General features: G+C 40.0%; 5 protein-coding genes and 1 long non-coding RNA gene across 19 annotated transcripts; 4 read left to right on the forward strand and 2 right to left on the reverse strand.

Moving 5' to 3' along the window:
• Window positions 1-19343: 19343 nt before the first annotated feature.
• On the forward strand, window positions 19344-27451 carry SLC24A5 (solute carrier family 24 member 5). The gene is made up of 9 exons (XM_015872956.2): window positions 19344-19578; window positions 19653-19829; window positions 20871-20954; window positions 21037-21140; window positions 21469-21569; window positions 22323-22606; window positions 23324-23530; window positions 26255-26335; window positions 26869-27451. Exons 1-9 carry the CDS (start codon window positions 19479-19481, stop codon window positions 27189-27191), a joined length of 1461 nt encoding a protein of 486 aa, XP_015728442.2. The 5' UTR covers window positions 19344-19478; the 3' UTR covers window positions 27192-27451.
• On the reverse strand, window positions 27025-45015 carry MYEF2 (myelin expression factor 2). Of its 10 annotated transcripts, none has more exons than XM_015872945.2 (17): window positions 44708-45015; window positions 40414-40640; window positions 39163-39215; window positions 37894-37901; window positions 37689-37782; window positions 36668-36859; window positions 35845-35998; window positions 35378-35427; window positions 35228-35291; window positions 34454-34555; window positions 34212-34262; window positions 34068-34136; window positions 33707-33805; window positions 31408-31479; window positions 30309-30511; window positions 30148-30199; window positions 27025-28083 (listed from the first exon to the last, which is right to left on the reverse strand). In XM_015872945.2, the coding sequence occupies exons 1-17, from the start codon at window positions 44902-44904 to the stop codon at window positions 27920-27922; spliced, it is 1851 nt and encodes a 616-aa protein (XP_015728431.1). In that variant the 5' UTR covers window positions 44905-45015; the 3' UTR covers window positions 27025-27919. The 10 variants fall into 10 exon arrangements, with proteins under 10 accessions (XP_015728431.1, XP_015728435.1, XP_015728434.1 ...); XM_015872949.2 differs by having other exon boundaries at window positions 27548-28083; window positions 34068-34109; window positions 34520-34555; XM_015872948.2 differs by having other exon boundaries at window positions 27548-28083; window positions 34520-34555.
• A 4995-nt stretch (window positions 45016-50010) lies between these two features.
• On the forward strand, window positions 50011-55220 carry CTXN2 (cortexin 2). Its single transcript, XM_015872955.2, has 2 exons — window positions 50011-50240; window positions 54766-55220. The coding sequence occupies exon 2, from the start codon at window positions 54820-54822 to the stop codon at window positions 55066-55068; it is 249 nt and encodes an 82-aa protein (XP_015728441.1). The 5' UTR covers window positions 50011-50240; window positions 54766-54819; the 3' UTR covers window positions 55069-55220.
• A 552-nt stretch (window positions 55221-55772) lies between these two features.
• SLC12A1 (solute carrier family 12 member 1) lies at window positions 55773-104991 on the forward strand. 4 transcript variants are annotated; one of them, XM_015872942.2, is made up of 28 exons: window positions 55773-57947; window positions 60078-60658; window positions 66136-66270; window positions 66481-66556; window positions 70965-71060; window positions 71716-71811; window positions 73039-73178; window positions 73598-73708; window positions 74666-74777; window positions 75267-75394; window positions 77935-78019; window positions 78869-79020; window positions 80603-80710; window positions 81435-81558; window positions 82317-82418; window positions 84242-84397; window positions 85931-86030; window positions 86114-86225; window positions 88964-89104; window positions 91218-91324; window positions 92220-92302; window positions 94899-95042; window positions 97363-97494; window positions 97716-97827; window positions 99282-99368; window positions 101209-101344; window positions 103237-103304; window positions 104303-104991. In XM_015872942.2, exons 2-28 carry the CDS (start codon window positions 60248-60250, stop codon window positions 104436-104438), a joined length of 3390 nt encoding a protein of 1129 aa, XP_015728428.1. In that variant the 5' UTR covers window positions 55773-57947; window positions 60078-60247; the 3' UTR covers window positions 104439-104991. The 4 variants fall into 4 exon arrangements, with proteins under 4 accessions (XP_015728428.1, XP_015728430.1, XP_015728429.1 ...); XM_015872944.2 differs by lacking the exon at window positions 71716-71811; XM_015872943.2 differs by lacking the exon at window positions 70965-71060 and having other exon boundaries at window positions 55774-57947.
• Window positions 69856-97363, reverse strand: LOC107318751. Its single transcript, XR_004308595.1, has 6 exons — window positions 95760-97363; window positions 75203-75431; window positions 74199-74271; window positions 73589-73685; window positions 71339-71534; window positions 69856-70882 (listed from the first exon to the last, which is right to left on the reverse strand). It is a non-coding gene; the product is annotated as an uncharacterized LOC107318751 (long non-coding RNA).
• A 4370-nt stretch (window positions 104992-109361) lies between the features above and the next one.
• DUT (deoxyuridine triphosphatase) lies at window positions 109362-118596 on the forward strand. 2 transcript variants are annotated; one of them, XM_015873016.2, is made up of 7 exons: window positions 109362-109493; window positions 109911-110073; window positions 110953-111044; window positions 111929-111973; window positions 115740-115814; window positions 116297-116367; window positions 117268-118596. In XM_015873016.2, exons 1-7 carry the CDS (start codon window positions 109487-109489, stop codon window positions 117322-117324), a joined length of 510 nt encoding a protein of 169 aa, XP_015728502.1. In that variant the 5' UTR covers window positions 109362-109486; the 3' UTR covers window positions 117325-118596. The 2 variants fall into 2 exon arrangements, with proteins under 2 accessions (XP_015728502.1, XP_015728501.1); XM_015873015.2 differs by lacking the exon at window positions 109362-109493 and adding an exon at window positions 109549-109670.
• The last annotated feature ends 21441 nt before the right edge of the window (window positions 118597-140037 follow it).

The raw sequence follows: 140037 nt of genomic DNA on the forward strand, positions 1-140037 counted from the left end.
CCAGATGGGTCCAAAGACATGCAATTTATCCAATATCATGAGGTGAATATGAGGTTACCAAAACCATTTTCTCACAACTCTCAAGTCTGTTTTACTTTTGCTTTCCTAGGCTAAGGCTTGCGATTTCAGGTTTTTCCCCATATTACAAGAACTAGAACACTGCACAAGTACACAGTACAGGAAGAAAGAATGACACCTGCAAGAGAATATTAACCTGAATTAGCTTTTGAAACAGAATCGTTAAAGAAAGCCCCTCTGCAAGCAGTCTCAGAACTGATTTATTTGTGAAAGGAACTCAAACACATCACAACCACTTAAATTCTGAACAAGTGATTAACTAGATTGAGTTTAAGACTAGCAGCAGACAAGCAAGTGAAATGACATCCAGGGGAAGTGAGCAAAGCTTGCCTGCATGCAGGGAGGGAGACTGTTCAGGACATGGTGTGGATCCACAATGCTCTGCAGAGCCTGCCCAGGGGAACCTGCCAGCTCCAGGGCACAGTCCCAAGTACCCAGAAAACAGATGAGATGCTGCCTCCTAAATGTCCAAGACTCTGGTAGCCAGCAACCTCAGCTGAGACTGGGAGGATGCATAACTTCAGCCAGGTGTGGGAATAAAAGACAGTAATAAAATCAGACAGTGTAAGAGAGCCAGCATTAGAGATTTGTGACCCAGACTTCAGGTCACATGAGCTGGAAATTAGAGACCACTAATTAAATGCAGGCCCACATGTTCTAGCCTTCCCCACCACTCCAGTCACAAATGAATATACAGTTCACACACACTAACATCAGAAAGGGGAAGGACAGCAGAAAGGAGATAGCCAGGAACAAGCGATCCCAGCTAAAGAACCACTTCTGCCTACAAATCTGTTCCAAGTTCTCCTGGGAAGCTGGCCAGATTAATTACCCTGGTAGACCACACACGGCCCATGGGTAAGCAGCCCTTGCTTTGAGTAACTGACTTGAATTATGAAACATTCTGGAAAGCATTGTCAAAGGTGCCAATCTTGAACAAATAACACTGCACAACCCCACCTTCATCCAGCTGCTGCGGTTTGAGTCGTGCTATTTTAGGATTCAGCCTATTGCGCCATGTTAGGAGACTTCTATTGAAATGGGAGGACTGACGGTAGCAGGAAAGTCACTAAACTAAGTAGATCCTGGCCTGTTTGCTGGGGAACTTCCAGAACACAGACTCTTTTAATCACAGACACACATACACATTTCCCACCATCCTTCAAACCTCCCTGCCAGATCCCCCTTTTAATGAATGAGCAAGGTATTGAAACCAGCAGGAATCCTGCTTTCTCAAGGCCTATGAACACAATTCTTACAAATCTCAAACCCTGCTGGGTAAGAGAAGCCAAGGGACCACACAATACACACAGGATGGGGACTGAGATTATTGCTAACTCAGACTGTTGCAGAGCCAGGATTTCATCAGTTCCACATTTCAGTAAGCATCTTTTAAATACCATGAAAAAAAGGAGTAGAATGTGACTGCAATAAAGTCATGCTTTCTTTGGGTATCCAGAGCACTAGATGACCCTGCAAGTGCCAGAAACAGTGCCAGAAGGTATTGCTAGAGTCTCTCAGGTACCTTTGTGTGGTAGAGATGCTGTTTCTCTACAGCTGTACAGCCTCCAGGCATCATCTGCCTGATTTGGTGTGGGTGCTTTGAAGTATACCTAACTTCCAGCCCTCTGTCTTGACAATACAGCCCACAGAACACCACACACACCATGTCTATATCATGGTGATGTGAGTTAGCTTGATCAAAAAGCAGATTTGCTCTAAGGTGCAGGACAGTGAAGCAGAGAGGTTGTGTTCCCAGAATGAGCTCTACTGTGGAAAGGCAGCCTCTAACAGCAGGACAGTAGGAAACCACTGAAGGGTAATGAAATTATGGACTGTTGCAGCTGTTTGTTCAGCAGAAGTCAGAGCTACAAGCCTTGTGCAAGTGCAACAATAGGACTGAAGACTCAGAAGTGGGCAATGCAGGCCACAGCAGAAGAATAAACCCAGGTTCTCTGAGGAGCAGTGTTAAACAAATCTGCTGTTAGAAGGATTAGACATCTTCCATGGCTGCCTTCTTAGACATGGAGGAGGTTTGCTGCGGGGGACGTCTGGACCACTTCCCATCTTTATTTTCCACACCCTTCTGGAAAGTTTTTCCCCTGTCTATCTGAATTCATCTCCACAGAGCAGCTGACAGCCTGGCATAACCCTGATATACTTAGCTTCACTATCACCAATTACATAACACCTCAGCAACTGATAGCACACCAGTCAGATCCACCAAGACGTTATCTCAGCAAGCAACTGTTCACAGCACAACAATTAGTAAAACTGAAATCAGTGCTTCTAATACTTTTCATGTTGCTGGTAAAATTGCAGGCAACATTACTGTGTAGTCTACTGTGTTATAAACTGAGCAAAGCCCACTGCCAGGAAGGCAGCCTGCAGCAAATCCATCCATCAAATAAAAGCTATTTTCTTTATATATGTACACTATATATTCTTACATAAAAGTAAATCTCTCTCTCTGATGCAGAACAGTTTAAAACTATTAAGGTCAGAAGCAGAAACATGCAGGAAATCTTAATAGAAATTTTACCTTAGGGTGGTTAAGAAACACCCAAAACACAGACCTGGTAGTGCAACATACAGCTCCAGAGTTCTTCACAGAGCTCCACATGAACACAGCCATCAGCGTCAGTCTTTCCATCCAGTCCTGAATTACTTTCTTCCACCAAACATTATTCTAGTAGAACATTAGAGATTATTTGCAAAAAAAAAATAAAAATAAAAAAATTGATGTTTATGAAACATTGCAGATCCAGATGGCATTTCCAAACAGCAGAATACTGTCAGTGTTTCTAAGTAAATTACCACGTATTTATAGCACTCAGTATTGTAGCATTTCAGAGGCACAATTTCAAGCATGTAAGTGAAAACGGACCAGCATTTATACTGCTAGTTACTATGCTCCACATCAAACATGCACAGGTTCTCAACTTAAAAATAATAATAACAACAATGTTGTAACAGAATGAGACCTTCCCAGATATACACAAGTACCCTTCAAAAATGTGGACAACTGCTACTTTGCCCTTTAGTTCATCTTCACTAATGAACTTGTCCAGATGTTAAATACAAATATTTAGGTAAGACGCACACTATGCAGACAACAGAAACCGAGAAACATAACCCCACAATACATAACTCACCAAGGCTGCACTGATTTTCAAAGCAAGATTCTGAACACACTGTGTTTTCGATAGATTTAAAGATACCAACAGCCACTCAACAACTACAGCTCATATTACTAGGGAAAAGACATGCAAATAGAAGTACCACTCTACTGACTGCTTCTGCCTTCAAAATGAATGACCTTTAGGACCCTGAAAGGGCATCAGACACATGCTGGCATGTATCCACTGCTTTGACCAACCAGGAATTTACAACATAACCATCCACATCAAAAACTGAATGCCTTTTTTCCAAAAGTAAAGCTCCACCATTTAAACAAACTACAGTCACATGTTAAGTAACTATACTGCTTTTGCTGTTTCTGCCATGTGTGTTCAATCAGTCCTTATCCACTTACATTTATAAGGAATCCATATAGCAATAGTGAGCAGCAGACACATAATTAATGAAGCACTGTTGTTAGTTCATCTAACTTACAAATACAGACTGTACAGAATACCAAGTGAGAATGTGAGAGAGAAAGAGAAGAAGAAGATAATGAATTATAAATGCATTTAATTTGGCTATAATGCAAGCTGCACATGTGGACTGAGAAGAGCCTGTGTCTCACTGTGTGTAAGCTGTCACCAAGCTGTGTTTTGCAAATAATTCATTTCTGTGGCCAACAAATCAAGACAGACAAAATGTCATCATCCCAGGTAGATATCTGTGTTTAGATATTGTTTAACCACAGTTTGTTTTTGATTAATACAGTTTCTTTTAAAATACTGACAGCTGCCTGAATACTCTAATAGTTTTTAGGCAAATTATTACCAGGTACATAGCCATATTACTCAAATAACCAGAGCTTTCAAGGACAGCAGAGGAAAATGTTCCAGAGAACCGTGCAAAACAAACATACACAGGAAGCCTTAAGCACATACAAGTTCTAATTTATTTCATACTGATGCTCAACAACGTTGGTCAAACAAATGCTGTTTTGTTGTCATTGCTACCACTCATTTTGGTGCCCCAAGGTGTTGTTGGCAACCAAAGAATATTATTGGCGAATATTAGTTGAGTGTCACTTGCTCTCAGGAACTCTTAAATTCCCCAGTATTCTCATACCTTGGGTATGCGCTGGTAAAGATGACCCTCAAGCAACCAAACCCCAGAAGAATGACACCTGTTCCTCACATACCATTTTACTGTCTATTCATACAAGCTGATAACAAGAGAGATACAATACTTAAGAGTATCTGACTACAATTGCTTTGAAAAAGCACTATGGCCAGTAAGCATTATAGGAAGATGGCTAGATGGACAGTGACCCAGAAACTCAAGCATTTTATTAACAAAGTAGATTATAACCTCCCAGAACCTGATGGGAGTACACAATTCTTTCTGCTGCAAACACACAGGACCCATCACTTTGATTAAAGGTAGATGCTCTCATAATGTCAGCCCGATGTATATAAGTGGTAAAAGATGCAATACAACAGATGATAGAAGTACTCCCACAGCAGTCAGCTCATGGACCATATTATTATCTAAACACCCCCAAAACCCTCCCCTTCACCTTCTTTCTCTCCTTCCCCTCCCCCCAGAAAATATCCAACCCCTATCTGTATTAATCCAGCGTGGTTAAATACTTGTTTTTGTACTATTAAAAACCAAAAAAGAGTATCTACAAGCATTCATAAGCACAACTGCTAATTAATAACCACTCTACACCTGAGATTTGTCTGCAGCTGGATACAGCATCTGGATCTAAAATTGCAGCTCTGAGATTAACAATGAAACATTGACAGGTCAAATTTTCTCTCAATGAATGTATTAATTATATAGTGTATCAAGCTCACTATAGAAGTAAACCAAAAGTAAGGTACTTAAGTATATGAATCTAATCCTCTGATGATCTTGATATGCATTCTATCTATATAAAATCTTACATGTGCGTGCCCATTATCAATACTTGTATAGAAATAAGAACTATTATCCCTTAAAACTATTGGTTACGAAATATATTGGTTACCCTCTACAGTTGTATATGCTCCACTGGGGAGCACAGAATGAGGGAGCATGCTTTAGTGAGTCAGGTTTAATCCACTAATAAATCCACCTGGACTTCAAAGATGCCATCTCCTGTCAAAGCCATCAGAAAATGCTTGATCATTCATTCCTGCTTTGGTTGCCTTGTACAGCAATAAGCAAGAACATCACTTAAGTAACACCTGTCTTTCTACCTTATCATCTTTATATATATATATAGCCTCTTTAGAGAAAGGTGACAGTACCTCCCTTTTGAAGGTCACAGATACAGGAAGGAATCGCTAAGTACTTCCATCGTGGCATGAGCAGAGCCAGCTAACTACTCTCCTGAGTCCCATCCAGCCATGGTGTATTTGTCACATTGCTGTCTGCACTTTGTGCAGCTCTGTCTCCAGGTATCTGTGAAGAATCCATCTGCACACACATACAGGCTTACATAGAATGTCTGTGTAACTGCTTCAAGTCTCTACTCCCAGCACTGGATTTTAAAGACAATCGTAGCATCTAGCTGAATATCTGAACATGCACAGCCTGCATGAACACCAGCTAAACAAATCGCAGCTACAATATTCAGTCACACGTTGGTCATTGCACTGAGACCTTGCTAGGCTGAGAAAGATAACAACAGAATAACCTTGGGCTTTTAAGAAAACCAATCACCAGTTGTTAGAGGGCAGGATCAGTCAGCATCCAAGTGCTTTGATTTTTTGATATATTATCTCAAGAGTCATCACTAACCCTATCATCATGTTTGTTTTCAGTTGCTCATACTGCAATGACAATGCTCATCAGCACCTTACCATGAGCTCACAAGTCCCTGCTCTTGGTATGGGACATCACAAGGAGATATTACAAACCACAGCTGGACACTATCCACCATGTACCTGTCAGACAAAGTTATTTCAACTTCCTTCCCACCCCAGAATGAAGCAAGAACAAATTAAATGGGAAAAAAAAAACCAAACTAGTACATAATTAGTTCCATAATCATCTTCAGTTATCTCATTCTTCCTTATGACTGCATACACAACTGTTCATAAGCATCAATGGGAAGTACATGGCAATGACCTGGGGAGGTGGGATGGAGAAAGCAGCTTTTAAAGCATACCTTTTTCCACTTTGTTTTGGGCGATCTATGCAAGCATAAGTTATTTAAAAGTAGTTGTAACCTTTAAACACTGAGAAAGTAAGCTGTTCTGTGTTCTCTTCTAACAAAGGATACTACCTCATTAAGCTGGCTTTCAGACCAACATACTTTAATGCCAGCAAGCATTGCTAAGAGGGTGGATGATGTTGTCGTCAGTGACATTAATGGGCTTTAGGGAATTGTACAACATAAGGAAAGCACAAGTGCTCTACAATCAGTTTGTACTTAACCACTAGCACCTGGATGAGAGTCTTTCAGTCCTGAGGAAAAAAAACAAACAAACAAAAAACACTGCTGTTCACACACGCACTGGACTCTGCTTGACTTATCACAAGACGCAGGCAAAGGTGGCATTACAAATGTGTAAAAACAAAAGAAAGAAGGCAGTTGACCTGTGCCACACAAATGCATAAGGTACCATGCTCTCATTAGGACAGAAAAAACAAGAACAGGATATTCCGAAAACTTGCAGCACAGTAAATACATAAGAACATCCACATAACAGGGAAATTTGTACTATTAAGTACTGTTGCAGATTGACACAGTCAGCTGTAAAAGATCTAATTGAGATGTTTGTTTCTCAACTCCAATACAAATAGAGTACGATGTTCTGCAAGATGCAACAAAGTGAGAAACACCCGTATCACTTTACCAATACTTTGCATAGTTCTGTTTGATTGCCAAGACAGACAGCTTGCTATAGGTAAGATCAAAGAGGCCTGTAGGAGGAATCTGACAGGAAAGAAAAGCTGTGACCTACATAAGGAGCATCCCAGCAAACATTCAAAATACAGCAGTCAGTTTACTAGCTGTGAAGAAACAACCTGCCTGCAGCCAGAGAAGTTACACTGCTGCTATTCCAAAGCTAAAGGAAGAAACATGAGATGAATAAACATAACAAAACACTGATCTATCACAGGAAAGGATGAGCAGGGCCAACACGCTCACACTTTCAGAGCATGCTGCAGTCAGCAGCCAGTCCAACTCCAAGAGCTGGAGTGAACTGGCACGCAACCACCACCCAGAACAGTGAAAGACAGTGACTTCCAACCTTTGGTGACTTTGTGTCCAACTTACTTTTGGGTCAAGAAATAAATGAATGCTTTCAGTTTTCCCACTTGGCTTCCCAATCTAGGACCAACTGCTGGAGCAATGCACCTCAGCAGATGGGGAGGGTTGTCTTCAACAAAATGCATGAGCAAATCAACAGTACACACAGCTTCATAACAACCATGCTTGAGACACAGCAACAGTCCAACAAAGCAGAGAGGAGTGAGCCAGAGCCAGTTAACATGGTTTAAAAATACTGCCTTTGCACCAAAGCTGAGCTGCACAAGCCAGTGCAGCCCACAGGATTCCCCATGAGCTAGTCAGGAACCAAACTGTGGTTCTAACCTCCCAGTTGATGCCTTGTATCTCTCCACACCAGCTGGCATAGTAACAGCTGAGCAGCATCCACACAGTTTCTTACTCATTTCCAAAGAGGTACAAGGATATTAACTATTCTCTTTCCATATGCTTGACTTCTGCAATAAAAAACACTTTATGCGAGGACCACTTCACACCTCCTCTGGCACAGGAGCAAGTTATTGCTGGATCAACAGGATCAGTCAAACACATCCTAAAGACCTTTAGAGTGCTTCTTAATGTAGTGCAAATTGATGCTGCCCAGAACAGTCAAATGCTTGGCCAGTTTTTCTTTGCATGCAAGTTTGCATAATACTTTTTTTTTAAATAATAAAATCTTCATAAATATATAGGGAAGAAAAAAAAAAAGTGCTCCCTTGTGCACCTCCCCATCATGCTCTTTTGCTTAGGGCACAAGGCCAGAACAATTCAGCTCTCCAGATTACAGTCTCATTTTCCTTTGGATGTGTATTGGAGTGAGTAGATCGACAAAGGACAGCAGTGAAACCCTCTTCAGGAAGGAGGAAGGTCAAAGCATCACGTGGGAACAAGTTTCCTGGTCTGCCAGCAGCAGCAACAGTGACATGTTCTGCATAGATAATGACTGCAGTTTACATTCACATACTCACATTTCCAAACACTGTCCCAGTCCTATGATGAACAACACATGCAGTTTCTCTCAACGAACTAAGTTTTGGAAGTTGTCGTCTCTGAACAGCTGGAGGGATGCTGGTTTCCCAGACCTCAGGCAGGTCATAAAAATAAAAGACTACAGACAGCAAAGGGAAAAAAAAATAACCCCACACAAAACCACACACACCACAACTCTGTTGTGGTTCTGCATTGAACCAGCTTCTTACAAACAACTCCTATCCCCATGTTACAGGGAGATTTTTATTCCGTCAACTTAATAATGCAATAAAAGGCAGAGGAGAGCCTTGGTTATAAGTATCAAAATACAACATTCTACCCCAGATAGTGCTGGGAAGATAAAGCCTTTTCTCACAGACCAGAAGTGACAGCTCCGCATTAGAAAGCAGCAGCAGATATTCAAAACCTCCAGGAAAACCTGTAGCAAAGGCACCGAAAATCAAAGTGCAGCTGCTCTTTTTACTGTTTAAATCATTATATATTAGCAACAAATCTTGTTGTTGGCCAACAGTCAGAAATGGCATATGGCCAATAAAAGGTTCAGTGGAGCTTTCCATCTGTCACTGAAATCGGCTATGGCTCCAGCTCATACATAGTAAGTTTAGTGTCATAATTATTTGTGTACTAGACATCAACCATTCATTCTAACATAATCATTTGACTACCCAATTTGCTGAATATACTGCCCAAGCATAGCAGTACATAACTGCAGGATTGAAATACACACAGTATATACTGCTAGCACACGGTTAGAGGTGGTGTCTTTCACAGGAGGTTAAGCAGACAGAAACATACCGAAGGATCCTGTCAATATGCAGCAAAGACATTGAGAGGCAGCCATGCTCTTATTGGAAATCAAAGCACACATGATAGCAAGCCAGTGAGTGGTCACCCCATCTCTTCTACCCCTGCTTACTTATTACAAGTACTAAGCAGATGGATTTACTTTGCTGTCTTTACTGCCCTGCCAGCATAAGAGTGCTGAAAGACAAAACTTCAAACTGTTTTGTCTCACCAGCTTCAGGATATGTTAAAAGTATCATTTGAGTTTTTGTAACATCGTTACTACAGCATTTCTACCTTTACCACCATCAATACACAACAATATTTCTCCTCCCTTCCCTGCAGCACCCAAGCAGTATGACTCCTGCACCAATAGGTCTGTAGGGCTTTATCTAGATCTTGATTTACCAGATACCAAGATTTAAACTTCAACCAGCCAGGAATCACAGACTCCTTGGCCTCAGACTTGACTGCAGGCACAAATGTACTTCTATTTCCAAAAAAAACGTAATATTCATGAATACAGAACTTCAGCATGGTAGGGGAAGGAGAAAGATGGTGTTCTAAATCATGTTGTAAGCCAAAAGCAAAAACTTCCTTGTTTGTACAAGTCTGTTACAATTATTTCTCTTCCTTTAGCATGACTGCTCCACATCTTCTACAAAACAACAATGAAAGAAGCTTAGAGCCCCTGGACCCACAGCTGGCTCTTAATGGTTAGAACTAGGAAATCTTGGAGCACAGCAAAGAGGGATGCAGGAATTCACTACAACTTCTTCTATCATTTAGTAATCTTTTATTGTTTGGTCAGAGCAGGCACAGCTGCAATAAGCTGATTTGCACAGAAATGGGTTTACAGCTCCAACAGAAGACCGCAGTTCACAGGGACACTTTTTTTTCTTGCAAACAAGATCCTATGCATAGTAATGTTTTGTTGCTCAGAACAGGGAGGACTTCAGACAGTGGAAGCAGATTATGTTTATTTTTCAAAAAGATAAAGAAATACAGCAAGAACTCGAGTACTCAACTCAAATGATCAGATGCTCGTTACTTAGATTGGTGCTGGGTCCATAGGCTACCCAAGACATTTGTATGAAATAAGCAGACGCAGTCAGACCAGTTCCAGGGCAGACAGAAATCAGACAGGGAAGCCTCAGGTACCCAATGGTCAAAAACCGCCAGTTATGGAAAAGTGAACTGGAACCCAACCCATTCAAACTCCTGCAAAGAAGATACCCATGGAGCAGATCCAGTACTCAGCAAAAACAATAAACTGAACATACTCAAAAGTTTGCTTAAGTTCACACAATTTTTTTTTCTTCTATAAATGGAAAGAAATATTCAAATCAGAAAACACCCCCTCCCCCCCCCCAAAAAAAAAAACCCAGAAGCATTTCTATGCAGGGCTCTGAAAAGTCTGGAGTCTTACATAAATCCCCAAGTGTTTGTCTTGAAGGTTAGAAATCTGCACAAGTTTGCTTACCAACAGCAGCAACTCACTGAGCAGACAGATAAAAAGAGTTCAAGAAGTCCTTCAGGACAAGACAGCTGTAAACAGACCACAGGAAGAGCTGAAGACCACACAGCATGCGCTGGAAAACAGCCTCTCTCACCTTGAATTAGAGGAGCCTTCAAAACTAGGAACTGTAGGACTGAGGAGAATCAGCAGGCATGCTCAAAGGGCCCATCAAGAGAGGAGAAAGACTGTACCCTTTGTTTACACATGTGTGTGAACGCACCACATGCCCCTTGAATCCAAACCAGCAGAGAAGGTAAAAATAGAGTTTTTCACTACCTGAAAAATGGTAAATTCTGGAACAGCTGAATTCAAAAATATTCTATGCTTGATCCATAAGTAAAGGTCAAGTCAGCTAAAATCCAAAGGAGAACAAACACACACGTTCAACTCTTCTCTAGGAGGTCCTGGTTCCTCTCCTTCACATTGACCACAATACTAAGGCTGCATACAGACACAGTACAACATATTTATGCTATTCCATAATTCAATGGAATACCTACACCTCAAATGTTACTTTGAACTACAAACTTCCTTTCACAAAGGGCATGACAGACTTAGAAAAGGTACCGAGGCCAGTAATGATACCTAAAGGAATAGAGTGACTTCTACTCAATGCACAATTACACATACTCTGGAAAACTGATGGCTGAGGGGAAATATTACAGAAGCTACATGTTGTGGAGAACAACTGTAATGCAGGGAAAACAAGGACAGTGGCTTAGATAGTGAAAGGGCAGGATGAAAGCTAAAAGAGAAAGATGTTGCTTCATACTGCTTACAGGCAACCATGGGACTTGTTGCCTCAAGGGTTCTCCAAAGAGTAAGCCTATCAAAATAGCTACTAAATACAAATATACAAACCCTGTGCTGCAGCTCAGTATCGAGAGCAGACTGTTGAAGTATCCAAACATGTCTGCCACCCACTTGCACACTGTTAGAAATTCACTACTATTGCTGCCAGAAACAGGGCCAGACCAATCTGGGCTGTGACATGATCCACGAAGTATGCTCTCATCTTAATAAGCGTCTGCAGAAATATCTAAGGGGACACAGGATTCTGCTGCACAAGGCTGACTGCCATACAGCTCTTCAGATCCACCATGTACTTTGGCCACAGAAGAAAGTGATCTCACAGCTTGTTCCAGATGAGCTTTGTTGGCTTTGCCTGATAGGCACAAATAGCATCAGCAAAGGAAGTGAAGGGGCAGGGAGGGAAAGTTATCACCATGTTTTCCTCCCCACCAGACATCTTTGTCTCCTCCAGCACATACAAACCAATAACTTGCTCTAGTTGAAAAGTCTGTGGCAAATGATGGGAGCTTTCAAAAATGGTCCAGAAAAAGGTAAGCCAGAAATCATTTGTACAAATGCTTATCAGTAAAGCAGTTAGCAGTGAAATAGCCCTCTTTTAAGACAGAAGCAGGACAGCAGCTGGAGACCTGGCTGCCATTTCAGAGCCCTGCTTACAAGGACAGTTCACAGAACAAGTCTTGCAAACTTGCACATACTATGCACATCATCTTCCTGATTGCCAATTATGTGGTCAATTATCACTTATGAAGAAAGAAACGATGCTTCTAGTGGTCAGGAAAAGCATAAGCTGGAAACTTTTAAAATGGATGGAGAAAGCCCTAAGTTATATGGAATTCATGATATCTGATAACACAAGGAAGAGGTTTTAGCAACAAGGACATAACAGTTGCTCTCAGCTGAGGGAGAAAATTTCAGCCCTGTCGCATCAAGTCCCATCGTAGCCACAACACTCTTCTTGCTAAAAATACAGCATTACCTATATGTTCTATGTTAGCAATTAAGCTATCAACATGTTTATTACTTAAGGCCTAATAAAACCTCAACATTTGCCTTAGAAAATTAAAAGCGTTATGTGTACATATATAGCGGTGACAGAATTCCTATAAAATGTGTAAGCCTTTAAATAACCTTCACTTCACAGTGGAGCATTTTAATGTTAGCATTGTGAAGGAATAATTAGTAGTGACTCACCATCAGTTTATGAGAGCCTGAGAGAAGCTAAGTCCTCATATAAAAAACACAAACAGCATTTATGGTGATGAGATCTCTCATGAGGAAGCAGCGGGGGACTGCACCAAAGCTTTCTAAAGAGACACATTCTCAGAGTCTGCAAGAATTTTATGCTTCAGTTGCCTGCACTGCTCAGTTTGAACAGTAATAGTTCTGTCATCTCCTCAATAGAGGCAGAGAATTGATTTTCTTCCTTCATCTTCACATAGAGCTCACGGTGTTTCCAGTGGATAGACAGGCACCTGTATACGTAACTTGTATATTAGGCCAGATATAATTTACATGAACTCTACCCAAAACATGAACCAGCAGAAACAATTCATCAAGGAGCTTCCAATGAATTTAAGCTTGATTCTTTTAAACTCCACGTTCACAGAGCTATCTATCCACACCATCTTTTTTGGCACACAGCCACTCTGTTGTATTTCACCAGAAGTTTCTCTTCAATTTGCTGCCCTCTCTCTTCTTTGCAGAAGAGGCAGCAGGTTGCCACAGAGGGCCCTGCTCCAGCTCCTGTGGGGCAGGAGAATGTAAAAAGAAAAAGCATCCTCTGATCTCTTATTCTCCACTCCTAGAGAAAAGGGCACCCATAGAGCAGCCAAACTGCCTCCTCCTCACTGCCCTCACCCCTGGGGCTGCACAGGGTTGCTGGAAGGGAATGGAAATTTCAAGGAACATATTACAACAGTAAAAGTAACAAGAGGTAAGTATCACAGGCACTGCCCCAAAATCTGCAGGTACTTTAAATTGCAAGGGCTCTCTTCTAAGCTGATGCATAACATAACCATCACAGCCATGCAGTATGTTTTGCGACACATTCTCTTTTACCAATCAATTTCTGAAAAGGAGAAACAGCCTCAATTACATTGTAAATAATGCTAGAACACACTGATGCTATCTGGTGGAACAACTTGGTAGCCTGTAAAACGGAATTAAGTGTGTCACTTCTCTAGTATGTCAATAACAATTATTTCTCTAACGCTTGTTCAGTTATAGGAATACATGAAAAGAAGCAATCACATTACAGAAGACATGATTTGATGTTGTTTGTATACATACACTCATGTACTGAGAGTTTGTTTCATCTCCTGAGATTATGGTTATGGCCTGCAAGTTCTGTATAAGAACAGTATAATCCTAAGAATAATAACTTCTACTTTATTTACATAGAATGTAAATTTCTAAGTACTTACAACTCAAGGTCAGCTGAAAGTTGCCAGAGAAGCAACACCGTTTCATTAGCAATGCAAGGGAAATAAAAGACAAAAAACAACAACAAAGCTGTAACAAGCCCTGGAGACTCTCTAAAACCACAGAGGCTGCAGTGCAGCCATCACACAGCTCCATCCCCAAAATGGGACCAGAGCAGCTCACCAAAACAATGGTATGCTGTGGGTGAAGCCCAGCCTCAAGGCAGCCAAAAGTGGAAAAGTCATAGGAAATAGACTTGAGAAGGGGAGAGGGATAAAGCATATAACCCCAGTGTAAGAGCAGGCATGAGGTTTTGTTTCAGTGCCTGCATCAAGAGGAAGAATAACAAGCAGCACCCAAATACATATATAAAAATACATTACATAGTAATACAAAAAACTCAGAAGCTGAAGTGAAAGTCACCCTGAGAGGTACCAGAACTCCTTGGGGCAGGAGAAGGAAAGTTATTATAATCCATGGGATTATTAATTCATTTCATCTCTCTGTTTTAGTCACCCTGCACACTGGCTGTATTTGCAGAGTGCCCACAGTCTCCCAACCCTTTTAGACTATGTGTAACCTTCTGACTTTCACAGCCTTAAGACATTTCAAAGAACATATCAAGAAATATACCAAAGAACTACACAAAATCATCTGATAAAACCTATTACTAGCCGTGCTCTCTTGGTAGCCATTTTGTTTCTGAAAAGGACAGCAGTACCCAGACTTACCAGATAAGGTTTTCTGCTGTGGTCTGTCTAGGTACATCCTAATTGTTTTAATAAGGACTTGTAATTAAAAAAAAAACAAAACCAGCATTTCAAATACTACCAGAGAAATCCTAACTTAAGTCAGAATAAAATAAGTCTGGAAAGTTACATTTTCAGTTTGAAGATTCCTTTGACACCCTGATCAAACCACTCAGTGACCAAGCTAAGACCATCAGAACTAAAGTTCTACTAGAGAGAAGAAACAAATAGTCTTGGGGCTCAAGGATGAGAGGCACAAATTTATGTAGTTAAACCTGTGGGAAAACAGAAACCCTCAGGCACCAAAACAAACAGATTCAAACCTCTCCAGGTAACAGGACCGTGTGCTTATTTCATTAGGTACTCATTTTGAGAACAAGCAAGCAAAATGTTGATCAATGAATTCCTACCACACTGTTTTGTGTGTTTGACACTGTGGGTAGCCTACATCAATCTATGCCTTTATCAGGCTAGAACACAAGCAAGGCTCCAAAGCAAAGAAGACTCACAACCCACCAGGAATGATTTCATTGCACAGCTTACATTAAAGATATTCCAGAGCTATGATCTCAAAAGACAGCAGCTTCAACTGTCTCACCACACACACCTGCCTCCCTCTGACTACATAACTTGAATGCCTTTATGGTCTGGCTGCCACTAACATCACCACTCACTCTTACGGACTGAAATACAACTAGAGACAGCCAGAGAGCACAGCCGATAGCTTGGAAGCTCCCCACATTTAGTTCAGACATTAGCACTGAAGTCTAGTTATGACCCATCTAAACACATACACTGTTCACAACTTCACAGCCTAGAGCCAATAAAGGAACATTCATCACATCTGCAAGGCAGAAGACCAGCATGAATAACTGGTTTGCATTGGCCACCACAAACCATTCCTTCAAAGCTCAGCAGATTTTCTGGTTATCAGCAGTGACTGCAGTTGTTGAGTGATCTCCTGAAGCATTCACAGCAGAAAGTCTCACTCTTCACACACTTCAGTGAGCTGAGGGTCAGAAATCAAACCCTTCCCTTTTTCTCTGTGTAATGCTATAATGGGATGATAATAGCAGAGTGGCAAAGTCTTTGGCTACAGTGAATGAGAACAAGCCCAAATGCAGCAACCACAAATACAGGAATGAAGGAAAAGAGCTGCTTACCTTTGGAAGACCTCAGGTAGGCAAGGATTTCTGGCAAGAGATGCCCACGCTTGCACTGCCAAACCTTAAGTGAGGTCTGGGTCACTCAGGTGTATTGCATTGAACTATGGAATGGCCTGGGTTGAAACCCCCCTGCTAAGTGCATAAACACCTGGGATTGCCCTGACCTAAGTGCAGCACCTGTGCTCAGCCTTATTGAACCTCATTAGTTTTTCATGGGTCCATTGAATGCACCTGAGCTTCCTTGATTTGACTGTGCCTTCCTTCCAGATGCTCAATCACTGGTTCAGGCCATGAATTAACATTTCTGCTACACTCTGGTCTAAAACTATGAAATAGCCCACCTGCTCATTCCTCAAGTCATGAGAAAATATAATTTCCAAGATAACCTCATGTATTTAATTGCCTCAGGACTGGAGACTGAAATTCACATTTTTAAGTTTTCTCTGCACCTCCTTATTTGAGAGAAAGAGAAAGCAAGACAGGGCTCCAGTGCAGCAAACACACCTGGAAAAGCTGATACTTAAAGAAAAACAGCAACCATCATGAGAGCTGGTAACTCTCAAATCACCAGTTGTAAAGGAAAGAATATTAAGCAGCTATCATCAATCTATCTGGATCCAGGAAGCGAGCCGTGAAATGCTGACAAAGGGGAATATCTGGTCTGACAATGAAGGTATATTTATCTTTTAAATGAAGAATAATGGAGTTACACAGAAGAGACATATTTTAACTCTGCAAGTATCAGTCCCATCACCTTATGGTGATATTTGAACATCCCCAGGGTAGGAAAATTTATTTTATCAGCTCTTTTAGAGACCACCATTTTACACAGAGTTACTGTAGTCTCCAAAGGAACCACATGAGCAGCACAATCAGAACAGCAGCGTGGAAACCAACCTTCTGAAAAGCTCTAGCATGTCCCATCACAGCAGCAGCCCAGGTAGTCAGCTTCCTTTTCATCCTCTGCTTCTTTTCTGCCAATAGAGATAATGTCAGATTATCAAAAGAATGTTCGGGGCTTTGTTGAGAATGAAGATTTTTTCACTTGATTTGCTTCCCAACACATTAGGCCTCACAACCAGGGGTATAACCAGCACATACTTACACAGGGCTTCACTCAAGCAGTGCCCTGGGATGCAGGCTGGGACAGAAGTCATAACAGTAGGGTACAGATAACAGCAAGATACACTCCTAGCAGCTCTGGGGCTGTCCAAGTGCACTTAACCCCAGACTGGGCTAATTTTATACAGACTACTCTCCAAGAAACAAAAGAAAGAAAGAAGAGATAAACAACTAAAATCCTTATCTGAACACCTTCCTGCCTGCTGAGTGAGCTGAGATAGCCTCACCTCATTATATCTCTTTCATCTGAAGACCAAATTCCACCACCAAGGACTTGGGATTACCCTCCAGTCCTGACGCACTTACCTGCTTCTTTCTCCCAGTATCCACGTCCTGCCTGCTGATGTTATGAAGAAAACGAGGAGAAAAGAAAAAAACCTCAAAAAAACCACAAAGCAAATTCACTGCTTATAGAAAAACTCCTTAGCACCACACATAAGTACTGACGTCCTACCTCACTCTGAGCCAAATGAGCACCTGCTGCCTGGAGACAGAGCAGCTGCTCCCAACACACAATTCCTCCCACCTGCCCCATCAGCCTGTCCTTCAAACCCTGCACCCTAATTGCATACAGGTGGAGTCAGACCTCGAGGCAGCCCAGCCTCCTTTTGCTTAAAGTGGTAGTAAAATAAAACAGTCCTGAGTTGAAAAGGGGCATTCAGACATATATAATAGTTTGGTTACATCAGAACATGGACAGTGGGAAAGAACTACAGCTGCTGCAGTTGCCCTGTAAGAGGTTTGTGCTTGAGCGGCCCAAGAGTTGCAGGTTGTTAATGCTGGCAACCTAAAAACCTCTGCCCTTCTCTCCGCTTTGCAAGCTCCAAACAAATATTTAAGTATTATTTTTTACTACTAAGGGCTTTATCTTAACAGCTACAGCGCGTGTAAATCTGAACTACTAATTGACTCACCTCCACTTTGCAGAATGCTCCTACAGACCAAAAATGCCCAGGCCATGCAGCCAGCCATCCAAGGCCAAAGCACAGTCTGCCTGGCAGCACTTTCATGCTGGGTCAAACACACAAATATGTAGCACGTGGTTCCTCCTGCTGTGAGACTTTGGGGCTTTTGCTCTCATTGGGGGAACACTTTGCAGAGAGAGCACAAACACAGCAACCCCCCCCCACCCAGCTCCATGGCAAAATGAGCAGGCTTCTGGCTCCACTAAAATGAAAGGTCTGATTTGCTTCAGCTGTGCAGGAAAGGGGGCTGCCTGTAGAAAGGAATTAGAGCTTGAATGCGTAGCAAAAATAGACCACAGCGAAACCTCTAAATCCTGGAAGCACATGACTGAGCTTTCCTAATTCCACAGCCAGCAGTGCGCGGTGCTGCAGAGCCTGCTCCCATCAGAACAGCACTCAAATGAGTAATTAAAGCCATGAAAAAAAAGGAGCATGCTCTCAAAAAATTCCTAAATTGAAATAGCAGATATCAGAAAACTGCGGTTGGGTTCTAAGAGCAGGGAAGCAATCGGCTCAGGGAAAGACAGACACATAATGGCAAGGAAGGCACTTACCTCCGTAACAAAACTCGTCCTGTTGACGTTCCCATGTTGGGAAACAGGTATCAGTAATTTTGGCTGTTTCATTATGATGGGAAAGTGGGGTTTAGAAGAAAATCCTATCCATAAGTCTTTCAGAGCCACCATGGTTTATTTCCTCCTGCAGAGCGGGAGCAGCAGCTGCCATGGCTCCCCTTCCCTCTGCCTCCAAAAGGTACCCATACCCATCTCCTCCGTGACTTCGGGTGATTGAAGCCGTTTCTATTGTGTTAAAAAGCATTTCAGGCCACGGAGGGGTCAAAAAAAGGCCAAAGAAATTGCTGCAAAATGTGTTGTTCCAGAACGTTCTCTCCAGGAACATGTGTTCGTATTGTAACGGTGGGTGGCTTTAGGATGCTTTTTTTTCGTTCTACCACAGAAGAAGAGCCATGTTATCACCCCATCTCATCTCCTTTGTGCTACAGGGATGGGTCACATGTTGAGCAAGCAACACAGGTGCAGGGAAGGAGCAGTGGGAAGCGTTGGACACCTCATAAACAATGAGCAGAACGTGGGACTGCCATTGTGCATAACGGGATCGAGGTGTTCGTGGACACGTCTGAGAGGGACCCGATGGAAAAGGAACTCCTCCTGTGAGAGTGGGGAACGGCCACGCGAAGACATTCTGCAAGAGGCCGCGTTTTACCGTTTAATCCTCAATTACACACATGACTTCGCTGCGGAAAGGTCACCAGACAAAGAATGTTAGTCAACTGTGCAGCAGGGAGGGGCGGTGCGGCAGCGCTCAGCTTTGCTCAGGCCGAACGGCTCCATCTCAGCAGCACGGACGGCCCAGCAGAGGACGATCGAGCAGGGGGCTTGTGCTGCTCGGGGTCACGCTGCTCTCCCGGCCTTAACCCCGGCCCTAAGCCTGGTCGCCTCCTCCCATCTCGCCCTCAGAGCCGTAGAGATGCAGTGGAGGCGGCGGGCGGCGCTGCTGCTGCTGCTGCTGGCGCTGCGGGGCTGGGAGCCGCGGGGAGCGAGAGCGCAGCGCCCGGCAGCGGACACAGGTGCGGGGGGGAACGAGCCGGGCACCTGCCGGCAGCCCCCGACTCGATGTAACGGCTCTGCGCTCGTTTTTCAGACAACAGCACGGACTGCGTCCCCCCTTCGTCTGAGTTCCCCGAGGGATTTTTTACACCGCAGGAGAGAAAGGATGGAGGGATCGTTATCTATTTCCTAATTATACTTTACATGTTTTTGGCCGCGTCCATCGTGTGCGACGATTACTTCCTGCCGTCTCTAGAGATCATCACGGAATGTAAGTGCCTCGTTCTCCCTTTCCCTGTAGCGCTGGGCTCAGAGTTGGGGCGCTGCAGGGCAAAGCTGCAGCCAACCCACACACAGACACTACCAGCGCACCAGGCTTCCTTATGCTTAATACAGACAGTAGGGGTTTGGAATGAGCACTGTTAAGTCCAGAGGAAAAGCCAACCCCAAGCTCTCCATCTGAAACCACGGGGATTCATTTCCTTGCTGAAGTTTTGCTGTTTCTCAATGTAGTGCAGGAGTATCAGCGTGAGCTGCTGCCACTCAGTAGTTGTGTCAGAGGAAGGGACAGTTAGAACAGCCCTGTGAAATCCCATCGTCCTGCAGTAACACTGAGCAAAAAGGTGGTCCTGGCTGAGTTCAGCTCTGCATTAGAACAGATTCTCCAGGGAAACTCATTCCTGGACACTGGAAAACGTCCTCCAGACCTGAACGCTTACAGGAAATGTAAGTTCAAACATTGCCATAGAGCTAATACTTAAATTGATGTTAGATCGTTGTTCCATAGTAAGCGATACTCCCCTGCTCTTAGTGCAGACCCCTGTCCAAACAGCAGTGTATCATAAACAGCTTACTAGAAGTCTTACAGCATTCATGGAAGAGACTCATCCCAGCACTGGTTTAAATCTACTGGTTTTAGTGTGATAAGGCACAGGAGCGTGGATCTCCCTCGCAATAGACTTGACATGAATCATCACCAAGTGTTACCACACTAAGTTTTTATCCTCATGGAGCAGCATCAAGGCCTACACAAACATGGCTATTTTACATCTTAAGATCATACTGTAATCCCTTCTGTTACAGGCGCTCCTTCTCTAGTATTTAAATGAGGTTGGGAACAAGTGAGCTCCATTAACAAGGCTATATTTTCAGTGTTTTAGACGTTTTGAATAATTGCATTAACTGTACGAAAGCGAGCAGAGTTCATTCCAGTAATTGTCGTAGCTTCTAACATTACATGTTAATGTAAGACTACTGAAGCATTTGGGGTTTTTAATGCTTTTTTAAAGCAATTCTCTCACTGTATCCTCAGGCCTTGGCCTCTCTCAGGATGTTGCTGGAGCAACTTTTATGGCTGCTGGAAGCTCTGCTCCAGAACTTGTCACTGCTTTTCTAGGTAAGAGAGACGCGCTCTGACTCCTCGTAACCTACAGCTCCTTACCTCAAAGAGGAACATACCAGAGTCATTTTCCCTGCAGGAGTCTTTGTGACAAAAGGAGACATCGGCGTCAGCACCATCCTTGGATCAGCCATCTATAATCTTCTTGGGATCTGTGCAGCATGCGGGCTGCTCTCTAGCGTGGTAAGAATCAACCTGGATGGTTCTGCACCTGAAAGCCAGATGGTTCTTCTTCTGCTTTGCCAACAAAAGTCAAGAGAGACTTGCTATGACAACCGTCAAGTTTATTATTTCGTAGCAAAACCAGCATGTAATCAGATTTCAGATAAGTTGCTATGAAAGTTTTTAAAAACACTTAAAGTTGTTAAATATCATACTTGAGTCATTCCTAAGAATCTCGGATCTTTACATAATATAGAAACAACATACCGATGCAGCATTTACAGCACTTGGTGAAAGTATTACAGACACGTTAAAAAAAAAACCAAGTCAATGGATCTGTGATCTGCAGGTTTCGAGGCTGTCCTGTTGGCCGCTGTTCAGAGACTGCCTGGCATATACAATCAGTGCAGCGGCCGTCCTTGCGATGATATCTGACAGCAGAATTTACTGGTAAGAGCACAAGTAGTGTTTAGTTACCGTTGAGTGGAGATTAGTGAAACAGTGTTAAAAAAACAAACAAACTTCAGCTGCCATTCACTAACAGAAATATACATCCTGTTGGCTTTAAAAACGTAGAAAGTCACAATGCTTGTAAAGATTGTTACCTAACCATTCAAACCCTGCATGTTTATAGTCTGGTCTGCATAGGTTGCTTTGTACAAACTTCACAACTTCTATCTGACCTGTTTTGGCATAGCAGTTAGCCTTCAGAGTTAACCTCTTTTAGAGCCTTTCCTTAATAGCGCTTCCATTAAGAAACACATTGCTCTGTTAGAAGCAGATCGTGATTCTCTGTTGTCAGCTCTGTTCCATCACAACTGAAACTCCTGTTGTCCCAAAACAGTCAGGTCCGGTGCCACCTCTCTGAAGTTTCTGACTCGAAATAACACACTCTGTCCCCCTCTTTAACCACCACATGAGACTCAGTTTTGCAGACATCAGTTGTTCAGTAAGTTCCCCTGGAAAACATGCAGCTGTACAACACACAGACAAGATTCTGCAGGGGGCGGGGAATTAAACTGCTGAAAGACATGAAGAAACTTACAAACTTCCATGACATTGCCCATACAAGTGCAAAAAGATGCTTTTGTTTTTTCCTTTCACTACCATGCAATTTTTTTTGTCTTCTCATGTCAGTCACTTTAGTTATTATATATTAATCTATATTACACATTATGTAATTATTATTATTTTTAATTCTAGGTATGAAAGTGCTTCCTTATTATTAATCTACGGGTGTTATATTCTGGTACTATGTTTTGACATTAAAATCAACCGGTGCCTCATGAGAAAGCTCAGTCCCTGCTGTTGGTGCTTTACAAAAGCTGCGGAACAGAGCGGTGAGCAGCAGCCATTAGCTGGATGGAGGGAAGAGAGCGGGCCTCTCATTCGACAACAGTCAAGAACAGATAGTGGAATCTTTCAAGATGAGCTGGATTATTCTCAGCTTTCAACAAGCTTGCATGGGCTTGATGAAATCTCTGAAGGTATAAGTGTCCTTACAGTTGTCTCTAGCAATCTCTATGCCTGTTTACATAAGTTCTAACAAAGAGCAAGTTTTCAGATATTATGAAGTCTTTGCTCAGAAGATATAGTGGTATTTAAGCACACTGTTATTCTGTGCTGGAATATAACATTAAATGAAACTGTAGTTGTGATGTTTGTATGAAGTTATTTGCTAGAGGAATGCTCGGACAGTTGCTTATTTGTGCCAGTAACAGAACTTCCATCATTTGCTGCTGTGCACATTTGAAACCTCCCAGCAACTCAGTCTGTAAAATGCAGTATCATCTGAAAGACACACTGCTACCATACTAAGATATCCTGTTTTGTCATGACAGTGGCCAGTTTGTAACCCAAAATATGCATTATAGCAGAAGGAATATGGAGCCACGGACCATGCTTCCTCTTCACTTAGACCAATCATCAGTTGGTGCTAAATCTTGTAAACATTTTGCATAAACCTTATAGACAAGTTCATTTGTCATCCACCTTGGTTGTCTCCTAGTGACACAGTAATAAAGAACATCTGATTTCAGAGATCAGTCCAGTGTGATGGAGGCACTAGTAAGACAACAGTTACAACATCACAGTTATTTTTTGTACCTTTTTCCAGTATTCTCACAAGCAAAAGCAAATAGCATGACTTAGTGCTAAGGGTTCAAACTTAATGCTACAGTTTAAAACAGTTACTTCTCCAGCAGATCATCCAAGTGTCTTCACCATGCCTGAAGAAGATATGAAGAGAATTCTGTGGGTGTTGTCCCTTCCTATTACTACGCTGCTCTATTTGACTATACCAGATTGCAGAAGGCGGTTTTGGAGGAACTGGTTCATGGTAACATTTTTCATGTCAGCAGCATGGATTTCTGCAATCACTTACGTCCTTGTGTGGATGATAACAATAGCAGGTAGGTACCTCAAGTGCTGCAACAAAGCAACCCATCAACAGTGACTGACAAAGTTTTCTCCGTGTGAAGATTTTCCTTTTTCACATTCAGCAGTCAATATAGCAAGATGTATTTCACTTAAACAATCCCTTATTTGTGATCGCTTCCTTTGGCTCCTTCCATCTAATGAAAACCTCTGCAGAATTTAGCTATTTTTGACTGCTTACCATCATGTGAAAGAGAATTTGTTTACAAAGCTACAAGAAACAGCTTATATTTAAAAAGATTGTTTCACTTCATCAAGCAATTTAATGGAACTAATTAGGTATGCAAGAATAAACTCATCAAGCCAAAGTCTGGCAAACATGGAATCCACCAGGACTGAAATCAAAGGTTCAGATTTTTGGAAGAGATCCGTTATTTCTACACCTAAACTGCCAAAAATTATGTCCAAACTTTAGTTTTATTTTATTCCAACTGTAGTGTCATATGATTCTTAGACTTCCTTACATGTGTGTGTAGCTCTTAAAAATCTGCATCGTAAAGATGAAAAAACACTGGATTTAAGAGAGAGAGAGGATGTGAACGAATGCAAAAACAGTTTTAAATATCTTAAAGTACAAAGATATTTCACTGTTTCTCCAGTCAGCTCAAGGAAAACAAAGCAAGTTTTAATTTTAAGAACAAGTAGAAGACAGATCTGTAAATGAGGAATATCACAAACCTTGCCATTTCTACATCCTAGCTCACTAATACCACTTCAGTATTCTGCTAGTTCAGCATCCTAAACTTGTTTTCAAATTAAAGTCGGTGAATAACTCTTCATTAGGTGCAGACACAGACCTACACAAAGGTAGACTTGTGAGAAGTGTCCAACATTGCTGGATACAACACCCATCAGGTTCACTCCTTGGTCAAACTATTTTCTACTTTTATCTAAAAATCAAAGGTTTACCATCTGAATGCTAGAAGCCTCTGTGACAGGATCCAGATGAAAATTATTGCCCATCTACTAGAAGAAACACTAATTCATATGAAAGTAGGTACAGTGGAGTTTTAAATAGCACATTAGTGTTAGTCCACTCTGAAGAGTCATTACAAGCAGCACTGGGGTCTTTGTCCCACTACTTCAAGGTCAAATATGTTCTATTTACACATTAAAACTCTAAAAATTACATATATTTGTATATATATATATTCAAGTCTAGGTTCTTTGATGAATGTTGACCCAAAAATATTCTATTGTTGCATAAAAATGGCCTATCAAACGTGCCGAAAGTTTCATCGCAGGGGGCTACGTTTTGATGGTCAAGAGCAAACCTAATTTAGTTCACATTTTTTTTGTCACTAGCAAGGAAATTTTCATTACTCTAGCAAGATATTGCTACCAATACACAAAATGAACTGAAGGCTAGAAAAATAAGACCATTCTCTCTTTATGGTCAATTGCCAGAAAAAAAACCTACAGTTCAACTAGAAGACGAATCTATCTAATAATTAAAAAAGAAAAGAAAAATCAGCTTCACCTGAGTTTAGATTCTATCTTATAAACTTCAGAGGGCTAGAAACTACTATTGGGTGCATAACACTGGTTCAATTCATATTTCACCTTTGTTTAGCTTATAAAAGCTGATCATATTGGTCCCTCCATCCTACCAATCTCTTACGTTAGAAGCAATGAAAAATAAATACCGCTACAGATTTTACAAGAGGATGACATAACTGCCTTTGAACAGGAAAAATTTGAAACAACTTGAAGGGGTTGATCTAGAAAGCTGTTACGTCCTAGGCAATTACTACTAACCTAAGTTATATAAACGATGCTTAGTAGTGTCAACATACTCTAAGCAAGAATTCAGGCTTTAACATAAGACAAGTTTTAAATACTTAACAGCCTGAATAGAATAATGAAGAACTTCAAGGTATTGATGCTCATGAATGGTACATAAAACTAAAGGCTGCTACAACAGTTTTGAAGATGATATGAATCCCTGTATTCTTAGAAACCTGTATTCTTTCAGAACATAAGGGCTAAAAACAGGTAGGCAGGAAGCTTCTGTTCTGATAAACATTATTATTATTATTTTAATTTAAGTCAGTGTTGATCTAAAGAAACTCATCGTTCTAAAGCAATACTTGTGCTAAGAAGTCATTTTGCATCTTCCAAATCCAACAGACTGAAAAACTTCTATTTCCTTCTAACTGGAATGAAGCGTTAGAGCCACTTAGTTGATACAATACTGTAGTAATACCCTTAATGTCCTTATTTCCTAACAATGTCATGCGTTGGTGGGGTTTTTTTCCCCCTCCCCTTTGAAGAGTATGTGTCTCCAGAACACTTAGGAGTGATAATGACGAGATGTTTCAAACCAAAGGAAACTTAACATTTTCCAGGAGTCAAGAAAAGGGAATAAATAAGTATTTAAACTTGAACTGTATCTGAAATGACAATCCATAGTTAAATATCATCTTGAACACAGAAAACCTTCCATCCACTCAGGCTTTGAAAAGCTGCAAATAAGATGGTTACTATCCTATAGTTCCTTGATTGAGAAACAAAAGCAATATAACATTTCATTGTTGTTTTTGTCCCTGTTAAATTGGTGAACAGATTCTACAGATTTTAGAATTACTATTATTAATAATCCTTTTTTTTCTCCAGCAAAGGAAGCCTGAAGAAATTTCTTTGGATGAAACAACATAAAAATCTTACTCATGTTTTCTACCATTATTTATAAACTACAGGTGAAACGCTGGGAATTCCAGAGTCAGTAATGGGCCTCACATTACTAGCAGCAGTTGCAAGTGTGCTGGTGGCTCGAAAAGGTAAAGATTTTGGTGTTCAGACTCATTCCAATTGATGCATTTAAAAAGTATTATGACAAAGTCAGCATTTCGAGAAATTCAAGGAGTAACTTCAAAACTTGCTCCAGTTTCTAAGGTTACCACTAATAAATCAGATAGCTTACCTTAAAAAATAATAATAATAAAAAAGCTGTGGTTCAGACATTTTAAAACCTCCCAGTATCTCAGATAAGTGTTCTAGATTGGTATGATTTGATGTCGATCACCTCACAGCTTTACTGCAAAGCACAACTTGTCTTTGTATTTTAAACATGACTGTGGACTTCATAATGTCCTGTTCAGTTTATCTTAAGACCAGCTTTGCAGGTACTGATGTAGAGAGACACTTTTTAGTCTTGTGGTACCAAAACCATCATCTATAGAATCATATTTACCATTTGTGCAAAGAAAAAGGCTAAAAAGGGTGTTTCACATGAAGTTGAGGGCTGGCAGCCTGTTCCTCCAAAACAGTATAACACAACATATCAGGCTTATTTGTACTTCTTCTTTTACAGGAAATGGAGATATGGCTATGTCTAACATTGTGGGATCCAACGTATTTGATATGCTGTGTCTGGGAATACCCTGGTTTATAAAAACTGCCTTCATAAATACATCCGGACCCATAGAAGTGAACAGCGGTGGTTTGACATACACAGCCACTTCTCTCATCTGTTCAGTTGTTTTTATTTTTCTGGCAATTCACCTGAATGGCTGGAAAATAGATAAAAAATTGGGAGCAATTTGTCTTATACTCTACTTAGTATTTACTGTATTATCAATTTTATATGAACTTGGCATCATAGGGAACAATCCTACAAGGGTCTGTGGCAACTAGTTTTAATCAGTGATTATACTGATGAAAAATAAAAGCCAGAGAAAAAGATCAGTTTCTTCATTTAGTCAAATAAAAAAAAAAAAATCCAAGACTTCCATTGGACTCTTAATCTTATTTACAGAACTAAGTCATGGCATTAAAGTAATATTAAGTAGAACAAAAACATCACAGCCTAATTGGAGCCCTTTCCTTTAGAGTCAAGAATTACATTATGACAACAACAAGCACATAAAACTAGAATTCTGGAAGGAAAAAAAAAACCAAACACCTAGTTTTTACATTACAATGTTGATACAAGAGCTTGGGAAAAAATAAAATAAAATCAGGAAACACTAAACAAATCCCACTATGCAATCTTAACAGAGAAAATGGCTTATTTTATTAAAAACAGTATAACCATTCATTTAAACTGAATGACTAGAGAGAGACACTTGGCCTAATTTTCCAAAGGCGCCAAGCATCCAAAGTTCCCATAGTCTAACGGAACCTACAGGTGCTCAGTGCCTCTTAAAAAAACAACAAAAATCAGGCTAATTGTCTTTAAAAACCAAACATCGTAAGATTCAGTTAACAAGTATCACAGTATATTAAACACTATACTGTTAAAGGCTGGTGGGATTTAAAAGTTCCTTTTTACAGCTTTCGTAAGCATACAATGTTACTAAAAATGACTTACTAGGATAGAGAAGCTAAACAGACATAGGAATGTTCCTGAACACAGTTTTAAATTATGCATTGCGATCCAAGCGTACATCAATTTCTCTGCCACTGATTTTTATGCCGTTCATTATCCTACAGGCCTTTTCAGCAGATTCTGGCGAGTCAAATCTGACTGTTCCACAGCCTTTTGATTTTCCATTCTCCATTTTTATTTCTGCAAACATTACATGACCTGAATAAACAAGTTAAACAGCAGTTATTTTAAGCCTTCAGCATACTGTAAACTTAAAGAACTAATTAGAAGTGATAAAAGAGCAGATTAAATATAATTTGGGGAACATGCAATAATAGCATTTTTAGACTCAAAGCATATTCACTGATTGAGGGAATGAGACACAAATCAGAACAGAAGCGAAGAATCCAAATTATGACCCACTCTTTGCTTCAAACTTAACTAAGTCCAAGTATGCCATAATTTGACATCAAGTTGGAAACAAAGCACCCTATAAAAAGCTAAGGAAAATGTCCACATTTCATTCATGGAGTCATATTGCCAGAAGAGTGACTAATGGATGTACTCTGAATGAATGACAGTTCAATCCAGTCCACCTTGTTCCCTCTAGCTTGCCAATCACAGTAATATTATCTAACCAGCCACAACCACCTTGTAATCTTGCAAAGAAGTTGCAGAGCAAAAAAACAGCATGAGCTTTCCAATTCTTTTATGTTTACTTGAGTTTGGATACTTGACCCCAGAGGCAACATGCCTACGTAGATGCCAGAGTTACACTCCACTCCTGATCCCTCATTTGCCAGTTGGAACAAGAAATTCTTCCCTAAAATACGTGGCTTTTTATATTTAAATGTCATAGAAGTCTGTCCTTTCATTGAAAGAAACTGCTTTCATTCCAGTGTCATAAGGAAATATGGAGATATGGACTTCGTATGTTTAATTTGTTATCAGTCTTAAAAAACATTCAATGTAATCACTGCACCTAACAGTAGCCAGAAAGAACAAACAAATTCCAGTAACTCTGAAAGTTGCCTGAGTCTTTAGGACAAAAAAGGTGAACCGGTTTACCTGTATCCATTCCTCAGAAAACAATCTAATTCCTTAGCATAACTGCAAATATGTTACCGGGTTGATGACAGCAGAGTACAAATAACCATAAAGAAACACAGATGTTCCTATCATATATCACTTCATGCTACAATTGTATCTGCACAAGAAGTTGCACTTAAAGAATTCTTCCTAACTACTGGTATGTATTTTAGTAGAGAACAGCTAAATCCATTTGCACAAGAACTTATTTCACATATCCACCCAAACGAAGGCAGGTGGATGGCAAGAAAAGGGAACACAAAATAATCCCTGAAAAATTTCTGAAGCAAAATCAAAAGTGAACAACAGCTTGTTGGTTTCAAATTGAATTATTAATCAAGTTTACATAACTGGATAAGTTCAATATTGAACATGAATTAAACAACTCTGCTGCATGCTCTGTTTTTAAAAGAGGTGAAGGTTTATGTGTTCCTTTATCAGAGTAGTTTCCCAGTATAATACTAGGATAATGACTTTCAGCTCCCAGAATTTTAACAGCAGCACGCAGTCCTGATAATAGGGGGAAAACGGAGCTTCTCTCTAACAAGCTGGTGCACTAGATCTGGCTATAATTCAAGAAGAACTTTTAGACCTGGAACAAAAGCACACTAAGTTCCTGTAGCTACTACATACATCTGAACACTGAGCTTTTTTCAAGGTACTACTGCAAGGTCTAAAATATTTCTCTGCACTATACGAGTAGCTGTATGAAGGCTTCCTTAGATAGCAGCAGAACATTTTAAATTCTTTCTTTCCTGTCTCCCAAAGCAAGTAAAGCCATCCACAATTCAGTTATTTAATACCAAAGTGTTATGTTCATGTTCAGTTACATCAAGTTACACCATGCTTATCAGGATCCCCTACGTGCACTAAAACAATCTGCTGCTTTAGCAAAGTTCTTAACTCTGCTTCGATGCAGCACCATTATTGGAAATTATGCATGGCCTGGACACACTGACACCCCTGAGCATTTGTCTCAAAATAAGCATAACCAAACTAAAAGGGTAATTTCATTTATAGAATGGGTTAAAGTTGATAGCAGACCAGCACTCTCAGTCAGCGCAGCCCATGTTATAATTTAGACTCACGTGTTGTCAAACCTAAAAATTATTTATAAAACTGTCCTTATCTAAAGAACATCATACAAAATGTGACGTCAGTGGAGCTGAGTAGAGGTAAGAGTTGCATACGTACCACACTGACTGAATTTCTCCTTTAGCTTCTGCCAGGTCAAGTCAAAAGGGAGCTAGAATTCAAAAAAATGTATTACTAGCAAAAGATTACAATAAGAGAGAGCATGTAGTCAGACATGCACAAAAAATAAGCTTATAGTTTTCCTGTATGCAAACACTTACATTTCTCACAAATATCTGGTTGCCTTTAGAACCCAATCTCTCTTTCATGGCACCTCCCATTGGGCCGGGCACAAACCCTCGGTCTATATCAATGTTCCTGTCCAGGCCTCCACCCATAGCTGGTCCCATTCGATCAAAGCCAGCACTCATCCGATCCATTCCCATTCCTCCGGGCATACTGTTCATACCGCCCATTCCACCACCTACAGAAAGAGAATAATAATATTAATGTATTTTATTACTAATAAATGCATAAGCATATATATATCATAAAAGTTATTTTTCTTCTGTCACAAAAGAACTCGTACAGGCACAGTTATTCACACACACTTCTGTCAGTTGAAGAAAAATAAACATTCAGCTTTACTTGATGCAGTCACACCACATTCAGCGACAGTCTTGGAGAAAAAGCACATTATGCAAAGAACAGACATGACTGCAAGTCTTGTGAAGAGTTTGGATTTTCCCATGATACGTGCGGTGGAATATATTCAAGTACATTACATAAGGAACCAAGATCAATGGCATTCAAATATCTTGTACGCTCGTTTTTCTGGATTCATAATTAAAAATTAATGTAAAACAAGCTTATCAAGATCACAAGGGGCCTCCTAACTCTTATGTCTCTTGAGATTGCCACTAGCAAGATTTTAGTTTCTCATGTGCCCCAGCTTGAGGAACTAAGATTTTTGCCTTGTACAAACTTAGTATTTGAGCTTTGCACAAAGCTGAACTGGGTGACAGCCTGCAAGTCAATAGATTACTGGAGTAACTAAACTCAGCTTCATCAGGTTCACACAATTCATTTTGTCCATTCATCCTTTCTCTAGAACTCAAGTTTACTTCAATCACTTCTCCCTCCACAACAGAAGCTCAAACTATTTCAAACCTCCATGTTTAGGGAAAAGACTAGAGAGGAAAACCTGCTAAGTGAATTTTCACCTTAACAGTTTTAATTATTAGACTTGCAGTCACACGCAACAGAGTTCTGACACTGAGCAAACACCGCAGTACAAATCCACTGGAACAACTGCATGTGCAACAACCACATCATTACGTTGCCTGAGCATTTACATGCTACAGAAACAAGTAAACCTACTCATTCCAGATCCCACTGGGCCCATTCTAGGTGCTCCCATTCCTCCGGCAAAAACACCAATCATTGCACCACCTAAACAGATAAAAAAATAAAGTGACATACACTGAAACTGCCAGATAGCGACAACAGCAAGGCACACAATGATACAGCACACTGATCTCAGTGTTTCCCATCAGTTCTTTTACACAGAACACTTTAGCTGGTACCTTTGTTACACAATCTAAATAGGAAATACCCAGCAAGTAACTTTACCTTTTCCTTCCCTATTACAGGAAGTAAGCTACCCTGATTTTCTCTACTCCAATAGCAGTGCAAACACTTTAAACTAAATGAGCCATTTCCCAGATTGGGACTAATAGCCCCATTTGTCAAGGTTGAAGAATTCATCCTATTGAACCTTACTGTGTAGATATGTCCTAGCTTCTCCCACCCTAAAGAAACTCATGTAAAAGCTAGAATTGTCTCTCAAGGCCTGTCTTAACTGTATATGAATGCAGAGTTCATGGAATTGGGTGGGGAAAAAAGAGAAAAGGGCAATACTTTAATTAAAAAGTGCCAGGTAAAACCATGAAAACATCAGAACAGTGAGAGAAACTGATTCTAGAAAGTGGGTTTAAATGGGTAAAAAATGAAAACTTGCTGATGTTATTGAAGTGCTATGATTCAGTAAAGTAAGTAACCCTGAGGGAATTGTAAGAACTCAAAGAAATACATTCATGTCAATGCCTAACAGAGTAGGGGGCTGTGCAGACTGCATAACAAACACTCCCATTTGTTCTGTGGAACAAACCTGACAAAATTTGTTCCAACAAACCTTGTTTCTAGAGAAAGAGCATTCAGGTGACCACAGGTCTAACAGCAGCACCAGACTGATAAAAGAGCTTCCTATAACAATAGGCAATGTTTCTGGATATAGGTAGCATAATCATTTCAGAAAGTAAACTGCTGATATTTTCTACAAAGGCTTTTCATCTTCCATCAGATTCATTTTCTGTATATAGTTCAGAACAGCAGCAGTGGTTCTCTGCTGGTCTCTTGGGAGAAAGCTTCCTCCTCACAGAAAACATGCTGTCAGAGAGACTTCAAAAACATATGGACCAACCTGTTCAAGATACTATGGTTGTTCAACAGCAGCAGGATTACTCCCAATAGTCTGCGTATGAGGAAGCCCTCAGTACTTATTCATTAGGCCTAAGAGGATGTAGTACAAGTAACAGACTTTTGAGTCCTCTTGTACAAACACTTCTAACTGTACTGGCTCTGGATTTTCACTGAAGAAACAGATGTTCATCCTAAGCTGCAAGTACATATAGTGAAAGATTATACTCAATTTTTAAAGACCTTAATTCCAAGCCACCAAGTCTAATATAACTGATAACCTCACTACATACCTACTGCTTGCTACACAATTACCAGTAGTTGTAGAGAAGCAAATAACAGTTACCCTTCATTGAGACTTGCCCAAATTAACAACCCTCTTTCTCCCCCAAAAGCCTACAAGTTGCATGTTTCCTAGAGCCCATGAATCTTATGGTTTTAACACACCTGCACTTTCACATTAGTGAGCTGAGGTGTGGAGCATAATGAGGGGCAGGGAAGAAAAGAAAGGCTGGCTCCTATGTGTTCACCCAGGTAAGAATATAGTAACAAAGTGAAGAAGGTTCCACTACTAACCACTTCCAGGCCACTCAACCTCTATACAGATAGAAGAGCATCACTCATTTGAGGGAAGCAAAAAGTAGCAAAAATGAACCCGGCCAGAAAGGCATTATTTATACTTTAAAAAAAAAAACAAAGAAACAACAACAAAGCTGGCCCAGTTTCAGAAGAGGCCAGGATACCCTGTCCTGAGCTGCATGAGAAAAGACTGGAAGAAAACAGAGGGAACCAAAATCCACCACTGCTCTCCAATGCTGCATGATTTGCAGCAAGAACCATTTTCCAGCATGTCTTTGCAAAAGAAGTCTCCTGGAAGTTGCAAAGGTAGTGAATGAACAGCTTGTTCAGGACTGCCAATATACGTTTCAATATCCAAATGACATAATGTCTGGCACAGTTAACAGCCTGAAGCTCAATACTTTCCTCAAATCATTACTTCTATGCCACAGATTAAAAAAAACATTTTAACTTCTATCTCCAGAGACGGACATAAACACATAAATATCCTTAAATAAATAAACATCCTTATAATAACAGCCAGTGAGACAGAGGAAGATGGCCAAATGAAACCACACCTCTTATTTTTACCCCCCTACTTAAAACTCTTCCAAATACACAGAGACTTGAACAGTTACCATACCCATCCTTCCAAAAGAATCTCCAAAACCACGGTTCAGTGCCATTTCACTACGAGCAAAGTCTCTGTCCATGTTTCCTCCCATTCCACCACGGAACATTTCTGCAGAGAATAATGCACAAACCAGAAAAATTCTGTCATATTCATCTAAGTTGATGTTGATACAGCACTTGTTTCATCGCTGCTTGTTTAGATAGAAGTGGGTTTAATCCATCAGTCAAAGGCACCTTTCATATCAGCTCCTATGTTTCCATTCATGCCACCACCCACATTTCCTTTGAATTCATCTACATTACTCATCTCTATCTGAAGAAAGAGCTTTTAAAACAGCTCACGGATTAGCAAACTAATAGCATTCACCCACCTCCCATCCGGCTGACTCCAAATCCTCCCATATTAGGCATTCCTTCCATTCCGCGAAATCCAGGTAGCCCTGCAAAATAAGGAAGAATGTTCTTCTATCCAGTAGTTTAAAAAGACATAATACAAAGATGTTCACTGCACGTACCGCCTCCCATTCTATTCATTCCGCCAAAACCAGGACCATCTATTCCCATACCTTTAAATCAAAGAAACAAATGCCATTTAGAACACAGGTAAGATCCTACTGTATTTCTAAAAGCAAAATGTGTCTCAAAAATACACTATGCAAGGATGGCCTTGACAAGAACGTGCCATTCTTCCAAACACGGAAATGACAATTATAAACTTAAAAGCTCTGAAACTTAAAAATGAAGAACATGGCTTTACCTCCTGGACCCATGTTCCCCATTCCACCACCCATGCTCAACTGTGTTGCACTAATGGGCTGCCCACCTGGTCCAAGTCCCATACCAATGCCACCAAGACCACCTTCAAAAATAAAAAGAAAAATAAAGCTATCAACATAAGAAAGACTTTCAGTGTAAGAAGACTGCTGTAAGCAAAACTATTACTGAACAGTTCCAAGGCCATATCAACATGTGAGCTGCTCTCAAGGTAATGCCTTCTATTTTATTACACTGGCCCATGATGTCAGAGGCGGATGTTGGTGGTATGGCAGTCAGGGTCAAACCTTCCCACCAATATTCTCTTACACTTTGTTGCCGTGTGACAGGTGGCAGCAGAGGGGTAGTCTGACAAAAGGGTGCCTGACATGGAAGTGTACATGAAGGAAAAGTTTGTCACTGAACTTGCCCATGCAGAAAAAATAGCACCCATTGACATTCACTGACACTAGCTGAATGTTTACAGAGACCAAACAGCAGATGTTAGCATAGCAAGGAGGTGGTGGTGTGTTTCAGCAGTGGCAATAGCTATCTGAAAGATAAGCTACATTTTGGATGGCCACAGAAATTTTGACAAGCACAAAATGCACACCTAATGGTGGCAACTATGCAAAAAAAAATAGTGCTTTGGAGTTGAGAATTTGAATAGCATTACTGTGCTCCCTTATATTTTTTGCAGTTTTCATAGAAATAAATAGGAGGCAGTACTTACAGAGAAACATACGTAAGTGCAAAGAGTAAAGAAGAATTTACTCACGAGGTAACTGAGGAGCTTTGCTGTCCACACCGCGGAAATCTTCGTGAGGGACTGATTTGTCATCCTGATTAAAAACAAGGATGCTATACTATGATTCGTTCAACACTGTGGCAGAGAGATGTAAGGTAAAAAGAAATGAGAGCAACTTACCATTTTTACGTGCATAGGTCTATCGAACAGGAATTGTCCGTTGAACATAGCTTAAGAAACACAAGTCAAGGAATCTAACCACACAGGACAATTTAACTATTTCAAAAGAACCACAGTAAAAAATTATGTCTGTATCACTTTTGGAGGTCTCCTGTTCCTTATCTTGTCTTCAGAATGCCAATTCAGAGGCCAGTACTAAGGCTGTTAGGAATACAAAGCTGATATCACATGTGTCATGTTTCCAGGTATTTTACATTTGTTCAATATCATCACAGACACCTTTTTACAATCTAGAAGTAAATACAGTCAGTATGATAAAAATCAATTTGCATAGTATAAAATCTAGACCCTTATAGTAGCTACAAAGCAAGTAAGCACAATTTGCAAAACTGGGCTATAAGGAGCCTTAAATAAAGACTAAGCCATATTTGATCCTTCTTTATTTTTTCCCAAAAAACCAAGGATACATATTGCTTGAACAGCTTCAATTGCTTGTTCAAAGGTAACTGTTCCCATTCCTCGACTCTTGCCATCTTTATCTTCTTTGATGTCTGCACGCTTTACAGTTCCAGCAATGCTGAATACCTCTTTTAGCTTCTTCCAACCAACTTTAAAGTCAAGCTTACACATAGAAATACGTAAGTGATTTCACTGCACACTCCTGTTCTACGATTAAATTTGGAATATTTCCTACGCTGTAGGAAATCTTCAGATTCTCAAAATGCTTGATATAAACAGCAAGGATTTTTGAACATACACACATTACAACAAAGTCTGACAAAAATGATACCTAGAAGCACCAAGTTATACTATGTATACCTGTTTTACTGTTCTGATTATCATTCTAACACCGGGAAATGGATGGGTTATTGAGAAGGGCAAACACACACCCATACGTCCCCCTGCAGACATACAGCTTCTCTCTTACATTCATGCAAATAAAGAGCTGATGAAGTAATCATCCCTGACAGTTTAAGTTCGTCTAAAGTAAATAGCAAGAAATAAACAAATTGTATACTGAATTTAAAAAAAATAATGAATACGTATTAAATACACTCTTAAATTAAGATATATGACCGTGCAATAATTAAAAATACATGCCAATTTTAAGACTGGAAAGCATCTTTTGTGTCCAAAATCTGGATAACATTTCTAATTTTTAGTTGAATATACTGACTGCAAACTAAGACTTCTCATTTCCTCTTATTATTAAAACTGGATTACATATGAATAAAAGATATGTTTAAAAAGATCAAGTACTATAGTTTTAGAAAACATTTTTAAACTTACATTTGCAACAAAAATAGTGGACCCAAGCCTGCCTGCCTGCAAGTTACTGATAACCTCAGGAGGAATGTTTGGATTATTGACAATAGAAGGTGGTAAATTCATCAATCCAGGTGCAATATCAGGTCCATGTCCTCCTGCAAATTGTCCTCCTCCGCGCTGCAATGCCCTGCGAGCGTGTTCACCTTCAGGATCCTGCAACACGTGCAGCAATTAAGCCAACTTAATAATCAGTAACAAGACAGGTAACAAGCAAAAACGCACTATTTGAAATTCTACATAGACCCATCAAAATTATCAACTAATATCTTTGTCCATATCAGAGGGATCAAGAACTGAATTAGCATGGAGACCTAATTCCCTCACCTCTAGAGGTGGGTCCTTTCAGATGAGGGTTGAGTCATATTGGCAAAGCACTTGTTGAGGAAGCGTGCACTGCCACTTCACATGCTGTACCTAGCCTACGGACAAGTAGAAAAGATTTCAATCTAAAGGACTGTCAGTCTAGCACCTTTTTCCAAGAACTGAATAAATTTAAATAGCTTTTTTGATTTGTTGATACCATTATTAAAGCTGCAGCGGGACAAAGAACTGCGCCAGATACTGTCATATGCTACAACACTACAATAAAAACACTGTCATTAATTTCAGTTTCCAAATCAGCATAAATTCCCTACTTTCAATCCCATTTGAACAAGTACCTAGCAGTTTGACAACCAGCTCATTCTTCTCCAACTCCTACTGTGAAGCAGGTAAGGAATACAAACATAGCAGTAGACGACAACACAGGTAAGAATATGAAGTTAAAGTTGTTTAAAAGGAGAATAGCATTAGATAGTTTTGGCTTTAGGACACACTTTTTGTGTCACTCAGCATCGTATCAAGACCTTCCGCAAGCCAGTGGGTCCATTCAAAAGTGTCATAAAGAAATTAAATTGAAAGTTACACAGCTGAGACTCTCGTGTCACTAGAACAGAAGACTATCTTCAGAATTTGATATTAAAAGCAACAGCAATAATCATACCTCTTTAATATTCAGTGGTCTTCCACTAAGATCATATTTGTTCATAGTTTCTAACGCTTTCTTAACAAATTCTTCATCTTTGAATTCAACCACACTTAGAGGGAACAAAAACATTTGGAGTATTAAAATAAAGTTCAAAAATATTAAAATTGACAGAATGTTTGGTTAATAGTGCATTTAAATGCACATAGAAAGAGAAACTTACCCACAACCCTACAGCCACGATGATTTGTAATTATATGTAAAGAGGAAAAAAAAAAAAGAAAGAAGTCAGTCAGCACATATGTTAGTGTATTATAGATTAAAGTTCCTGTTAAATAACTATTCGTCAAGTTATTTTCAGCTTCAAAAATCATAATAAATGTTCTTTACTGGTAGCCAAGCTGAATTTCTCCTCCTTTCTCAACATACATATTATTCAAATGCATTATACTACATTTGGTCCTCTTTGAGCCAAACCAGAATTGGACTTTAGAAAAATGCCACACAGATCTGTGTAAGGAAAACTGGGGGGGAGGGAGGGAAGGGGTGGAAGGAAAAAAAACCCAGAACGTAACAAAAAACCAATCAAAACACTAATTGGGCCATTAAACACTGCCCACTGACTGCAACATTCAACTCCACATACGTCAAATATAAAAGTACAATGAACAAGGTGTCTGCGTACCTCTTCAGTATTACTAGCATACTTGAGAGATTGCTTTGTAAGAAAATAACGTTTTTGGCTGCACCAGAATCCCTCTAATAAACCACAGAGTTTAGGATTGCTTTAAGGGAAGCAAAGCTGAAAGCATGATTTTGTTTTAGCAAGCATTGAAGAAAGTCATTTGCAACTACTGTTACAACTTCAGTTAAGACTCAAACCTGCGTTTCTCATGTTCTCACTGCAGGTTCAGATCTACTATTGGCCAAACTTTAGACTAGTTTTAAGACAGAGGAGCTTTAACAATCTTCACTCTTAGTACCTCATTGCTGCTGGTACTCTGTTGGCTACCAACCATCGCCATCCATTTGGTTTTTAAAAAAGCAAATGCATTAATCCAGAGTTTAGAGTACCAACCGTACAAAGCTGTCAAATCAGGCACTTCAAACAGTATATTCTTAGCTAACATATTATACTTCTTGTTCCCAGGAAGAGAATGCTACCCGAGTAAAATTTAAGTAGAATCAGTGATTTACTGAGCATCCTTTAACTAAAAGGCATTTGTACCAAAACAAAGATGTTGGGTAAAAAGAAAAGTTAAGTAAATGCCATTTGTTAACATTTACTGAAGTATTTTGTCCTTTACAGCCAGCTAGTTTGTATTGCGTGAATGCGTCAGACTATTTCTAATACAGGAAACCTCAAAGCTATCTTAATGACATCAGTGTGAAAATGAAACTTACTTTCCAATAACTGGTACAGGTATTATACAAAAATAAAACTGCTGAGGAACTTTTAAACCTCTAGCAGATTGTTGCCCACGGCACTTACCCTTGATTTTCCTTCAGCATCCTTAAACAGCTCCACGTATGTAACCTCACCAACTACATAAGACATACAAAGGGAAAATACCAAGAGACAATGCATTTAAACACCAGTATCTTTCTTTTCTGTGCCCCTGTGCACAACTCTACAGAGAAACACCTATTATTCACCAACAATCAAAACCAGACCAACATACCTCCTCTCAAAGGCTATAGAATTTAGCTAATTTTCAGAAATATGCAGCAGCCACATTCTCAAAATCTAAAAACAAACAACTATATTTAACCTAATTCATACTACAGATCATATTTTGGCCAGTATGATATAGTTGGTGAACAAATTCAGATATACACAGTCCCTTAACCTAACAAATGAAACGTCAACGTTCACTGGAAAGTGTAACATTTGTCATCCTACTCACAACACCTGTTTTAAGGTGACTTTCTACCTGAATATCTTCAATCATAAGTTTGCCTTCAATAATAACCAAATTTACGCATCAAATATTTCACAGCAAGACACTCACTTTCTAACGTAGGAAGTTTCAGTAAGTAAACCAATCAAATAGTCACGTCACCTTACAACAGATACACCAGCAGTTACAGAAGAGGGTTTTTGGCATTTTTCACAGCCTAAAAGCCAGGTGTGCTTTGCATTACTTTTAAAGAATCTATTTTTTCAAGAAAGAACACAGAACTAGCTTTTTACAGAAGTCAAATATTAGCATTAGATCCCCCAAAACTGTCAATAAAAAGCTTGGGGTATCAAGATTACTCTATCAGAACTGCAACAGTAATAACAAGCTTTTAATATAAATCTCCAGACAAACAGTCGTGGCAGTAGTGACAATGCAGACAAAGTTAATGCCACAGCCAGATTCCACCAAAGAAATACAAAACAACTTTTGAAAGACATCCTTTATTATATGTTAACACACTAAACGTGTTGCTTAGATGCAGTAGCCCTTTAAAAAAAATCTACGAGACTACAACTAAATGAAACAATCTCTTTAAGAAGACATGAGGTCATGCATATACTCTCTACTGTCACACTAGAATGGCAGAAGATTGTGAATACCTTGTTTACCAGTCCTACTCTGCAATGCAATTGTCTCAGATGAAAGAGGGGGAAGGAAGATAGATGTGCCAAGTAGAGGCCAAAAAAAAAAAAAGTCAAATCAAATCTGTGTGGCTCAAAGGACATATACATTATATTTCGTCTCCTTCTACATGGAGTGCATTATAAAGAATAAGTTACCTTTCTCTCTCATAAGATCTTTAATAGCTTGCCATTTCATGTCATATGGGATGTTGCTAATGAAAACTCTATTACGATTAATAGTCTTCTTCTCTGCACTGCCTGCGTTCTTCTCCTTTGAATAAGGGTGGAATCTATTCTTGTTTCCCAGAGAAGGGATTGCCTTCGGTTTTGCATGCTTCTCTTTCACTGGTGCTTTCTCTTCTTTTGCCGTCTCATCATTATCCCTACATTCCAAATACATAAATAAATACATAAATATTAGTCTCACCTTGGATTACAAAACTACTGAAGCATCAATACACCCAGCTCTATAACTCTATACTATTAGAACTCCCAGGATGTTGCCCTCCTTTTAAATGTATAACAATACATTAATTCTATCAGTGTAGTTTTAAAATAGGTTGCTTTACCTAGAATGAAAATGAATGTTACTAGAGACCCAGGCACTATTATAAGTTCAGAAATCACATCTTACTACTTCTGTTACATCCTTTTTCCATTCAGTCTGTCAATACTGAGGAATATGGTGCTATGAAACTACTACAAAGAGCAAAATTCAAGAAATCAGATGAAAAATATCCTACAGTACCCATACTTTGGAACTTCAACTTTCAATTCAGACTTGACAAAGCTGCACAATATATGCCACAGCCAAGAGTTGAAATATCAAGTTTATGGAACAGCCTGGTATACTTCATTCAGTGTATTAACAGGTACATACATACAATCAACTCTGGGAGGCAAATTACCTTCTATTTTGCACACAAAATTTTTATTCACAATTTTGGTCTGACTACTTTTAGAGAAATTACAATTTAATTTAGAACAAATGCTCTTTTTATTTCCACTGCTTAACACTAGTATAACTTGAAAACATTCTAAAGGCATAGGAAATAGGCTTATTAAGACACGCTTTGACTCTAAGACTAATTAAGTCACCAGGAATTATCCATTAAAAACAACAAAGATTTTTTTCTTGCCCTCAGTCTTTCAAAAACCAAGCAATAACAGCTGCCTTCCATTTAAAAATGTTTCATATTTGTAGATGAAAAACCACAGGACAGTATGTTTCCTCTCTTCTGATGCAGCACATCTCACAACCTCAGTAGTACACAGTAGTTCTATGTACAGAATTACACAAAACACCCAAACCAAAAGCCAAACCTCTTCAGCACTTGACAAAGTGTTACTATGGTGAGGTGGTTCAGCATGCTAACAGAGCATCGAGGTGCCCAAACCACTGCACTGAAAGCCTCCAGTAACGAAGCCAGACAAATACAATCCACTAAACAGATGCTATATATGACTCGTTCAAATCTCACTGCAGTTAACAATAAACTTGGAAGCATTTGCAAGAGGACTTTTTATATTAAAGACCTGTCACCAGCCACTCAAATTAGAACATGGCAGTGTCTCACAGAAGACTGTCCAAGCGATGGACCGGGAGCCCTCCTTCTCAATTACCAGCACTATCTTAACAGTTCCTCCTGCTTTTCAGAAGGCTCCGCTTCCATTTCATTTTGACCACAGATCGTTCCTAGTGTAAAATAAGCCAAACAAGCGTTTCAATTTTACAACTACAGTACATGGCAAGATTACCAACCTTTACGTACTGAAATTATTATTTTCAGCTCTTTTTGCATAATTATTAACAAACAATGAGTGCCAGTTTTGCACCCTGAGCATGTGCAAATGGCCTTTCAGTAAGTTAAAAGTATTATCTACTCAAACTTGGACACATCTCAGGGAGGAATAACTTCAAACGGGCACATTTTCCTCCCACAGGTTTTTCTCAACTGTTGAAGTACTGATATGATATTAACCTCATAGTCCTTCTGTTTACAAGTGGATTAAAAGAGGATTAGCAACTGAGAAATGCAAGGACACGGCTTGGGTGAAGTATTTGTAAAATTTAAAACATTCAAGTCAACAACACATTATCAAGCCCAAGCATTCTCCAGCTTCCACTACACCACTCCTCCACACCATCCTGTGTGCTACGGCAATAGAACTCCTGTGTGGATGTGTAATGAAGTGAAATGGGTGGAACAATGCAGGGAACTGGTAGGAGCAAAGGGGACCTAAGAGGGAAAGAGTCAAGTTTCAGCTTTCTAGTCAGGCCTGTTCCTTCCAAGGCAGTTCCACTCGTGAAGATAAAACTGATGTACTGTGATACCCCCAGTAAAATCAGAGCTCTTCCTCGGGTTTCAGGATTAGACCAACAGATTCTCTTTAGCCTTTTAAGCTCTTTCCTGCTTAAAGGATTATGAAGCAGCCCCGGCATGTTCAATGTGGTACACAGGAAGTGCCAGCTCTCCAAAGACAGAATCCACTACTCTATGACATCTGCCTGTATGAACCAGTAGGATGCAAGCCTGGCATAAACTCTTACATTTGGGAAAGAGAAGATGCTTCATTTAGTCTAGGAACTGCAACCAATCTCCTGAAAATAAGAGATTAAGAAAAACAAAAATCAATCCTTACAAAATTCATCTGCCAAAATCAATGGGCAAGTGAACAACCTGGAGGTAGAGCCCATTTTGTGGTTGCAGCTCTCACATGAAAAGTACTTTCAATAAAAGAATACATTTAAAACAATGTATACATTCATTGTATGAATGTTCATTACCTACCTACCTTCATTACCTACAGGCTGCAGAAAAGAGGCTTGGAAACTATGAGCTGCCATTTTCACAAAGAAAAAACAATAGTAATTGTTACTCTTCATGCTTTGCATTAACTAAACATTTTATATGTTTACTTTATTCCTCTGCTTATAAGCACCTGTATGCTCATACAGATAACTAGCTCAGCAGAGATGGAAATGCAGAGTCCACAAATGAACATGTGATTCCAATACACACACATCAAGTCTGTTGTGTTCAACAGTTCCCTTGCTCGATATAGTAAACGTAGGGAGGTGGGAAAGCTGAAAGCAAGATTCCTCTTCAACTCAACCTGATCACCATGCAAATCTGGCACTGAAACACACTTTCAGGCAGCACATTTCAACTCCATGGATGGATGGATGGATGGATGATGGCTTCATCCCTTGTCCACCTGTTTCAGGAAAGACTGGAAACTGTACACAAAACACTAAGGTTTGAAACTCTGTTACCAAGAACGTCCCTTATTTTCAGACTAGACCCTGCTGACTCCTACCTTGCAGACTGACGGAGATTGTTCATCTGCATGCAACTAGTTTTGAAGAGAAAATAATAGAACTTTTGAATGGAGAAGGGACACGGTAAAATTAATTTTAACAGTCCCAATGACAACAGGCAATAAAATACTGCATGCCTTAAAGAATGCAAAAAGGTCACAATCTTCTGGTCAAGGTAGAATAATTAAGGTACTCTGAATGCTGATGGTCAGATTCAGGGGATGAAAAAAGCAAAAGAAATGCTGTTTTACTGAAACGCGGAGCTCACAAACACTGAATTTCCCAGAAAGCCAAGTAAAGGCATGGAGTGTGTATGGGCTGCTTAGAGCACGTTAAAAGATCACAGATCTCAACAGTCTTGATGTATTCTAACACAAGGCCTCCTAAAACACGTATTTTGCCTGAAGATGCAAACAAAGTTGTAAGAGAGGCTGAAACTTCAATAATAAGAGGCCAAAACCTACGTCACCTATAGAATTACAACCCTTGAAGCCTGATATCAAAAGCAAGCAAACCCATACAGGGCCACTCATTGTTTTTTAATGGAGACCTGGCATTTCTGGCTCTCCCGCACTATGTTTCTTCTGGACTTACTATATAAGAGACACTTTACGTACCCTGTATATGGTTATTTTGTTATTTACAGGAAAAATTCGCGTTTTTTCGGTATGTTTTGTAAAAGAAGTCACTACAGGGCTTTCTTCAAAAAAAATTTAAAAAAATGAAAAAAAGGAACCCAAAGGCTTTACAAATTACACTATGAGAAGTCTGGAAAGGCAAACACAAATATAAACGGCCCAGCACGCTTCTGGACACGGTTCCTGCCACACCGTACCGACCCAGAGCCCAACACAGCACCCTCAAGGCCCGGCCCACCGCTCATCCTCCGGCCGCACACCCCAGAGCTCCCCGGGCGGGCACCCAGATCCCGGAGAGATCCCCGAGCACCCGGCCGCCTCACCCGGCCCCAAGTCCCAGCTCCTCCGGTCCCCGAGCGGCCCACGGCGGGGGAGGAGCCCGGCGAGTCGCGGTCATTACAGGCCCCGCCGCCCCCCGGCCCCGTTCCCGCCGCCGCGGCCTAGTGCCGTGCCCGCCGCTCCCCGCCCCCCGGCCCGGCCCGGTACACACATTTTGACGCCATTTGCGCTGCCCCCACCGCTCTCGGTCGCCGCCGCGGCCTCCTCACGTTGCGGCGGCTGTTGTTGCGGCTGTTGTTGCGGTGGCGGTTGCTGCTGTTGCGGTGGCGGCTGACCGGCCATGGCGGCCTCCTCGGCCCCTCGCTGCAGCGCAGCAGCCGCAGCCTCCGGTTTGTCGTTCTCCGCCATTTCGTGGCCGGGCCGCAGCCCCGCGATGCTCGGTTTGAAAACGGCCCGGAGCGCTTCGGCCTCGCCGCGCCGGGCCGGCCGAGTCTCGCGAGAACGAGGTTTGAGGCGGGGGAGGGGGACGCACCGGCGGCATATGGCGTCGCTATGGCGATAACAGCCGGGACCGCCCCGCCCCGCGACGAACCCGACGGGAGCTCGGCACGAGCCTCAGCGCTGCTCCCGTGGGGCTACGGGCACAATACCCGTCCGTGGAGGTGTTCAAGGCCAGGTTGGACGGGGCCCTGGGCAACCTGATCTAGTAAAGGTGTATGTTTGGTGGCCCTGCCAGGCAGGGGGTTGGAACTACATGATCCTTGAGGTCCCTTCCAACCCGGGTCATTCTGTGATACACTGTGCCAACAATAACTCCTAGTGCACAGCTTCAGCTCTTCACCTCTCTATTTCTAATATATAAGCTTCCAGGACTCTTTTTTTATCCCTCATACCAGGTGTTGGTAACACCTGGGGTTGTTTTACAGAGCTCTAAAATGCCGTGAAACCCCCCTCCATCGTAACCCGATGAAGGTTAAAAAGGCACGTTAATAAGTTCAGATGGGAGGAGCGATGGTTTGTGTTCACACATTAATTAGAAGGAAAAAATAACGAGGTATTTGTGACAATAATAATAACTGAAATAGTTAATATTTACTTTAAATTGCTGTCATTACTTTTTACAGCTGTCGGTTCTACAGGAAGAGAGGAAGTAATTCACATGCCCGAGTTACTGTGTTGTGTTAGTGAGAGCTCTGCTCAGCTGGGCTTTGCACACAGCATCTCAAGTGTTGGAAGCCCATTGCTCCCAGTTTGCTGGTGATAAAACACATCTTCTTGTTCTTTCTAACAACAAATGTGCTTCCTGAACACATTATCGTTTGCAGTCCATTTAAAGATTCCTTTCCGCAAAGCCACAAGTATTTCCAAACCAGTTTGTCTCGCCTGAGGCTGCACCCAACATACACTGCTTTACTTGGTAAATAACGACTCTGCAAATGAAACCCTCTCTTACAGAGCTGTAATGGGCCTGAAATAAAACAAATATCTTCCCTGAATGCTCTCTTTTGCAATTAAATGCTATCTTCCTACTCTGGGAAACGTGATGGTGGCTTTTTAACTCAGGAAAAGAAAATATTTTACGCTTCAAAAGGGCAAACTATCAAATGCAACAGCCTGTGTGCCAGCAGGCATCTTGCAAAGCAGAGCTCAGCCACTGCACAGCTAGAGCCCACCTACTGCACAGCCCTTCACACCTGCAGCTGCCATGTTGACTGCTCCCCCTCACAGAGAAGTTTGCCTTCTCTGGCTTTCTTCCTCCTCTGACCAGAATAAATAAACAGCACTTACTGACTGAGCACCCCCTCCCCAGGTAAAAGGGTGTACAGATGCCTGATACAGGAATGAAACTGCATGCTGAGCCTTTAGTTCAGTGTGTTGTACACTCATAACCAGAAAAACAGCACAGCATCCTATGCCCAGAACATGGGATCAGCAACACAGGAGACCTGCCCTACTTGACCTGAAGGGATACAACCACTTCTTCCCCTAACGGGGGTTTAAATCTCCCTAGTCATCATCATTCATATACATATTTTTAATATATTATATTATATTATATATATATATATATATATATATATAATTTTATTTATATATTTTATTATATATATTTTATTTTATTATATATATATATATATATATATATATATATATATATATATATATATATTTCCCAGGGTTATGCAACCCTTAACCACAGCTTAGGAACCTAAATTTCATCACTTATTGATTTTTAGAAGCCTGTATAACAACGTCAGACCCTTGATAGCAATTTTACTAGTCCTATACTGAAACAATTCACATCATCTGCACTCCCCCCAGATCATCACTTTAACTGAAATCACGAAATCACTGAAATCACTGAAATTACTAAAGAAAACAAAACTGAGCAATCTGCATGTTGGCCCTTCCTTCCACAACACGCAGTCTGCAATGAGGGACTGAGTGCCCCTTAACATACCCAGCACCTTTTCATGGTGAGGCAGAAAATACCTCCTGCACGTCTAAAGGGAACCCATCTCACCTAAGGCTTTAGAAACCTCTGCCCTCTCCTTGTTGACCAGAGGCCTTCCCTGAGCTCAGTATAGGAGGGACCCAGATAGAAACACCTGCCCTCTACTGGTGCACTCACAGCAGGTGGAGCTGTGAGCCCATTCAGATCCTTCATATAAGGAAGATTGCCGTGTAGAACTTGTTTTCCTGCCTCATTCTTGGCAGTACCCCACATATCCCCAGGACTGCAGACTGAACATTTAAGCAGCAGATGTAGTCAGGATCTGGTAAAAGCCCAGCCGTTGGATGAAACAAACATACAAACAAGCAAAAAAGCCACCATGATAGAACAAAGGTGTTTATCCTTTTTAAAACATTAAGAACCCTGGAATAAATTACATAAAACATTTTCCATCTGCAATTCTGTTCAATGCGTGCATTTATATATAGCCATTTTTCAATGCCCACCCCCAGCTCTATTACTGCTTTTATCTCCCTCGTATATTAAAGTCTTCTGCTGATAAATGTTCTCGTGAGTTTGTTTACACTTGCTTAAATTTGCTTAGGAGGGAAGTTCTGAATTGATGTGTTTCTAAGGGTACTCTTCTGCACAATGCTCTTCAATGACTCTTCCCCCCCCCCACACCCCCTCCCTTCCCCTGAGAGCTCATTTTGAATTTCAAGCCACTAAGGGGAGGATTTGTTTGTGCAGGAACAATCGGAAAGCTATTTGAAGCTACGGAAAAGGTGCTACAACGGAGTTAGTTGTCCTTCAAAACAGTTACATTTCATTGACACTCCACTCAAATGATCCTTAAACACGAAAAAGTCAAAGTCATAACAGATAATAGCTCTAAGAGCTCCCTGTTGCCTCTTCCTCCCTGGCACCCACTTGGCTTTAAGTGCCCAGCCTAAAGCTAGGCCAGTTCATTCTACAGGGGAACTTACCAAATCACTGGTGATAACATCTCTCTTTCCCTTTGAGGGTTCTCCACTGAAGACACACTTGATACCCCCTAACATAAGGACCAAACCAATCTGAAATATGACTGAAGTCGCAGATAACAGTTGTTATTCTACTGAACTCACAGATGGGTGTGATAAAGAAACAGAAAGCGGAAAGCAGTGAACGCTCCATTTGTCTTGGAATGCTCCACAGACACATACGCTGCTAGCTCATTTGCCTTGTGTCTGGTTCCTTATGAGAAAAAATTAGTGATCCTTAAGTGAAAGAAACGATGAAATACAGGAATAAGTAAAGTTATTCCATTGTTTTTCCATTTTAAAATGCATCAGCCTGGACAGAAAAACAAATGAACAACAACAAAGTGTTATCTGTCTGATGACCAATAGTGGCTGAAGAGCAACATTCTCTGTCTGTGGCTCCTGTTCCCACTTTCATATCCATGAAAAGTGGATCTCCAGCACAAACACAACTGAAAGCTCTTTTAAATTGAACAGTGATTCCTAAAAATGGCCACACGGTTCCAACAACCTCTGCTCTGTAATAGAACAAGAAAAACTCTGCCTTCACAGCTTAAAAAAAAAACCAATACAAAAACCCAAACTCAAAATCTCTTAAATTCACAGATGACAGAAAAATACATTTATAGGCAGGAAGATACTACAACTAAATTGTTTCCAGGATAAAAGACCTTCTTACAGGAAGGCTCTCCAAATATAGCAGTGCTCAATGATTATCAGGAACAAATGGGTATGTGCCACTCCAAACCAGTTCTGGTAGGTTGGGATGGGGTGGACTGTGACCTTGTGCCCCACATCCCAAAGCACAGCCATTCCTCTAGCAAGAAACCTTCATGGGCCCCAAGCTAATCAGGGACAAAGCTAAAAAAGAAATCTAGAGCTCATTAGGAACAGAAGAGGCTCCTTATATACATATTCTGAAAGCACAGTCGTACTATTTGAAACAATCTATTTATAAGCTTTTCGTGGGTCTTTAAAGACGAGAGGCACTTCAAAAATTAGCTTGGCTTGTAATTTCAGCAGCAGACATTGTTTACCAAATCACTGACACTGCAACATTAGATGATCAAACCAGCGATCATTGGTGAGCACGACGTTAACCAGCCGTTTAACCACTGGTTCTACCAGAGGGACACAGTGTGGTGTGTGATTCCCCATTGCTAAACTGCAGACACAACAGAGCGATCAGGTATTAAAACGCCTTATAAGGCAAAACTTTTCCCCCACCTTGTATTAGGATAATAGAGATTTAACCTCTCCTAGTGCCGTTGTATGTATAAAGAAACACGTGGGGTTTTCAAATTATTTTCTGCAGAACAAATTCTTCCAACAGCTCTGGAGCCGCCTTCAACAAATCTCTTCGTGCCTGGTACTAAATACAGCACCGTCTCACCGGCCCACGTGCACCCTTCCAGGGCTGCATTCACCAGGGCGGCATCCAAATACCGCATCGCTATCATTTAAAAACAGATTTGCTGTTTATTAGTGCAATACACAGATCCAGCTTTGGGAAAAGAAATCCTCTTTCCTTATCCACCTTAAACACCTGCTGCTGCTGTGGCAAACGGAAGCCTCTTTAATATACAATCGGCATCAGCTAAACACAGCTAATGAAAGGCTATAAAGCGAGGGCCAGGCTGCGGCCCCAGCCGTACGTCGCCACATGTTCCGCACTTTAATCGTTATTACCGCTGAAGCCGCAGGGAGGGACCGAGCCCTCGCCGCAGGATGCTGCTGCTGCTGCTGCTGCTGCTGCTGCTGCGGATGCAGGAGGCGTTCGGCCCCCGCGCACCGCGACTCGGCAGCGCTGCTCGCCGCCCGCCCGGGCTCTACAGGTCGCGGGGCTCCTGGATGCTGCGGCACCGCAGCCTGAGCGCGGGGAGGGCCGCCCCCGCAGGGCCCCGCTTAGCGATGCGCCGCACGTAGTGTTTTGCAGGAAGTTTCCACGCTCCCCAGTTTAATCCGCGCGAGGGGGGTTGGAGGGGAGCGCGGCTGAACGGCGATGGAAGGGGGCGGGCGGGCGGCGAGAAGGAGGCGGCGGCAGCGGCCGTGTTTAATTTTTTAACGAGGGCGGCTCGAGCAGCTCCCGGCGGGGTCGCGGCGCCGGGCGGCGAGGGGAAGCGCGGCAGAGCCGCCCCCGCCGCCCGGGACCCCGCGCAGCCCCAGGGGCCGGAGCCGTGCCAGCCCGTCGGGGCTCCCACCTGGGCTTCGGCCGGCCGGGCCCGGAGCTCCGCCGTCCGCCACCATGGGCAACGCGGAGGAGACGGGTCGGTAGCGCGGGCGGTTCGGCGGGGCCGGGCGGGGCGGTGGGGCGGTGGAGGCGGCCGAGAGCCCCGGGCTGCGGGCAGCGCCTCGGGGGGGAGCGCGGAGCCGTGAGAAAGTAGGGGCTGCGCATGCAGCGGCGTGGAAACGATCGCTCGGAGGGTGCTCGGTGTCCTGCATGCCCCAGGGAAACAGGTAGAGGTTTATCCACATTCACAAGTTAAGGGTGGCACCGGCGAACGTTTTATTTTCTTGCCTCAGTTATCCGGACCTTGATCGCATATACATGAATTCACAGCACAATGCATAGCGCAGGGGCTCTTGTTCCTCGGAGACTCCAGGCTTGTCTATCTACTAAGGATAAAATCTCATTTCTGCAATTCATTGCTTGCCTGGAGGCTGCAAATGTCACTGCCCAGCTGCTGCTTCTCTGCAGGGGAATGCAGTTTATGCGAAAAAGTGTCGTTTCTACTCTGAATTACGTGCTGCAAAAAACCCTGCATGTCGGGGGGTGCTTTGCTACACTCACACAACAGTTAAATGTGCTCCATTTGCTGGGCATCCATGCCCTGGCCTTTCCACCTTACACCTACCTGTCTGCTGCCTTAGAAACCTTACACACAGGGAACACGGGCATGCAGCTCATGAACATGGCAGGTTGGCTGTGCGCTCAGAGCTGCTTCTGCAGCATTTCTGGCCATTTGTTGTTAACTCAGTTAAGATCCCTTACAAAATCCCAAATTCATGCTGATCTCTATTTCATTTATCCTACCACCTCCCATGCCCAATTCCTGTAACAGCACTCCCAAAATTTAGTCTCTTTGAACAAATAGTTGAGTGCAAATATGATGCTTCTGAAACTCGCAGAAGATGCCAGTTTCTGTCCCTAAGCACACAGACACCTTTCCAGGTTAGGTTTGCTGTCACTCAGAAACATAAACCTTGGACTGAAACTATCTGAAGTACCTTTAGAATGGCCAGAGCCAGCAGCTGGACCTGCAGCACATCCAAAGGGAGAACAGATGGCCACTGATTTAGTGAATTCTGTAACACATTCCAGTTTACGAACTGAGTTTTCAGGACCTGAGGCTTAATCCTGCCAAGGGGATGAATGCTTCCAGTTTGAGCAGCTATTAAAGGTATTCCTTTCCACTACCTAGCCACTATAAAACACAACAAAAATACACCAACCAAACCAGAACCCCAAGGGGGTTCTGTGGAAGAAAGGCTGAAACTCAAAAAAGTAAGGGAAATTCCTGCCTTTCTCAGGATAGTCCACAATTATTTAATCTTCTCGGTATCTCTCAAAACATGAGTATCTGAAAAAGGTGACCAAAGAGCTGGGACTGGGAATCTCAATCCACACCAAACACTGATGGAGTTAGTCTCGAGATCCACTGGACTAGTGAGAGTTTCAACAGTTTTCTTCCAGCTGACTCTCTGTGTGTAATGCCATGGTACTCCTGTTCATCCTGCACAGGTACAGCCAGCATCCCCACCTCCTTACCTTCATGGTCTCTGTGCCAAGCTATTTTCCTCATTGCAATTTTCTCTTGGACTTGTTTTTCCAGTCTCACAAGCGCCTCCAATGGCCTCTCTACTCACAGCAAGATGTTAAGGAGCTTTTCTTTACACCAGTGTTTTTATACGGGCAGTGAATCAAAAGATGAGTAGTCTTCACCTATAAAAAAAGTCAAGAGCCATCAGTCTGAAGCCAGCCCCTACAAAATGACTCTGCAGAATCTAACTGATTTAATGCCTGTCTCCATCACACTGCCCTAGAGGTTATCTTCAAGAACTTTTGGATGCAGGCCATGTTAGTTAGCATTCAAAGTCTTCTGACTCATGATTTGACACATACTCAGCAGCAACTGAGAGAATATCTGACTAAGTGGGAGAGGACATCTAACCTGTATGCAGCGCTAAAGTGTGAAAACAATGGAAGTGCACTCAAGGTCAATTTGGTACCACAGTGTTGGGGATATGTAATTAGAGCAGAATGTTCTGTGAACTTCAAAGCTTCAATTACAAGTTATGAAATTCAGGACAGGGGAAAGAAGCACACAAAGTCAAGTATTAGAGTTTCCCAGATCTCATTTCCCCAGGAAGAAAATACCCAGTTTTCTTATGCAGCCATTTCAGACAAACTCTTACAAGATAAGGCTAAGAGAACCATTTCTTAGCACTCCAGGTTTCAGTGTCAGTCAAACCTTGCAGAGATTTGTCCCATAATGTCTGATAAACAAACAAATCCAACTAATTTCAGTGCATAACCTGCAAAATTAGTGTGACGACTCAGCTCCAATGCAGGGCTCCCCATGGCCATCTCTGAGACTTTTTCTATGTATCTTTCAAGACAGCCATGCTCCGATGGGTTTTGTGCATTTGTTTATTTTTGGTTGTGGTGTTTTGTTTGTTTTGGGTTATTTGTTTCAGGGGGACGTGTGACCTCTGTCTTTCCCAGGTAGCATCTACATTTCTTTTTCCCATACAAGCCTTTCATTTAGTTTTTAAAACCCAGTGTCCTAGGATTTCTGGAAGGATAACTTTTCTTGACTGGCTCTTGTTCAAATCAACTGACTCCTGACACCAATTTGTGATATTTTTTCTGCACAAGGTCAGACTTACAGAAAAACTGTAAGGATGAACAATGAAAACCTGTGCAGCATGTGATATTATATTTCCAGAAAGTAAATATTGATTACTGTTGACGTTACTTTTCTTGCAGGTTATATCCAGACTTTTTCTCCAACTTAACAGGAATTAAAACAGTGTTGACCCAAAGGGCAGAATGTCATTCAAAAGAAGGATTGCATATAACTCTATAGAATAGACTGTTGGTTGGTATGCTCTAGAAAATATATACAGAAAGTAATAGAAAGTCATGCTATTTAATACCTACTGTGTTGAGGGTTAAGGCATAAAGAGAAGAAGGAAGAGCTGTGTCCCATCCTTTTAATTTTCACTTTAAAATTTTCATTCTCTATGATGACATAAAAATCCCACCAGCTTCTGAAGTAAGAAATGATACGTAGGCAACATAAAAGTTGTGCCTGTTTCTATAATCTCAGGAATACTAAATCTTATTTTCACTTCTGTTGCTATTAATTCTAGACTTAGTCGAGATATGGCTATAGTGCAGCACCAAATAGAGGTACTGGAACTCTCTTTGAACTGGCTAGGGCAGGTAGGACAGTGTAGTCATGGCAGTGCAGAGCTCTGAGTGGCCTAATTACTCTGCCAAGAAATAAATGGATACCTGGAAATCCCTGGGGAAAGAGGTGGTTGAATTGTTAACAAAAAGACTTTTCCCCTGAGGCATGTTAGTTAAATAGGTGTTAACAAGAGCCAAAAAACCCCAAGCTCCAACCTTAGAATAAAAACGCCTTTGTCCTTTGGTAGATCAGATGTCCCAGGACTTCCAATCTTCCTGCTGTCTACCGAGACATAAGAGAGAGGGGATTTCAGTATCTGACAGAAAACCTAAAATAAAGCAAAACAACTGCGCCCCCTCCCCACCTCCCCCCAACTTAAATCTATATATCAGATCACCTTAAAACTATAAAAACAAAAGTCTTTCATGTCTGGAAATACACAAAACTCTCTTGGTGGTGATGACAGGGTGGGTCAGACCCCTGAGCTCAGCACGTTCTGAGCTGATGCTCGAAATGCCTGTGAAAATGTTGAGACTAAGGAGAAAAAACAAATGACAGTAAGACTTGGGGGAAGGGAATTTGCATCATTTCTTCTCCCACTAATCTTTCCTCACACACAAGAGAATATTGTGATTTCTGGTTGTTTTATTTCCTGTTACATGAAGTCCATGCCCATATACAAGACATATACACTGTGGGCACACAACTGCAACATCACTACAGTGGCTCAAGTGGTAAATTCAAACATATGTTTCAACAGTGTATGATCCTAGGCATGCTTGGATCACATACTGAGTGGCACCCACTGCATGGACACATGTAGAGGAAGGTAAAGGAGCAGTTTTACCAGTACATTCACTTCCAGTTCTTGCACAGCTCAAAATGGAGCCCAAGACTAGAATTGCACACACTATTCTATTTTGCAGGTCATATGTATTTATTTAGATTTCTAAGCTAAATTACATGACCAAAATTCATATTACTTGTCTGAAATTCCCTTTGAGATCAATATTGAGTTTAACTAGTTTAAGGACTAAAGTAAAGCCATTCCAGAAAATCTATCTGTTTATCCAGGTGGATACCTTGTGAGTATTGTCTAATTAAAATCTGCAGGCTTATGCCCAGTCTGACAAAATGCTGTTTGCAACAGCCATGTGTGAAATTACTGTGTTGAGGAGATAGAACACCAGAAAACTGTGAGTTTGCTCTCAGGGGCTAAAAGTTTCAATTTCATCACATTAGCTCAAATGTGAAAAAAAACAAAACAACGGGACACTACAAAAATCCAAGCTGTTTTTGATTGCAAACTGTTCATATGCTACAGAGCTCAGGCATACACACCCCATTTAGTAACTGATTTCACTTTTCTATGCAGGCAAAGAAGCAATAGAGGTGAAAATCCCACAGAGTCACCAAGATGTGATGTCCAATGATGAGCAGTAATTACTGTGGCAACACTTCAGCCAGCATGAGCGTCAATGAAATGTCTGCCTTCCCTCTGACTCTGGAACAAAAGACTGGTTTCGCCTTTGTGGGGATTTTGTGTGTTTTCTTAGGACTCCTAATTATCAGATGCTTCAAAATCTTGCTAGACCCCTACAGCAGTATGCCTTCTTCTACATGGGAAGATGAAGTTGAGGGGTTGGATAAAGGGACATTTGAATATGCTCTTGCATGAAAAGTCATGTGATATCCTGCCTTAAATTTGATGTTGATTTCATTTTGGAAACCAACTGTTGGTACATTTATTACACATGCATACATACATTTTGGAGATGTGTTGGTATCTGTGGCGTTCATTTTGTTAAATAAATGTTTGTTGCAAATTCAGAAGGCACTTCATATTGCTTTTCTTTGAGAAACAGTGGAATGGAGGATATTAAGTGGCTAACAGCAAAGAAGTACTACATTGAACAATTCACTAGAAAGTCAACACAGTAAAAAAGTATTTTAAGAATCAAATGTTACCTGGCTTTTCAGAGGAGGGTCTCATTTCTACTGTGCCTTATGATAAGCTGGGTAGAAAGGCAATGGATGAAAGGCAGGTTCATGTATAGTGAATTCACAAGTGGTTATCCCCTCCCTCTCCTCTTACATAATTTTCTGAAAAAATATTGTACACTGAGAATACAGAAGGGGACAACAAATGGTTGTTGCTCAAAGAGGTGCCAGCAAAAAGCAGCTCGTGTGTGTCCACGTTGCTGAGATGAGAGGAACATCAACTGATAACTCCATTCTTGCCTCTCAAGAAGAGAATGTGCTGTACTAATGACTGCTTGTAAGGAACCTGTACTTTGCAACTCCCTGTGAAACATTTAAGTGGTCTTCTGCAAACAATGCAGACTTCTATTTCTTCCCACTCACCTAATAGTACATCTTGATAGAAAAGGTCTTCCTTCTGTTCTACACCAGTGGAAAGACAAACAGAACTAGAGGAAAGCAAACAAACATCATTAAGGATATTTTGTATTCTACACATTCAATATTTCAAAGTATATTACCTACTCAAAAGTCCAGTAGAAATCAAGAACACCACAGTTGACTCTGCCAAAGTCAGGAAGTTAAAACCTTAAGGTGAAAGAGACAAAGTAAACATTATGCAACTAACCTGATAATCCTACTGAACTGGTCAAGGCATGTCAGTTTTTACTCTCCTTGGGTACAGAAGATGAGTCAGTTTAAACTGGAACTTCACCTGTTGTACTATTAGCTGCAATCTGTTCTGTCTGGTTAACAGCTCCCAGTAGTAATTAGACTGACTTGTCAAGGCCAACAGAGACACGCACGCTGCACATACTCACTTATGCCCAGGGTCCAAGAGCTACGTGGAAATCTTTGTACCCTCCGTCTCCTCTCCTCAGCTGTTTCTTTTCATTGTGTTCCTACATCTGTGCACAGTGTACGATCTTGAGTGCCAAATGGGAAAAATGGTCACAGGAGATCTTATCAAGACAGAAGAACTGACAGTGAAAGCGGAGACTAAAACCACAAGGTCACCCTCAAATACACAGCTGTTTAGCAAGTATGATAGTACTTGACAGAAATTCAATTTCACTTTTAAGAAAGTTGTCAACAAAATTTTAAGCACTGCCATTTTTGCTAAGCAGCTGTTCGCAACAAGCAGCAAAGAAAGAGACCAGTTACAGAGATCGCTTTCTTTTGCACATAGTACACGTGCAAAATACATGTTGTCCCTTTTGCTGTGTATACTCGGCAGAGGCAGCCAGTGCAACAGTGAACCTCAAATGCCATTTGGAACATGAAATATCGGACTGCACAGGGAAGGACACGATCTCCTGTCTGAGGAATGAGATAGGTACAGACAACACTCATCTGCACTGGCTTATCTAAATTATAAATAACCGTATGAATGTTAGAGCTTTAAAACTGCTTCAGAGTCTGCCAAAGACAAAAGTGCCAGACACTCAGAGATTCAGTACATTGCATTTATCCTGGTTTATTTAATCACAAACCCAAAGACAGACACTGATACACTGTCTCACATGGTCTGTTCTTGCTGGAGAGGATCATCCACTGCAGAGATCTGACACTGTCATTCTTTTTATGTACACCTAATCAGCAAAACTGAGCCCTGAGCCCTGTGCTGTCAGGTTAGCATGCTGAAGGTTATCTGGGATAAATATAGTTCAGTTATCTCTAAACTACATGGCAAGTACAGCAAACATACCTGAAGAACCCCACTACTTACCGTCTTCTTCTGTTTTTGACCCTAATCTGTTGTCGAAAGCAATTACCCAATTCCCTTGTGATTAAAAAGCTTTGCCATTTCTTTCTTGCCTTACCTGTATCCATGAGAAACATCACAGTCAGCCTTCCCAGAAGAAATGCACAAAACCTAATTTTTCAAAGGCTTTCCTTAAGTATACAGAGTAAAACTTCAAACAGGGTTAGGTGTAATTGGTTCAAGTGGGACAAGGAAAACCACCAATGGCTCTTAAATAGCACAGGGGTGATCCCACTGACTTCACCAGAACCTCTTCTGCATAAAAGCACTCTGCATTTTATAAACTCCTGTCACCTGCACTACAACATAAGCATGATTGAAAAATAAGATCATGATCTGTGAGCAACATCACACATAGCTGGGAGGGAAATGCAGATAACAAAAGTATTTTTGGGCCCCCTTGGAAATTTTGCAATACCATAAAGCCAGTAATTGTAATGGATAGGTACATTTGCTGGTTAATAGTTAACAAGCTAGAATGCTTCTCTAAATCATCATCTAGAAACCTTTTGAAAGTGAGGGATTGGACAGTTTATTCAATGTATTAAGCGAGAGAAAAATCTGGCCAATAAGGCAGAGTCTGCAATACTTCAAAGTGAGGGACACGCTATGTGCATGAATAAAAGAGGCAGTTTGTCCTTCCCTAACAACACAAGGTTGAGTGGCTAGTTAAATTATCCTGAATAAGGTAAATCTGAAAAATTTGGCATAATGATAGAATATTAAATGCAAAATTAATGGCAAGTAACAGTTGAGGGACTCCTGGAAATACACTGAAAAAATCAAGTATTGTTTTGAAGAACAGCAGAAAGGTAAGGAGTTTTATTTTCCTATCCAAATAGCAATGTTATGGAAATAAGACAGTGATACTACAGAATTATTTTATTTGGTAGCAAAAGCCTCATTGCCATCAAAGAATCATGATTTCATTCAGTCACAGGGACAGAAACAAACTTAATTTCACTGACCTTAGAGACAAAAGATTTGCTTTCACTCTTTCATGCCTGAAGATGAAATGCTTTCTTACAAAATGATGAGAAATTGTGTAATAATGGTAATAATAGTAATGCAGATCAACTGAAACCATAAATGAATTAAATAAACGTAACGTATTGCTGGGAAGCTTACAAAATGTTACGCAGGGAAACCAACAAATATGAGAGGGTTGTAAAGTGGTATCATTTCAGGGAGGTTACAGCAGAGTATCATTTATAGCAGATGCAAGAAGGGAGGAAATATGCCTTAGCTGTACCTCATACTCCATTTGGAGGACATCTGATTATCTGCTCTTCAAATCATAGTTTTGATATATGATTTTAGACAAAATACACACTGCCAAGGTCTAGATATCAGTGCAGTGCTTTATCTTGCAGTGCCAGAGCTAAATGCATTTCACAGAATCACAGAACATTGTAAATTGGAAGCAGTATCTTGAGGGTGCTTAGTCCAACCTCATGCTGAAAGTTCAAAATTCTAAGAGAATTATTCTGATGGGCTTGTTTACCCACATTTTCAGTTCATGTGTTCTTTTTTTTTTTTTTAAGGATATATTTTGTTTCTAGAACTTTCTGGTATTATGCAAACTTGCAAATTTTTAGTATCGAAAATAGGCTTTTAGTCAGTTTTAGTCAGAACGGAATGAAACTGTTAGACCCAGATTCCTACTGAATTATACAGGTCTATACAATCACACTCCTGTATCTCCTTAGAAAAGAGATTTGAAACATATGCACTGCCATTGCTTCCTATATAATTTCAGTTTCTCAAAAAAAACAGGTGATGCACGCCACTCCAGGGCCACGTAGGCCATCCCACAAGTTACTGCAGTGATACTTAACCCACTAAAGGTCTTAAATATTAGTACCCCTTTCGTTCTTAGGGTTTTTTGTTTATTTGTTAGCCTGTTTTTGAGGGATCTGCATGGAAAAGCGAAGGTGGGAAGCAGATAGTGCAGGTATTACATGTCACAGGCTGCCATTCAGAGAGGCCTAGACAGGCTAACAGGAATCTCTTGACATTCAACAAGGACAAATGCAAATCCTGCACCTGGGACAGAAAATCTCCTGCCCTGCAGAAGATGGGGCCTCACTGGAAGGTAGCAGCACTGCAGGTAGGGACCTGGTGAGTCTGCACAGTCAGAAACATGCCCTGGGAGCATGTTCAGTCTGCTTTGAGCAGGACACTGGACTAAATAAAGCTCCTTAATTCCCAGTCTGTGGGATCCTATGACCTGCTACACTTCCTATCAAACTTTCTTAATGGGTGTCTTGAGTGTACAAGTGTAAAACAGTAAAATTCTATGGACCTTTCAACGTCTAAGCCTACTGTTAATCTTTCTTAAAAATAATTCACCATAGATTTATATTTCAACTATTTCGTTTGGCAGACCCAGTGCTATTTTTGGATATGTTTCAGCTGTTGATTTATTCTTTCTTACGTCATTAATTTTATTTACATAAATAAATAAATGAATTGCAGTATATTAATTGTCTGCTTATAAATTGTTGCCATCCTGGAATGGCTGAAACTTTAAGTATAACATTTGTAACTAATTTCAACAAGTGTGTTTGATTTGAGCTTTTCAGGCCAATGTACTTCTAGACTGTGGGAGGATTACAATGTCATACATAACTGGAACATGAACAGTAGATAGACTCCATGCTATCTCTCATACTGCCAGACTTTCACTGGCTTCGGTTCAAAATTTGCATTATTAGGAAAAGTACTGTATCTGAAATACAGTTTTAAGCACTTAAAATCTGATCAATAGTCCATTTTATTTAGATAGAAAAATCCCCACAAATTTAGTCTCTGACGTAACTACTGATTATTTGACATGTCAAAGGATGACAGTCTCATGGAAGAGGGAGCTTCAGGTGGAAAATTTACCTTACTGTACAAGTTAACAGAAATGTTTTACTCATAAATGTTTTTCATGGCAGAACCACAGAGGACAAATTTAGGAAGATTGCTTAGGAAGCTTATTACTTTATGAACAAAGACTTCATATGCAACAGCACTAGACCCCCTGTTGCAGCTAGAAGAGCAGTCAGTACCTGCAGCCACAGAAGATCAGAAGACTCAGAAACGTAAGCCTGTCTCATTCCTGAAGATGTCAATGAATAATTCTCCAAATGTATTCTTGGATCCAAATGCAAATCGGTTTCAAGTTAACATAATTAATGAAAGCCATGACAGCAATGAAGCATCCCAAGAGGACGTGGGCTCTGACCCACCACATTATGAAGAAACATCTTTTACCGAGGAAGCACACAACAGACTGAGAATCAGTTACAGACCAGGAAAAAGAGAATTATATGACAATTTTCTTCAAAATGGGGAGAAAACAGAAGCCAGCTTACATCCCTGTGATACGCACAATAAAATGTATTATCTACAAACTTTTGGCCATAACACCATGGATCCTGTTCCTAAAATTGATTATTACCGAAACACTGGCAGCGTCAGTGGGAATAAGCTCAACAGACCAAGCTTATTAGAAATTCATGAACAACTGGCAAAGGTAAGTGAAAAGGAAACATTTGATTTTTCTCTGTCCCATTTCCAGGCTATTCATTCCATTTATTAATATGAAAAAGTCCTTAAATTTGTGGATCTTACCCGATACAAAAGTACAACTAATCACTTACCATATTTCCTATGGTAGCTGCAGTATGTCTTCTGCCCTGCAGCCTACTTAAAGCAAAGATTTTTATTAAAAAGCAGATAGTAATGAACTTGATTAGCAGAAAATCATAGCTTAATCTTCTCTAGAAGTATAAAACTACCAAATTTCTTCTGTTTCAATCACCACAGTAGTCGATGAATATCAACCCATAATTTAAACAAATTACATGATTCACATTTATTCCAAATTTAAATTTAACATCAATGCATAACAAAGGTTCACAAACTCCTGCTGTATTCATTAAAATATATAGCTATAGCTATTATAAAACATATTACGTGCAATAAAAGCAATTTCAACTAATCAGAAATCAAAGCACTGCCTGTTTATTGCAGTAAGAAACCATTCAAATAGTAAAAAGGAATCGAGAACAAGTGTGCTGAGGTGGAAACTGTTGTATCAGAAGTGAGAAAAGCAGACAACAATTTTCAGGTACCAATTCAGTGAATGACTTCAGTCCATCATGGTCATTATACCAATGATTTTGGGAAGAATCTGGAATTTCTTGAATGACCACATACAAAGTATTTGTGGAAGAATAATCTGGCTGAATTGCTTCTAACCTATCATGCAGAAGAGCTCTTCAGCTTTTAGGCTTGTCACCCTCTCTAGCTTCTTACCAGAAGAAAATACAATGGTCACATAAAACCTTTGGGGTTTGCACATTCAAAATTTCCACTGCAAATAATTTGATAAGCTAGCAACATTAGATATCAGATTTCAGAATTTCACTACCTTGTGTGATCCTGATCAGCAAAATCCACCTATCCATAGAGCTTTTAAGGCTCAAACTCCAAATGTGGAAGAATCATCTCCATGCAAAATAGCGTGGAAAACTGTAATGAGAACTTTTGGAAGATAAGAACAACTAGATTAAGCACTTTGAAACAATTAAAATATTCAACAACCTACTGCTAAGCATTACTGGAATAATTGCAATACTCAACTGACTTTGATGAAATTAGATTCTTTCCCCTCAAGCCATAATAAAAAGTTCTTCATAGAAAAGCAGAGATGAGACCCCAGGATACTCCCACTTACAGAACTAAAATCAAATCTCTCTTGAGTTTCTTTTGTGTGCCTGTCAGGACAGGGCTGGAAAGAGATCACCACTATATTCAAACTCACACTGAAAGTGTCAAGAGGCAGACAAAACAAAACAAAATAAAACAAACAAACAAACAAACAAACCCACCACTCACTCTTTTTCTGTGTCAGGCAATACTGAAATGACAGATCCCCAGAGAAGAAAATGCCCTCATTGCCTGTCCACTCTGTTTTACATACTTCTAAGGTCTGAATAATTCAGATAAACATCTGTTTTCTGGTACAGATCTTACTCAAATTCTGTTTTTTTGGAGATTCACCTGTCCTAAAAAGGATCAATACAAACAAATGAAATCAAGCACAAAAATAGTCATTAGGAAAATTAGGACCCGATTCTTCAGTATCCAGCTAAGACAGCTAACTGTCCACAGTCCGACACAAGCCTGCATACAATGGTTTACATAGAAAGGAGAAACAGGTTAACTGAGTAATCATTTCTATTTCCATAAATGAATGCAAAGTGGATGTGAATAGGGGTGAATATAAATTCTGCTCTGCCACATTCAGATGTGCAGATGAGTAAGCTGATACTCAAGGAACTAAGCACATTTCCATGCTCAAAAGAAAATTCCTGTTACAGAAATAATTTACATCGATGTTAGTCAGATAGAGGGAAAAATAGTGTATTTTGGTTCTGAACACAGGGCTAAATGAACTTATACTGAACATCAGCATATAAAGGGATTTTCAGTTTTGACCACTACCAGAAAACACAGATTTTTTTGCTGTTGCATATCTCATTTGGGCTAGCAGATTGGTTTGTTTATTTTAAACAAACAGACAAATTGCTTGGGGTTTGTTACAATTTTCACTTAGAGAAGGTTAGAAAGAAAGCAGCTTCCATTCTAGAATAAAGTGAATGGAAAATTGCTTCACAGGTTGAGACTGCAAGGGATGAGAGAAAAGCATCGTCTACAGCTCACTTGTCCCCATACTTGTTCTATTATCCATCTTACAGAAGAATAATCTTAATGCTTCTCACAATACAAAGGTGAATGTCAGAGGTAATGAGATTTTTGTTATGCAGGCAATCTGCTGTGCCCTTATGTGCCGTGAGGCCCTGGGTTGAGAACTACTGGCCCCAGCACTGGAACAAACAACCCACCATTAGCATGGCTGGAGTCCATTCCTGGCTGTCCCACAGACTCATTTTGTGACCTACGATTGACAGACCTCTGTGGTGTTTTCAAGCTAGTGCTGAACAGGATAGTTCATAGTTCCTAAGATAGAAGAAATTCTGCAGCTGCCAAGATTAAAAAGTTCAGGGATATTCCAAAAATGGCTCTGTTTCTGGAAATAGTGCAGGAGGTGTTAGGCACTACCAGAAGTATTACTTGCCTATGCATACCAAAGTGCTTTGAGGTCTTTCATGTAGTCCTGCCTTAAATTTCCAGAGGGATTCCATAAAATCTAGTTTTCTAATGTTTTTGCTAAGTGTTTCCAGATTTCCCCCTGAAAAGCACCACAGAAAGAAAAATGCAATCAAAGGTAATTTAGGCATTCTGAAGAATAAGTAAATCTGAGATCACCAAAGAGTAGATTAGTAGAGATGAGCATTATGACAGCATGAAAATACTGAGCTCCTATTAGCAGGCGGAGCAGCATGTGCAGCTGAACCTGTGTGTAGCAGGCTCTCTAACAATCCCTAAGGGGAGGATGAAATGCCACGGTGTGTGGTGGGGGTTCATCTAATATCCCAGGATGCACATCTAGAGATGATGCTTTAATCCTTCTTTCTTTATGCTAAAGTCTAGATTTACCATACCATACCCCAAGGCAATTCCTTCTCTCCCCAGCTTTTTTGAAACTCAAATTGTTGAAGACAGCTGTCTTGTCAAAAACCATTGCCAAATTTTGATAAGAAATTGCATATGTTTGACTTCAGATTTCTAAACATAACATAACCATTTCCGTTGTGCTTTGATGCTGGCTTAACTTCAGAAGATAAATATTAATATTTAATACATTTTAATATGTAAGTTTTCAAATGTCAGAATCTAAGGCAGGCTGAAAGGAACTTCAGACATCTAGTTCCCACAACTGCTGGAATCAAATGTGAGTCTTCTTTTAGCAAGATGTGTCAATTTTTGTACATATTAAGCCACAAAACACCAATTAAATCCCTAAAAAATAGTCTAAGTGCTATTTCACAGCCGATGGCTGGTGATAATTACTTGGGCTTAATATTTACCCTACATAAGAAATTATCTAACCTTTCTTCATCTTGGCTATTCTCCACACTTGTTATGAAGACTTGATGAACTCATCATCTTTATCCCCAGGAGAGATGGAGGCTCAACTGCTCTGAAACATGAAAAGAAAAATGTTGTGTTTGATTTTTTCTATTTTTTATTAAAACAAAAACCCCACAAAAAAATCCAGCAACAACAAAGTTAACTTCTGATTTTGGTAGATTTTCAAATTATCCTGTCACTTTTATTCCACATACTTAATGCAGAAGGGGCATGGGTACATCTAGTTGGTAAATAACCAATCATTGACTAAAACACACCCATTTAAAATGTATTTATGGAAGGTTTAAGGCCATAATTTATGATAATGACGTGTGAGAGCACAAATTAATTCAAAGTGTAAATGAAACAACTTGTTCCAAGTGCAAACACTGAACCCTGCTATTTTTTTTTTCTTTGAAATTCTAACCACCTTATGTGTAAATAAGCCAACAAACAAACAAACATTATTCTGATAATTCTCCATAATTCATTTTAATTATTTACTGTGTCTAGAGCAAACACAGCATGGCTATTTTAGGGTGAGAATCGTCAAAAATAAATATTTCAGGATCTCAAAGTCACAGGTTTTCAATAGATCTTGTATTCCCATTGCACTTAGAGTCAAAAAGGTCATATTCACCAACTTGAGTATATGTCAAAATGCATTATCCAGTCACTTATTTCTCATTTGTGAGCACTAGACTAAATTCACTGTGTCAAATGCACTCTAAAATTTTCCATTGTAATGGCTGGAGTCCCATCCATGAGGATTCCAAACACAAGCATTAACATCATATACTACTGGTCTTTATGCCTGCGTCATATTTCATTTTTTAAAGTCTATGTATGAACACAGAATGAGCTTTAAAGCTTAAACAAGATCCAAAAACCTCATTTGTTTCCCAGAATCACAGATGGTTTCCCTCCTTGACTTTTTTAGTTCATCTGGAAACATCTTCATTTCTCTCCAAACCCTAAAAACACCCTGATTCCTCTCCAGAAGTGATGTACGCTTCTGAGCATCTGCCAGGCAGTGAAAATGCACACAGCCCTTCCTGAAGTTCTTTGCTCAGGACCCACACAACATTTAACAACGGTTAATCTAATTCTGACTCTGTGCAAAACCAGTAAGAACTTTGTATAAACATTTTTACAAGAAAGAAAACAGCAGTGACAGAAAGTATAAACCTCAGCACTGTGACTGATTCCTGGTCAAGCCACAAGAAGCACATCATGGTGCTAAACAGAACTGATGAGATAAAGTACAGATTTAAGTCTGTAACTGAATGTCAACGATCCAAAATTCTGGGCTATTTATTCTTGTTATATGGCAAATATGCCAATTTTTAATCCTACCTAGGACGGGTAAACTAGAGTTGAATAAAACACAGACAGGGTTATTAATCTAACACATTATTAATCACATCTAACCTGTATTTCTGTTTGTTTTCAAGAATACATTGCTGTTTCAAGGACATTTGCTGCTGGAATTATTTTTGTATTTTATCCAATGGAAAATACCAGAGTTCACCTCACAACTTATTTGCAATGCAGGTAGATCTCTTTTCACCAGTCAGCCATTATCCTGACTGGTTATCCTGACTGGTTATATCCACTTTCGATGCTTATTGATATTCATAAATTGTTGCAGCAGAATACAAAGGACAGGAATGAGACCCTGATTACATTAGGTGACCCGCTATCACATCAGCTCAACATAGTATACATTGAATGGAGTTTATAATAAAACCAATTTAGTATCAGGTAATGATGCACTTAAGTAATTCTATCATCTTTTCTCAGCTAACCAGCCCACCTGTAGATGCCCGATATCAGCAGAGTACTGCTCTCTATTCTTGAGACACTAAAGCCTAATTTTCTTTGGATTTCCCTTATTCCATGTCTTTCTAATAAAAAGAGGTTTCTTCTGCTTGACACAAAAACGTGTTTGTTTTCTGTGTGATCCTTCAGAACATAGCCGTGAGCACCGGCTCAGTGGAGAGGCTGGCTAATGGAGAAAGCACTGCTGGAGAAGAGACAGCAGCCAGCAAGGAAGAAGAAAAGAAAACAGGCCTTGTCAAGTTTGGATGGGTGAAGGGTGTGCTGGTGAGAAACCTATCTGTGTTTTCAAAACATAAAATAAAACAAAATAAAATGTAAGATTAGTTGTACACTAGCAAGCTCTTTGAAGAGAGGGAGGTATACTAGAAGGATGCTTGGGGTGGTCTTAAAGAGCCTTCATTGCATACCATTGTGTTTCCGATTAACACTACTTTCAGTATTACGCTAATGCAATATTATTCGTTTAAAACCTAGGTAAGGTGCATGCTCAATATCTGGGGTGTGATGCTTTTTATTCGACTTTCCTGGATTGTAGGTCAAGCAGGAATTGGTACGTATCTTATTTAATACCATTTTCAACAGTGAAAGGGATAAAGAGGATAAATTATACACGACTGTGATTAATATATAATCTGAGATGTGCATTTGCATGTTGAAATAAATAATGTTTTCAAATGCTTGCCAGAGTAAAATATGTTAATCCTCCAAACTATTGGAATTTTCCAGACTACCAGCCAAATTACTGCTTAGAGGCATAGATCTGTTAACTGTGCATATGATCATCACATTTGAATATTTCTGAGCTTTAGTGAAATTTGTATTTAGATCCTGTAGCAGATGTAAACTTTAGGACTCAAGCCAACTTCTAATACGTGTGTACAGAATTAACCTGTAAGAGTTCACACTTCGCTTATCTGTGAATCCCAAACCTTGTCATCTGCATATTAAAAACAACACTTCTTCACACTTCTCTGCAAAGATGAAAACAGAATTGGAAGGGGGTCTCATCTCATCAGGGTTCTATTTTTAACTATAGAGGAGCACTAGATACTAGTGTACTTTGAAAGGCTTATTAAATCTTTGTTACCACTTTTGTTAACAAAGTACACTTCACAGCCCGCTGTATCTTTGCTGTACTTTAAGTAACCCAATTCCCATATCCCACGCCTGGGAGACTAGGCCCCAGGGGGTCCATTCAATATGTTGAGCATTCAATGCAAAAGTGCTCAAAACACAGCAAGAACCTCCCGCAATTAGAAGCGGCCCAGGAAGGTATCAGTAACTCTTGTGTGGCACAACTTCCTTTTCGTAGCTGCTGTTGCGAGGAAACACAAACCGAACCAAGACAGCAGTGTCACTGTGTAACAATCTTAAAATTAAAACACTGAAATATCATAAATAGCAGCAATCCAAATGGCTGATGGGCAAGTATTTCAGTTCGCATTCTCACAGAACGGGAATACTAAGTAGACAAGAGCTGGAGGCCAAACTCTGGCTTCTGGGCACCAGCATCTTGGACAAAACTCAGTGCTATATTCAGACTGAATGCGACCACCATTGACTGCTTTGTTATTGGCTGAACTAAACACTGAACAGAAACAGCTCCAGAATTTTGCCTCGCTGAGGTGTAACTTCCAGCAAAACACATTAACTTTACAGAAGTTTTGTTTGAGGAAGACTGAGCTTTAAAAAAACAGATGCAAGTGAAATACTCATTAAAGAAAAATAAAAAATAAAAAATCCAGCCACAAGGAGGAAAAAAAGCCAACACAATAAAAGTTCCAGAACTAAGCAGAAGAACTTTACCTACTTTTGCAGTGCTCCATGCATGGCTCTAGCACTAGCAAGCACCCCTGACAAAGGGGTGCTTGCTGGCTTTATGATGCATATCAAATGAGAGCATGCAGCCCAGGGCATTCATAACTATATGCCTTGCCATGAAAATTCTGCATCTTAATACTGCCAATACTTTGCTCTGGGGTTTCATGCAAAATTAGTTTTTAAGGGCAGTTTAGTAACTTATTGAGATCATCAAGAAGTATTACTTTGTTTTGAGGTGTGAGAATAGCCATAGGCAAGAGTAATTCATTTTAGACCAACTTACTTAACAGCCATACGCCTAGGTTTCAATCCAAACTTTAATCAGATTTTAGTGTTAATTTGCACTAACATCAGTAGCAGATTTCTGCTTCCATGTTCAATTCTACCATTTTAATTCATTGATAAGCAGATGCTCTTTTCTTATGGTTTATTGCCCTGCTATTGCTTTTTAAAAATGCATATCTTATTTAAGGAGGTTAGTCCTGCTTCTGAAAATGAGACATCACATACTATTTGGATAACCTCTCAGTATGTTTTCTGAATGTCTTGCAAACAATGAGTTTAAATCTGTAGCCAAGACTTAAACAGAACAGTGATAGAAGCTCATCATCATGGTAACCCGGGGATTTCACATAGTGTTACTACTAACATGAAAATTAAATGTCAACCAACCATCCAGGCACCATTTATATTCCCATCATTATGGGCCAAGGAGAGAAAACCCATTATTTCCATATCCTGGTAGTCTGTCTTGGGTAAAAGCTCTAAGAAAGGAAAAACCAGGGTCCTAAGTCCTGTCTGGTTCTGATAAGAATCAAGTCTCACGACCAGCCTGGTATTTTCATGTAACATCTGGGTACTCTCCAGTCTGTGTTTGTACCTATACATAGAATGGTTAACCAAAGACACCAAGTTTATGTTAAGTGAAAATCTGCCCCCAAATATTACAGTTACGTAATGTGTAATGTATTACAATAATGTTTTGGTTGTGTCACTTGAATTTTCTTCTTCTTAACTGTAAATATTTATTTTTTTAATTAATGTTAAGGTCTTCCCAAGCAGATACTATTCATCAGATTAGCAAAGTATCTGCCTCAAATTAACATACACATTTACAACATGACCTGTGAATTCTAATAAAAAAATCCAGAAAAACAGTCCTCAAGATGAACGTGTTCTTGCCAAATAATCTTGGCACAATTTTAAGAATACTGTGTCTGTCTTAAATGTTCCATTTAAGATTTAACAGCTGATTAATAGTCATATTCAGCTACTTCTTGAGCTAAAAATGGACACAGTTCAACAATATCCTTTGAAGCATGTGGTGGTAACTGACCAAAAGAAATGCTCATTTCGATTATAATTATTATTTTTTTAATGTGGACTACATACAAAATAAGTGTATGACTTGTTTTAAAATGATTCAGAAATCAGTAGGGTAGAAGTGATTTATTAGAGGCTCAAAACACTTTATATATCCTATGTTGTGCTATAAAACACTTATAGCTCTGTTTTATGTTGTTTTATAGGATTGCGATAACAAGTCTGTAATTTAAGCAGCAAAGAACATTCATTCACAGGCCGGATGCTCATAACGATACAGTGTGAATAGAAGTTAGGAATCTGATCTAGAAACCAGGAGGTAGAAATACAGCAGATAAATCAGTGTATTTGTAGTTCTAGCTGAATGTCAGTTGAAGGATCCAAATTTCAATCTGGAGGAGCCCTAGTCAATAAACTTTGCTATAGGCAATATATTATCTTCAGTTCTGCACTGAAGACCTCTATACTTTACAAAAACAGGAGAGCTACTGCATAAGGGTTTGTGAGTTCAGATAAAAGTAAGAACCAATCCAATGTTTTCCACAAAATGATAACTGTTTCAATTTTTTTTTTTTCTTCTCTCATAGCTAGAAATGGGAATATAAGCTATAAACTTAAGAGAAAGTATCTTATTTCTTCATCAGACTTGAAAGAATAAAGTACTCTACACATATAGAGCCAAACTTTTCTCCATAGTTCCAGAAAGCATAGCAAAAGCAGAAGCCATAATTGTTCAGGAGGTCCAGACAGGACAAAGACATTATCTCAGTGGGTCGTCTAGCACTCTAACATGTAACCCCAAAGAGGCTGGGGGACCTTAATCCATGCCAGTTTTTGGGACCCAACTATTCAAAGCTATCACTGAGTTAATCCTGTGTTGGTGATAGTTCAGCTCTGGTTGAGAGGCTGAACTCCAGACCTTCAGAAGTCACTTCCAGCTGATATTTCTAGGAATCTAAATCAAACTAGACACCTAGCACAGTTTCACAAAGTTAACATAAATTTTACCATGTAGCTGAAGATTGGAAACATTCTCAAATTTCAGAGTCTTACTGAAATTTAGTTCACTTGTCAGTAATATTGATCTTCAGATGTTTGATTGTTTCTATTTAATTATATAATTTTCCAATGTCAGCTAAAAAAAGGATGCTAAATTTTCAAAGATTATCCATTACAGGCTACTTGTTAAAGTGAATGACATCTAGAAGGCAACATTTCCACTTTTGAATGTTGGTCTTGTGTTATAGTAAAATTGCTTTTTGCAGGGAAAGAAGGAGATGAAAAGAGTGGTTTAGCACAGCACTTGACAGCCTAGCAAATAAGGATGTTGAAGGATCATACTCAGGTCTCGTTTCTCTACCTGATAGATTCCTTGTCCTGGCTCACTCTGAAACTATACAGCCAGTCTGTCTCGAATTCAATATTTAACTAACTGATGAAAGACAGAAACATTCTTACAAGAAATCTGGTTAATCTCCTGAACAGCCAAGATGTATATTAAAGGCACATAGAAACATTCAGACCAAGGAATACTTACTTGGTCATTTCACGTGGCTATTGAAAAATTTGAAAATCATAAGAGAGCTTCTGGCAAGTGTACTCCTATCAGAAATCATCACTGCTTGGAGACTGATGGGAATAATTTACTACTGGCACGTGGACTCCTTGGAAACGTTCTGCAAATTCCAAATGGTCAACAAACCAACTTTCTGTTTATTGCTCTGATTCTGGCCTGAAAATTCCATTAAAACAGAAAATGATTTGTAAGAATCATGGAACATGAGTAAAATATTTTATCTTCTTATTACTGACAGGTCTTGGAGTAATCATAATTCTCCTCGCCACGATGGTAACCTCAATTACTGGGTTGTCAACTTCTGCAATAGCAACTAATGGGTTTGTCCGTGGAGGTAAAATCTTTAGGGTTACTAATGCATTCAAGTTCCAAAAGATCTTTATGTATTATTTTTCATATGATGCAAACCAGAGGGATGATAATCCAAACAATGGATCTACAGAACCCAGAGGTAACAATTCTAGACAACTCTAATCACAATAAATTGCATGTTTGAGTTGTCTCTTTTCCTAAATTCCACATTTCAGTTCAGTCTCTGAAGTACATTTCAGATGTTCCTGCCAAATGCAGCATGAGGAGTGGCATCCAGCTTTTCACTTTTTTCACTCTTACCTTTCAGCAGGTCTTTCTTATTCAGAGCTTTTCAAGTTGGACATCCTTGGACAAAACAAGCACGAGGCACTCTTCCTCTTATTTTTAAGTCTGATGCAGATCAGTGGATATCTTCAATTCAGTTCTTTCCAGTATAAGTCTTTATAACTGCCCTTACATTTCAGCTGCCTCCTTAGAGGACGAGTAAGTATTTTCACTGGAAAAATAAAATGCACATCAGATATTTTATCAAAGCATGTTTCAGTACATTTCAGAGCCTTAAAGTTATAACCAGACCATGCTAACCTCTGTGGAAAACAACAAGTTTTTACTACATCATTTAAGCAGAACAGGTATTTGAATACTCTTGAATATACTCTCTTTTTCGAATCTTTCAGGTCTTGGAATCATAGTTATTGCTCTGAGCGTAGTAGTAACAACTTTAACAGGTATCTCCATGTCTGCCATTTGCACTAATGGAGTAGTAAGAGGAGGTAAGTGAAAATCATTTCATGAAAAATACAGAATTCTACAGATCTGAATTAGCAAAAAGTGGGAATTAGGATCTTAGAAACAAAATAAGAATAAATAAATATATCTGGAATGATTTCTCTCAATGGAACAACAGTAATTTAAAACATTTATAGTCTTAAACATTTCTTGGCAAAAAAAAAATATTGAGCAGGGATGAAATAATTAACTGGCAAAGTAATATGCTCCATTTACAGTGACACACAAAAAAGGATTAATGACTCACTGCATTCCTCTGTGGGAACTTTAAAAATGTATCACACTATAAGATTATACATGCTAAATTGGGATGGATCTAAATAAGGCAGAACTTATCCTGAGGTGATGTTTCCTCTACTCTGTGCAACTATGAAGGCTGCTCCAAAAGTAATGTATTCTGTTTTAATATACTGTCCCACAGTGCAAGAGGCAGATGTTGGTTGTATGACAGTAGAGGATAAACCTTCTCACCAATATTCCATTACAAACTCCTGCTGTGCAACAGATGGCAGCAGAGGGGCAGTCTGACAAAATGGTGCCTGACATGGAAGTGCATATGAAGGAAAGGTGTGGAATTGAATTCCTCCACATGGAAAAAATTGCACCCATTGAAATTCATCAGTGCTCACTGGACATTTATTGAGCCTAAAAACTGCAAGTGAGCACAGTGAAGTCGTAGGTGATACATTTCAGCAATGATGCCACCATAGCATCTGTGAAACAGTGGGTTACTTCTGCTGGTGCCATTTTTACAAGCATGGCATGTACTCTTGTTCATCACTGGTGAAAACACACAGTTAATGGTGATGACTGTGTCAAACAATAGTGTTCTGTAGCTGAGAATTTGCCCTATCAAATAGCGTTATTGTGCTCTTTGCATTTGCTGTAGTCTCCATGGAAACAAGTAAATGGAAACAAATAAGAGGCATTACTTTCAGAGCAACCTATGTATATTATGTATCATGAAAAATTGTTTGAAGATCTAGCTTTGCAAACTAGCATGTCCTAAAGGATCACTGCAGTGGAAGGACATTCAGAATAGTCTGAAGGCAGAGTTGGTGCAAAGCCCATTCCTTGTTTTTCCGTGTTCTCTATTAATCTTTATTATGTTTGTTAGGTTTAAAGTAGAGATTCCTGTGGTATTATGTGAGAAAAATAAGCAAACACTGAGCATTTAGTTGTGCTGAAATAACAGTAATTTCTGCCTGCAGGTGGAGCATATTATCTTATCTCAAGAAGTCTAGGCCCAGAGTTTGGTGGATCTATAGGACTTATCTTTGCTTTTGCAAACGCTGTGGCAGTTGCTATGTATGTAGTTGGATTTGCTGAAACAGTTGTAGAGCTTCTTAAGGTAAATATAGATGTTTTGTGTTCACTGTTAAGTTGGGTTTTGTTTTTTTTTCCTTTTTTTTTTTTTTTTTTTCAGTATTTGTTTAAATTGTGATACTTTTTAGCAATGTCTTTACCAGGAAAGATGTTGGTCTGCCTAACTGTGAGAGGGCACTTCAAAATTAATTCTATCTTATGAAAATGCCAATGATTTCTCACCAAAAGCCTCAAAAATCAGGAAAGGAGATAGATATCCATCCAGATAGTCAAATAACCCCAGCTAAGTGCAAGCTGGAGCATGAAATATGAATACTTAGCCCCAAAAAGTGTTGAAACTAATTAAACTATGACAACTTGTTCCCTTTTATTTCACCTTGTTACTTAAACCTACCAGCTTGATAGAGAAAGTTTAGTTTTAATAATATTTCTTACTCTTTTCAGGAGAGTGATTCGATAATGGTAGATGAGTCCAATGATATCAGAATAATAGGTACCATAACTGTTGTATGTCTTCTTGGCATCTCTGTTGCTGGCATGGAATGGGAAGCAAAGGTAATGTTTTATGAGTAAATACAAGCAAAGAATATATTAAAATACTAAGCAGGGTTAACATGTGAGGAATGCTGTACAACAGGTGGGATTTTCAAAAGCATTCCTTCAATTTATGCCTAACCTTTCTAAAAGCAATAACAGCTTAATCATTACATTCAATGAAAACACTACTACTCTATGCTCTTCCTTGAACATTCAATTAAGAGGGAAAAGGGAAGTTTATGTTCCACAGACAGCTTGATTATATTGATTTTCATAATCCATGGCATCATTTAAAGCCTTGAGTAAGTGCCCCTTTTGCCCTTACTTTTGATGCAGTCTGACAGAATAAGTAGCTGTTAGAACAGTATTTTTGTCATTGTACCCTCCAAAAATCTGCCTAGCAGGAAATCTCAATTTTCTGTCCATTCCATAATCTCTGATGATTTTATCTCTGCTATTCCTTTACCTTAAAATAAAAAATAAAAAATGGAAATACAAATGGAAATACCTCAGAATGTAGGAATCAGGTCTAGAATAGGACTCCCCTTTTCATATTCTGCTGTGACAAAAGCTTAGAACTGCTTATAAAAGAGATCAAAAAACCAATTAGATATTATAATGCTTCAAGTGACAACACATTGCAACTAAACAATTTATATAACAATATAAAAATGTCTCATACATGATATTTATGCATTAATTTTTTCACTTTCCTTTTTCCTCTAAAGAAAAAAAGTAAAATTAAATTACAACTATCTACTTTATAAAGGCTGTTAGTAAAAACTGTCTGCTGTTTTAATTAGCTGATAGCAGTTTGTTTTCTTCAGCTGTCTCGATTCCTGGTGTTCTCCAGGTCTATAAAAATTTGTAATCCGCCATAGGGAACACAAACATCACTTATTCACTTACTATTTAGCCATCTCCATTGTCAATGTAAATTAAAATCATTGGGGAAATCTCTGTTTCTATTAACAGGCTCAAGTTATTCTTCTAATTGTTCTCCTTATTGCCATTGCAAACTTCTTTATTGGGACAGTTATTCCTACCAACAACGAAAAGAAGGCAAGAGGCTTTTTTAATTACCAAGGCAAGTACTGCTTGTCTATCATAGAACATTAACTTCACCCTTCATGGTTGCATACTGAGTTGAGGACTCTACTGAAAAAGGTCACAAGATCAGGATCTTTGGCCTAAGTTTAAATAGGTTTGCAAACCAAGGGAATTTATTTCATCTTTAATTTTGAGTCTGTCTCTCTGCTGCTGAAGCTGACAGAATAGTTAGCTGCAGTTCGAGTCACATATATATCAGCAGAGCGCAGACAAACCTTTACACAGAGCTAAGTGCAACTGCTGTAGTGACACTGCTGTCACTTCAATACGGAGCTGTAGCTCTGAGATGCAGACAAGCACATCCTACTGGGGATCAGACTGAGGAAATCAAATTCGCTTTGCTACAATATGAGACAGATTCAAACCCAAATGTACAGATGTGAAAGACTAGATTATTCATACCATTCATTAAGTAACTTTGGAATCAAATCCCATCAGCTTCTTTCTTCTTCACCTGTATTTGCAGCATCAATATTTGCAGAAAACTTTGGACCAGATTTCAGAAGTGGAGAAGGATTTTTCTCAGTGTTTGCCATCTTTTTCCCAGCTGCCACTGGCATCCTTGCAGGAGCCAACATCTCAGGAGATCTGGAAGTATGTATTTCATTAATTTCATAATACTAGCTGTGGGCTGAAAAAAGAACAAGAAAACTAATTATGAATCAGCGCTGTATTCAGTTTTAAATCATGCCTCATTTGGGGAAGCAAAACTCTCTTTTAACTATCTGCCATGTTATTTAAAAATACCAGTTCACATTTTCTTTCCTAATACATTACGATTATTTACACAAATTACTGCATTCAGATTTGGGTTTCTATATAATTTAAAAGCATATTTCCACATGCTGCAGTAATGTAGTATTAATGGACCATTTGCAGAACATTAAACAGAGAAATTGTGTGCATCTCCTGGTGCACTTTTGCAAAATCTTCTATAACATCATCCCCAAAAACACACCTGTAAAGATTTGTTTGTACTCATAAGAATCAGGGGAGATCAGCTTTTTCTATTCAGGGTCATAGCAGAATAAATAGAGCATTTACTGAAAGCAAATATGTCCCAATCCCTTGTCACTACATCTGCTCAAAAGAAAAGATGCAGGTTTACAGCTGTGACAGAAGAAAGGAGTCTGAGGAGAAAGGGAAAGGAGGTCCAAGGGCACTTAAATGTCTTACTGGGGCGGTTTTGTCTAGCTCTCACTCTCCTCTTGCAATGCAGCAGTTATATAAGATGGTACTTCCAGTACCCAAACAAACTGGTAAGTCAGAGACAAGAAATTAGCTATAACTTTGAATGCTCTCTAGTTTTCATGACTGCACAGTGAGTATAATGCAGAGTATTTATGGCCAAATACAAAAATGAACAAATTCAAAGCTCAGCAAAGCATTTTGTAAAACATCTCTAGTAAATATACAGCAACACAATACCACACAGCATTACAATAAACTACAAAATGCACCAGGGTGGGTATCCATGACCCAAGTATTGCCATCTAGTGTTTAAAATAAAACAAAATAAAACACCACAAACAAGCATGTAAACCAAAACACAAAGGGCTCAGCAAAAGGACACAACTCAAACCTAGCTTCCAGCAGCATATCCACTGATGGCTTTGGGCTTTATCACATAGACCCATTGTTCCTGATGCCGTAAGGATTCAACCAAATATCTATTATTTCTGTACTGGCACAGCAGACACAAGTTCATCAGAATCCTACCATCCTTGACAGACAGTTTTGTTTCCCTCCCTTACAGTGACTGTGTGCCTCATCTCCTTAGTTTCCAGAGGACTGCTTTTGAAGCCAAGCACAGAGCGAAATAGGTGGAATTGGAGCCACTAATAATAATGTTTATGAGATTCCATTTTTAATTAAAAACAAAACAAAACAAATCATTGTACTTCTGCCCCCTGAGACTGAATCAGCCTCACAGTCTCCATCTTTTCAGCAAACAAAAATAATTATTTTGCCATATATGGTGCTCTCTATCTATGGTAAACTCCCGAAGTAACAGCACTTCTTTCATATGCTATTTGAAAGAGTTTGAACAGACCAAAGGAACCAACTCTCCTGTTGGCTCCCTGCAGTTGTTCCAATCTGCCAGTAGGTTGAAGTCTATGACCAGCTCCTCCAGGCTGTAGATTCCCCACTGAGCATGTTTAGATGCATTACACAGGTCTAATTAAATTAACCACCCTCTTCAGAAGTCTAAAGGGCAAGCTAAGAATTATTTTAAACATAAAATTGTAAAACCAAATTTCCTGTAAACAGCTACGTACAGGCTTCTGTAGACACTACACATTCAAGTGGTGAGCTAAATACAAAGCCTACTCATAGAAAGAGTCCGTCTTACTAGGGACTGCAAAGGGCTTGGGAGCAGATGTAAGATGATAGCAACACATTAAATATGTTTAATTGTTAATATAACTTAGAAGTTGTAAAGCAGTAAAGCTTAAACCCTAAGATTTAAGGTTATGGTGTTTAAGACTGCAACATAAGATTTGGTAAAAACAGTGAAACAGCGGCACAAACACCAAAACTGTATTTATTAAAGCTACCATGATTTAAAGGGCTGAAGGTCTTACAGAGTTGAAATGACTTTGAAATTATTTTTCAGTTCAATAAATCCTTACCTCATTAAAATTATGTTAATTGCTAAACGCAGTTAAGTCATTCATCCCCATTTCACACAACTCACCAAATTATACTTCTTTTCCATTCAATGAGCATTGTTGTTATAACAGCACAACAACTTGTGGCTTAAAATGTATTCCAGGCATCTACAACTAAAAAAAACCTCACTGAAGAAACTTCAGAAGACAGTTCACCAAGTGCTTCCTAGCAGAAACAAACATGCACTAAATTATAACGCAGATCATTGGACTCACTCACAGTAGAGGGAGTTTAGAGCACTCAGAAATGCAGTTAGCCCCACTCCTGCAGAATATCCTACAGGGTAAGAGCACTGCACCAACAAATGTTAAGTGTCTATATATGCACAGGGACAGGAGCTATGGGTGCGTTTCTAAGTGATAAAAATCTACCTTCTACATATCACAGTGTGATAGGACTCACGAGTCTACAGAATGCAGCATGTGAACTCAGTGTTTTTCGTATCACTGCTTTATTTTAAGGATCCGCAGGGTGCGATACCCAAAGGAACAATGCTGGCCATTCTGATAACAACAGTTGCTTACATAGCCGTTGCAGTATGTGCAGGTAAGCAAAGAAGCTCTGTTTCACGTCTTAATTGATACAGTTAAAAAAATTTGAAAACCTGGTATGCAAAGGAGTGATTAACCTCAACAGTTTTTAATCCTGTGGATTTATTATATAGAGGTAGTTGCTTTGATTTTATTGCATGTAAAAACAGTGAGTAAGAAGAAATAAACAGCAGAAACTAAGGTCTCTGTTTCAGAAGCCAAGTGGCATTTGTCCTGTCTCAATTCACATAGAAGAGGGATTTTCATGTTATTTGGTTGCTTTTGCATTTGATTTAGCATCAAAGACAACTATCTGATAGCACCCATGGTTGCTCATCTTAGTTTGTCCTTCATACTGAGGTTTCACATGGCTTCTACTTGCTCTCCTTAGTCTTACAGAGCACTCACAAGTGATGTGGCAACATGTTTGTTTTATCTGTTGTGTGTCAACATTAACCAATTGTATCATTTCATGAAGATGTGCGATGTCACTAAGATTCTCACTGCAATAGTACTTTTGAATACTGACTCCTGGAACAGTGGCCTCAGACTGACAATGTACTTCTTAGTTAATTTATTGTTGATCTCTAAAGCATCTGGTTCTCTACTCTTAGACAAATGCATGTCTTCTTTAGTCAACTGGATTATTATTTTAAGAGTAAGAGGAGAAAATAGCTGCCTACAAATAACATGAAAAACTGTAATACATGGAAGTAAATTGGGCCTATCACAAAACATTACTTTTTGGGATGATGCTAAAGCAGAGATTGAACAAAATGTACGTAGACCAATAATCACAGTATGGCAAGAACATTGTTCTGTTCTCATGAGGAAGGAATGTAATGATATATTGTTGTTTCCACAGCCTCCTGTGTTGTGCGAGATGCTACTGGGAACATCAATGATACAGTTATACCTGGGATGAGCTGCAACGGATCATCTGCCTGCAACCTGGGCTATGATTTTTCCAGATGCAGAAGTCAGCCATGTGATTACGGGCTGATGAATAATTTTCAGGTTTTAATAACATATACAACAATAAGCGACTCACAAATACTTTAGTACAAACATGCAAAGATATTATTTACTGACAAGTGACAGCAACAGGAAGTTCACTTTTATCTAAAAAAAATGAAAAAAAATTTTTTAGAGTAAAGTGAAAAGTCTGCACACTTCGTGTCAGCTTCATGGAAGCTATCCGATGCCACTAGTCTTCCCAGTACTCTGGTTACATCCTAACCTCCTCTTTCAACAAGTACCATGCAGGAGTATATCCTCCAACACCTTCGAACTCAAAGACTTATCAGAGACATCTTGAACTCCTGCCAGATGAGCAGCTCATCTCACTTTCCTTAAAACGTGGATGTGGTTTCACCTCAGGGGTGCTGTGGATGCTTTTAAAGGTTTACACCACAATACAAAAGCCAAAGTTCAGACTCCTTCTAAAAAAGTATCTGAAATAGTCAAGTGAAAAATCAAGTGAAAAGTAACGAGATATTTCTCTTAGGCCAGACAGAGCGCCATTTCTATTCTTCAAAACAAAGCTTAGGCAAAGGATCAAAGTAAAGCAGTTCTGCAGGACCACGACCATAGCTCCCAGATGTCTGTGCAGCCCCTCTGCTTCACAGCCACCAGAGGAGCTCACCACCTACCTGCACTTGCTTTTCAACTAGCCATTTGGAGCTTTGAAAGTCACTTGCTTTTTTTCCCCAGCAGCTTCTGCTAAATGGCAGGGCTGGGTAAAAACCTTTAAAGGGATATGCCATCTGTATTGCAGACTGCTTTCCTTCTATCCTCATTCCCACAAGTTCAGCTGCTCAAACCCTGTGGAAGCCTTCAAAAAAGGACCTCACCAAAAGCATTAACAGAATTTCATTTATACATTTATTCTTGCCAGACTGATGTCAGAAAAGCTATGTTTTTAGTTGACAAATCTCTAGAATTAACTGTTCTCTTTCCTGGACTGCTTCTAACACACCAAAAGCACTGGGCAATCGCATCCATCTGCTTCATCTTTTTACTTCTTTCTCTGCTGCTTCTGAACTTAACAACTCTTAATGGTTTAACAGCGGTGAAGGCCAGGAAAAGCCCCAGGAAAGAAAGGCCTTATGGTGCCCACCACTGCTGTTTGCAGAACTGCTACTGTGCCAGCACAGATACACATTCTCTTCCTTTTTTAGCTGTGGTAAATACTATTAAGACCCAAACAAACACAAATCCCTTTGACCATGCTAAGTACTTCAGGGTTCTTTCCTGTTGTTTCCACTTTCCCTTCTTGCTACAAGCATTTATCTGTCAAGCAAAGGCTGTTACTTATGGCATTAAGTTAGTGGAGGAGGTAAGAAAATCTCAGAGAGTACACATACGCCCCTGCACACAGATGGAGGTTTGTATTCACATTTGGCTGTGGCTTGGTTGCTTTCCGCTAAAAACAGAATAGTAGTATTTCAATACCTCCAGCAGCTTTGTAGTATATTGGCTTTAGGACTACTAAAAGCTGAGATACACAGAAAAACACTACTTAAACAGATCTGTGATAAAAAATGTATTCAAATGTAAGCCCAGCTATTATTTTACCTTCTTTTTTTTTCCTCTACAGGTGATGAGTATGGTGTCTGGCTTTGGTCCTCTTATCACAGCAGGCATCTTTTCTGCTACTCTGTCATCAGCTCTGGCATCTCTCGTCAGTGCACCAAAAGTTTTCCAGGTAGAAATCCAAGTATTCATTTCTTTATACTCCACTTTACTTCAAAAATGAGCAATTTAGTTGAACTCTATGTGCCAAATGCAGTAGATATTCCAATAGCGCTGACATATGTATTTCTACAGAAATAGGCAGGTCTTATCACCTTCCTACAGATGTGGGCATTTAGGATTGCAGCATTCCTTCGGTCAGAGCTCAGCTTGGTGGCAGGAGAGGGGGATGCACACGTATTTGTTTTGTTAGCTTCAAGGCTACTTTCAGGACCACTATCTCCTAACAGAAAGCCTGTCTGTACCTCAGGAATGCCTGGAATCTACAGAAGCTCTCATTCCTGTGCTGGCAGGTGTGCTGAGACTTGCTGTCCACAAGCTGCTGGAAGCAGCAATGCACACAGAATGGCAATGGAGGGCATGGGACAGACAAATAACTTGCACAGATCTGATTTCTGCTTCAGTTTCCATCAATTTAGACTCTGTTTAGGAACTCTGTTAATGTCTCTTTAAAACACTGAATAAGTGTTAAATGTCTGTGATTTTTGATGCTATAATTTAGCAAGATATTGGCTTATCACCTTATTTGAATGTTTACATGCCATTACGGTAGACGTATGTGAACTACTAAGATAGATTAAATTTTTGTTTAGCTGTCTAGTAAGCTGTCACTCACAGAGAATTTCTTCTGATGCAGGAACGTCCTGCTTAGCATTTCTCCCTGATTTGTTCATCAGGCTCTTTGCAAGGACAATGTCTACAAAGGACTACACTTCTTTGCCAAAGGATACGGAAAAAACAACGAGCCAATCAGAGGATATGTACTCACTTTTGTGATTGCTATGGCATTCATTTTGATCGGTTTGTATACAGTTACACAAATGCAACAATCTGATGTTTTGAAATTCTATAAACTGATATTTCAATACGGTGATTAGCTATAGTTAGAAAAGATTCTAACCAAGTTAGCACACCCAAACTATGTCAAATATGGCAAACTTTGAAAATATATTTCTAGTTGATACTGCATACAGAGGTGAAATAATTTTGACGTAATTAGGAGGCCTGCTCTGCTTAGACTTCTCCATAATTAGCTCAAATTACCAGCACTGGCATCAGAAAATACCAGTATTGAGTGTTCTATCACTGTTAGCAGTACATTTGGAGGTGTTGAAATCTTAAAATTAGTTTTTCCAGGACTTGAAATTGTGTGACGCTGTCAATAAATGGAAAGCATAGTTGAGACAATTTAGATTGCCATTTAAAAAGCAAAACAATACGTTTTAACTACAGATTAATAGTAGCCTTTTTAGAATCACATCTGTCCTCTAAATTACATATTTGAAGTTCTGAAACTTACACCAGCTCCACATCATTAAGAGGCAATCTGCAGAATCAGGGTCAAGTATAACCTTGCATAGCGTATAGATGATATAAATGAGCAGACACATTGGTATGAAATGAGGTATATCAAGGTGATCTTAGATTAGCACCACAGAAAAATACTGGAACTCTCTCTGGACAACAAATCCAGCCAATAAACAGATTTAAGGTATTATCAGGAAAAAGCTGTACACAACTTAGGAAACCAGTACCTGTGCCTGAATTGTGTCTTGCAGCTCAACTGAACACCATTGCTCCAATCATCTCCAATTTCTTCCTGGCTTCATACGCTTTGATTAATTTCTCCTGCTTTCATGCCTCATATGCAAAATCTCCAGGTGAGTCAGCATTCACCACTGATTTAAGTGCGGGCTTCACAAACTCATCTCTGTGAGTTTTTGACTGCGTGTCAGAGAAAGCTGCAGTACCTGTAAAACATCTAAACTATGTGATCTGAAGTTTTACTGCTCCCACTGAATATGATGACATTTTATTTATCTCCAAAAGACAAAAATAATGGCTCTTTCTCTTAAGTTCCCTGCAGTTCTGTAAGACAAAAGAGGCTTTAGTGGATTCCACTGGAGCAAGAAAGCTCCTCCTTAGGGTGTTTTTCCCATTCGACAGGGATAAAAAACCTATAGTATCTCTGATCACATAAAGCAAGCAAGGTGTAGTGGGGTCTTTATGCCCTCCACTGCCAAAACTATAGCGACATTTGAAGAAAGTTCAAAAGAATGGTAATTGTGATGGAAGTGATACTGCCAGGAAGAAAACACACAGAACAAGTCCCCAAACCAACATCGGGATAGCACTGAAGTGGCTAGTAGCAGAACTGTAGGGCAGAGTACAATGAGGTCCTGTACAAGGATATCTTGGGAGTCACTCTCTATATTTGCACAGCAAGGGAAAACACAGGATTACAGGCATATGCATCGCCATCCACCTCAACATCATCATTGAGGACTAAAGTCAATCAGCTGAGCAGCATGACTGTGAGCAAAGAGGAAAGACAATTTCCTGCTACCATGAATCAATTATTAAATTCTAGAAGTAAGGAATACATTTTTGATTTCCAGTGTGAAGAAACCGGTAGTGGCAGCATAAATGCCTACATCAACTTCCTTCCTACAGATCTGCGAGGTGCCATTTGTTCAGAGGGCAGAAGAGATGAGCACTTCTGCTAATTACCTGCACAGCTGAATAAACGCAGATCTGCTCTACGTGGCCTTAGAGCTGAGTAAAAATTATTTTTACAGACTTCATGTATGTGCATCTGATTCAACGCTGCCACTACTCAACATTTTCTGACAAAACTGCAGCCACTTTTTTCTTTTCTCATTTCTGCCAGTTAATTTCTGCCAATTCACAGTGATAGATTATTATAATTGCAAGGCTGCAGGACAGCAAATTTCTTCTCAGCAGGACATTCCCATTCCCTCATTACAAAGACGATTCCAGACAGGGTTTCTCAGCCTCTCCTTATATCTTCAGTGTTTTGTCCTCACTCCAAAAGAGAGGAAAAAAGGTCTGCTGAACACCTGGCAGAGAACTGCAAACCATGGAGGCTCACTGCTTGTCTCATTTTAATTGCTAGCAAGGGAAGGATTCAATACTGCAGCTGAAAAGCAGCAGGAAAAATATCTCTTTAAAGTCAACTGCAAATTATTTTATTTTTATGCATCAAGGCCAGACAATTTCCAAGTTTAAAGGACATGTGTACTTAGAATATTAGTATATACTCCCCTCTCAGCAAGCATTTAGCTCCCATTAATAAGTTCTATACATATGCATCAAAAGGACATAATAGCCTATTACTTGGAGTTAAAGGAAAACCTATTTTCAGTTCCGAACGAGTGAACTTTAATTTGGCAAAAACATGTATAAAAAGAACAGCCATTCAAAGCCAAGCTGGACATAGGAGAAAACAGATTATAGTGAAAGGTTTGCAAGCTCCAGTGCTCAGTGCAGATAGAAATCTACATCAGTCAATACCTGGAAGCAACTGTTGATACACTGCCTGAGAATATGCATGAATCTCTCCCATCCATTCTGACAGAACCTGAAATAAACTGCATGTGGGTCCGTATGTGCAAAGTCAATGGAGTGCCATTTGCTCAATGTATTTTCTACATTTTCAATTCCCTCTATTCTCTTTATACAGGTTGGAGACCTGCATTCAGATATTATAACATGTGGATATCACTTTTCGGAGCCCTGTTGTGCTGTGGCGTTATGTTTGTCATCAACTGGTGGGCAGCTCTCATCACTTACGTCATTGAACTCTTTCTATATATTTACGTAACATATAAGAAACCAGGTAAGGCCATGAGACTTATTTTGTGTATGTTAAGCAGCCTCACTGGACTTTATCAGCATTAATTCTGCTTATAGAAACAGACCTTCCTCTTTCTTCAACACAATCCATTAGAAGAAAGCCCGACTACCACATTAAACCCCACTTTACATAGAGTAAGACAATATCCTGGTGAACTTTTGACTGTTTAACACTCATTTCAAAGATGGTTCAGGGCTTTGTACAAACATCCCAGTACATCAGTTTACTCCCGCATCTTCAATAAGACTGAATTTGGGCTTTTGCATTACTACTACTTATGATTTTTCTCCACCCATTCACAAAAACTTGCTTGGATTTTGCTGTGCTCGCAGCTGTCTCATCTAGGACCATCACTCAAAAGAGAAACTTGCTGTCCATTATACAACAAAAGTACAAGCTGCATTATTTGTGAACAGACCATTTTCCATGGCCTTCCTATAATTTCTCCCTAAATTAAGAAAGATAGGAACATTTTACTGTTGAAAAAGATTAGTTAGTAGCAAGTTGGGAGCAGTGCACTAATGTAGTACAGCATCAGAACGAGACCATTTAGTCTTTTTTTCTAAATTAACCCATGTTCAGATTTCAGTGCTAACCATCTGATTTACCTGTTCGGAAGAATAAATAACTCAAAGAAAAAAGATGAGTTTCCTAACATAAGATGTACTTTCACTGCCCATCTTGGGATAGCAGCACCTGGTCTGTGCCTAAGTTTTCTTTTACTCAATTTTCTCTACTTCTGCTTGCTCTCATACCTATTGAGATTGTATGTGGATCTCTTCCTGTAAACATCATCAGCGGGAGGGAATCACCTGTGAAAAGACAGTGTCAGAAAGGCATTTGAAGACTGTTGTCCTTCTCCTAGTATATTGCAATGTCCTTGCTGCAAAGTAGCAGCTTAAGGTCTGGTTAAATTCACTGAAGACACTGTACAAAAGCTATCAATTTCCAGCTCCCCAAGGAGAATAATGTCTGTTCAGTACTCACCTACCAGCAACTGAGTGGTTCAGAAAAGTCTAATATTCCTCAAAAGTTGTTTCTCATCTATCTCCTCCACCAAATGGCTGTACAACAGAGAAGAAAGGATATGTATGCCAAAATTCTGGAAAGCAACTTTTGAGCCATATAGTAGAACAGAACTAATTGGAGCTGGTCACGATGCTTCCTAATGGATTAATTTGAACTTCCTAAAGTTACACACCAAATGCATTACTTGGCATTGTCCATTTTATACATGGGAGAAGGGTACAAACTCTATGAAGCTGAGAAGAAAACACTTACTGAGCAGAGGAAAAATATTGCTTATGATTTACATTAAAAGAATGACATGATTTATTTGTATGTTTGCATAACCAAACCTATTCTCATGAAGCACAAAGAATGATAGATCTGTATCTACGAAGCACAACAGAATATGCTCTGCTTTGGCTCAGGGGTAACATGACTGCTGACTCTGAAACAGAGCAGAGAAAAGCCCATGATTTAACATGCATTATTTGTCTTTATTATATGCAGAAGTAAACTGGGGCTCTTCTACACAGGCTCTTTGCTATATTAAGGCCTTAGACAGTGCGCTGGCATTAACTACAGTGGAAGATCACGTGAAAAACTTCAGGTAAGATTTCCAGTGAAAAATAGAATGGTTTATTCAGAATAAGTACATCTACCAATTAAATACAACCTTTTCCCTCCTTACAGACCCCAGTGCATAGCATTAACAGGAGCTCCTATGATCAGGCCTGCTCTGCTAGACATCACGCACACTTTCACAAAGAACAATGGGCTGTGCATCTGTTGTGAAGTGTACACGGTAAGGTCAACTCATATAAGTCTGAAAATTCAGCACCAGTGGGTGCTGTGGATCCCCATTACACATTCCACTCTCACCTGGCACACAATGTTCCCACTGGTGCTGATGGGCTTCTATGCAGACCGTGGAAAAGATTCGTACTGAGAATGAATTTTGTCATAAGCCTTGACAAGAGAGCTATCGGCTGATAAAGAGCCTGCTGGTAAATGCCTCATTGAGATGCATTTCAGAGTTCATAGCAGACGGACCAAAAATGATAAAGGTTTGAAAAAATAAAGCATTACAAGACATACATATATATATATATATATATATATATATATATATATATATATATATATATATATATATATATATATATTTGAATGGATACAGTAAGGTTAAAATGTAAAAGAAAATTAGGGAGGCAGGATTCTGTCAGGAATACAGCAGAAGAGTCAAATTAACTAAGCTCTATTTCCAGCTTTGTCACTGACGTGCAGCATTGGGATTTGGCACGTAATTCAGATCTCTGTGCAGTGGTTTCTCCAAAACTGTAACAAAGCTAATTTTTGAGGATAAACACGCTTTTCTTAGATCTTCTTAGAACCAAAGTATATTCTAGCTCTAAGTAGACAGGAAATTATGAACTTTAAAGGATGATCACCTAGACTTTCATTAGGACAGAACTAAAATAGATGGGCTCTAGTGTAGAAGAGAAGATATATTTTAAATATTACAACAACCTTTTGAGGGGAAAAAAAAGCCTCATGGCACCAAAACGTGCTGCAGAATCTAACACACAGAACCAGCCCAGACAAGATAATGTATTCTTCCACATGAGTATAAGAATAATTCATTTGATGCTGTCACTTTGAAGAAAGAGATTATAGAAGAGCTACATGTGACTCTTTCCAAACTGAACGAATCTATAAAAAGTGAATGGCTCTAATCCCTTTGTACTGTAATTACTTGTAGCCTCTCCTGCATCCACTAAGTACAGAATCGAACCCAGCAACATCCTGAAACTAAACAGTTTTATAAAGTTGTGTTTCAGCATGTTTCCTGATTTATCAGATGTTTCTCTACTATTAGCACTTCCTACATAAAACTAAGACTTCACTGTAGTCTATTTTAAAAAAAACAACAAACAACTACATTTATTTAGCTAGCATAAGCATTTTTTACTATTATTATTTCTCCATTAACACAAGGTAAATTTAATTTGGTTAGTCATAATATCGTGACGCGGTAAACCTTCATAAATTGCAAAACTGTGATGGCAAGCAAATAATAAAATTCCTGGGAGTGGGAATGCCAAGCACTTAGAAGCAGTTTGCTGATACTGTACAAGCTTGTGATATGTCTTACTGCCAAAGAAGCCTGCAGGGCTCCAGAAAGAGCCATGACCGGGAACCTTCCTAAATCTTCCTTAGCTTTTCTAGCTTGTCAGGAGAAGCTACCATATACTAAGTTATTTTAAATGTGAAAGATTTACATATGAATTTTGAAATACAGTCTCCTGAGCATTAATTTAAGAGCCTTTCTAGTTTTGTACTGTGCGAAGCTTTTAACAATTTCTTTCATTTTTCTGTTCCTTTGGAATCAAAATGGCAGCTTGTCAGCATCCTCAGAAACAGAGATTTAAAAAAGAGCGAAGGAACAACTTCTGCATAAAACGAGTCTCTGTAGCAAACTAAAGCTCTAAGCTACCTGTTTGTGATGAACCAAATTGGTACCACTCCCTGAGTTGCATACAAGGAAACAAAGAGGGTATTCTAAGTGCCTCCAAGTCAACTGTGTCACGTCTTGTGACATGTCTCATTACTACTTCTGTCTGCTGGACACACTTCCAGAGTTTGTAACTCCACTCTTCCATTCTTCCATGGGAAACAAAGACTACTAATCCCACCAATAACATTCCAAAGCCAGTATACGAGCCTCCTGAATGTAATTCTCTGAGTCTCATCTTCACTGCAGAAGAGCAAAACTACTGCTTCAGCTTCCTAAAGACAGGATGAAAGAGAATAAACCAGGCCTCACAAACCTTAATCTCAAGCTTAAGAGCACAGATTTTTGAAATCAACTAAGTTTCAGATAAATGCTCCCACCCTCCTCTCTGTCTTTCTAAATGCCTTGCTTGCAAACTTGACATCTTCCCTGGGCCAGACTCTTTGGGGTACCAACTGCCAACACATACTCCACTGATAAATCAGCGTACCAGGTCTCGTGACTTGAATACAGAGGTGGATCTTGTCCCATTAAATTAGTGGATGACCACTGGAAGGACCTAACAACAAATGCATTTACACCTCTAATTGTACTGCAACAACACTTTGTCTTTTTATTAACAGGTAGTAGCATAACAATGTGCATTGAGATCTGCTGAGCTTTGTTTACATCATCAAGTGAGGGAGGGAGTTTATTCACTCTTAGATTCTTCATCATAACTTGATATTTTTCTAAGACATTGCAGCCCAGAATAGTCCCTCTTTCTGTCAGAATCACTGTTTTTAAGTAATACTAACAGCCTCAGCCTTCTTGAGAAGAATGTGAATCCCGTTAGTACAACAGTACAGCTCTTTTCAAAGTATTGAATCCCTGTGAACTCTTTTGGAAATGTTTTTTTTTGTGGTTTTTTTTTTTTTTTTTTTTTACTCTCTCCATTCAGTCCCACAGCAGACTAGGTAACACCTTAAAAATCACTCTATGATGTACAGTACAAAGCTTTCTTAGTAATATGTTATTGTATCATGCAGGGACCACGCAAGCTGTGTGTTAAGGAGATGAACAGTGGCATGGCAAAAAAGCAGGCCTGGCTTACAAAGAACAAAAGAAAAGCCTTTTATGCAGCAGTGGCAGCTGACAGCTTCAGAGATGGAGTCAAAAGTCTTCTTCAAGTAAGCTTTTTGTTTACAGAACGCACACAAGAGTGATACATCAAAGCATCCTTTTATGGGAAGCATTTCTGTTTGCTTGTTAAGAAATCCCATATATATATGGAAAATGTTGTAAATAGAGAGGGCATTCTGAGGGTACATATATTTATAACACAGGTTATTTCATAATAAGATACAGTTCTGGACTATGGAATTATGAGACTAGGGTGGCTGATTCTTTCCTAAATGAACAAAACAGGATTATTTTAAAAAAAAGAGAGGGGAGGGGGTTGAGATAGGTATCTACAGAACAACATGAATCTCTGTGCAGCTCTCATGTGATACATTTTAAATCAATTTGATTGCTTGGCATTACACAACAGTTTAAGTAACTAAGAATGTTACTGTGCTCACTGAAATCTTTGTGTAATAAACGAAGAAACAAAAAACCAAATGCTTAAAAGCAAAGGCTACCTAAACAAGCATGCAGTATTTTTCTCCTTTCCTAAGAATACAACAGACCACTTCCAAAAGTTCATTTAAATTAAATTTTTAAACTTACAATGGTTTCAATAAAAATAGCACAGAGGTACTGTCTTTGTATTTACCATCTCCCTCTCTCTCATAAATCTGAATATTTAAATACATAGGTACTGACACAAAAGGTAGAGAAAATTCATTCTATGATGATGTTTCACCATCAGTTTATGTACTGTCTCAGTAGGAGATCCCTCTAATGCTTCTGAGAACTGTCATAGTCAGGTCATTCCCTTTCTGTTACTATTTAAGCCACATATAATTCCCTTCCAGCAGACAAAAGGATAACTTAATCATCACTATGGTATCCTAAGGACATCTGTATTGGCTTGCCAAGCAGTCAATTGCTTAAAGCAATGCAAATGCAACAGTACTATTCTATCATTCAGTCGTTCTGAAAGTAATACCTCCTTTTTGCTCCCATGGAAACCACAACTGATGCAAAGAGCACAGTTACACTATTAGAGCAAATTCTCAGCTACAAGATACTGTTTCTCAACATACCTACCACCTCACTATGCTCACTTCCACTGTTTGGTCTTCATAAACGTTCAGCAAGTGTCAGTGAATGTCAATGGGTGCAATTTTTTTCAGCAAGGAGGAATTCAATTCCACACCTTTGCTTTATCTGCACTACCATGTCAAACACCATTTTACCAGACTGCCCCTCTGCTGTCATCTGTTGCACAGCAACAACATGTAATGAAATATCAGCAGGAAGGTTCAGCTTCTACTGCTGTACCACCAACATTTGCCTCCTGTGGGCCAATGTACTAAAATAGGAAGGATGAGTTTTGGAGCAGCCCTCATGAAAACAAACACCAAGACTCTACATTTCTACCTATTTTGTTTTTGCTTACAGTAAAAATAGGGTCGGGTAGTAACTTCATAAGCTGGTGTATCTGTGGGTCTCCTCCTGGAAGTTCCCCAGACACTGAGTATTTAGATTTCTGTGAGAGTTAAGTTACCTGAATATAGATCTGACAGCCCTTATTTTGGGGGGCTCTAGCATTCAGACTCAGTTTTGGGGACAATCTAATATCTTGACAAACCATTTTTTCTTATAAGTTGTACTTTTATCTATAAAGCATGCCCAGCTAGTTTGGATAGACAATCCTTTGGAAAGAATATAACAAACAGAATAGAAACACTCTGTAATCTCATGGTAAAAAAATATTATTAAGGGGGCATGCCTTCTCTGCATATCTGAGGTGTTTAAAAAGAAGACAGGCCATCTATTGGGTATTCCAAATCTGGAAAAAGCTTTATGCTATTACGTTAGAATGAGCGTACAAACAGCACTTGAACTCTCTCTTGATTCCAAGTTATTGAACCATTTTAATAAGATCATGTCAGAAGAAATGCAAATGAATGCTAATTTAGCAAAACTACATTTCTGACATCTGAAAATCATTTTTAGTTGGAATGATTTAGAGCTAATCTTTTTACACGGGTATGAGCATGAAGGACATTCATGAAATGCAATCTAGTCACAAGCTTCTCCAGTACATTACTTCAGTTATCTTTCACCATTACTTCTCATTTACAGTAAGAGCACGTGTGTGTATGTTCTCAAGAAGTGTTTTAATATTGACAGGCCTCAGGATTGGGTAGAATGAAACCAAATACTTTGGTGATTGGATTTAAGAAGGACTGGAGAAACGCTGCTGTCACACAAGTTGAAAACTATGTGGGTGTTATACAGTAAGTAACAGATCAGCATCATCCCCTTTTTTTACTCCCTCTATTCTGGAGCATTTCCACACAGAATTCAACAAGTAGAAACAATGAATATACCTAGAGATCTGGGTTCACAAATACTAGCTCTAAAACAGAAGTTCCTGTTCATTTCAAATAGCTCCATGGCTTCACGCACCTAGTGAGATCTGCTTAGCAAACATCTGGCACAGAGATTATGTGGCTTGACAACGTTACATAAAGAAGCTGGAGTGCTGTCAGCAGTGCTTTTGCAGAACTATATTTTCCCCTTCTTTTTTTTTTTTTTTTTTTTCCTTTTTTTTTTTTCTTTTTTTCCATAGGCAGGAGCTCAGTGAAAAACAACCGTAATGCACATACTTAGGGAATAAGAGAACATCATGGAATTCTTCTTTTAAGCCTAGGAGACAGAGAAAGAGCCTTGCATCAAATCTCTTGTGTGCCAAAGGCTCAGCAGCTCTGTGGGTTGGGATTTAGCCAGAAACAGTCATTTAGAAACAGTCTTCTTGGATTCTTGCTCAAAATTCACCTGCAAAGCTGCAGCAAAACCCACCCCAGCTTTGTTATTTCCTCAGAGCAGGGAGAAAAAACTACCTACTGGCAACCTACCTCCTACAAAGCATTGTATGAAAGACCCTTTTTAAGAAATAGCCTATCTTTTCCCATACCCAATGGTAGTACTCTTACCTTTTTATTTTTAAAATGAAGATTGTTGATAGAATAATACTTAACCTTGGACAATACTTCCGGCAATTTAATCCAGAACAACCCAGCACATGGCAGTAATAACTCCCACTGAGCACTAACACTTGAGCAGATGCTCAAGGTAGCTTTCCCTCACCAACACACACGATACAAAAGTATATATTCTCTTCTTTTGCAGTGATGCCTTTGATTTTGAACTTGGCACCATTATTGTCAGAATTAGCCAAGGATTTGATATATCTCAGGTTCTCCAGGTTCAAGGTATGTGTTATATCAACATCTGAATTGTATTTCACATGCACAGTTGTTACAGGCTCTGCACAAGGAAGATTGATGAATGCATTTAGTGTCACCACCCAGTTTCTAGAGTAGTTTCTACACATGTAACCTCTAATGTTCCTCATTGCTTCTGCTCTTTCAATTCTGCCAAAAATCCTCGCTAAAGCCAATGTCCACTGACAGTTACAGAGAAGGCCAAGCCTCACAAAGTTGTGCACACCAGAGAACTCAGCTTCCAAAGCACTTCTGGTACAGGCACAAGCTAAAGCAGGAAAATCATGCCATGCCAGAGCAACCTGTCACTGTGCAGCATAGCTGCTTCCTACTTTTGACACATCTTCCTCAGTGCCTACCTGACACCTCTGGGCTGCTGGGAATTGGGAAGCTGTGCTTTCAGTGACCCAGAAAGCCACAAAAATCTTGAGATCACCAGGAAGCATCAACCCTCCTTTCCACTTTTTTGTTCATTCTTCCTTAGATTAGCAGTACATACCCCTCAAGAGGTGGGAAAACCTTTCCCCATGCAGTTCAGGGGTCATATGGGTTGAAAATGTAGAGAGAAAGCAGACAGCTGTATCTAAACAAAGGGCTTTCAAGAATGACATACAGTGCTGGCCTTGTTTTTCCTCTTTGGGACACAAGAGTCCTACTGGTTCTTCATGGATGCTGGGAAGGGAACGGCTCCATTTAGGGACCCCATTAGAACAATAATTATGTTTTCAGTATGATAACTTTCCCACTTTCTATAAGCTTGTCTACTAGAGCAGACAGATACAACCAAAACCTGGAGGTTCCTCCCAGTGTCCCATGTTCTCCTCACCAGAGAAAGATTTCGTGTTACAACTTAGATGATATCTATAGACAAGAACAGAGATGCTCATAGGAAAGGAGAATGGCGACTCTCTGCTGCCGCCTGCTGCAAATTGCCTCCAGCTTCTTCCCACAGCATCCCTGAGCTGCTGACAGACCATGCTCCCGGCTGCTGAAATAACACCCTGAAAAGACATAGGAATCCTAACTCAGCTAAATGAAACTGAATCTAGCTCCTGTCCAACCTTTCTCCCTCCCTCCAAAGAGGATGGGTTCTAGGATAAGGCAGCCCTCCAAAGCAAATCACCTAAGAATTAAAACGATCCAGAAAAACCTTTATATATATATATATATATATATATATATATATATATATATATATATATATATATATATATATATATACACACACACACACACAAATGTTCACCCTAGCAGCCTGATATGGATGGAGAGCAGCAGTACAAAACAAGACCTTAAGAAAATAGCCCAAAAAGATCTATGCTTTCCTCATCTGCTGTAACACCTACAATAGAACTTCCTACCCACTTTGCATGCTGTAAGTCAGAAACTGACTCATGAATAAATACATTAGTTAAAATACCAGTGAGTGAAACTATTAGCAAGTACCAATTGTTAAAAGAGTAGAAATGAGAAAGAGGTAGAAACAACAGAGGAAAAAAAAATCCTCAAATATACAGAAGTGTTTTGAATCAGATGCAGTCTCTGAAGTGGAAAAAAAATGATTATTTTCTATTTGCTATGAAATTCTGTTCAAGAGGGAAACTGAAAATCTATTTTTGAATAACCATTAAGTTAGTGGTTATCATCAGCTCTAATAATTAGAAGCATATGGTTGTCATGGATTATAAAGTAAAAGAAATTATATTCATTTATGCTGACAACTGAGAGTGCCAGCAGTGCTTATGACGTCTAGCTGATCAGGTTTTTTCTTTGTTTTTAAAACTAAAAAAAAAAAAAATCCTAAAATTTACCTCATTCTTAGCCCACACACAACTCAAACAGGCATCCTTCCCTCTTGATAAAAGCCTTCTGCAGGTAAATGCTTGTATCATATTAATTAGCTCTTTACCATAACATATTCCGCAATAACACATGGTACTTATTCCTCAGCAGAAGTCTAATTGTGTAAGATAGAATTATCTTTTACACTACTGAATTTATAGAGCTGTTCAGCTAAATCTTAAGTCTTTGCAGCAAATGCTAAAAAACATAAATAAGAAATATTTCAGCATAGAAACTGATCGCATATTCAGTATCCTTACATTTTTCCATGAATCTTGAGTTCAAATTGATGCAGCCTTGTTCTTAAACCAGAGGCCCAAGGGCTTAAACTGAATACATCAGCTTTCTCACTTTAGGAAAACAGCTTTCCTAAAGAGTTTCCTTTATAAAAACAGCCCATAAACATAACCAAATACATAGTGCACTTCAGGTGACCATGAAATACAGTAATACTGATTTTGGCCTGGAAAAGGAATTATGAGAAGAGTTAACTAGCACTTTAGTACACACCACTGCTGCAAAAGGCATGGACACTCCATGCTAAGGATTCCAGAGATTAATTCAGTTTCCTCTTCCCTACTGGTACAAGAACAAAGTACTTAAAGACTTTTCTCCCAGCAGCTTTACATTTTGTATTATGAGCTACAAGAGCAATTATAACATTACTATTATTGAAATAAGTGATTTTATTTAAATTAGAAAATGATGTGTTCACGATTCCCTTATGTTTTCCAATATACAGAGGAATTAGAGAAGCTCGAGCAGGAGAGACTGGCACTGGAAGCTACAATTAAAGAAAATGAATTTGAAGAAGAAAAAAGTGGCATCTGTGGATTCTTCAGAAAAGCCAGAAAGCTCAATATCACAAAACATGAAATGAAAAACGGTAAGTTTCAAAAGGAGAACTTCTCCCTGACACTTCAAGTCATCGCATTCTCAATACACACTCTGCAAAAACTGGACTTCAACTCCAAGGCCAAAGCTCCTGAGCCACACAGAAGCTCGTGGGATGAGGCCCTTCCCTGCAAACATACCTTGGCAGCCACACTATAGTCCAGAATAGCACATCCTCCTGAGGTAGAAGATCCTACCTTGTACAACACAACTCCTGCCTGCTCCCATTTGCTACATAGGTATAAAAACAAGCTCTCAGTTAAAAAGTCCATCCGTCAAAAATAGTATGTAATTATTAATGTTTAAGAAACACAGATCAAGTCTTACTTTATACAGGTGTTTTTTCTTTTTAAACAAAGACACTTTCTTCCCCCTCTATAGAAAACAGGAGTACGTGCAACACACTCAGGTAATGAAGCAATCCCATTTTGTTCAACATTAACACACACACACTATCCAGCTGGAAAACAGGTAAAAACAGCACTAATAGTCTATATTCTAAGCATAATTTCACAGAAATGTACAAAAGAAAATGGTAAAAATACTGAAAATACATATACAGCATGTGGTAAAATAACTAATTAACACAACATAAATGTACAGCTTATGAAATCAGAATTACACTTCAGATATAGTAAAATGAGACAAAGTACAGTCAAAATTAAAGGTCTCATTTCAGAATTGCCAGGCTGCAATGATAATGACCCACCTGAAGCTATGCTGGTATGCAGATAAGTATTTTCAGAATTTTCACCTGCAGAGTCTTTTACATCTGGCTGTGCATGCAGCTCCTGGAGGTATCAAGAAGATCCACAGACTGAAAACACAAAATGTTGTTATTCTTTGCTTCTCAGACTTCATTTTTGCAGGCTTCAGTAGAATATATTTTTATTAAAAAAAAAAAAAAAAAAGCCAAGAAATGCACCCTTTCTTCAAATACCCTGTTTATTTAGTTCAGAAAGGCATAAAATATGTAACATGCTTTGGCTCTATATTTGAGATAAATTATGTCAATATTCCTGTGTCTTCATTTTGCTTAAGCTCTCATCATCCCCAGAGTTGCTGCACCTTCCAGCACAAACGTTACAACTGTAGAGGAAAGCCCACAGCTTCTTTAGAACTGCTGTGTACATGCTTTAGAAATATAGGAAACAGAACAAAGCAATCTGGCAAAGTAAAATCTCCACAGAAGCCTGTCTGCTCCATTTATAATACTGTTCTGACATTGTCTTTTTTTAAGTCATCGGAAGAGAAGCAGTACTAAAACCACAGGCTTCAAAAGATGGAATTAGAGATGCTGTTAGTGCATAGACAGTACCATAGCTTTCAACAACAGCCAAGCAAAGAGTAGAAAGCAAAGTTTATTTTCAGTTAATATCAACCCTCTCAAGCACACAGAAGCTGCCATCCATGCTTATGTTTTCTGCCTTCTAGTCTTAATCTAACGTGTATTCTTGCTATAACCAATTAGCTCTTTGTCTTTACTGTTCATTTTATGAAATTCTGTACTTTACAACAGACAGATAAGCTTGTAAACAAAGCAAACACCAAGAAATAGGTATTTATTTGTAAAATCTATTCAGTGCCAGTAAAATCTAGGACAGTTAACAAGATCCAGAGAACAAATAATAAGATAAACCTGTTGAAGACATTACAATCTAGTGACACACTATTACAAAAGCTTTGTTTCCTGTGTGTGTTCTGGTATATTAGGAGTCCATATTATCTGTGTTGTCAACTTACCTAGTTTTAGAGTATAGGTATTATAGCAGAAGCAGGTCAAGTCTTTAAACAAATACTTCACATCTGTTGAATTTTTAACAAGACAGACTAATAGAAGAAAACAAATCCACAGGACAGCAAACAGGTATTCTTCTAGTTTCCCACCCTGATTCAGGCAACAGAAGGCAACCACACATTTCTGGAAGATGAGTTCTTGTTCTTTACGAGGACAACAGTCAATGCTACTTCCATAAGTTTGTAGAAGCACTCACAGATCTGAGGAATCAATTAGTTTAACGCCTTTAGAATCTGAAGGTGAACATCATAGAACCATGCCAGGTTAGAGAAGCAATTGGCTGAGTTTAGATAAACCCAAACATACAGCTTGCTCCTAAGTAAAAGGTGAACTACAGCAAAGTTAAACAAAACTTCACATTTTTTTTTCTCCTTTACTTTTGTAAAAGGAATTGAAAAAAAAAAATAAAATACAGTGAATGTGACAAAAAAAGTCCAGATGTTTTTCTTCAATGGCTCCCTACAGCTATTCAGCTTCTCAGAAACCCTGCCTCATCTTCTCTTTCTCATTTCAGAGAGCACCATTAACACAGTACAGTCAATGCATATGGGAGAATTCAACCAGAAGCTTCTAGAAGCCAGCACTCAATTTAAAAAGAAACAAGGAAAAGGCACAATTGACATTTGGTGGCTGTTTGATGATGGAGGTAAGGAATTAATGTAAGAACCACAGGAAGAGCGATTTCTATGTTACCATGCAAAAACGTTTGGGAATTTGCACAAAATTGTTTTGCAATTATGTAGTTAAGTTTATCTGGAAATACTTTAAACAGACAAAAAGCATCTCCAGCACTGGCAGTGCTAAGGACGGCATTTTTACCATACAATGCACTAATTCTGTCTTCCTGCGATTTTTATCTTTGTCTAGGTCTAACAATCCTAATTCCTTACATTCTAACTATCAGGAAGAAGTGGAAAAACTGCAAATTAAGGATCTTCACTGGAGGAAAAGTCAATAGGATTGAAGAAGAAAAACTAGTGTAAATATACCTACTTTGCCTCGCTGTTTAAAGAGTTTGAATTGAGGAACATAATGCTCCGCCTATCTGAGCAGGAAGCTGGAATTATTCAGCACAACTGGTTTGCTGTAGCACGTGCAGTTCTAAAAGAAAAACAAAAGTACCCTACAGAAAGATGCTGAGTTTATGGCATGACCCTTAAGACTCAGTGTAAATGGTGATTACCAAAGAAAACTCGCATCCAGATATTTTCCCATTAACAGCTCATATTGCCTTCTCTGAGAAGAGCACTCTGCTCACTGTAATGAGATCATCCTTTGTCTTATGGGATTTACATGAGATTATCTAGTTAACAGTAAGCGAAACTGCACATGATGTTTCTCATATGCAGTTGCACATAACCCATGAGAATATAATTGTAAGGAAGGTAAAGATCAAGTTAATCAATTTAAGACCAACTTAGTTAACTTTTTTAAGAAGTCTAGACTGCCTTCAAGCAAATGAAAGGTACTCATATAAGCTTATCATCATCACTGTATATGTAGGACCTTTTCTTCTGAAGCAGTTTACACACTAGAGGCACAGCCATTTCACTCCTAGGTGAAGTAGGCAATTTAGGATGAAAATCTGGGATGGATGCTGCTTCTTAAAGAAATATTAGTCCTATGTAGTTAGTCATCTCCATTTAAAACTCCAGTGGAAAGCAGGCAAGATAGATGCAAGAACAGGAGTAAGAATTTAGCCAGTATCACTAGGAATACAGCACTGTGCCCCATCAAGACAGCTGCCACAGGTTTTGCTTTCACATAAAGGAAGCCTTAACAGAAGAGAGTTCCTCCTCATTGCTGTGGTACTGCCAGTTGTAAGAACTACCCTAAAGTTAACATCCTTAATCCTTAAATAGAACAGATATGTACACGTTTGTTAAAAAGAAAAAAAGAAATAAATATAGGAGTTTCCCCAACCATACTTATTCCAAAGGCAAAACTGACATAACTGATTCTCTACTCTCTGCATGAGCACACAAAGCTGTAAACTATTCCTACTATTAACTGGTGCAGAAGAGCACTGTATTTTCTGTTATGAAAATATGGAAAGACAACATTTGATTAGATCAATATAAACGCATACATTAAAATATTTTAAGTATTTCATATCAACATTCAGGACCACGTCTTCACTAGAACAGACACTACCAGAATTGCTCTCACTCCATGTATTTCTCCAAAATGTAAACACTCTTCAGATTTTGTTATTTTCATAGTTCATCATTTAAATAAATTATACTAAAGCTATCACATCAATCCAGTTCTGTAATTGGAAACTGAAACACTAACTAGGGCATTTAAAGTACTTTGTCATATAGTTAAAGATAATGAGACAAGTGCATTTGATATCTTAACTCATTTACAAGAGCTCTTTGATGCAAGGCACTCAGAAATACAGTGATAATATTTTATCTCTTTTGTTTTCAGGATGGCTTCACTTCTAAGCAAATTTAGAATAAAATTTGCTGACATTAATATCATTTGTGATATCAATATGAAACCCAACAAAGAGAGGTAAGAAACATTACCAAAATGCATTATTTAGCAGCAGGCATTTATCAAGAGCTTGTTTCTTGTATGTTGAGCTTTTAAAAATGAAGAAGAAATAACAGTCACTTTATTGCAGTCATTTCCCAAGTATGTAGAGCAGGAGAAAAGAGAATAACATTTTAACAATCACAATTCGAGGTGTCAAAACTATAGACAGCCTTTTTCTTCATGTTGCAATGATAAGACATAATTTTAATGAAGACTAACTAGACATTATACTTAAGAGCCACTACATTTAACAGGCATTTTATAATGGCTTCTCATATCCATTAGTTTGCAATACACTTCATCATATTATCCAGTCAGTCACACTTCTTTTCTCTGCTAACTCACTTTTCTGCATGTTACCATGCATTAGTAAACTTAATAACTTTCTGGTCAAAAATAAGCATACTTTTGCCTTTCTCCTGAGAAAAATATTATAATACACCCCCATAACTCAAATATAATGAAGTTCAAATGCTCTTTTAAAAAAAATCGTATTTATGTATGGAATTAATGTTCTCAGGTAAGTTAGAAAGTTGGTAAGATAGTGCTCAGGAAACTCCACCTCCGAATATATTAGCTACACTTGTTTTCATGTCTGTGCCACTACTAAGCATTTTGCTCTCCATAGCAAATTATAGAAAATCGTAACAATAATTATTATCTGACCTTCACAGATGTCTCCTGGTTTCCTAGGTTTGTATTCTGGCAGTTTATATAGTGATGCCGTCCATATACACATTACCAGAAGCCCTTATTTCAGAAACTGTTGTAAAAAAGCCCAATGCGAAGGGTAAATGCACTTTCTTTTTCTCAGGGGTGCTCTGCTCACCCATATAACCTACAGATTTATCCTTCCATGCATTGGAGATTATACAATATATTAAAGAGTCCTTGCTTTCTAAAGCATCTCTCTATCACAACAGCCTATTTCTTCTATTTTGTGCATACAAAAGATTATAGTGATTTGCTCATGGAACAACAGAATCCTAATTTATAATATTGCTCTTGGTCCTAAATCTCTGAGAATGTTCTCATCTTACCATCCTCTCTTCCAACCCATCCCTTCCTCAATAGTCCATAAACACTTCATAGTCAAAGGGCTCCTCTTCTCCCCGCAGAGCCTTCCACCGAGCTGGGGTGCAACCTAAGGTTAGTCTCTTAATTCTTTTAGGCCCCAGCATTCCCCACACATAGCATAGAATACAAAACACACATATGTAAACAAAAATAGAAACAGATTTGCATTTACATAAGATAAACTTCCTGGAGTCTCTGTGGGATTACAGAAATTTTCAACAAATGGACAAGCAGGGATGTACGGCAGGATGATAAACTGCTCCACATAATCAAAAGCTTCAAGAACAAATTAAGAGCGAGGAACTGTGGAAAAGGTGGAAAATGAATAATCTGATCTTCATACAGGAAAAATAAACAACAACAAAACAAAACCAAAAACCCCCAAACTGGCAGCATTTCCCTCAACCCCTTGCTACAGGAGATTTATATCGTCTGTTTTTCATTACATCTGTGACAGGAAAACTGAATAACCAGGAAAACGCAGCAAATTTTCTGCAACTGTAACAGGCTAAACACAGTGTTTCATTATCCTCAAATAACCTTTTAGTCATCCTCAAATTACCTCAACATATTGAAGAAGTACAGATAAAACCTGAGGCATAATGCAGCAAAGAAAAGTTAAAGTTTTTGCATGTTTTTAAGCTACATTTATAGTCAGCGGGGCCTGCCATACACAGTGTCTATAAAATAAGTTAGCGCGTATCCTGAAGCAAGGCCTTCTTTGTAACTCCTGTTTCAGTTGGAAGTTCTTTGAAGAGATGATTGAACCATATCGTCTGCGTGAAAGCTGCAAAGATATAACAACTGCTGAGAAATTAAAGCGAGAGACTCCATGGAAAATTACAGATGCAGAGCTGGAAGCATTCAAAGAAAAGGTAAAGCCTTGCCTACCTTTTTACTCTTGTACCTATTCTTATGCTTCAGACCAGATGTTTTGAGTTATTAGTAAGAAAATGCGAAATATGAGATATGAAGTTAGAAACATGACATATAATAACCTGTATTTTCTACTTGAAAATTGGATTTATGTTGTGAACACTGGAGGTGTGTTATGACTGCCTTATTCAGCACTCATTTAGACCTTGGCATGTTTACAAAGTATCTTCCAGGCCACTGAGAAGCTCAGCCTACATTCAAAGCCACTTCTAAACCAGAAGCCGGAGTACTGTGCTAAGCCTGAGCTAATAAGATCTGCTGAGAGGCTTATTAGACAGTTTCACTGTTTAGAGTTTGAGCGTCTTAAAAAGAGAATAGTTCCAAATATTAACCACTTAGGGGAATTTAGAGTTGAACCCAGACCCTACAACCAGCTCTAAGAACTTGCCCAAAAGGCAAAATTTAACACAGATTCCTACTTCAGCGGCAGAGCTAAGTTTAAACCTGCCAACAACGCAGAAACTCTCCCACAGTTTGGAGACATTTTAAGGCTTATGCTGGCTGATCCACTGGGTAAATTGGAGACTGGGATGCACTTTAACATTGTTGGAATGCACCTTTATAGCAGTGATCTGCCAGGCTTCATCAGGCCAGTGCTGACAGGTTATTGAGAAGGGTTCATTCTTAAGAGACAAGTTGTGCTGCAACTCTCACAGAACGAATCTAGCAATCTCATTTATGGCTCCTGCTGGATTAACCTGAGTGCACTTGGAGTTTAGTTATCTCCGCTTTATGGTGCTGGCAACTTCCTCAAGTGGAGCCAGGATTGTGAGTCAGAGCTCAGAGCTGTCAAGGGTCACAGCCTGACATATTAACATAAGCTGAAATCAATGGCGATTTAAGATTACAGACCATACCACTGACTGCAGCAGCTGGGAAGCAGACTGGCTGCTCACTGTATTACCCTCTTCGCAGATTTGATAGCCAGCATAAAGTTACAGCACTCAGCTGCCTGCAGAAAACTTTGAAAAACACTCTTGGCATAAATCAAAACCTGAGTGTCCTTGGAACACCTCCATAATAAAAGACTTCCAGATGTAAGCACTTGTATGCAGAAACAATGCAACAGGAGAAAAAAACAAATATCAACACACAAATATTTATATCATGGTTAAACTTGGTCCTACCTGGTCACTGACTGAAGAACCAAGACAAAAAACTCTATGTTTAAAGCAGTCAGCGATATCATAAAGGCTAAATCTCTCTATAAAATAACAGCAGCAAAAAGAGTTTAGCTTACACGCCCAGAAAGACATGCCTGTTAGCTTCAGCAGTAAGGTAGCTCTGGGAATGTAATGGAGGACATTAGAACATGCTTACAATTCAAAAAAGGACTGAAAAGTTGCCTTTCTTTCGCTGAAAGAAAAAGGTTAATTTATGACATCAGTTTAGGCGCATCTACATCTAACACTGCAATGCCTCTGCTCTGCAGCCCAGCACTGGCAAATAGAAGAATTAGTACATTATCCACCATCAAACAATATTACAAGATTCTCTGAACAGTTCCCAAACACCTATAACACACAGCCAAACAAATACTTAAAAACTATGTCTGGCCCAACTATGGTACCGTGCCAGTACTATAAACCAGTCTCCATTCCCAGGAAATCTTAAATAGATGTGAATGATTCTGGCTCCTGGGTAACAAGGCAAATCAAGAACATCATCCTAGGACAGGCTCATATTTTGCTATCTCTGGCAGCTCTGGGTCATAGAGTAGACTTGGCTTCCAGAGCTGCCAATGCAGTAAGAGAAAACATTGTGTGCAATGGGCAGGTCTGCAGATGACTGACTGAATCTTGTTCTTTAACCCATGTTTTGGTTTAAACAGAGTTATCGCCAAGTTCGTTTGAATGAACTCTTACAAGAGCATTCGAGGGCTGCTAACCTCATTGTCCTGTGAGTAGCACAATTTTATCTTTAATTTGGAGAATAAGCTGATGTGAGCAGGGATTCTGGAGTAGATCAACAGAAATACTTGTACTAACTCACTGAGGGGAAAGCTACTTATTAAGCATATTTTGAGAGCTTAAATCCAGTTCTCTGGGACTACACTAAATATGACTCTTTCCTCATACTTCTTCATAGATTCAAGTAAATCTCTGAAAATGTATCAAAAATGTAATCTTCACAACCCACTCTACGTGCTGAGTATTACACCTGCTTACCCACCTGCAGGAAATACTCATTATGCTTCCTTTCCTTTCTCCTGTTCTCCCCCAAGATATTAAGAATGCAAAGTGTGAGAAAAGATTCTTTTGGTTTGCACATAATCAATAGAGTTGTTAGCCAAGACTTCAAGCTATGTGAAACTGAATGAGCTGATGATAAAGAAAAATCTCACCAATAAAGATACAAAAACTCATTCTCAGACCAGTTTGCAGAAAGTTTAGGCAGCTCCTTAAACATAGTCAATAAATAAGTATTTCTGATGCAGAGATAAACCTCTTTAGCCCTCTTAACTGGGTCTCAAAGTAGGAGTGATTCTGTAATATTTCCCATAAATGGCATCACACATCCAAACTTCCATCTTACAGTATGTACACATCAGGAGATACTGATGGACTGCGAAAAAAGTGCATGCACTGTACCTTTCTTTTTTCCACTTCACTATGTGTGGGGCTTTGTGGTGCTCAAAATGCTTCTTTACCTATTGGGGAGAAAGATATTCTCAAGCAGTTCACTTTCACTATAAATATCCATGATAAGCCAAGAGTTTGCAAGATTAAGATCCGGTGTTAGCTCTGTGCTTTCTAAGATGAAAATAATCCTACAGACTAATTATGAACATTCTGAGTTGCACATAACAGCCAACATAACAAATTAATATTTAGTGAGAATGCATGTCTCCTTGTTTCTTAATAACATTAATACTGATTTTCTGTCCATCCGAACAGGAGTCTTCCAGTGGCAAGAAAAGGAGTAGTGTCTGATTACCTGTATATGGCTTGGCTAGAAATTCTCTCCAAGAACCTTCCTCCAGTCTTAATGGTCAGGGGCAACCACAAGAATGTACTGACTTTCTATTCTTAAATCTATAAATAAATATTTCTTCCAAATTGCACAGTCATAGTTGCTAGAAAACACAAAAGAGAATGAAAATCAAATGCACCAACTTGGACAAGAGGAAAAAAAAACTATGGCATCCATTAGGTCAGAGCCATAAAGTGATATAAAGCAAGCAGAATACACACAGTGCTGTTTAATTATAATATTGCCAAATTAAAACCTATGCCTAGAGCAGATGCCTTTACCTAAATTGTAATGCTAATTTAATGCAATGTTAATTCAAATGTTTCTAATTAACTTGCAAACAAAAAAAGTTGCATAGATAATGAGATGTATTCTATATGAGAAGGGCTGATAATGAATTTTCAAGCTCTGACATGGACTGGAATATATGATTGCAATAACTAAAGGTGGTATGTAAATTTCAAAAGGAAATTAGTGAGATACTAAATATTCAGACAATTTCTGCTATGAATGTTATGAGTTAAGAAAATCTGAGATTATACTTTGGGATAATATATACAGTGATTCATGCAAGTGATTAGAGAACAAAATAAATTTGATTAGCTGAGTTGAATTGAGTTATTCTTTATTTATATAAAGTTTTATATAGTTTTATATTTCCTAGACTTTCTTAATAATACTCATTATACATCAACTTGAAGTAAAATAAATCCATTAAGCTGTGCATTTTTCTATTTTCTATTCTGCAACATTATAGCACTTCATCATTTCAGCTGTCAATAGAAGTAGATTCTCCTTTTAATGGGGAAAGCTATATCCAATGGGTAAGCATTATTTAAATTAAAGACCATTAAGGAGTACAGCTCCTTTGGGGAGATTAACGGAAATCTAAGCCCCAGGAAAGCCAGCAGACCCTGATTTTCACTAAATGCTTATCACAAAGCAGGCCTCAGATTCCATCTTTCCTTGAATTATGAGAACATAACTTGTGGAGGACCTGGTACTTCATCTCCAAAAACACCAAATACTTGATATTCATATTTTTCAAGTTTAGCAGCAGCAATTCAGCAGAACATGGTAATGTAGTCCAATAATCCATGTTTTATTTTCTCCAGCTATTGAAGGCATAGTATGAAATACTGATATTTTCTCCTAATGTTCTTCCTTTGCCCCTTCTTACACATTTACAACCAGGGTGAAGGATCACTTTGCAGTTTAACTGCAAGATACAGATATACGAGTTTCCTGGATACAATAAGACTTCACAGCTCTGAGCAAACCAAACCTCAAATTCTGCACTTGCAAAACACGGAAATTATTGCCATCCTTCACACTGACATCAGCAATACTAAAGGAGCTTGTTACATGCCGTCAGGTCCTCCTGCATTTGTAGAACTGCAATGGCCACCATCCTTTCCATCTCTCATTGCAGACAATAAGCAGATCTAATCTAAAAACAGTTTAGTGAAGCTCTAATTAAACCTTCTGCAAGAGCCTCTTATCACAAGATATGGAAGGACTACGGGCAACTATGCAATTGCATTAAGCCATTCAATTATGCACATGAGCGAGGATAGCTTCCTAAATATTCTCAGCTACCACGGATTCTCAGTCAATTGGGAACATTGCCCCAAAGTGAGACCTAAGAAGGTCTAAAAAGAGAAAAAGCACAATACACATTAGCAACGGCACTTTCAGTACTATAAGCACACACAGAATCACAGAATGACCCGGGTTGGAAGGGACCTCAAGGATCATGAAGTTCCAACCCCCCTCCCTGGCAGGGCCACCAAACATACACCTTTACTAGATCAGGTTGCCCAGGGCCCCGTCCAACCTGGTCTTGAACACCTCCAAGGACGGGGCATCCACAACCTCCCTGGGCAGCCTGTTCCAGGGCCTAACCACTCTCCTAGTGAAGAACTTCCCCCTAACATCCAACCTAAATCTTCCCTCTTTTAACTTAAAACCATTTCCCCGTGTCCTGCTATTGTCAGCCCTTTTGAAGAGTTTACTCCCCTCCTGGGAGTAAGTTCCCTTCAGGTATTGAAAGGCTGCAATGAGGTCAACGCAGCTTCTTCACAAACATCACTGTGGGCACTGCAAAAACAAATCCCAGGAGGTTCATTTCTAAATGAACAGCCATCAAAAACTAAGTACTGCCACACATGTCAGTGTGTGCTCAGACTACTGAGATAAATTAAAGATGCATCTACACTACAGTGCTGTGGAGTGTATAACTAGCAACACAAACTACATACAACAGTGCTTAGCCATTTTAAAGTGAAACATTATTTCCACAAATTGACAAGTAATTTCAACACAGCAGTTTCCAAGGAGCTTCCACTACATCGTCCTCATCATAATTTTCAACACATTTGCACAATTAATTTGGTGAACACGTTAATTATGAACTCTCAAATTGCAACTTGCAGAATTTTACCAGTCCACCTCCCTTCCCACTCTGAAACAGATACTTCCTTTTTTTAACATACATTATGCATAAAACAACTGCTGAATTTTAATTGCTATGTTAGTAACTGAATTCTAATTACACGTTTGACAACTCTAGGAAAAAGTGGCTCTAAGACTGTCTAGCACATTTTGAACATATATCACACTACCAACTCTACACATTTTACAGCCTGGCGTTGATTTGATCAAATACAACAAAAACAAGCATTGATAAGGTGACCAAAGACACACAAAATGGAAAATAACCTTCTGTGAAGCCAGAGCAAAAATATTTTGAAGTTCCTTCAAAAGCCGGCACATCCCACACTTCAGACAGCCAAGCTAGAGCCCAAGGGCTCAAGCATACGGCTCAGCCACTCATGGAGGTTTAAGAATGGGGAAATATACCTTGCTTGATCTTGCTAGCTGATCTGCCACAAAGTTTGCACACTGCAACACTTCTTTATACGTGTTCTTATTGCTTGACCACTACCCTGACACAGCCTCTGGCCTTCAATGGGTCAATTAAAGATAAGGCACATCTCACAACTTGCAGGCTAACCAGCCATGCTAATGAACTACATGCAATCTGAAGATGTCCCTACCTTCAAAGCCAAGTTTAGTCATCTCACCATGATTAGAGCTTCTCTACTTAATCACCCTACGAGCAGGTGCCTGGTGGGGCCACAAGGCAGAGGAACACCTTTGGCTACCTCAGCTGCAGGGAAACACAGAATATAGAGCTGTGTCAGTGCAACCACAAACAAATGTAACAGACAGCTACACCATTGCTGTCATTTCATCAGAGGAAGTTTTGTTTCAAGCAAAACAAAGCGTTAAGGTTGTTCTGGAACAGCAGTGACAAAGTCCTATAGCCCTCTGTGCAGCACAGCAAAACAAGATCAAAAATAAACTTAATTGCAAATAAACTCCCCCATGGCAGCCTTTTAAATTACACATCTTAATCACTGAGAGAGAGGCAGCTATTTTAAGTGAGACTGGGGTGGCAGCGAGGAAATGTCTATTTTAAAGGCACACTTTTCTCCTAATAAAAGTTAGAACTGTTCTAACAACAAAACTTCAGTGCAAAGAATTTTAGGGATTAGTATCCATAAAAGAAGCTGGCATCTCTTTCTGTGTACAAGAAAAGCAGCTTCCACTCTTTCAGGGAAAAGGCAGGTAATTTCAGTTTATCTCAGTATTACTCCTCAAAGCCAGTAGGACGCGCCTAACAGGACAGCACAAGTCAGAAGTCAAGAATGCAGAAATGTTGACCAAATAAGTGCTTATCTCCAGAGCAAACAGCACATTCTTGGTACCAAGGCAAACTTGTCACACTTTAAGCACTGATCCAGAAAAAGAAAAGCGTTGGGCAGTTGAGAACTTTCTGCTGATGACAACAGGAGCTTCTCCATATCATGCACGGAGCTTCAGGCTACCTCAGCTGCAGCCAGAACTGAGCCAACCCCATGGAGTCAGCCACTCACAAACCAGGCCTTGCCTTCACTGTAACGCAGGATGTAGTTTTAATCATTATGAAGTTTTGCTTGCATAAATAACCTCTTATAATTAGGTGTTCATTTCATAGAACTCAGAAATCTAGTCAACTTCCAATTTGTCAATTATATGAGAAGTGAAATATTCTACGCTTTTTTCCACACACATCTACAACACTCACGCATTCTTCTTCAAACTGTGCACATATATTAAGGCTGAAAGTGCTGAACACCAATAAAGAAACCCACATTAGCATGTTTGTCTAAATACCATTTTCCACAGCCAATTCACAGTGTGCAGCAATGGTTTCACTGCCATCTGGCTGCATTTAGGAACTGTAACAGCAAGAACAACCTCATACACTCCATCTCGTGCAGAGAATACATCCGAAGTGTCCAACCATGGGTATTGTAGCCACAAATCCAGCAGGAGCTGCTTCCACATCAGGAAAGCTTAAAGAGGGCTTGGGAGGAGATCTCCTCATGGCCTTCTAGTACTTGAGGGGAGCTTGTAAGCAGAAAGGATAGCACCTTTTTATAGATAGTGATAGGAACTAGGAGGAAGGGCTACAAACTAAAAGGGAGATAGGGGTTAGATGTGAGATCTTTACTTGGAGGGCAGTGAGGCCCGGGCATGGGCTGACAGAGCTGTGTGTGCCCCAGGCCAGGCTGGGTGGGCCCTGGGCAGCCAAGCTGGGGGGGCACACAGCCCAAAGCAGCAGCTGGGGCTGTAGGGCCTCCTCCAACCTAACCTTATGATTCTCTGTATGAAGAAGGCAAGTCCTTTGCAGTGATTATCACAACTATACGCCCCTAAAATCTGACCAGGGTGGCGCCTAAGTTGAGACGTGGGCAGCGTGGACACCAAGGGGGTTTCCCTATCTCCAGCCTCCTCAGGGAGAACACCTTTATACCGGGCGAAGCTGAGGCGACCCGGACCTCATCTCGCTCCTTCCCCATGCACGCAGCCCTTCCAGGCGCTCTCCCCCCCCTCCTTCCCGGCTCCCTTCCTGGCTCCTCCCGCCGTGCAGCCGCCATCGCTTCCCCCGGCAACGCTGCGAGCCCCGCGGGGTCCGCCCGGCCCTGCGCGGCGCCGCCGCTCTTCAGCCCGGGAAGCCCAACATCGTTGTGCCGCTGCCAGGGCCCCCGCCGCGCCTCATGGCAGGTACGGCCGGGGCGTAGCGACAGCGAGGCCGCTTACAGCCCAACTGAGCCCCGGGGGGCTGTTACCGCCGGACAGCGGTAGAAAGCACAACCATCCTGACGCGTTCCGCCGTCCGCATGGCGGCCGCAATGAGGGCCGCCTCGAGCCTCACACAGCAGCTACGGCTCCGCGAGCGCAGTAAGGGAGGGGAAGGGGATAAGAGGGAACCGCGCTCCGCCCCGCACTGTGCGCAGAAACGGCGGGGAGCGCAGCGGGGCGGGAGCTGACAACGGGAAGAGCCCCGCGCTGGGGAGGGCTCGGGCGAGGCCATTCCGACAGGGGTGGGGGTGGGATCGGGGCTCCCCTCCGCCCGCAGTGGGCGCTGCCGCTTTTTCGCGCCTCTTTTTTACCTCACGGTGCTGGTTTCCCGCCGTGCAGCCATGCCGTGCTCTGAGGCCGCCCTGCAGCCATCCCCCAGCAAGAGGCAGAAGGGCTCGGCAGCCGGGGAGCCGACAGCCCTGCTCCGCTTCACCAAGCTGTCCGAGAACGCCTGTGCTCCGTCCAAGGGCTCAGCGCGAGCCGCGGGCTACGACTTGTACAGGTGAGGGAGGAACCGCGCCCACAGTGCGCGGCAATTTCAAATTGAACTTGTGTGCTTTATCACTCTTACCACTTAAAAGCAGATAGAAATAGCAATCTCATGATCACGCTATATCTGAATGATGCTATGTGATTATCGTCTGTAAGGACCTGTATTGTCGATCCATAACAGTTTCTTGTATGGTAACCCCGGTGGTAGGTCGTGCTCTCACATCCCAGCAGCAGTAATTCTGAGTAGCTTTGTACCTTTAGATACAGAATTCACTACTATTTTTTAAAGTATTCCATATAAACTAGTGAAGAGTGAGCAAAGCCTCAAAATGGTGGTAAGGTAACACTTTGCTATAGAAAGGGAAAGGGGAACTTCACAGAAACCAAGACAAAGGGTAACTGTAGATAGTTTAAAAGGGCAGGGAAAAGGAGAATTACAGACAGTCAAAAGAAAACCAGAGAAGAGGGCAATAAAGATAAGAAGAAACTGTCCGGACACCTCTGACAAGAAGAAGGATTAGATACGCCAGGGCAAGATGATGCTGACGTGGGAGAACAATAGCAGCAGATAACACCAAGAAGAAAACAGAAGAAGAATTTCACCCCAAAACAACGGCAAGGGTCGTGGGGAATGAGGGAATGGGGTTGTGAGGAATGGGGCCATAGGGAATGTAATGAATATGTAATCAAACTGAGGAGGAGACTATTGATTATGTATTAGCTTGACCTATATCTATAACACACTTTTCTCCTTACGGTGTGCAAGTTTGGAGGAGCTATCCCCCTTGTACCCAGCGCTGCGCAATGCTGGAATAAACATACCTGCTTTATAACCCATCTCTGGATTATAGAGTTTGATTCCGCAAGTCACTAGTGTTTCTTCACACAGTGCCTACGACTACGTGATCCCACCCATGGAGAAGGCTGTAGTGAAAACAGACATTCAGATTGCGCTTCCTTCAGGATGCTATGGCCGAGTGGGTAAGCAAAAAGGCAATAAAAAAAAACGCCTGTGAACTCATAGCAGAGAGGTTTGGGGTTACCTTTACATTTAGGTTTTGCTTTCAGCATTACTCTACACACATACAGAAGTTCATGTGCCTATGTGATCTATTAAACCTCATGCTAAAGAGCTGTATCCTGCATACAGCTTTATAGGTGATGTGATCGCTGATTATTTCCCTGCAGTTTTATGATTAAAAAGGTGAAGACCAATAGGTAAGGGACATATGGAAGACGCAGTGATTGTTAAAAACTGGTCCTGAGCTAAAAACTCAAAGAATAGACTACTTGTAGAGACAATTATGGAGAGAACCCATATAAGATATTCTACCACAGTGAAAGGAAATACTCAGTTTGCCGTGTTCTTTCCTTTAAGAAGAGAGCGTTTGTGCATTACTTTATCCTAAACAAAGCAAATTTTGAAGAGAGTGACATCTAAGCATCTCATTAAAGTAGGCCCAGGAATATAAGAAGCCTGCACGTAATTTATCTGTATGCAGTGTTCTCAGTAAATGGACAAATAGTGTTTTCAATCACAACTAGAATGGATTGCCAGAATAGTCTTTTGAGACCAGTCCAGAACAGTGGAATAGCATCCTACTCCAGCATTCTTTGGAGAAACCTGTTCTATATTTGGTGGTCTAATCAAGGATAAATTTATATCACCTAAAGATGCCAATGTTATTGTAGGCTGTAGCAGCTGGTTTTATTTATATATACAATACTGTTTATAACCGTTCCTCTAAAGCCACATTTATTTTAGAAAGACTGTGGGAACAGTTCTTGCTATCACAACTCTGTACAAACACGCTAATCTATAAATGCTTTGTTTTGCACTTACAAGAATAATTCTTGTTTTCCAGCACCACGATCTGGTTTAGCTGCAAAGCACTTCATAGACGTTGGTGGTAAGATTTTTTTTGTTACTTTTATTATTTTGTTACTTTTACTATAAGTTTGTAAATCTTAATTGTAAAATGCCTTAATTTCATATTGTGGTAGGTATAAATAATGGTAGCTTCACTAGGGGTCGAGCAAAAGGATATAACTGATTAATTTCCAAAGAGACTCAACAAATCACAATTAGTTTAAGACTTGATGAATTATAAAATACTATAAGGTTACTATAGGAGAATCACTAATAATGTTCTTGTAAGCAATGTCTGACAATCTATATTTTGGTTTAGGCTTTAAAGATTGCTTTTGGTCTGTTTTTCTCCATTTAACTAAAGAGCTATGTGTGATTTTATTTTTTTTTTCAGTCTGGTGTAAGGTTTGAATTAATTAAATGAAGGCATATAGAATAACAGCTCTAACTTGGTGCATTAATTCAAGCCTGAAAGTAAAACTGAATACTCACTTCCTACCAGGTTGCATTACCACACTTATTTTATAAGTTTTTCCTTATATCAAATCTAAATCTCCCCTCTCACAGCTTCAGAACATTTCCTCTTGTCCTCCAACAGCAGAGCCCACTGAGGAGTCTTTTCTTCCTTTCTTGTTGCCACCCCTTAAATACTGAAAGGTCACTCTCAGGTCTCCCCAGAGCCTTCTTTTATCCAGGCTGAACAGCCCCAGGTATCTCAACCTGTCCTCATAGGGGAGCTCACATCCATCTTGCCTTCTACCAGTTCCCCACATCCTCTTCAGCAGAGCTGTACTCAATTATTTTGTCACACAGCTTGTAGCTATAGTGAGACATAAACACAACCTGTGTGTAAGTACTGAATGACTTACAAGCACAGACAAATATAGGAATTATATTTAGCCTATATTTGCTTACAGGCAGGGCTCTGGTGGATATTAGGGATGGTAACTGTGGGCATCCTTCTCTCTGATGCCAGGCTAGCCATAAAGCAAAGACAGCTCCAATTAAATATAGAGCTACTGCAGAACTGCTTTGTTGGGTCTGCTTTGTGGCATATGAAAGTCTGGCTTCATCTGAGATATGCTTCTGGTATCAGATTAAAGGGGAGCATCTGTGCGAGCTTTATGTCATTCAAGTTTTATGTTATATCAGAATTGATTATTTTAGGTCTACTGACCTTAGGTGCATTTAGGGTTTCCTGAGTAACCAAAAAAACCCACCAAAAACTAAGATGGGAATCAAAGCTTCTCTGTTCTACACCCAAGACACCATAGCATACATCATCTACTACAGTGTGATTCTTACAGATAAAGTTTTTCATTTTTAAGAAAGAGTATACATATTCTCTTGTAATGCTATAATGTGATAAAAAGCACAGCAATAACAGCAAGATAGCAAAGCCCTAGATTGCAAGAAGCGAGGATTAGCCCAAATGCAGCAGCCATGGACACACAAAGGAAAAATAAATCTGCTTACCTTTAGAAAACCTCAGAAATAGGCAGGAATCTCCAGTGAGATCCTCTTGCCTCCACTGCCAACCCTTAAATGAGGTCTGGGAAGGGGTGGATCCTGGCTTCAGCTCTTCCAGTCACTCAGGTGCATTGAATTGCATTGCATACACCTGAGCTCCCCTGGGTTGGCCCTGCCTTCCCACCAAGTGCTCAATCACTGCTTCTATCCATGACTTAGTATTTCTGCTACACCTTTGTAACAATGTTTCCATCTGAAAGATAGACAAGGAAGTGCTTGAAGGAAATAAACAGTGCTTAGCAGGATGACTTGCATTCAGTTGGTCAAAAAAACAGCTTAAAAATCCTGAGTAAAAGTAGTACTGACAGTAGAGGATTTCTGGAAAAACAAAACCAAAACAGATTATAGTGTTGTTTTAATTGTCCTGCCCAGGTACTAATGTCACGATGAAAACCATTATCCACTTAAGGAAAAATACACAAAAAGAAGTTGTGAGAATCACTGGGTTGGAGAAAAAAAATATGGGATTATGCAAGAACACATTCAGAATTCACATCTGTTATGTGTGGATGCTTTCCCAACAAATGGCGTACCAAACTTCTGACAGAGTAAGACCATACGTCAGAGTGCCAGTTCTAATGCACAGTTTTTCCAAAAATGACTTAGATGATTTCCACCCATTACACGTGTTTTAGAAAAGTCTTGGTGCTCAGCACTGTGTATCGTTATTGCAACTTGCTGGTCTGGAATAACAGAATGACAAGAAAGAAAACTTGTTACCGCGTTTTGCCAGTGTGCCCAAAACATTGAATTTCTGGTCAGGTCTTCGTGGATCGTATATTCTGTAATAAAAATATCATAGTTTAAACTCAAAATGTAGATGGTGGTGGTGAATAAATTTAGTAAGACCACTTGAATATAATATATGTAAGGAGAAAATGTTTGGAAGGCAATTACTTTCACAAAATCTCTACAAGAATTTGAAATGATCATAACTTTGTAAGTATTATGGCCATTCAGCACAACATTTAGACTAGTGGTTTTGGCCACAAAGCTGGTTTTTTTTGTTTCTTTCTAAAATTATTTCTTAATACAAATTTTCAAGTCTGAATGCAAGTTCTGTTTAGATTAGATATACAGCTGAGGAAGATTATCCTTCCTCTGTATCCTCTGGGAAGCTTTCATCCTCAGAATTGTGTGGGAAGTGCAGTTCTTGCCTGCTAGAAAACAAGTCTGAAGCAATCTGTAGATTCATTATGAGTGTTGTTTACTTTATAGCTAAGCTTACAAAATTTGAATGCTTAGTGAAAGTTTTTCTCCCTCTAGTGAATAATACAAGTGACTTAACGTTTCTGACTTCAGTTTAGCCACTAAAATATTCATCAGTTGTTTCTATCTTAAGTATCACGCAGTTTTCAATTCCTAGAGAGTTAACCTATGTCTCTTTTTACATATCATTCCATTTTGGGGGGCTGGATCATCCTCCCCAGTGGTAAGCTTGCTGAAACGAAGAAGGAAGCCTGAATTCTGAAGTGACATTTACAAAGTAATTGAACGTTTCTCAAATTAAAGGAAGTAAAAGTGGCCACAGCTTTTTCAGAAAGCAGTGCTAAGGTCTAGAATTTCTTGTAGATGCTGCTGCTAAATATAAAAGCTACCTTTTATTTACCTTTTTTGACGGCAAAGAAAGATGTATACTGCCTGAGGAGCCATGTTTTATTGAGGTCATTTGGCAAGATTCAGTGGTGCTCAAGCTCTTCCTACAACGTATCTGTTAACCCTGCATGTTGGACATTGAAAGGATGGAGTGGGATGCTCAACAGTCATCTTCAGACTTCAGTATTTGCAGCAAGATCTTTATGTAACTGGCATATAATTAACTGGTGCCTGGTCTAAAATAAATGAAAATGGTCACTTCTGCAGGTCCAGAGACCATACAGTAACATAACAAACAATATATAATGCAATATTTTCACACAATTGAAGAAACTAAGAAAAAAAACCCATTTTCTTTTCTTCAGTATATATGTTCAATAATAACACTTCAGGGCATAGTCATACTACAATTTTCTATGGCATTTATATTATCTATAGGTAGTATTTTGTATGCATGGTATCTGGAATATCTAGAAAGAACATGTAACTTCAGTATTTATGTAAGCAGAGTTCAAAATATATGCACCGAAAACTGGACTTCCCTGTGTTTAATTGTGCATGAGCAGCATAAAATATACCAGCATGAGACACTGCAGTTGTTACCAATCTAAACCTGCATTGTTTAAAATACTGGCAACATCTAGTAATTGCATATCCCTTTTAATTCTTCCATTTTTCAGCTGGTGTTATTGATGAGGATTACAGGGGAAACGTTGGTGTGGTGCTCTTCAACTTCGGCAAGGAGACTTTTGAAGGTAAGTATTAAGTTAAGCAAAGCCTGTTTTTAGACATCTGATGGGAGATGAGAATTTAAGTATTCTTTAAAAATCTGTGAAATGGCAATTTTATCTGAGACTGTTTTTACAGGTAACAAAATCTTGGTAACTTAACAAACTGTTACAAAGGAAGTCTGAGAAATTTTTGGATTGAATCCACAGGGGAGCTACATCATACAAGCAACTGTCTCAGCAGTATTTATGCATAACGATACTTAGGGTGCTACAGTATAGCAGCAGGAATGAGGGGATGTCCCTTGAGCTGGTATTGCTGCTGGAACTTCATTTAAAAGGGCTATGCACGAGTTTATCATAGCCTGTATTTTTTCTGCGGTTTCTAATATTTGTTTAACAAAATTTCAAATAAGTATTTTATTACATTCTGAAACTCTTGGAAAGAGATTATCTAAACTTGTATGGATTTTTTTTAAGGAAATAATAATAATTTAACTTCTTTGCAGTTAAAAAAGGAGATAGAATTGCCCAGCTCATCTGTGAACGCATTTTCTATCCTGAGCTAGAAGAAGTTCAAGTAAGTTGCCAAGGGGAGTATTGCCTTTTTTTCAACAATTAGTAGTTTAAGATAGTTTTAGATAAATGAAATTTCTGCTTTAGGTACATACTTTCATTTAAAACTATGTTAACTATTAAGCAGTAATTCTGTTATGGTTTGTGTAAAACCCTTTATGCTTTGCATGCATTATCTGATATTTTTTTAATTATTTCAAAGTGTTTCAGAGATAACAAGCAGATGAGAAATGCTTGCATTTGTATATGCTTGAATTGAAACATGCTAGAAATTGTTGTCCCTTAGTGTGGGATTTGTTTAAGCTTTTAAGGAAGGCATTGAAAACTGACTTTAAAATATTTTGGTTTAGTTTGAGTTACTGACAGTTCTGATCTACTGTGAGAAGCCAAGTACATAGGTCACCCTGAAAGTAATGCCTCCTATTTATTTCCATTGAAACTACCACAGATACAAAGAGCTTAACAACACTGTTTGATAGAGCAAATTCTCAGGTGCAAAACATTATTTTTCAACATAGTCACCACTATTTTTGACAGCAATGAGTAAAATTTTGTATGCCATACTTATAAAAATCCGCACTAGCAGAATGACCCGCTGTCACCACAGCTGAGATGCACCACTTGCTGCCTCACTGTGCTGCTGATATGCTCTTTGTCAGACTGCCCCTCTGCTGCCATCTGTCACACAGCAACAAAACGTGACAGCAAATTGGTGGGAAGGTTCAATGCTTACTGCCATACCACCAACATCTGCCTCTGATGCCATGAGCCAACATAATAAGCGGGCATAACTTTCAGGGCAGCCCTTGTAAGTGCACTGTCCTCTGATAAACAATATTAGTTATATGGGACTTGAAGACAAGTTAAAAATCTAAACAAGCTTGTTATAATTGTTGTCTTTCAGGCTCTAGATGATACAGAACGTGGTGAAGGTGGCTTTGGTTCTACTGGAAAGAACTGAAAGTGATGTGAATGTGCTTTCTGTTGCTTTTTTTTTTTTATTGTTATACTTCGAAATTTCCATTTGAATTAGATGCAATATTTGAATTTGAATTACATGTAATATTTTGAATTTCTTGGTCAATTAGTTTTGTTTTTTTTTTTAAACATTTTGTCATCATTAATATTATTTATGTTAATCTCCTGAAAGAAAGCTTTCATGTGTATCAGTATTTTATACTGAGAATTTACTTTGTACAGAGTTGGCAATAATATGTATATTGATATGAGTTTCTACTGTAATCCCTAAGTTGCAATAAGGTGAAGATATTCAATATTGCATCTTCTATGACTTGTCAGAAATGGCTGTTTCAAAGGCAGTGTTCTAACTCTGATCCTTATCTGGTTCTCAAGTAGTCATTTCTTCAGCTCACTAGATATATAGCAGGGAATACGGAGCGTAAAGTAAATGTTACAGCTCATCTGGAAATCACTTCAATATAATAAAAAAAATGCTATGAAGCATGCTGCTGTTCAATACCATTCATGAATAAGGTACAGTATGGAGAACACACTGCTTTCATGATTCAGAATCAAACCTTTTTTCTCCAGTTGGAGTACTTAATCCATTTTGACCTGTTAACATAAAAACTTTTGGGATGGATCACAGTGGTCGGGTAGAAGGGTTTTTGTAGACCCAGATGTTCACAGAATTCTCTCCTTCCTGGTCTCAGGTTCGTTTTTTGTCCTTGTTTTGCATCCTTATCTACTATTAGCCATTTGACACATTATATATATGTTGTCCCACTACCCTAAAGAGCTGGAAAACAAAGAGCAGTATGACAGCATTCTGATTCCATCAACCATAGACATTACTTTGAGTTTGCAGTGGTGGAACTTCAAGTACATTTATCTTTGACCAGGGTAAAAACCTTTCCCCTTAGTTGCATTACCAGCTAAGCAGTGCTTTTTTCCCCTTAAAGCCTTACTACAACATTGTTCTATCTGTATATACAGGCTTACCATGCCAATGGCTGTTGTGAGTGAGAAGCACATCATGGTAATAAGGTTCTCAGTCTGTTGGAAAAACGATCTTGACATTAAGCATCTTCCTTTATATAATCTGCCAGAAAGGATCTACAGTTATCAACAACTATTTAAATGTCTTAAAATCAGAATAAATCCTTTTCTGTAAACCCATTTCTTCTTGCTGGAGTTTGAGAGCAAGTTTTGCTGCTCCTCTTCTGTCCTAGCACAAAAAAGAAAATAAAAAGAAAAAAAAGCAAGGGCTAAACTGACTTAAGTCCATAAAAGATACTGAATGATCTTACTTGAGGCAGCAACCTACGATAACAACATTGAGCTTTATTGATATTGTGCATCGTTTGCTGTAACTTGGAAAATATTAATTTACATATTTGAACAACAACGATACTCCAGATTCTGAGATATGAAGAAATGTGCAAATACTAGCAAAGAGCAATCTGAGAAGCAAGAATATATGAGGAGGAAACATGGCAGTAAATGCATTGATCCATGTTTTGTCAGCACACAGGCTGATAAGTGTCTTTACGAAAAATTATTCTTATTCTCACTTATTCTGAAGAGTATTTTTATTTAGAAGTATTTTAAGACTGGTGCAAGGTTCCTGCCAGTAAGATTCTTGGAAAATAAACACGTATTTGAGTCAGTGGAAATGCTTTCAAGCTCACCTGTGCACTGAACTCCCCATGTACATCAAACCACAGCGTTATTGTAATAAATTCCAGATAATTTCTTTAGGAAATGAAGTCTTGCTTTAGTATGAGCAGCAAAGCTACTGAAGATAAATACTTACTTCTTAGAAGGTAGCAAGAGTTACACATCAATGTATTGAATGCTCTAAAGTTCTTACTTGCTATCACAGACCAGAACCTGTATCATAACCTGTTATTTTTGTTTTGTTCATTACCATGAACATGGAGAGCCCTCCAATTTATTTTAATGTTTCCTTTTTACCATGAAAGTATTTTGTCTTCCTGTCTGGCAAACGAGAGGCACAGAACTGTGCTTTAGAGAATTTTACGTTCTTAATTTCCTGACTCATAAACTTACATTCGTGTGAACAGAGATAAGATGATAGACAGGTACTTTTCCCCCTCCTTATAATTGTAAGCTTGACTTAGCACATTTGATCCTATTAACATTAAAAATGTGGCATGTTTAAGAATTTTTGCATTAGCAGAAAGAAGAAAGGGCTGGTAGATACATTGATACTGTTCATTACTTCATCTGCGATCTAGCCTATCTAAATTTAGTAGCTATGAATTAGTTTTGTGATCCAGCATCAGGCTGGTTTAAGTATGTCATTGGCTGGATGACATTATAGCAAGTAGTTCCACAAGAAGCTAGAAGCTAACATGCATCAAGTCTTATGTCAAATACATCTATCTATACAGGTTCTTTCCTCCAGAAGCTCCCTGAGAAATAATTCCCAAGGCTCATTGTACGACACCAAAGAAAACTGAAAGCTCTGAAGCAACTTGAAAGTAAAAGTGCTGTACGTATATATATAAAATAACTGTGTTGTTGGTCTGCTCTCCATTATCACTAAACAGGTTCAAATTGATTAATATAAACTATTAAAGTTTATACTGTTAATTACTGGTTATATGTAGAAGGGACACTTGTCCAAGAAGAACTGTCTAAAACTTGAGGAATTTTACAGCTGTCTCCTTGGAACATGGAGCTTTTCTATTGTAAGACAGTTGGGTGAGGAATTCCCATCTGCAGCAGAAAGTGGCTTTTTCCTGTAGAGAAAGGAAAAAAGGACACGACTGGCTAACAGTCTGCCTTTAAGAAATGAATTTGACCTGTTACAAATAAGGATGGAGAAAAATCTGGCCTTGAACTCCAAGTGAATTGGGTGGAAAAGGCTGAATTTAGATACTTGGGTCTAGATTGACCCCTATGATTTGGCTTCCGTTTTGAGATGGGAAAGGATTCTGTTTTTTGGTTTTAACTGAAGTACACATGATGGATTCTGATAAGCTGCTGAGGGATGTGGAGGAGCGTGTGATCACTAATTCCTGCGATTTGGGTTCTCCAAGTAAGGCCAAAAATCTTGACAGTGACTCTAAAGATACTATTTATATATAAAGATATATATATATATATAAAGATATATAAAGATATTTATATATAAAGATATAAAGATACTTTAGTCCTTTCCCTGATTCCGCAATTATTAACCAGGTCCTTGCTGGTTGTGAATTCAAGCACTCCTTCATTTCAGCTGGTCAGGTTACATCGGCATGTTCCGATTTTTTTTGATCTAATGTTTTTTAATAATCAGCCACTAGATGGCACTTAAGGTTTGCTTTCTTTTCTACTTTTTTCTTTTTCTTTTTTTTTTTTTTTTTCCAGAGGTATTTTTCAGAGATCTGTTCATCTGTAATTAAGAGTTGATGACTCCCATTGGGACTAAGTTGGCGGAAAGCAAGATGCAGCAATATTTGAGTGAAAGCAGGCAAAAGTATAACCATTAAAGGGGGAACAATGACTATAATTTAAATAAGATTTGGGTGGTTGCAGTGTTTGCATAATCCCTCCTGGCATGCAAGAGCAGTAGAGAAGCCTGTGGCTTTGCTCTCCTGCTGCGTTTCAACAAAAATGGAAAATTGTAATGAACAGCAACATTTTTCCTATCTTTCATATTCTGCTCTTCCTCCTCCTTCATTCCTTTAAGAGAAATGCAGTTTACTTAAAGATTGGATTGTAATGGAAATAGTGTATAGCCTGGTAAAATGCATTGGATTCTCTAAATCGGATTCCTCTTGCTGCAGTTTCAGGACATAAGTTAAAACTTAGTTAATGCATGTTAACCCAGTAGAGACAGGTGATGTACAGCAACCTGAATTACATGAACTTTTGTTAAAGCTCCCCAGCTTCTGTATTGGCTATTACTCCTGTAATAGCTTACTTGTATTTATCTCCCTCACCCCCCCCCCAATATATACATACAAATATATATGAAAAAATAACATTATATTTTGGCTTAAAGATGGTTAAATAAGCTTCGGTATTAAGTAAACTTCTATGACCCTGCCTATTTCCTGTCCTGTCAAACCTTTCCTTGTAAGAATAACAGTGTCCTTTTATTTGGTAGAGTGTAGCATGATGTTTTTGGCAGGCTCAACATTTTTGACTTGCATAAATTTGTGACCTCAAGTGCAAGAAAAGTGAATGCTTGCTTCAGTGCCTCATGGTTTCTGCCTAAAGAGAAAAGTGTCCACATCGCTAATCATTACAGTTTCTGAAGGAAAATTATCAGCACACTTATTCCACCTGATTGCACATGACTGCACTTCCAAAGAAAAGAATCAGAAATAAAACTGTGTATTTTGTACCTAGTTATGTAAGGTACCAAAAGTCTGGAAATATAGGGCAGACTGTACTGCCTTACTGATTTCTGGAATTGGCACACAGGGCACTTCCCTCACTAACAGCTCCTTGGCAATCCTTAGCTCAGTAAGGATGTTATTCTGCAAAGTGTAAATTTGGATCTGCTGCCGGGCTAAGAATGTCTGTCATTGCATGGTTAAAGGTCTGATCAGGTCTGAAGTGAATTAATGTAATTATTTTCCTACATTTTCTCTCCATTAACTGTGTGGTTATTTAGCTCTTTACTGAAGTAGTTGGGCTTTTCCCTTTCTGTCACAACACAGCAAGGAAACCTTTTGCCCTGCCAGGTCTGAGAGCTTGACAAATTAGTTCTATAATTTGAGAGCCACCATCCAGAAAGTAACTACTGCTTTTAATATGAAAAGAATATACTGAATTCAACGAATAAGAGCTGTTTCTGCACACTTGCTTGTTTCTCCATAAAGTTTGCTCTTCTTCATTATGCCACAAAATATTACTATTAATCATCAGCTTTTTACAAAATATTTATATAGCACATTTTTTTACAGAGATATTAGTTTTGTACTAACATTGTTTGTAGCCTTAACATAGCCTTAACATTTAAAGGTGATATCCTTGAACTGAAGAAACTTGATTACTATTGATTACTGCAAAGGAATTTGTTTGTTTTATAAAAGGAAAAACAAACAAACAAAGAAATACCAAAAAACCAGTCACAAAAGTAGCATCTTTAGCCAGATTCTTTTAGCATGAGTGTTTTGTGGTTTATGGATTCCTAGCTAGTCCGAGAGGATGTCTCCAAGTGGCCAAGACAAAATAACTGCATGTCCTAGTTGGAAGAAAACTTCTCCCCTTCCTTTGCAACTAAGCTGACTGTGTGTGCTGAGTCTCAAGAGCATGTAGTATCCACTTCTCTTGCTAAAACACCTTACTCCTGACCATAATCTTCTTGCTTGTGCCAGCTTGCACTTCAATTGCTGGCAAATTACAGACACCTTCCCTTAAAATAACATCAGGGAAGTTCACCTCACAGGTTTTCATAGTAGCAGAGAAAATGCAGGTCTTACTTTCCTGTAGTCTCACTTCCAGGTACAAGTTACCTCTGAGACATTGTCAGGACCATTATAGACAATTCAGGCCATTCACATTCTGCAAGAATACAGCTTTTCTTTGCTGCCAGCCTATATATTGCTATGATGGGCAAAATAAAAGGAGGTCTTTGGAGGGGGAAATATGAAATTTCAATTCTTCTCAAATTCCTTTAAAGCATTGACAATGTGGGGAAACTGAAAAAGGAATTGTGACAAAGGAATTCTGCTTACCAACAGAACCTATTTATTTTTACATCATTATTTCCTGCTCAGATGATTAATTTTAAAGTTTTTGGCCCACATCAACAACAATAATAATAATGCACTGGACACCACCTGTGACCCTTTACTCCTAAAGTTTGCCATTAAAAAGTTCAGAACATATATGATAGCATATCCACATATATATTAAGAAAGTGTTTAGATGATCAGTGCTTCCAGGGTTGCATACAAGCTAAATGAAAAACAATTACTTATTTGCAATTACTCCAGGAAATTCTGAGGACATGCCAGAATAGTAGAACAGCTGGACAAGGAGAGGAATACGGTCTATTCAAACTGGCATTTGGAGATCTGTGCAAAGCCATAGTCTTAGTTGCCTGTCATGTTTATCCCACTGTTGAGGTGGTACACAACAAACGTGCACTGATAAAGCTGTATGCTAGTGATATCTGCCCATCAGTGGGTTATTCCACCAGCCTTCATTACATTTGAACTGTCAGCATCAAGTGCCACAAGAGCCACAGATCAATGTATCAATGTATCACTGAAACTAGGACTGTCTGGCTGTGAGACTATTCCTTGTGTCTCCCTGGGTAATAGCCACATTTTCATTTTCCAGGGGCACCATTAGCTAGAAAGCAGAGTTAGGAATGGTTGAATAGCTACTTGAAATATTCATGTGAAAATAGCTTCTAATGAGCAGTAAAGAACAGATAAAGTTCTGTGTAGCCAACACAAAGAAAGAATGCTTACAAATTAGTCATTTAAAACAAAAATTAGACCTAAGAGCAAAACTTCTGGTTTCATACTCTAAAGGATGTGCCAACAGCCCAGGGAAAACCTTTCTGTTTCAACTGCATCATAGTTGCCTGTTCTGATGCTGACCCACAATTAAGTGCATTACATAGTCTCAGTGGCCTGTGCATGTTCCTGAAATCTTTTACTGGCAAAGCTTTCATATTATATTACTGCCTTACACAGAGCCCTCTGCAAATGCTAAACAAAAGGAAATTATATCCAACTGCTAACAAAGAAATTTCATGTATTCAAATCCCCCCATCCCCACAACCAAAGTGACAGTCAGACAACAGCTTTTTCTGAATCCTTGCTCGTTTAGCAAGTACAACTCAAAACAGTCGCAAAAAAAGATGCTAATCATAGTCTTCCATAACTCTACAACTGCTTTTTAACATTATACTGCGTGCTGAGTATAGTTTTCAGTGTTTGCAGACTGCCAAACAAATACAGCCTTTATCAAAACAATGAGGGTAGTGGTAGTCCTTTAGCAGGGACTCCTCCACAGCCAACTTCAGCAGTTTGTAAATATATGGATTTTCAACAAAAGTTAGAGGGTTACTTGTTTTAATAGCTGGAGATGTTTTATTTTGTCGGTTCTTTTCCCTTTGAAAAAGAGTTGATTCTTGTCATTCAATGCCCAATACCTGAGGTCAAAAAGAACTTCATACATTTGGCCAGAAGCATTTCCTTGCAAGAGATACAGACATCAGAAAGTTAAGACATCAACGGTATAAGGGAGCACAGGGAACTTGAATGAAAACAATTATAAGTCTTAAATCAATAACTGTCAGAAGGCATCTGCCTATAGATGCAGTTGGTTTCAGTAAACATCTGTTGAGTGTTTTTCAAGAAAATACTTTGGAATGACTTTTTATGGGTTTCTGGGACATCAGATTACTAACTTCCAAAAAACTTCAGCACAACTAAAAGGTGTAAGAGTCAGGCAGAATACTTCAGACATTAGTTACAGCACATTCTGAAGTTTTTCCAAGTGAAATGGAATTGTTCAGGGTTTGTGCACTACTTACTACTTAAAGATGACAAAATCTGTCTAAGGAATAATTACTGAACAAGACAGCTGTAGGGTGGGACACTTATCCTCATATGATCCGTGCACAAAAAATGATTAATCGAGAATTAGGTCTGAGATACAGTATAGTCATAAGACTGAGGGTCCTTCTCTCAAGAGTTCCTTTCCTCCATCAAAATGAAACTCATAAAGCCTCTGCTATTTCACAAACTCAAAGTTGCTCCTAAGGGCAAGAGCTACTCTGCTATGTCATAGTTTCCCATGGGAAGCAGTGGAAACCCCTTCAGCTTGATACAGACAAAGAAGGGAAAAAACAGACTGCAGGATTGTTCTCTGCATTGGCAGATGGGCTGAGGAGATGACCTAACAGGTCTTTTCCATCTATAATTTTATTCTGGGCCTTTGATGCTGAAGGCCCTGTTGACATCCACAGTGCTATTGCTTTCCTGGAAGCTTTATTAAATATCTGGTTTTGAACTTGGAATCTAACCCCACTGAGCAAGTAACTCTACTTATGAGGTGACAGTCAACAAGAATGCCAATGGGAACATGCCCCATCATGGCAGTTAGGTTTATCCTGGGCCTAAAACCAAGATACCCTGAAATACTTGCATCAGCATATAGTAGGTACAGTGGATATCAGTGTTCTGCTTGATTCAGTGCAGAAGTTAAGCAGTATGCAACCACCTACTGCACTATATACCCAAGATGTTTGAATTTATAATCGCATCTAGCATGAACTGAAAACTTAAGAGATGCAGGAATTCAACTAGAAATCCTCAGTCAGCCACAGTGTCAGTATTTCTTCCCTATTCTCCTGCCATCTAAGTTAACAGAAACATTACTGTCTCTTTACTACAAAACATTCATAAGTAAAAGATTGGTACAAACTCACAAAAGCCTCTTCATCATTTGTTCTTCACTTGAAGGACAAGTTTCTACTTTATCTCATTGTCAGGAGTTACTTCTGCAGCCAGCACAACTAGTTACACCTCCAAAGCACAGCAGGAAGGTCTGTGACCTCTGTTGTTGCAAAGAACTTGGGAAGGTGACAAGGCTTGATTCTCAGTGCGAGATACACCACTAACCTCAAGGGCAAAACAACTTTGTAATGTTTCTGTTGGTCCATAGAACAGAGCTCCTCAACTAGTGGTCAGCTCTCCAATAGCTTGCAATGCCTAAAGGTATTTTGCCAATACAGCAACTAGATGAAAAATGGTAGAACGCAGCCTACCACAACCCAGATCTGAATCTGGAAATCTAGCCTGCAGAAGTACGGTGGTACTGGAGGAATATTCTGACTCAGCTGAAACAATTTCTCAGATCTGAAAGAAACTTTGCCCAATGGGAGCTCACAGCAGGTCACAGCTCTTTCTTATGAGGTTGGCTACATCTGTTCCCTTTTATGCAAGAGAAACACTTCATTAGAACCCTGAGTAACCTTCTGTTGGGCAACACTGGGCACTTCTGGTTTCATCAACTGATGAATCAGTGTGTCCCGTTATTGCTTCATACCTCATACAGTAAATTTTGGGTGGGTTCTTTTTGCCTACAAAATACATTTGTTATGGCAGCTTTGGGCACAGCCATACTGTTCTTTTGTAATAAATGTCTGAAATATTGTATTTTTTTTACTTAAATCATTAAGTATAAAATGAAAGCTGTTTCTTTTACTACTGTGTAGCATTAAAAGATAAAAACAAAGCAAACAAACCAGCACTGGTATAGCTCTTATTAGAGTTTGGGAGTTGCATCTCCTGCAGTTTCCCACTCACCCAGGTGCACTGTGTGATTTAGGAAGGTATCTTATATTCTAAACCTTTACATCTGCAGCAGAAAGATGTGTGGAGATGCCTTCTGTAGAGTTGAAAGCAGGCTGTTGGGGGTTCACACAGGCCAGCATTCTGACATTTAGCAGAGCAGACTGCACAGGTGTGGGAGGCAGAGCAGAATTTGTCATTTCATAATGAAGAAATTGCCATTTTAAAAGCTATATCAGTACCTTTTTAACATTTTGTGACTTCAGAGGATTGTTACTTGGCTCTATCACAATTCACTTTTCTCTATTTCCTGCTAATGGCAGAAAGAATTTGAAGCACATTAGAAAGCATGAAGGACTTGGTTGTTATGTCAGTACCGATGGTAGCTGTAATTTTTTTTCAGAAGGGCAGTGGGATAAATCCCAGCTTTGCTAAAACTGGTGACATTCAGACTGGGATTTAACAACAGAACTATTTTTAAATTGAATGAATACAGAGAAAGACTTTGAGTCTCAAGCTCTTGGCCTTTATCATCCTTCTTCCTTTAGAGAAGGCATGAGGATACTGGGCTAAAATTCTGTTACTCTTAATCCAGCTGTGGGCTTAAGACAGAGCAAGTGTAAGTGGACATTTGGAGTTAGACTTGGTTCTGCACCTGTACTGATACCTGAACAGCTTTTAAGCGTGGAATTGAAGGTACAGACAGGACATTCAATCAGCACAAATCCAGTCCCAGGTTCATCATCTCTGAATCTAAGAAAGCCTTCAGTAGAACAGGAAACTGAACATATTATCAGCTGAAAGCCTATTTAGCAAGTTGGTCCCTCACTTTAGAGAAAAGTTCTTAGCGGATAAGAAGTTCTGTTCGTTCTCATTTTTACCTCAGTGTAATGCTTCTGCTGTATTTTATTCTCCAGAAAGCACCAGGGACTGTGGCATCACAGCTTTTTCTTTCCACTAAGTGCCTCATGTAAATGACACACCCTAGCAGTGCTGGGCCTTAGCTTGGGAACCTCAGCCCGTTCCAAAAGCCAGAATTCCCACATAACTACATAATTTGCTGCTATCGAGTTACTGACTGCCCGCAAATTGACTAACGCAATACTCACTGAGGATCAGGAGACTGTAGCATGAGTCTTTAATTTCCAGGAGTGGATGATTTGTCCTTTAACATCTTAAACATTTTAATTATTAACACACAAATTAATACTAAATCTCTATCTAGCAACCAGACACAATACAAAACAAAAAACAGAATTCGTATTAGTGAGGATTCTGAGACCTTTCACTTGCTGTGACCTACCTAGACATTAGGTTCTTCTAAAGTCTGTCAGCAAGATTTGCACTGCCGGTGTATCTCTGGTTGTGGGGTACAGGCCAAGGAGAGGAGAGCAGCTGAGATTCAGTACTGCTTACCTTACTACAATCAAGGAAGACCGTTCTCAAGTTGGATATCCCTCCCTCTCACTTTGTGTTTTCAGCCCACAAACAAGACAGCAGCAGCTACAGAGAGACATTTTACATCCCCTGTGAGCCTCCCCAAAGGAGAAAAGCTTTTGTTAAGAAAAAATTTCAGTCTTCAGAAATATCAGAAAAGTTTTTTTCTAAGCCAGAAAGGTATTTTGAAGTGCTCCTTAAACCTAGGCTTCACATCATTCCTTCTGTGTTTCTCAAAGTCTCTTGGCAACTGAACTGGTTCACAACCTGCAAGGATAAATTTTGTTCCAGCTATAACAGCAGCTTAGATTTGGAAAAACAGAACTTACTTCCATCTCCAACAGCTCAAAATCCTGAACACATTGATTCTACTTTCTTCACCAGATCAGCTCAGCAGTCCTACCAGTCCAGAAAGTAGGTGTAGGAGAACAGGGTATAATTATTGGCTGCAGCTGTTCACACCAGCCAGTCTCCTGCTAGCTACCTTGAATTGCCAGCATTCTCCAGCACAGGAGAGCTACATAAACATTTGCAGCTGTTAACAGACATTTCTTGCTTATGCAACTTCCAAAGGTTATATAAAGATTTTTTTTATACTAAGAAGGAAAGATTCATGCTACAGCATTTAAAAAAATCCCCAGCCCTTAGACAGCACACTGAAGAGAAGAGGCAAACTGCTGCAGAAAAGGATTCTCTGAACTCATTGATAGAGAACTTGCAGGGAAGGTTTGTTACAGGTGTGTTTATCTCTGTTAGGGCTAACAATCTTTGTAACAATATGTTTTCTGGAACTGTAAAGTCTGAGCTGGGAAGCCATTTTAGAGCAGATCATCCTTCTCTGGATGAGGAGGAACATAAGCAAGCCTTTCCTAGCATTTCACATACGTATTAATCAGTGGAGGATTTAACCCTAATGCTTTAGTCTACTGTTGGCTCTTCTATTCACTGTGTTATTTTATTTTATTCGTCTTAATAAAACCCAAGTGCAGAGCGAACAGCTCAGTTATCCACACACACGTATGTGACATCCATGGGTGCTGACTGTTTTCTATCTTAATAACCCAAAGATCAGGTGGAACAAAGAAGTCAAATCAGGTCCCAGAGCAAACTGCATACACAGGGTCTTTTCCTGAACGCTTTGCAAAGGAAGCAGGTGCCTCTTGTTTGGTGCCTATATTAGACCATGCTGTACTGAGAGCTATTGAGGAAATCTATTTGTATTTCTGTTCTTCCTAAAAGGAAATGTGGCTTTTATACCATCTGCTTCTTCTGACCTTGAAGGACCAAACAACCACAGATTCCATTGAAAAAGCTGTAGGAATTCTTGTCTTAGACTGATTGCTCCTTTGGACACATTCTCTTCCCTGAGCAATGATTCTGAAGCCATGAAACCACTGGCCAATGATCTTTGAAGTGACCATGAAAAGCAGAAAGGAACTGTGCATCCCAAGGAGTGAAAGGGAAATTAAAATAATGGAAGGATTTCAGAGTCCTACCTGATATGGATTTGGCTGTAAGTAAAAACCTGTGTGCTATCTCAGCACAAGGACTATTTCTAACCCACCTCCTCAAAAACCAAAACAAGACAGAAGGCACTCACAAAACTTCAGAGTCAAAGAAAAAACCAAAACAAGAAGCACTTTTGTAATTAGCCTCTATTGTGAGACAGAGAGGATTGGAAAGAAATCTCTGATACTGGTTGAAACTGTGGCAAATACTGCACATTTGAACTTCTTCATGGAGATTATAAGCCATGAGCTAACTTCAGTTCTTGGTGTTGCTTTCTCTGTATTAATGCCCAAGCACCTCCTTTAATAGCAAAGCTGCTGGTCAACTTCAGCCAAGCAGAACCAAGTGGTAAATGTCAAACAGCTGCTGTGCTCACACAGCCTTCTAGGAAAGCAGGCAGTGACAGGCGGATTAGTTACCACCCCCGTGAAAGGATGGGGCATGAGCTTCACCCTTATTAGACCACAGTGGGAAGGATGTGTTTCTCATGTTCTGTCTCTGCAGGGACTGAACCCAACTGAACTGTGGGTCTTACAAAACATTAAAAAATCCATGTATAATTCATGCCTTTACAGTAACAGGCTGCTTTTATCTCAGATTTGAACCCTCAACCCAATACTGGTGTTAAAAGAGCTCCACGTATCAGAAATCCCACAGCATAGTTTAGAAATGAGCTCACCTGTGAGCTGTGGGAGGACAATTCTAAAGTGTCAGAGAGTTGCTTGAATTCAAAATGGAGAAAATGTAATGGTCAGATCAGCAAATGAAGATGTATGGAAAAGTCAGCCAAACAAGAAGAAACCAGTGACATAACTTACATAACAGCATGTAACTTCCTTAGCACTATTTTCTGGAATAAGGTGCTAACCTTGCTTGTTCATTTACCTGGGCAGGTGGGAAAGGAGTTGTATAAACTGGGGTGATGAGAAGGCATATGAGCAGAAAGCGGTTCAGTGGCTGCAAAGAAGCTGGGCTCGATATAATGCACCGTATCCAGCTAATGGACCAGCCTGAGCTTGAAAGTAGATAAAGCAGCTTCAGTTATGGGTCATTTGAGTTCTCAAGTGACAGATCAGACCTGTGAAGGGGCAAGCGTAGCATCATTACTGAAATAAGTGTTGGCAAGGATTATGTGTGTGCCGTTATGTTTAATAATGTTTAATTTTATAAGCTGTTCTGGATGATATCAAGTAGCTGTTCAGTCAGTTAAATGCACGCAGCACAGTCACTAGAGAGGCTGGGTTACTGGCACTGAGCTGAGGGTGTGATATCTCTCCATGCATAGAAAATTTTATTTGTTTGTTACTTATGCTCTGGCCCTCTGAGAGCTCAGGGCATGACTCCAATAACCTATAAAATCCTGTTTCTTTGCCAAGGTATCTCTGTCAGCTGCTTCAGATGCACAGCTATCTCCCAGCCAGGCCTGCCGGCGTTGCTGGAGTGGTATTCTCAGCACATCCGCTTGAGCAGGACCCAGGATCAGCTGAGGGAGCACCAGGACCCTTCCCTGCTCTGTTTCTTTTCTCCCACTGGAACCATGGATGGTTTTGCTGAGCACGGTTGAGCTCCCATGGGCGATTTGAAGGTTGGGGTAAAACCTTACTCCAGTGAGATCAGTTTTGCTATTGACTTTGGTGGGGCCTGCCTTCATTCATAAAGCTTTGACTGTTATAATAGATTTACCAGCCCTGCAGGCAGCTCATGCAAGAAGAGTAATAGATTTAGCACTCTTGCTTCTAGAAATGAATCCCCTGGCTCAGGCTGAGGTCTGCAGAGAGCAGCTTCCCTGGGCCAAGTTCTTTATCCGGGAAGCCTACCACCCAGTACTGCACAGCAAGCCCGGAGCCGGCCGGAGCTGACTTGCACCTCCACCACAGGAGGACAGGCTTGTGCTGGCACACCCGCCGGCTCAGGGAAGAGCCAAAACCCCATGGAGGTGTGGCCCTGGTGGTTCTGCATTGCAGCAAGCCAGTCCCTCGAGGAACAGCAGCAAGGGCGGATTTCCCCGGTTTGCACCATAGCCAAGATGGCCTTCAGCAACCTCGGCTCAGAGGAGGCATGAGCCACTGTCTGAGCCAGCATCAGAGTGAGTGAAGGGATAGAGTCTGGCCTGTTACAGGGCAGGGAACTGCCGCAGCAGCCAACACTGACCCTGTGCTGCAGCTGCAGAGAGGACTGTGGTCTGAGCGCTGCCTGTCATGTGTACGGCCCTGGCAGGATTTAAAAAGAAGAAAGGAGAGAAAGGGATTCCTGCTCCATTGTCCTTCTGCAAGTGGAAAAGGGCTGAACTAATTCAAACCAAACTCAGAACAGAAACTCCTCCCAGGCGGAGACATTTTTCTGTCAAGTTTCAGCCCTGGGAGAATTTTTACAGCTGAGCAATAAACTCTTGAAACAGAGGTTAAGGGCCTCACTAGCTCCAGGCTTCTAATACAAGGAGCAGCGCAGAGCAATGCGCATTCTTTAATCCATAGGAATGTGTCAGGCTGGCAGGAAGCTGAAGGTGCCAGGGGATGGAGAGGGTTAATCACCACAATTGCCCAACACACATTTCCTAACATTGTCACTTTTTACCCACAAGTTACAATTTCTCTGTTACTATAGAGGCAAGATGTTGATACTGGATTCATTTTCTGGGTTTTATTCCTCTTTGTCAGTTTTCCCATGAACTAATAAGCCACAGTGGATTTGAAAGTATGAGCAAATGTGAACATTATACAAAGCACTTTTATGTTCTATTGACATTTTCTTCCCACCCTAATAATTTAGAGCTGTTAACATAAAAAAAAATTAAGATGATCATACTTCCCATCACTTTCATTTCCCAAGTCTATGAAGGAAGAATCATGAGTAATTTCCCATAGTTATTGTTTGCAGCGCAACACATGGTCTCAATTACCGGGATAAGAAACATGGAGAGGGTATTGGTGAGAATAAATCATTTATCTGTGCATTTCGTTCAAAATTCATTTTCCATGCCATAGTTTATGTTATACTGATCAACCATAATCTTTCTTACTTCACTTTATAAACATAACCCAGCTATTCTGAGCAGGGCACCAGGTCACAAGAGATCAGTTTGCTGATACATTTCTGAAGCAGTGATGCACACAGATCCTTGATCAAACCTACCTGCCATTAAACGAGTCTGCCCAAAAGGGCATCTCTGGACAGATCTGTACTAAGAGGGCACAAAATAACTCTTTGCCCATATCTAATCTCAGCAGTGTGAGCTCCATCTATGGAGCAGACGTACATCAGCCTTGTGGTTCATCGCTCATGCACAGGTAGCAGGCAGGTATGGGCAGTGTGTGACTGTGCTGACCTGCACATGCTGTAAACCAGTGGCTTTAGCACATACCAGAGCAGCTTGGATGTGGCAGAACTATCATTTCAGGACTTTGATCTTGCAGTGGATTTGTACAGTGGATTTGTACAGTGCTGTGCTGCCTGGCTGAGGTGAGTTGATTGCACAGCTGAATTTCATAGCAAACGGAGGGTTCTGTTTCTTGCAGATTTGCAGTGTTTGGGGTTTAGCCCTGCTGACTTTAAAACCAGGATTCCGTGCTCTTTCACCCCACCTTCCTGATGCTCAAAGTGCAATGAGCTGGTACTCTCACAGGACTAAACTTGCATGGAACACAAGGGGACTACTTAGGGGGCTGGTAAAGAGGTCCCACTTATTAAACCCTTTACCATTTCTCTACTTTTCAAATGGATTCCAGGCTGTTCTGTGGAGAGCCCAGAACTGTGCTATTTGTTAGCTTGAATGAATCAAACACAACTAATTGGCCTTTTCCAACTGAGCATTGTGCAACTCCTGCCAGACTTGGCCTTCAACCTCATCCCAGCGGTTGTGTTGAGACCCACAATTTCCTTCCCTGGTTTTATCTATGCTGTCATTGTGGAGAAGAAAATGCTCTGGTTCCCAGCATATTCTGGGATAGACGAGCATGTAGTAGACTATGTATAGACGACAACACGATCTTTTGTAAATTCAGCTTCATAAATGATGTCATCACCTTACAAGGGCAAACAAACAGCGGGCAGTTCACACAGAGTTGGCTTAGTAGAAACACAGTTCCACATCCTTTATCTTTTCTGTGCTCTGAGAACATGAACAGTGTTATTTTGCAGCCTTTTTTGTTTGTTTTTTTTTACTTCCCTTTCTTTGCTAGGTACTGCTTTTAGCTTTAATCTGTGCAATATGGACATGATACAGTGATTAAAAGTTGAAGTGAAGAACTGGTCTGCTTAGGTGGCTTTTCTCACACTCCCCTCCATCCTTCATCCAGTCTTTGCTGTGCTTTCTTGGCTGGAGCAGGATTCTCCAGCTCTAGAATGATGTTTTACACCACAGGAGTAGAAATAGTCACTGGTCTAACATATGGCAGCATCTCATCTCCAGGGAGGTTTGGTGTAAGAGCATTATGGAAAGTGCTTCAGATCTTCTACTGGGGCTACTTCCTAGTGCTGGGAGAACTTGGAAAAAGCACTGAGGTCTCTTACAGTGGCGGATTTGAAAACTGCAATTAAATATTGATTATGAAAAGCTTTTGGTGAAGGGTTTTATGCCTTTGGTGAGTACAGTTTCAACACGGGCAGCAGAAAATCTGTTAAACTTTTGCTTGCCTCATTAGACTTTTGAATTCAAAATGAGAAATTGTCTTTAAGGACTTAATAACCTACACTCAGTACCTGCTAAGGTCACATAATGGTCTGGTTCTGATGTGCTTTTGGGACTTTTCTGTTTGATTCATTTGGTAACTGTTTACCCACGCCATAAATAGGCTGCACCCTCCAAAGATGAGCTACAGTGAGCCGCAGTCCCACGGCCCTTAAACCACAGCAAGCAGATACAACTTTTGTCCAAAAAATGCATTTTTCCTGCTGAATATTTGCAGAATTTCTTAATTTGAAAAACAGAAATACTTGCAGAAATTTTGCACTGGAAAGACTGGTACCAGGTTTTGCTCACCTTAAAGACCTTGCCTTCCATATCCATCCTGCAAACTGGCCATGCCTGGATCACATCTGTGAGCTCCGAGCAGCTGAAATAACTCTACCTTTCCCAGCTGAGTAAGAGACTATTTTTTCTAGTGGAGATGGGAGCTGGTAAGCAATCAGGAGAGTTTGCCCCATGCAATGACCTCTGCCTCTGGATTAGGATGAAATGGGTGAGCTCATTCATGAGCTCAGGAATGAACACCGCAGGAAGGCAGCAAAGAGGGAGAAGTAATAGTTTGCTTGACTGCACACAGAAGGAAACCTGGAAACATACAGCAAGTATGTGATAGTTATCCATCTACCAAAGCCTGAAATTCTGTGTTCCTCTCTGTTCTTCTTTTTGTCCTTTTAACCACCTTCCTTGCTATGCTTTTTGCCTAAGGAGTTTCCTTGTTGCCCTTTTAACAGTGGAGAACCTAGGACAGGGATATCACTGCCAAGGCCCCAAAGTCTGCTGGTCCCAAAGCTCCCCACCGGGCCCCAGTTCCAGTAACTCACTGGGCAGACCCCCCTCTCTCCTTACTTGATCCATTTTAGTGCAGATGCTGTACAAAAAGCACCATGTCCATCGAGTGCTTGTTGGCTCAGGAGCACCAGCTGAGGGAGTAAGCTTCACACTAGAGTTTGTAGCCTGGTGGAGCTGGCTACGAGAGCAGATGGCTGCTGATACATGTCAAAAAACTTTTGAGCAGCCTTCCTGAAGCCAGCAGAGCCAGTGCTGCTGAACTGCTATTCCCTTTCTCCTTTCTCCTCGTTTCCTGTTGTTTCAGCTTTGCACTGATGTGAATATAGACTGACAGTGCGGTTCCTTGTCTGCTCCGCACTGGCACCTTCCTTCTCCCTTCCTGCCCATCCCTCCAGTCACGTGCCTCTTAAAGCAGCAGCAAACTGTGCTATCACCTTCTTCTCTGGATTCAGCACTTACATTCCCAGTTCAGCTGTTCATATTTTGCCTGGTAGTTGGAGCCAGATCCCGCTCAAATATTTTCCATCTACAGTTTATGTTTGGCACAAAAAGAATCTCATGATCAAGGGGTTTAATGATGATACATACTTTTTTATTTAAAAGGACAAGTTTCTGTCTGGAGATCCCTTTAAAACTCCTGAAGGAATCTAAAGACATCTGCATGAAAAAGTCTTCTGAGCTCTTTTCTGTCTTCCAGGTATCCATGAAGTGGCAGATCTGGCAGGACTGGCAAGATGACACCTGTAGCCCCATTGGACACCTCTGGGCTGGAGAACTGATGCTGCAGTGCTCTGAGTCACGGGAGCTCACTGAAGCAACAGGTAGAAAGTCTGTTTTCCCACTTGATGGCTTGGATGTGAGCCATGTTGTAACACAGCACAGGGATGAAGACCCTAGGTCTTATTCACCTGCATAGACTTCTTGTCTGAATTCATCCTTCAAAATGTGAAAATGCAGCATGGACTGGATTGTGGTTGCACAAGTCATATCTTAAGTCAGTGTACTCCAGTCTTAGAAACTGCACATGCAACTTCATATTCAGAGTTCTGAAGAAGGCTCAGTTGTTTGGACGACTTACAGAAGCAGCACTGGTGGGACATGTGGGAACACCTCTGCTGCTGGCAGATCATCACAGATTTGTGCTTCAGTGTGGTGCAGGGCTTTGGGCTTCCACCCAATGAACCCATTTCTACACTGTTTATTCACGGGACTCACCTTTCTGTCCCAGCTGTTTTGGGTTTAGGGTCAAGACTCAAGATCAAAGCGAAACTTAGCCAAAATGCCAAGATTTCCTGGTTACAGAGTGAAACCAAGCTAAGACTTCAGAGTACGTATGGTTTCTACCTAAAATCATAAATCATCTCTTATTCACCTAAAATTTGTTCCAAATTTACTCAAAACTTGGACCAGATTTACCTGAAACTTTGCCCAGGACTGCTTGAAACTGAGCCCAGCTTCAGAAAGAGGTTCATGAACCTCAACAAACCTGGCCTGAGCCTCCAGTATGTAATGAAACCTAAAACCAGGGGAGTTTCACCTGGTTTGTGTTTGGTTATACTGTTTCTCACTGCTCTAGTGCTTACCGTGATTACAATAACAACGCATCTATGCAGAGCTGTAAGCATACACATAGCATAACAAAGAAGAAGAGTCGAGGCAGCTTTCCTACCTGTCTGAGCTTACCTATACTGCCACACATCTGCAGTCAGACTGAGCCCCAATGCACACTGCTTAAAAAAAATCTCATAAAATTCTTCTGGGTTGCCACAGAAAAAATAAAAACAATCACCCTGAAGCACCTCACATAGGAATGATAGGAATAAAAGATCAATCTCCAAAGAAAACTAAGCAGTAGCCCTGTTTTCCTGGCTGCTTCATCCCACAGCCTTAGCGACGAGCTGGGAAAGCTGGCAGAGCCAGGCCCTGCTCACCAGCAGTGTCACTTTTGATTACCTCCATGCAGTCTGCTGACCTGGATACTCACCCAAAACCTCTTATCCAGCAGAAAACCTCCAAACCACCAGGCACTGCCACTCTGCATTTCTCTAAGTGCTGCCCGCAGGGACAGCTTCGCATGTGGATCCCTGTGGGGAAATGGCAACCCCCCGGGGGCTGGGGCTGAGTAGTGTTTTTCTGCAAAGGGGCTGTTTCTATGGCTTCACACGTGCTGGGCCTGTCATAGCAGATGAGCCCATTTGGCTTCTTACCCTTCATTGCAGAAACACTCCAGTATTTCAGAGCTGCTGCAGGCAGGACGACCACTGACTATAGGCTCTTCCAAACTGAAAGATCTGGTTCTTGATTTCTACCCTGTAAACAGAGGATGACAAACACATCCCAACCTCACAAGGGTGTAGTAAGGATCAGAACATGTGTCTGCAGGGCGCTTACATCCTACAGCCCTGGGAGCCATAGAGAAGGTCATAAACAAACAAACCCACAGATGTGAATGCTGAGCCAAGGCCAGGGCTGGGCCCACAGTGCTGCCACACAGGAGGGAAGGGTCCTGCCCAAGAGACAGAAGAAGAAAAATCTTTTCCTGGGCACTTAGCAGAGGTTTAGCAACAACATGAGTTCAGTCTGAAAGCACTGACGAACAGTTACCCCTCTCAATTCCTTAGAAATTAAAATACACATTTCCACACATGCATGTGAACAATTTAGGACTCAGCCATATACTAACACACAGCAGTAGCACACACTGGATCCCCCAAAATGAACTCCAGGTTTTGAGCCAGCTCTGCCAACACACTCCTACTGCCCAAACCACCCCAGCCTCCACTTCCCACCTTAGCAGTGCCACTTACGAGCACATCAGAAATGGGAGAATCTGAAACAAAAACACTCTTTGGTAACCTCTCTGGCCTCAACACTGCTGCACTGAACTCAAGGGGAAGCTCATAACCGAGGAGTTGGCTTGGGCACAGTATTCCTCAAAAGCATTTGTTACAAGGGTGTGATGTATTTGGCAAGTTCTAAGGACAGCAGAAGTAGATGGTTGGAATTTGTTAGAGCTGAAGTCATCAACATCTTCAAGGCTTTGCTGGAAAGCAGAGGGTCTCATCTTTGGGCAAACCAAAAGGCACAAACCCCTTGGGAGAGTCCAGGATCTGTCCTCAGAGTCTCTGTGTGGGCACTGAGGGCCTTGGCAAGGCACACAGTGAACACAGCAACAGCACCATCCAGTCCTGCCACCGAATGCCTCCAAGGTACCAGGGACAGCACAGGACCTGTGCCTGCAGGTGAAACAACAACCACGTGCACTGAGGTGTTTTTAGCAACTGCTGCATTCACCCATTCCTCTTTTTTCCCCCCTTCTGGTTACTGCTGCAACCACTGCAATCATTTGCCATTTACTTCAGTGTAAGTGATGGTACACTCTTCCCCAAAGCACAGCCATATGCTCACCCTCTCCTCAAGTTTTCCTTAAGTTCTCACAGCATCCAAAGCCATTATGATCTTGCAGTTTAACTCAATGCCTGGACCCACAGTGCTGATGCATGGGCTTGCACGCAGAAGCCCTGCATACAAACACAGAACTGCAGGAGCTCACCCAGGAGCTGTGCAGGTTTCTGCAGAGATCCAGCGTGCTCAGGCCACTGCCAACAATGAGAAGCCCTGTTTTTTTTTTCTGAACAGTTTTAGCTAAGCATTACATTGCCAACACTGTGATAGTATGAGGGCTTATTCTGGGCGAATACCCTGGATTTACTGGATTAACCTGCTGTACTTTGTATCTTGGCTACTTCTGCAAGCATGAAGCCAACTAAAACAGACAAAGCTTAAAGACTTGCTCGAGAGAGAGGGACTAAGTGGGTAAGATCCTGGGCTCAGATGTCCCAGCTTAGGGAATTCCATGTGTCCCATTAGCTCCTGTGCTACCTGGCACAGGGCAGCTGCAGGGGCACTGGGATGGGCACACAGCTCCTGCTGCCCCGCACACAGCCACAGCCTCAGCAGCTGCTGAGTTATGACTTCCTCCCTACAGGATATCTTCTACAACAGTGAAGCTGAAAGAAGAGAGACTTACTCCTTCCCATCCCATTCCTACTCAGAAAGTAGCAGTACCACGCTGCAACATAAGCTGCCAACCTTGCTCAATGCAGTCTCATTTTGGCAGAAGCCATCAGAACTATAAGAGGTTTTAATGATTCCAACACAGCATCATTTTAAAGGTGGAATCCTAAAAATTCTTTTGCAGCAAGTAACAGTTTTTAAAGGTGGTGAGAAGACTTCTGCAATGCCAGCACCTCCCCCACCCTCCCCTCCAGTCTGGTGTAGTGCAGCTGCAGGCTGCTCTGCATGGCACTTACCTGCAACAGCGCTGCCAGCAGGGACCAGATGTTCCCAAACACGGATGGGGAAGCTGTCAGGCAATGCCTGTGGTGTCTGTCTTGCTCTCCAAACAGCCCAGGCCTCTCTGTGCTCAGGAGTCTTGTCCAGAGGAGCTCTTCCAAAGCACGAAGCTGAACTTGAATCACAGCGTAGAATATTTATTTTAGAGAAAACCTGAGTGTGACCCATTGAGACCTGCGGTAAGAAAGTAAACACTTGGGGTCCTTTGAAAGTCTGCGTAAATGAGAGACTGTGGAAAAAGCCACATTCTGCCAAAATACATGTCAGCCATCAAGTTTACAAGATACTGTTACAATACACAATGAGTACGATTAGATGTGCACAGTCAGAAGCCATCTTTGTTTAACAGTTAACCAAAACCTGTATTTATTATCCATGCATGCATCTACACCTAGTCATATGCACAGCTGTGACAGAGGGAAGCCACGGAGTTATTTCACATATTTCATCATTTCATTGAATTTGAAGAATAGCCTTTAATTGCAAAAGCACACACATTGGATAAAACCTCCAGTGTACGTCGTGCTCAGTCTCTGGAATCCCACTGTCAAATCAAACACAGGAAAATACTGTAAATCACACTTACAGGTTAAAACCATTTCTTCATTGCAGCTCTCATGCAGTGTTTTCATGCAACCTTTGTGCTTCAAGAAAA

This window comes from Coturnix japonica, chromosome 10 (assembly GCF_001577835.2).
Source record: "Coturnix japonica isolate 7356 chromosome 10, Coturnix japonica 2.1, whole genome shotgun sequence".
Taxonomy (NCBI): Eukaryota; Metazoa; Chordata; class Aves; order Galliformes; family Phasianidae; genus Coturnix; species Coturnix japonica.

Bases quoted from the DNA above. Each gene is read 5' to 3' on its own strand.
- MYEF2 (XM_015872945.2), bottom strand. From the start codon at position 44,904: ATGGCGGAGAACGACAAACCGGAGGCTGCGGCTGCTGCGCTGCAGCGA. The intron at 34,263-34,453 runs GTAAAGCCATGT...TTTGATTTAAAG, and splicing joins GGGGAACATGGGTCCAGGAG to GTATGGGAATAGATGGTCCT. The intron at 31,480-33,706 runs GTATGGTAACTG...TTATCTGTTTAG, and splicing joins AGATTCTTTTGGAAGGATGG to GTGGTGCAATGATTGGTGTT.
- SLC24A5 (XM_015872956.2), top strand. From the start codon at position 19,479: ATGCAGTGGAGGCGGCGGGCGGCGCTGCTGCTGCTGCTGCTGGCGCTG. The intron at 22,607-23,323 runs GTATAAGTGTCC...CTTCTCCAGCAG, and splicing joins GCTTGATGAAATCTCTGAAG to ATCATCCAAGTGTCTTCACC. The intron at 26,336-26,868 runs GTAAAGATTTTG...CTTCTTTTACAG, and splicing joins TGTGCTGGTGGCTCGAAAAG to GAAATGGAGATATGGCTATG.
- DUT (XM_015873015.2), top strand. From the start codon at position 109,610: ATGGCGGCCGCAATGAGGGCCGCCTCGAGCCTCACACAGCAGCTACGG. The intron at 110,074-110,952 runs GTGAGGGAGGAA...TTCTTCACACAG, and splicing joins GCGGGCTACGACTTGTACAG to TGCCTACGACTACGTGATCC. The intron at 115,815-116,296 runs GTAAGTATTAAG...ACTTCTTTGCAG, and splicing joins CGGCAAGGAGACTTTTGAAG to TTAAAAAAGGAGATAGAATT.
- SLC12A1 (XM_015872942.2), top strand. From the start codon at position 60,248: ATGTCAATGAATAATTCTCCAAATGTATTCTTGGATCCAAATGCAAAT. The intron at 79,021-80,602 runs GTTTTAATAACA...TTTCCTCTACAG, and splicing joins GGCTGATGAATAATTTTCAG to GTGATGAGTATGGTGTCTGG. The intron at 89,105-91,217 runs GTAAGCTTTTTG...TAATATTGACAG, and splicing joins GAGTCAAAAGTCTTCTTCAA to GCCTCAGGATTGGGTAGAAT.
- CTXN2 (XM_015872955.2), top strand. From the start codon at position 54,820: ATGATGAGCAGTAATTACTGTGGCAACACTTCAGCCAGCATGAGCGTC.